Raw genomic sequence first — 107500 nt, forward strand, 5'->3', positions numbered from 1 at the left:
TTTAGGTTATTAGGTTAATTTTGAACAATAGAGCAGAAACATACTTTACCTAGGGGCTGCTGGGGGGCGGGGCTTGATGTTGCAGGCAGGGCCATGGTGGGACTTTTGACAAAATCTACTATTTGATCAGCCCAAAATCTTATAGATTAACATACAAATGAAGACAGAGTTAATATTTCTATAATTTAAGACGATTTTACTAAATATAACATCGCTGATACACACAATTTTTGGTCAGTGCAGTTTTGGTGAACTCACTTATAGCTTATAGCTTTTTTTTTAGAGTGCTTACACTCCCGCTAGACTGAATTCATAATATCTTTTATAAATGGACTAATACAAAGGAGATCATTATGGACTTCAGGCGGTCTAGGAGTCATGCACACACACCCATCTACATCAACGTAGCTGTAGTGGAGCATTGTGTCGAGTTTCAAGTTCCTTGGCATCCACATATCTGATGACCTCACCTGGTCCTTAACACCTCCACCCTGGTCACAAAGGCACATCAGCGCCTTTACTTCTTACAGAGCCTTAAGAAAGTTCACCTGAGTCCCAGGATCCTTGTGGAATTCTACCATTGTAATATTGAACATACTCACATATTGCATCTCAGTATGGTACAGTAATTGCTCTGCATCTGACGCATAGCACTCCAGCTTGTGGTGAAAACTGCTCAATGGATCACGGGCACGCAGTTAACTTTAATTGAGAACAGTTAACTCAAGCGCTGCCTGGGCAGGACAAGAAACATCATCAAGGATGCCTCTCACCCTAACCATGAACTTTTCACCATCCTTTATCTGGCAGGCGTTACAGGAGCCTATGCTCTAGCACTAGTAGGCTCAGGAAGAGCTTCTCCCCAAAGCTGTGACACTTCTGAACCCCACACCACCAATCTAACCTGCACCTGCTCATTTACTGCACTGGTCACATTGCCACTCATATTTTTCACAGACTGCACATTGTTCAAGCTATTACACTGTAATCTGTCTAAAGTTGTTACTGTACAAAGGACCGTAAACTATTTCTATAAAACTATCATAGCACTCCTCCCGCGACCAGATGATGACGCTGACCTCAGACAGACCCTTAGAAGAATGGCATCTACGCTAATATTAGTCTGTTTCTCCTCTTATTCCCGAGGTCACCGTAGCCACTAGATCCAGTCTGTATCCAGATCCAAGGGTCACTGCAGTCACCCGGATCCAGTACATATCCAGACCAGATGGTGGATCAGTACCTAGAAAGGAACTCTACATCCCTGAAAGACAGCAGAGACCAGGACAACTAGAGCCCCAGATACAGATCCCCTGTAAAGACCTTGTCTCAGATGACCACCAGGACAAGACCACAGGAAACAGATGATTCTTCTGCACAATCTGACTTTGCTGCAGCCTGGAATTGAACTAGTTTCATCTGGTCAGAGGAGAACTTGCCCCCCAACTGAGCCTGGTTTCTCCCAAGTTTTTTTTCTCCATTCTGTTACCAATGGAGTTTTGGTTCCTTGCCGCTGTCGCCTCTGGCTTGCTTAGTTGGGGTCACTTCATCTACAGCGATATCGTTGACTTGATTGCAAATAAATGCACAGACACTATTTAAACTGAACAGAGATGACATCACTGAATTCAATGATGAACTGCCTTTAACTGTCATTATGCATTTTTGACACACTGTTTTGCTAATCAATGTTGTTCAGTTGCTTTGACATAATGTATTTGTTTAAAGTGCTATATAAATAAAGGTGACTTGACTTGACTTGACAGCATGAGGAGATCCTTCAGCAGGATCAATGCACGCAAAGCTCCGGGTCCTGACAACATCCACTGGGCTTTACTGAGAGAGTGTGCAGCAGAACTCACTGATGTCTTCACAGACAATTTCAACATTTCACTTAGTCATGCTGTTGTTCCCATGTTTTAAAAATACCACCATCATTCCAGTCCCGAAGAAGCCATCTCCATCCTGCTTCAATGTCTACTGTTCTTTTGCACTTACTCCCATCCTCATGAAGTGCTTTGAACGGCTAGTTTCCCCCCTCCCGGGACCCCTTCCAGTTTGCTTATCGGTCCAACCGGTCGACCGATGATGCCATCGCCACTGCCGTCCACTCAGCACTCACACATCTGGACAAAAAGGACTTGTACGTCAGAATGCAGATCATAGACTTCAGTTCAGCATTCAACAATGCTCAAATGATCCAGCTGGGGCTCAACACTTTGCTGTGCAACTGGCTGTTGGACTTTCTGATTGGAAAACCTCAGGCAGTATGGGTCGGCAGCAACACATCCAGCACCATCACACTGAATACTGGGGCCCCCAAGGATGTGTGCTGAGCCCCCTCCTCTTCACTCTGCTGACCCATGACTGCACACTGTCACACAGCTCCAACCTCTTTATTAAGTTTGCAGATGACATGACTGTGGTGGGTCTCATTAGCAACAAAGATGAGACAATCTACAGGAGCGAGGTGAGCCACCTGACCGGGTAGTGCAGTGACAATCTCTCACTGAACGTGGAGAAGATTCAGGAGATTGTTGTTGACTTCATGAGAGCACACACTCAGCACGTTCCTCTGACCATCAATGGTGCAACTGTGGCGAGAGTGAGCAGCACCAAGTTCCTGGATGTGTACATAACAGAGGACCTCTCCTGGACCGACAAGCAACTGGCCAAGAAATCACAACAGCATCTCTACTTCCTCCGCAAACTGAGGAGAGCCAAAGCCCCACCCCCTATCATGTGCACCTTCTACAGAAGCACCATTGAGAACATCCTGTCGAGCTGCATCACTGTGTGGTATGGCGCCTGCAACGCATCCTGCCGAAAGACTCTGCAACGCATAGTGTGAGCAGCTGAGAAGATCATTGGTGTCTCTCTACCCTTCAGGACATTTACGGTACACATCTCACTCACAAAGCCCTCTGCATTGCAGGTGATCACACCCACCTGTTACACAGCCCCTTCAATCTGCTGCCATTAGGGAGGAGACTGCAGAGTCTCCAGGCTAGGACCAGCAGACTGAAGGACAGCTTCATCCATCAGGAAGCTGAACTTGCTCCTGAACTCAAAAATGGGCTTTATTTACTTCTCAGAAATTTACTTAAAATTACATGTAAGTATAATTGACCTATACTTTCAAAAAATCTAAATATATTTGAACTATACTCGTGCTCCTCGAATCCGTGTTTTCATTGTTATATATGTATATATGTAGATGGCGCTAGTACACATCCTCTGTACAGAAAAAACAAAACAAACAAAAAACAAACCCCAAATGAAGAAGAATAAGAAACAACAGATACTAGCATATGTAACGCAATCATCTGACATGAAACAGCACCAAAAATTTAACAATTCAGTAATTTAATGAAAAGGTAATAATTACAGTTGAGTTTTGGGGGTGTTGATCGACTCCATCTACGTTTTGATTATCATTCTGAATCAAATTCATAGTCTTTTTTATTTCTTTATTTTTTTTATGAAACTTACCCACAATAAAGTTTTTTTTTTTTTTTTTTTTTTTTTTTTTAGAATATATGAAGCTAGAATAAAATGTTTTTGTTTATTTTTTTATTCTTTGGATGTTTTGTATGTTCTGTAAGGGAAACAGGTCAATTTAGCTCAAAGGGAATCATTTAAGATTTTAAAGGGAATTTGAACAGAATCACTGTTTCACGGCTGATCACTGCGATTCACTGAACGAGCCGTTTAACATCAAATCTGCACTGGATACTAATATCCAAACTATAGTGAAAACACTATCAATTAGCACAGTAACAAGATCGGCAGTTTAAGACATTAACTTGTAAGCACAAAACACAAGATACTTCTCTTTTCAATATGAATAAGGCTTTATTAGATAAATCTAAGACATATAAACTAATCTAACCCATAAATGCACGCACACACACATTCACACAAGTTGCAGGAAGGTCGAAAGTTAGGGAAAGATGAGTTTAAGAGAATAGAAATATGGAATCCCAAGTTCACAGCAATACGTTAAATTGCATAAACATGAACAACCATCAATCACGTAATTAGCCCTCGCATTGAGTTCCTCAGTGAGGTTAAAATTATATTAGATACACCAGCACAACAAATATCTGGGAATACGTTGCCTTCGTTTCCTGTGAAAGGGACTCCCGTTGAAAGGGGTATCCCGGTGTCGCTGATTGGCTGGAAGTTCAGTAGTGAAGTGACGTCTTGGGGAGCCCGTGGTTGTTGGGCGTTGGCTGAAAGTGCAGAGCCGTGTGCGCTGGTCGAAGTTGAACGGGTACCCGAGGTCAGGCGTCGGACACTCGACGTTACAAAACTTAACTCAGAACACGAAACTCTCAAACGGAAAAGAAAAGAAATAAAGTTTGACGAGACTAGGTTGTGTTCCTTCTCATCGTGGCATAGTAGCAGCAGGCAGGCACGCTGGAACCGCGCTCAAAGAACAGTGATGACTACACAGCATGGCTGGGAGCTACAAGCTAAAGCTAGGTAGCAAAGCTACAAGCTAAAAGCTAAGAGCAGGCATGACTAATAGCAGAGACTAAAAGGCAGACTGAAAGTAAGGCATGACTGATAGCACAAGCAATGCTAGAACTAAAAGCAAAGATTTTACAATGTCCTAGGTATTTAAACTGGCCTGTTGGCCACACCTAGAAAGTTGTCTTGACCAATCAGATATTGTCTTGGCTCGGGGGGTATCATAAATCATATGTTTATCTTACCAAGCATGTGGTCCGAATGTTCCTGCTCTGGCAGGGTCTAATTTTGGACATGATTCCTATAACACGATTATGATATATTTTATAAATAAATGATTGTCAGGACAAAATCAAGTCTTTTTGAGTTCATTCTGGTCCATATATATGTACAAAAGAAGTTTCTTTGACATTCTCTGGCAAAGGACTTTTCTGTGAAGACAGAGGTTTAAAGCCCTTCCCCCCCTTAGGAATTTCAGTCTGGTTCTGCTAGGTCGGGGGGGGGTCCATGTGATGTCCAGCGTTCCATTTCAATTATGAACAACAAATTTGACAATCTCTTCTTCGAATTGAAATTGTAAATAATTGCTCTAGTGGTGTTCATGTTGAAAGTTGTTGTGTGAACAAGTTGGTTGGTCATCTTGCTTGGTTCTTGTGGCACTAGAACTGATTTATGACTTCCTGAGGAATTCGGCTCTCGTGTTTCAATGCATAAAGCTTTGATAGACTCTTTAATTTGTCTGGTTTGACTCATTTCTGTTACAGTTCAGATATTCATACAACTAAATATATACAAATTAAAACCTAAATAGGGACATAGTAGTATACTTCAAGTGTGATGTAAAGTTCACTTAAAGAAAACTTATAAGTATATTTGCAGAATAAAACTACTAAACTAGTAGTTTACTGAGACTATACTTCAAAGTGTACAAAGTATTTAATTACTAAACTGTCAGTATACCTTTAAGTTCACTTTTAGTATAATTGCAATACTACAAACATAGAGTTAAACTAGTTGTATACTCAAAGTTTGCTACTGTTATAGTTCACTTTTATATACTAGAAAGGGTGGCAATGAAGTACCAAGGAGTATTGCAGTACACTTACAAGTATACTACTAGAACACTGATATCTGTATACTTGCTGCATAAGTATACTTAATAAAATAAACTTGAAGTCTACTACTTTTTGGCATGGGTAAACAAGCGATGAGCATATTTGGCAGTTAGGCTTACTTAATCTCTGCTCAACAACGATTCCATCTCTGAGCAACTCGTATATAGGGACTTCTCAGTCTCCGTAGCCAACTCTTCGTCTCATTTCCCATTTCTACTCTTCCCCAACAAACTGTTTCATAGCTTGTATGTGGCATGGTCCTAACTATTGCAATGGAGTTAACTGTTTAACAGATAACGCCACAAAAAACATTAAATTCTTGGCTAAATCACCTGACTTCTGGAAACCTCCATACTGTATATCAGGCCACGTCACACCATACTATTTGTTTCTTTCTCTCGAACCCACCCTTCCCTCCCTTTCTCATCCATTCAGCCAACCTTATCCCACATTCTCTTTCTTTCAGGTTGTATAGGGGGGTCCTAACTGTCTGGCCTAAATATATGATAAAGAAGGTACCCCCACCCTGAGTCTCTCTGAGCCATCAATTCTAGATGCTTTGATCAACCTGACCATCATCCCATTCCCTCTACCCTTTCATCCTCTTTCTACTCTTCTCCAACACTCTGTTTAACTAACTGTTTCATAGCTTGTTTGTGCCGTGGTCCTGGCTAATGAAATGCTGTGACTGACAATAGAACCATAAAATACATTAAAAATAAATTAAAAAACAAATAGAATTTATTTTTGCACTGTAATCCAAATCTGTTCTGACTGCAAGGAACAGACCTAAACTCGGTGTGTTCAAACAGCTGAAAGAACAGGTAGTTCCAGTCAATTTATGTTATTTTCATAAAAACACACAGATTGGAGTTTGCGCTGTGAACACACACACTAAATGATCCAAATGATTATTATTAAAGTTTCTTTGCAAATAGAAACAGTTTTATTTAGACTAATATCCTAAAGAATCATTTGATGACAAATTGTCCTTTTTTAACAGCTTAGGTTTTTATAATTAGGGCTCAAGCCTGGAGGGCGAGAGCCCTATTGTTTTCCTTAGGATTATTTTTTATTATTATTATTATTATTATTATTATTATTATTTTTTCTAACGTTACGGGGGCTTTTGGGGCCCTTAACATGCTTAAAAAGTCTTGAAAATTGGCACACACATTGGAACCTGCGGCCATTAGGGCCGGGCAGAGACTGATACACGGGCGTGGCACAGGGGCTCTACAGCGTCCCCTGGAATATGGAGGGCCATATATCATACATACTTGTACGTAGACATACGAAACTCGGTACACATATAGAACTCATCAATACAAACAACTTTCGTATTGCATATCATAGGCTCCGCCCAACAGGAAGTTGGCTATTTAGGGTTTATTATTCATATTTGTCGTCAAAGTTGTGGGGGCTTTTGGAGTCCTTAACATACTCAAAAACTCTTGGAAATTTGCACACACCTTTGGATCTGTGGCCTTTAGGAGCCTGCAGAGGTTGGGACCCGGGCGTGGCACAGGGGCTCTACGGCGCCCCCTGGAACACAGTCATTAATATTGATGTATAGCTCACACATACTTACACGTATTAATATGAAACTCAGTACACATATAGATCTCATCGTGCCGAACAACTTGCGTATTGCATGTCATAGGCTCCGCCCAACAGGAAGTCAGCTATTTAGAGTTATGTAAAAAGCGCATGCTCTGGAATTTGATATACTTGTCATAGGTTTTTTACTCGATTGCCACCAAACTCGGTCAACATGATCTCAAGACATTGGGGATGAAAAATTGCCAGGGGATTTTTGATATCTCGAACGGTTTGCTCGTAGCGAGGCGTTTAATTTATGGCGAGAATTGAGAAACAGGAAGTGTCTAATACCATCCACATACATTTCCTAATTTTAATCAAACTTCATCAGATTATTCATTGTATGATGTCGATCGCATATATGTGACTATTAGGAGTCAAAGTTATAGCGCCACCAACTGGCAGCAGGAAGTGTGTCATTTTCAAAATGCTTTGAATTCAGCATCTTATTTTTACTCGATTTGCTTCAAACTTCATCAGAATAATGTTAAAACACAGCCGATATAAATCTGCTGGGGGTATATTGATATCTAAAAATATTGTTGCCGTGGCAACATGTCAAACTGGAATACTTCTCAGGTGATTTTGAGGCATATAACATGCTTAGAATTTCATCAAACTCAGAACACATATCAGTATTAGTGACAGCTAGACACTGGCAAAAGTTCATAAGAGGGCGTGGAAGAGGCACTCTATAGCGCCACCTTTTGTCAAAAGTGAGGGGGTTAGTTTTAGCTACAGACACCAAACTCAGTACAAAAATTGTTCTTATCAAGACGGACAACTTTCTAATTCACAGTCATCAGCTACGACCAACAGGAAGTCGGCTATTTTGATTTGAATGTGGATTGTTTTTTACATTTAGCTGTGAATTAATGCATACTGCTCAGAGGAGAGTAACACTATACACACCAAACTTGGTGTACATGTTGAAAAAACATTGAGGAACTTAAATTGTGAATGGGTTTTGGATAGCTTGGATGGTTTTGTCGTGGTGATTTTTTTAAATGACAATAAAGATGGAACTATTAATTTTCCTGCATTTTTAAATTCCAAACACTTCAAAACCTTTTTTCATACAGAAAAAAAGTTATTCTGAGTAAATATGCATAGTTTAATGACTTTACAACACTGTATGGATAACAGAAAATTAAAAAACTGTCAGACATCTCATCTCACTCTGTCCCTCTGTTTGAGTATTATGTGCTGAGACTTACATTGTCTGAGAGAAAATGCGCCCCTACAGGTTCAATTCCTGAAAGGGAAATTCGACTGAAAGGGAGGAGACTCTCTTTTAGTTTCATTTTTAAATCGGTTAAAATACAAATAAATACTTAGATTTAATTCACACTGACAAGCTAAACCAACATATATGATTATTACCGGTTCAGGGCTCATGGATAAATTATTTCTGGCCAGAGATACGTGAGAAATAGGAGAGATGAATCACCGCTGTGACCACGAGCGTCTGGAGTAAAGAGCTCAGAAAAAACGAATTTATTCCTGTTTTAAAGCTTTTAAAAATAAAGTATTGCAGCGATATCACACAATTCACCAATTAGAGCACACCAAGAGCTAAATTAAGATGTTTTTGAACTGTTTGTGTGAAAATGATATATTCGCGGCTGCCTATATCTGAAATCACTGCCTCTGATCAGCGCGCACAGTGTCACAAGTTCAAAACTAACGAATTTATTCTTGTTTAAGAGCTTTTTAAAATAAATTATTGCCATAAATGCACACAATACATCCATTATAACACAACACGAGCTAAATGCAGGTCTTTTGTGACCCGTTTAAGTGTGCAAGACTATTTGAAAGCGCGACTGGCAGAATAACATATATCTCTCGAGCTGCAGGATTCTGCCTTTCGTCGTAAGAACGAACACTTCAAGGACAAGATTATTTCAAAATACATAATAGCTTGGCTAATATAAACGAAAACAGCCACGTGAACATAAACTGTTGAGAAATAAATCTAAAGTGGATCTACTGGAATTTAATATTAAGTGACCGCATACCAGCTGCTTCTGTCTTCAATTTTAATCTATATAAAAAATTAAACTCATTCATCTTGGCTGCTTGTTTAATGTGTGTACGTATCTATTTATTATTTTGCTCTAACAAGACTTAATCTATATTTAATTAAATCAATTACATTTTATTTTACATTTTATTTTTCCATTTCTGCATCTAAACGCCTAAAAACTATTGTATACTATTGTTAGCAATTTCTTTATCGTCCAATTTATCCGGTGTACACGCTTTTATTTTCATAATAAACTTGTTTGTTAGATTATACACAGTTATAGTGGTCTATAATAAATATTGACAGGTTTTATTCAAGCTGTTTAGAATGATTGCCTTAGGCTAATTTTTTAAAATGTAAATCCAAAAAAAAATAAAAAAAATAAATAAAAAACATTGGAAAACAATAACTTGTACTTTTTTATACATTTTGTATAGTTTCATAGTTTATGCATTATAGTTATAAAAACAAACAAATTTAGCCACTCACATAGAAATCTTAGGCCTTATCCTTTTCTGACAGTTTTAGGGATTTTTAAAAATCCTAAAAAACCTTATTTGTGCTGCAAATAATAATTTCAAACTAATTTGATACTGACCTCTGACATCCTGTGACATGATATTTATTTGAATTTACATAATCTCATGGATGTAACAGTAAATCTGTTCAGCTCACAGATCAAGACTAAGCTGTAATGCAAGCAGAACTTTCACAAATGCTTGTAGGTCAATAAAATCATTACAAAACACTTAAAAATCATTTAAGGGATTTGATAACACTGTAAAATAATGTCTAATTTGTTAACATTAGCAAATGCATTGATAACACTTTATAATAACTGCACTCATTAGTAAATAGTCAGTTCATGCTTTATAAAGCCTTGTCCCAATATTAATAGTCAGTAGTAAGCAGTTTATAAATACAGCTATAAATAGCTTGTTCTTGGTTTATAAGCACATTTATTAAAAAGGAGAATAAAGGGTCAGTTATCTTCCTATGAAAAAAAAAATAAAAAAAATAAACAAACAACACAGATTGATACAGAACTCAGAAATTCTATTGTGGATTTATGATAAACTCAGCCTGTAAATGAATTCATACTCCTCCAAGAAGACACAAGTAGTTCACACCAAACTTTTTTAACATGAAGCCAATATACTGAAGATGTTAAATTTCGAATGGGTTTAGGATACCTTAAATGGTGTGGCCATAGCGATTTATTAAAGTAACATAAAAAAAAATACAATAGTTATTTTACTATATCTTTAAAATTTTTAATTCCAACTCTTCATAATTTTTTATATACGTAGAAGTCATCATTTGAAGGAAGCACAGTAAGTTTCATAGCTTTATCATTTTCAAGAGCCAGCATAAAATTAAAACTATCATAACATATAAATCAAGCTTGCAATTCTTAGTACCAATAATGGCCACCAGATGGCGCTATAGGATTACTTTTAAATAATTATTGTAGAAACAAGTATGATTTAAATCATTTATAGAAATCTTTCAAAGAAAAATAATATGAATTTTATGTATTTTACTGATAAAATGACCCTCACTTAATTAGAATAACAAGCTGAAGTATTGTGAACTGTATATTAAGAATAATTCTTTATAGGCTTTATGGACAAATACGTTTTGAGTGACTCTTGAAGGATCAGCACCACATCCTCTTTTACCACTGTTTAAAGAATGTATCTAACAGTACAGGTGCGGATGAATTTTGAATGGCTTGAATGGTCTTGTCGTGGTGATTTTTTGAAATAACAATAAAAAAGTAACCGGTAAATGTCTTTACTTTTTTTAAGTGCAGCTTCTAAACACTTCAAAAAAATGTACACATAGAAGACAAGTCATTCTGAGGAAATATGCATGGTTTCATGACTATACAACACTATATGGATGATAGAAAATTAAAAAACTATCATACATCTGATGTCACTCTGTCCCTCTGTCACTGTGGGTAATGTGTCTGTGTGTGTGTGTGTGTGTGTGTGTGTGTGTGTGTGTGTGTGTGTGTTTTAAGTGAATTAGTTATTAAGATTGATATGGTTTGGAATTGGTAAAATGTGCTTGGAAAAAAATCACAAAAAAACAATGTTTTAATGTTTAAGTTTGGAATATTAACTGACATGAATGAATGCTATATAAATATTGTTCATGTTAACATAATGTTTAGAAATGAAATATTATTGTAAAGTGTCACTAAAGTTATATATATTGTTCTGTGAATGTGATTTTAAAGTCTTGATGATTCTGATTAACCCTTTAACTGCCTTATCCTTTAAAACCTCACTGCCAGAGGGATATTGTGAATGCATGTGCCCGCTGGGCACAGTTTACCTGATGCCACCGGGGTGGCGATGGCATTGGTGGCTTGAGCCCGCCATCGCTGCTTGCAGCTATATTTTAATTTAATTTCTTTTTTATCTGTAACTGTTAAAAAATCCTTTCAGAGTCACTTTATTATTGAGCTTTTGGAGCTCCACCATCAAACTACAAAGACCGTCAACACACACTCAACGTGATATTTTTCTTAAAGTGTTAATAAATTTTAACTTTCATCTTATAACTAGTTTTCTGCTAGTCATGTCTTTCTGGTTTTTAAACAGAAGATATAAGTGTGACAAGGTTGGTGCAGTTGAGGATACTTCCTTTAATCATCTGGATCTTAATCAGGAAATTTAAACCAAACAAACTCCTAAATTTTAATGTAAATACACTGAAATGTGATCAAAAGAATCTAAAGTTTTAAAAGCAATTTATAATGTTAATTTCACAAAAATGCAGGTTATGTAATTATGTAATGTAATGTTAGGTTGTTTTATATGTTTTATATATAAATTGAAATATATTTTGAATATAGTGCAAACCCTGCATGAGTGCCTCTGTTTTACATCAGATTACTAAATTATTAAGACATTTGAATATTGGTTTCAGCATATATGAAATAAAAAGAATTACGTGAAAATAAATATTTATTGTGATGTATGAAATAAGGTTGAGATCAGTATTCATTCAAATATTAATGTGTTAGAATGCTTGATGCTACAGATATAAGTGGATGTGAGAATCTTAAAGGCCTTCTGAAAACAAGGATAGAAAAATCCATAAATCAAGGGGTTACAAGTCGAGTTTAAATATGCAAACCAAAACAAAGCATCATAAACAACAGCTGGGGTCCAATAATTAAAAAAAGGGTCAAGGAAAGATGCAGTAGAAATAGGCAGCCAGCAGAACAAATAAACACACATAACAATTGCCAGAGTTTTAGCTGCTTTTCTCTCTCTGTGAGCAGAGCTTTGGCTCTTCAACCCTCCAGTCACTCTTTCTGACATAACCTTTGCATGTTTTTGTGCAACATAGAAGATTTTTACATACAGAGAGCTCATGATTATCCCGGGAAGGAAGAATACGAGAACTGGAGATATAATACTCCACTCCTTGTTAAAAAGCACAACACAATTTCCCACACAATAACTCTGCAATATGACCATCTCTATTCCAACTGCACCTATCCCTGAAAACACAATAGAGAAACTGTACACAAATGAAAACAGCCATATGAAGGTAGTAAAAACAGTCACAGTGTTGTTTGTGACCCTCATTTTGTACCTCAGGGGGTCACAAATGGCCCAGTACCTGTCAACAGATATTAAACTTAAATGCAGTAAAGAGGACATAGAGAAGGTCATGTCTAAACTATAGTGAACTTTACACAAAAAATCTCCCAGATACCAGCAGCCTTCAACAGATCGCACCATGCTGTACGGCATGACCAAAGAGCCCAGCAGACAGTCACTGGCAGCCAGAGAGCGAACGATCAGATGAGTTGGAGACTGAAGCTGTTTGAAGTGAGAGACTGAGATGATGATCAGCAGGTTCCCCAAAACTGTTGTGAGGATCATCAGCAGAATTAACACATACATTGCCACTTTAACAACAGCAAGACGATGCCGTTTTGGACAGGAGTTTGGCCGGAGTGGAAAGCAGAGAAACATATTCTCAGTTTGAGTCTTATTTGAAGTCATCATCTGCTGCAGATGGTGAGATGATTTGCTTTGTTAAAAGATTGGCAATTATCAACATAGGTTTAGTAAAGATAAATAAAAATATATAGTACATGCCCGTCTATTTTAACTCCCTAAATGTACTCAGAGCAGCTGAGTTTTGTCCATAAATATCCTCATATTTGAAGCAACCCTCCTACTCCTGACACTGTTACCCATAGTTACAAAAACAACATTAGCTCTGGAGATTAAAATGAAAAAATAAGTGAGCATTAGATACACTATCATGTATTTTACGCAAAATGTGGTTCTATAAAACGTACATTTACTTATGTTTGCATAGATGCTGAATTGTAGTTTTGATGCTGAAAAGTATTTACAGCATCTAAATACATACAATTTAAATTATTCATTTATGTAAACTTTATAGATTTACAAATGAATCCATATGAATACTGCAATCACCACATTAATATTGTTATTTTATTGCATTCAGTTGTTATATTAATGGAACTCTGTTTTTAACTGCATTTATTACAGGGGTCATATGATGTGATTTCAAGTTTTCCTTTTTCTTTGGAGGGTTACAAGCTCTTGGTTCATAAAGAAAATCTGTAAAGTTGCAAAGACTAATGTCTCAAATCCAAAGAGATATTATTTTTAAAAGTCAAGAGTCAACAATGTCTACCTAAAATGGCTCGTTCTAACATGCCCCCACGTCTACGTCACAATGTGGGAAGATTTGCATAATGCTGTCCAAATGTTCACGTAAAGAAAAAGGCGTACATTTTATTCTCACTGTTGCTTCTGCTGCCATGTCGTGGAGACGCTGTGTTTCATAGTGAAAGTGAATCTACATTGTTTGGCTTCGAAAAGAGGACACAACTAGAAATCAGTGGTTAAGTTGTTTTTACAACACTGTTCCAGAACAGTTCGACCTAAATATTCAGATGTTTGCAGCACATTTTCCGGAGGAGTGTTTCCTGAACCTAGGAATGTAGCCTAGAATGGCGTCTACACACAAGTTGTTTCTATAAAGTGGGACTATTTTCAACAGCCTGTAAGTACGTTTACATATTTAAAGGATTTGCCACTGATGATTCAAACGCGAGTTTTGAGCAGTGTAGAGTAGCAATTGTAGTTTGTCGTTTCTTCAATCACAAATGCAGACTTGGTTTTATGTTGGCCAGATGTGGGGCCGTATCTGGGTCAACACTATGTTGCTGTCTGGGGTGTGATTTCTGCTGCCAACTCATTTTAAAGAATATACTCTAAAAAATATTGTCCAAAGCAACACTAAAATTGGTTAATTGGCACATAATTATAGGGGAACCATTTTTTAAGTGCTATTTATCATCTATCTTTAAAGACCCTTCTCAAATGGTAAATTGCCACATTTTAGAAAGACTGGACATAGAGGATCTACAATAATGTACTGCACATGAGAAATAATGTGATTTTTAAATTAATGCATGTTAACATATTTTCTGACACCCAGTACACAAAATATTGATCTTTGAAAATAGCACCATATGAGACTTTTAAATGAGAATTAGATTTACTATGGGAGTAGTGCAAAACTCTTCCTTAAGATGTGCCTTTAGCCCCATGTATGCTCTTCTTTATCAGCTGCACCACAATGATGTGCTGTTTTTTTTTTTGTTGTTTTTTTTTTTTTACATTTATTTAGCATTGATTTTAAAGAAAATAGTGCAACCTTGTGGTGTGGCTGACACAGAAGACCATACCCAGCTTACGGTGATATGGAGAAACACAGAGCACACTGTTGACAAAGGAATTATTGAATAAAATAATTATTTTTGTTTTCGTCGCCAAAAATATAAATATTCTCGTTGCTTCATAATGTTACAGTTGAACCACTGAGGGCAGATTGACTATTCTGACAATGTCTTTCATACTTTCTGGACCTTGACAGTGTTACTTACTTGGCAGTCTATGGGACTATTATTTGAGTCAAATTTTGATTTTTTTCCCCTTGTTGATATGCCAGTTAACATCAACAACACTGTTCACCATTAAATGTGATATAAGTGAATATGCAAATTCATTCTTTGCCAGAAGTTGGTGCTTGTGGAACAGATACATAAAAGTTAGTCTCAGACGTCATGCCCACAGACCGTTGGCTGAACATCTGATGCATATGGCAAAGTGGAAAGACTTCAGGAGTTTTGAAGTCATCATCGGATTGGTTGAATTATACAGGATTTCTGGGAGTGGTGTGTGTCGCATTCTTTATCGTTCCAAACCCCCTCTTGAAAGAAGAAAGCAGTCATGATTTCAACTGTGTTGACAAGCGCTTAGGATCAACTAAATGCTGGATTCTCAAAAGTATGTGAAATATTTAAAGTTTCATCTAAATATACAATATTGACGTACTGACAACAACTAAGATGTAAATGATTTATGTATGAGCAACTTTAAAGACTTACAAATAAATCCTTATACTGCAAACCCAGCATTAACATTTTTATTATATTGCATTCAGTTCACCTGCACCTTTTTTTTTTCATTTGCTTAATATGAAAATATAAAATGTTGTTCTGTTGTGTAATTTCTGCTGTCAAATCATTTAATGTTAAACAAGATAAATGAAAAACACTTCTGCACTCATTTAACCATTACTTATGCAATATTTACTTGGTTCATCTGGCCATTTTCTCTTAAATGCTGTGACTGACAATAGAACAATAACATACATTAAAAAAGCAACATAATTACAAAACTAATCAAATTTATTTGTGCACTGGAATCCAAATCTGTTCTGATTGCAAGGAACAGACCTAAACTCAATCAAATTCTTTATTATTATTAATAAAGGTTCTCTGAAAACTGTAAAAGTTTTATTTAGACTCTTATCCTGAAAAACCATTTGATGATAAATGGTCACTTTTTTAAGAGCTTAGTTGTTTTATTATTATTATTATTATTTAACTATTATTGAGCTTTTTGAGCTCCACCATCGAACTACAAAGACCGTCAACACACACTCAACAGGGAGACTATTTGATCATGTCAACCACTGTCTATACATTTTAACTTTCAAATTAAAACTGGTTTTCTGTTAGACATGTCTTTTTTCTGTTTAAAAACTGAAAAGATATAAGTGTGACCAGGTTGGTTCAGTTGAGGATACTTCCCTTAATCATCTGGATCTTAATCAAAGAATTTAAACCAAACAAACTCAATGGTTTTCCAAAGGGAGACTGTTTTGATGTAAATCTAGTGAAATGTGTTCAAAAGAGTTTAAAGTATTAAAAGCTATTTATAATGTTAATTTCACACACAAAAAAGGCTATTTAGATTGTTTTATAATCATTTAAATATATTATATTAAATATATATTGAATAAAGTGCAAACCCTGCATGCGAAAACTGCATCCATTAAAACACATTTGCGAAATGGTTTCAGCATATATGAAATAAAAATAATTACATAAAATAAATATTTATTGTGATGCCTGAAATTGGTGTGAGAGCAGAATTCATTCATATATTAATGTGTTAGAATGCTTGATGCTACAGATATAAGTGGATATGAGAATCTTAAAGGCCTTCTGAAAACAAGGATAGAAAAATCCATAAATCAAGGGGTTACAAGTCGAGTTGAAATATGCAAACCAAAACAAAGCATCATAAACAACAGCTGGGGTCCAATAATTGAAAAAAGGGTCAAGAATAATAACAGTAAAATATGGCAGCCAGCAGAACAAATAAACACCCATTACAATGGCCAGAGTTTTAGCTGCTTTTCTCTCTCTGTGAGCAGAGCTTTGGCTCTTCATCCCTCCAGTCACTCTTTCTGACATAACCTTTGCATGTTTTTGTGCAACATAGAAGATTTTCACATACAGAGAGCTCATCATCGTCCCGGGAAGGAAGTATACAAGAACTGGACATATAATACTCCACTCCTTGTTAAAAAACACAACACAGTTTCCCACACAAGAACTCTGCAATATAAACATCTCTAATCCAACTGCACTTATTCCTGAAAACACAACAGAGAAACTGTACATAAATGAAAACAGCCATATGAAAGTAGTAAAAACAGTCACAGTGTTGTTTGTGACCCTCATTTTATACCTCAAAGGGTCACAAATGGCCCAGTACCTGTCAACAGATATTAAGCTGAGATGCAATAATGAGGAGATACAGAAGGTCATGTCTAAACTATAATGAACTTTACACACAAAATCTCCCAGATACCAGCAGCCTTCAATAGATCGCACCATGCTGTACGGCATGACCAAAGAGCCCAGCAGACAGTCACTGGCAGCCAGAGAGCGAACGATCAGATGAGTTGGAGACTGAAGCTGTTTGAAGTGAGAGATGGAGATGATGATCAGCAGGTTCCCAAAAACTGTTGTGAGGATCATCAGCAGAATTAAAACATACATTGCCACTTTAACAACAGTAAGACGATGCAGTTTTGGACAGGAGTCCGGTCGAAGTGGATAGCAGAAAATCATATTCTCAGTTTGAGTCTTATTTGAAGTCATCATCTGCTGCAGATGCTGAGATGATTTTCTTTGTTAAAAGGTTGAAGATTATCAACATCAGTTAAGTAAAGATAAATATAAATATATAGTACATGCCCATCTATTTTAACTCCCTAAATGTACTCAAAGCAACGGAGTTTTGTCCATAAATACCCTCATATTTGAAGCAACCCTCCTACTCCTGACACTGTTACCCATAGTTACAAAAAACAACATTATCTCTGGAGATTAAAATGAAAAAATAAATGAGCATTAGATACACTATGGGAGTATCATGTATTTCATGCAAAATGTGGTTCTATATAATGTACATTTACCTATGTTTGCATAGATGCTGAATTGTAGTTTTGATGCTGAAAAGTATTTACAGCATCTAAACACATAAAATGTAAATTATTAATATATGCAAACTTTATAGATTTACAAATTAATACTAATGTATATATAGCATTTAAACATACAACACGTAAAATGTAAATTATTCATGTATGAATAACTTCATAGACTTACAAATGAATCCTCATGAATATTGCAATCAATATTTTTATTATATTGCATTCAGTCTTAGTGCAGGTTGTACCAGTCTGAAACTTTAAATTAGTTTATTTTGTTTAATCAAGTTTTTTTTTTCATTTACTTAATATGAAAAAATACAATTTTGTTCTGTTGTGTGATTTCTGATGCCAACTTGTTTAAAGGTTTAGTTATTTAATTAAAGACTCACTCTCATGTCGTTCCAAACCCGTAAGACCTCTGTTCTTCTTCGGAACAGTTTAAGATATTTTATATTTAGTCTGAGAGCTTTCATTGAAAATGTATGTATGGTATACTGTCCATGTCCAGAAAGGTAATAAAAACATCATCAAAGTAGTTCATGTGACATCAGAGGGTCAGTTAGAATTTGTTGGAGCATCAAAAATACATTTTGGTCCAAAAATAACAAAAACTGGTCTGTGTTGCCAAGCTCTGCTCCTCGGTACACTCGGCAGTTGGTGACAAACGGCTTCCAGCGTCATCTTGCCGTGTTGGTAGAGAAAGCAGGCCGACAGTTATCTGTTGCTCAGGGGTGTCCAGCTGATGAGGGACTTGCGGAGGGCCTTTGGGATGGCAAGTCTATCGGGTCCACTCCAGAAGTAGCAATGGTCACCTGCTGTTATTTTACCATTGCTGTGCCATCGAACTACACAAATCCCTGCCAGGGAGATGCAAACCAGCAAAAGATAAAGAAGCAAACATGTGTGCTTTGTAGAAAATAAATCTGTATCTAAGCAGATTATTAGCCTAGTCTTGACAGAGAGCTGGTTTTTGAGAGATGCGCAGAGATGACAACGCGGCTGTTTGATTGATGATCACGCAGTGCTTATTCCATTCATTCATGTATAATTTCCTAGCCTATAAGGTTTAAATCATTGCCTTTTAAATATACACAAATAGTAGAACATGTATGATATAGGCAGTTATTTTAGTTGATATTACTCTTGCGAAGCTCTGATTTCTGAGAGATGCACAGAGAGGCAACAGCAGTGAAAAGGTCCGTTTGAATAACGCTGTGAATGGTATCATTAAATTACTTTGGACAACTTAACTAGTTATTTATAAAAGAAATGCCGATGACGCAACCAATTGTTAAATGACAGGTCCAGTTCAGTTAACCATTTCTATTTGTATAATTTACAATATCAATATGGTAGTAATTTGTACTGGCATATAAACGTCAAACTTTACTTATATTTACTACAGTTATAACAAATGTTTGGTAACGTAAATAAAAACCGTTAACGCTCCGACTACGTTAACGTTCAACATTTTTGAATTTTTGAACTAACGTTATATAGCAAAGCTGCGCGCATAGGATTATGGGTGATTTGAGAGCGCGAAGAGCGCGAAGGATACACATATGCATCCTTTCCTGTGTATGGGATATTCTTCGAACGAAGGACTCAGTCCTTGGTTGAAATTCCGAGGATCCTCGACTTTGGAACAGTCCTTCGACGGATGTCGATGACGTAGCATCCTCGAAAATACTGGCTTCCGAGGATCCTTCCTTGACATTGAGAAACAGCTAGTGTATGCACATACAGCAATGATAAGTTTCTCCACTCGCTACATTGTAATCATGTCACTACTTGAGCAAGCTCCTGATTGGTTAACGTGGCGCAAAATGCTTTATTTTATTTTATTATTAACGCTAAAGTTCAGATTCGAAATGCTCAATTCGCCCCGCGTCATTCACGGGAATCGAACAGCAGGTTGTCTATTTGCATTGAATTAACATTGAAAACACTCATGCCAGATGCTCTATTCATGTCTGGTGTAAACAAACTATTAGAGATGAGGAAGATGCTGTCAGCATCTCTCTAACGGTAGTTTGAAAATAACGTTACACTTTGCGGGACTCGTCTAATGCTGTGTTACTGTGATAAACCATAAAATACTTCTTAATTTGATACTGACGAACTGTTGTGTATAACACTGCATATATAACACTTGTATATGTATCAGTCTGTGTGTAATAAATGAATATAATATAATATATAGTTTCACTTTTGGAAAGGAATTAGTGAAATCAACTTTTTGATGATATTCTAATTATATGTCCTGCACCTGTACACGCATTGCCTCGGCTGTGGATGAGCCGCTTGGTCACACCAACAATATTAATCTCCTCTGAGATAAATAGCTGCAGTCGCGAGTTCACAGTCAGAGGGGGAAGGAACCACAGCTCAGGCTTCCGAACCTCGAGAATGAACTCTAGATCTAGGAAACACGGGTGGAGATACGAAAAGCCGTCTCCAGCCTGTCCCAGGATATGCGGAGAAGCACAGTCAGTCCAATTATTTTTGCAGAGAGTTGACTGTGCGAGCCGCGCTCCTCATTAATGCCTGCTCGTTAGAATATTTAGGCATAATATGTTTGTGAAACTGATGCTTCTGCCACTGATGTCTTTGCAACTGATGTTTATGCAGCTGATGTTTGTGCAACTGCGAGCTCATCGATCTCATCAAGCTCAATCTCCTCGGAAAAAGAAAGGCAGTGCATTGCGGCCATTACTCGGGGGAAAGGACCGCAGCTCGGGCTTCCAAACCCAGAGATCGAGGATACCTGGTGGGTGAGGTAGGAGATAGGGATGTGTCCGTCTCCATTCCCTCCAGCAGATATATCTGCAAACCCAGCGAGTGCAGGTGCCGCTCCGCCTTGGCGAAAGCGGGACTGGCACCACAAGGAACGTTGGCGAAGGCTCCCACTCTAGGAGAGCCCTTCGGAATCGAAGCGTCTGCACTGGCCACACATAGTGCAGGCAGTCTGCTACCTGCTATCCCCACCCGTGATGTAGCAAGGGCAGAGAGGAACACACAATTCGCCTTTCAGATGTCTCGTCTTAGCTTTGCTCTTTGACTATTGCTTACTTTTGGAGGAGCTTATAGTGACAAACAATAAATAAGACTGACAAGACAGAATAACATGCACACACAGAGCGCTTGCTGAAAGACGTGAAACTAATGCTAGCTTCACGGCATGTGCTTTTATAGCTTCCTGGTCGCTTACGTCACCCCTGCGGTGATGTCACAGTCATCAATTAGACAGATTACACACGATATTCAGAGTCACTCATGCTAAGCGCGTTCCGCATAGCGTTTTCGATGCAGCTCGCATTCCTAAAGAGAGCGTAAAAATTACAGTATTAACTATATGAAGTTTGCACAAAATGAAATAATGATCTGAGATATGAGGCCTTACGAGACTATGGGGTTGGCCAATTTACCACAGCCTGAATCTTGTCGGTATCCATGCGCACCCCCTAGGCCGAGACGATGTATCCCAAAAAAGGAACAGACTGTACAACAGACTGGACAAAAAGCCCATTCTCTAACAGCTCTGTTCCTGGAGAGAATGAGAAAATATCAGTATGTCATCCAGGTAGACATAAATGAACTGATCTACCATATCTCTCAACACATCATTGACAAGTGCTTGGAATACCGCTGGGGCGTTACAAAGGCCAAAAGGAAGAACAAGATATTCAAAGTGCCCCCTGGGGGTATTAAAAGTGGTCTTCCATTCATCTCTCTTATGCAAACCAAATGATAAGCATTACAGAGATCCAATTTCATGAAAAATTATGCTCCCTGCAGACGCTCGAAAGCCGACAACATCAACGGCAAAGGCTAAGTATTCTTCACCATGATGTCATTCAACCCTCGATAGTCAATACATGGACGAAGAGAGCCATCTTTCTTTTTTACGAAAAAAAAAAATCCCGCACCTGCTGGAGAGGAAGAGGGGTGGATGATCTTGGCTGCAAGAGAATCAGAAATATATTTCTCCATGACCTCCCTCTCCAGATTGGAAAGTGAATGTAATTTGCCTTTGGGCGGAGTTGTACCTGACAATAATTCTATAGCACAGTCATAGAGACGATGCAGAGGTAGAGAAGCAGCCAGATACTTACTAAACACTCTCTTCAGGTCGAGGTACTCACGTGGCACATTAGATAGGTCAGTGTGATCATCCTGAAACACAGAACAAGACACAGGAGAACATGCAGACAACAGACATGACGCATGACAATATTCACTCCAGGACAAGACAGAATTTTTCCCCCAGTTTATGTGGGGATTATGGAGCACCAGCCAGGGATGCCCCAAAACCACAGGAGCAGCAGGAGTGTCAGTGAGGAGAAAGTCAATGTACTCAGTTTGTTGTCCAGAGATGATGAGTTTCACTGAGACTGTGGAATGTGTGATGGAGGGTAATGACTGCCCATTAAGTTTTACTGCAGAGATGGACAGAGAAAGTTCCACCATGGGTACCTTAAGTATTTTAGCAACTTTAAAGTCTAGGAAATTACCCTCCACCCCTGAATCCACCAAAGCCTCACAATCAAAAGTTAATGCATGAAGTGTCAGCCTTACCGGTAGTGACGTGTGACGTGACAGAAAGAGAGCATTTATTGAGAGTTGCTCCACCCGTCATGTAACCTCTTACCTACACAGTACAAGTATAAACCCTTCTCCCTGCGTCTCTGCTTCTCCTGCTGCGAAAGGCAAGACCTGCCCATCTGCATGGGTTCGGGATCAGGGAAAGAGAACTCACTCTCCTCAGTGACTGATGATAGGCTGCTCTGATGAGTGACGTCAGGGATTCTCCATAGTGTCTTCTGTTGGACACGTCTCTCTGGCATCCACACTAATAGCCAGCTCAATGAGTTTATTCACCCCCGCGGGTAAATCCAAGGAATAAATCTCGTCCTTGATGGTTTCCAAAAGTCAGTGTAGAAACACTTCCGTCTGTGCCTCAGAATTCCGGCCGCACTCCGCGGCTAGAATACGAAATTCGATAGAATAGTCGGCTACGGTGCGATCCCCTTGTTGCAGCTCCGCGAGAAGTCTAGCTGCCTCTCTGCCATAAGCAGCGCGATCAAATACCTTCTTCAGCCCCTGCGAAAACACTTGGGAGGAGGCGCAGCACGGAAGTCTCTGTTCCCACATGGTGGTTCCACAGCTTGCTGCTTGTCCTGTGAGCAGAGTTATAATGAATGCTATCTTAGATTCCTCTGTGGGAAACGATGACGGCTGAAGAGAATTATAGAGGGAGCATTTAGTCAAATATGAGCGACACAACTGGGGCTCCCCGGAATAAAAGGCTAATGGTGGTAGAACGGGTGCTTTGATCCACGGCAGCTGGTGGATTGGACGCAGGTGGTTGCTGAGAAAAAACGGTCTCCAACTTGAAGTGCTGAAACTGAGTGGTAAGTTCCAAAACCTGAGCAACCAGGGTTTGGACAGCACAACCCGTAGCCATCATCTGGTCCTCTTGGCATTCCATGCGAGAGTTATTACTCCTTAAAAAGTCTCCTAATTCTGCCGAGCTTGCTGGATCCATTCTGGTTGGTTCGTTCTGTCACGAGATCCAAGTTCGAGGTAAAATGGTTTATTTGTAGCTCAGATAGTCAACAATGAGAACTGAGGAAGACGATGGCATGACCCCAGATGAATCACGTCCAGACCACTCAAGCAGCAGTAACTCAAACCCAGCGCAGGAATCCTAGGCAGGCGAGGAATAAGGTCCAGAGAATACCAGCTGGAGGAACAGGAGCACAACTAGACAAGAAAGACAGACGAGAAATCAACGAACCAACAACATGAACAGGATGCCAGCCAAACTTAAAGGCAGCGCAAATGAGTTGCAGCTGGTGCTCATTACCGCAGCTGCTGCTAGTTAATAGAAGCACAAAATCAGACAGAGACGCAAGATGAATGCACTGACCCATGAACCGTGACAAGGACAGATTAGAGTACTTTAGAAGGCATGAAAATTAACTGTATGTACCGATGCTAATTAACCAAAGCAAGCAGCAGCATGCGTGAGGAGAGAGCAGCTGGCAGAAGAGCTGCTTCTAATGTAGACTGCTAAGCTGAATTGTTTGTTTAAAGTTGATTGCATTGTATCTCAATATACATATTTTTAATGGAAACCCATACTTATTACTCCATGACTGAGGGGCACCTTTATTGAGAACCAAAGCTTTAATGAAAAAACATATAAATCTATAATATTAATAATAATAATAATCAACTACTTTATATTCTTCCTCTTCAGACTCGCATGCGGAAAGCACCACAGCGGGACGGGCGATGGAAGGGTAAAGGAGCAGAAGAGTGCAGCGTGGACATGGATATGGGTGGACAGAGATCTGGAAGAAGGAGGAGTAATTGCAGTGGATGTTGCAGGTAATGCGCATGTCCGAGGGACAGCAGCAAAATCTCCAAGCGGTTTAAGTGAGTTCACATTCCGCATACTTTGGAGTGTACCCAGTTCCCTCTCCAGCTTATTGAAGCTGTCCTGCTGGAGTGTCAGGAATGGGTGGTTTTTGTGCTTGACGTTCTCACGTTGTGCTCTGGGTTGCCTTGCCTCTCCCCTCAAACTAGATGTTTGTCCCACTGTTTCTTCTCCATCCGAAACAACCCCTTCCTGCTGCCTACTGGGTCCGGCCACACAATCTTCAGCCAGCGGAGCTGAATGAAATTTCATGTTTATATATTCTATGACTATTGCTGAATAAAATATTTTTGTGCTTGAAGGTTTTGTACATATTTTCACATAATTTCTTTACCTTGGCAGTGACGTCCTCTGCTGGCGTTAGGTCTGGGGTGGCTGTAGGTGGCCCTCCTCCCATGGCCACCTGTTTTTTTGTTATTTTTGTTATTTATTTTTTTATTAGGAGCAAGCTTTTGTTTTTCCCGTCTCCTGACATCATTGTACCTTTTTCGGCATTGTAAAGCTGTTCCTCTGATGCCTGAAGACGAAGACACAATCACTGCTACTTCATCCCACAGCTTCACATTGGGAAGATTTGTTGGATTCCTGCTTGTCCCGTAGACCTGCTTGCGCACTTTAAAGTGCACGAGCAGAATGGTTTCTTTGCTTGAAGCTTTTAGCTTTTCCGCCAACAAATTCCACCATGTAAATAGCGATCCGAGTGCATCTCACTCTTTAAGGGAATAGGAGATGACCCTCTGATTGGTTTATTGAATGTTACGCCCATTACTCATTAACAGTGTTTGGAATAACGCCGTTTAAAAGAACAGCTTTAGGTAACGACGTTATTATTTCAGTAACGGGGTAATCGAACTAATTACTTTCCCCGTCGTTACAACGCCGTTAACATTACTGAACGTTAAATGTGGTGCGTTACTATGCATTGATTTAATAAACTATGCAATCCGAATGCACCCCTCACACAGCGAGTGAGGAGGTGGGTTAATAACGAGATGAGCGATTATGATTGGCTAAGGCAGAGTCATGTGTTTCATGGTAGCCAATCAGAGCCAGTGTTTTTACACACATGCCGGCTCACGCGGCAGCGCCAGCAGCACCAAACACACACACACACACACACGCAACAGCTACACAGAGATTCGCAGCAGAAATGGCGAATCAGTAGCAATCCGATGAAAAGTTGGCATTTTCAAGGTGGAGATACAGTATAAATTCATTGTGGTCAAAGGCAAGAATGTGCATGTAATGTGTACGTGTAATGTGTGACACGCATCTACAAAGCTAGTTGCCAAAAACACTTTTCTTACAAAGATAATACTTGAAGTGCAGGATAAAACTCTTGCTGTCTGTTGACGTGCAATAAATATCGAAAGTTATGTACGAACACCTGTCTGTTCTACTCATTTCAACTGACTTGTGAAAACTGCAAAAAAAAAAACTAACAAGCAAAAAAAAATTCTCTGATATATAGCAACTTTTTTTTTTTTTTTTTTTTTTTTTTTACAGTAACGCAAAAAAAACTTTCCCTGGTAACGAGTTACTTTTATTATAAATTAATTCAGTTACTAACGCAGTTACTTTTTGGAACAAGTAGTGAGTAACTATAACTAATTACTTTTTTAAAGTAACGTTCCCAACAGTGCTCATTAAGAGAATAGGGATAACCCATTCCCTTTGGACACTCCCTGAGTACACCTGCACCATGCGCTTTACACTTTGTGATTGTTAAAATAGAGCCCACTGAGGATGTGATTTTGGTCATGTTTGTTCTATTGGTTTCTGTTTATACAACATCAGTCAATATAACCTAAGTTTCAGAAGCTTTTAAAGCATCATCAAATAATGTCATGAAGAATCTGAAAGTCAGGCAATAGCATGCAATAGTAAACATATGAAATTAAATTTAGCAATAAATAGAAAGCTATGAGATGTAAAGTGTTTACTCGGTGTAAATGTATTACAGGTAGTGGTGCTCATGGAGAGCAGCACATAAATCTTTGTAGCAGACACAGATTGTCCCGCACATGTTCTCATGCCCTTGTTCATGGATGTGTGGTTCAGGGGCATCATCATGGTCTTCCTCATCCTCTCTGTACACTCAGAAAAGGACAGCCTCGATGTCTCTTTTCTATCCATGATCAGATCTGGTCTGACTGCAGCAGTGAGGGATGTGATGGATGGATGTGGGTGCACCACCTGTAATTTTTCAAAACAGAATAATGTTAGAATAAAGCTTTGTTTTGTGTGTTGTTGACTTGTATTTATTTATTGTTATGGTTACTTTTCTTTTACTCATTTATTCATGTCTCCAGGGGCCTGTACCATGATGGTAGCTGAACAAATTCAGAGTTACAGGATTAGTTTTGAGTTGACAAAACCAAACCTCTCCAATCCGGCTTTGTTGGTACCATGATGCTGTTCATCAACTTTCTTTGTCAATTCATGCTTTGATCCTGAGTTTGTGGAGCGCGTGCACATGAAAGTGTGACATCACTGGCGAACAGCCAATCACGAGCCTTGCAATACAAAGCAATTTTGATTAACTTCTAGCGAGAGACCCAGCGAGATTTAAAACTAAAGGTTAAAGGTTTTGCTAAAGGTTAAGAGATTGAATAATATGACAAATTTAAATGTCATATGAAAAATGAAGGAGGACTAATAAAATAAATGATCTTGTTCCATCAGTGTAGTCACAAGTGGAACTTGTTAACTTAGTTTATACATTTGAAAATATATAGTGATAGAGACTTGAACATGTAAGTTCAGATTTGTAATTTTTAAAATAGTTCAATCTTTTGATACTACAGCTTATTTAAATCACATGATCTGTATACATTAATATTTATAAAAAATAATAATAATAACTGTTAAACTAAAATTGCTTGTAAGAGATAAATAATAATATGAATCACAATAATTATATAAATCATAAAATGACTCAGTTATTATCATTAAAGCCAGACTTCTATTATTTTATTTTTTTAAGCATAAGGGACCTTTAATTTGGAGCAAGATAAACCGGAGTGACTTTGTGTCAGACATGTGTCACTTCTCTCACATCTGATTGGTTCACCTTCAGTTTGAGATCTTGAATCAGAACATAACCTGCCCCGGAGCAGGTTAGCCGTGCAGCATAAGATACCATGGCAACGAACACCGATTAAAGCCAAGCTACTTTCATAGTACCTGAAACATAGCTGGCTAGCCACCTAATCCAGCTTCATGGTACAGGCCCCTGATGTTGTCAGTAAATAAAATATAGCCTTGTCATGTGTCAGGGATTGGGCAGACCCAGTTCCAGTCAATAACCAGCGCTCACTCTCTCCCGAATGCTAATCACCAGCACCTGATGTCCATTACCCCTGCACTATAAAACACCTCCAGAAACCCCAATGCATTGTCAAGCCTCCAACAGGGATTGATCTCGTGAACTTGTCTCTGACTCACCTCGTCTTCACGAAGACTCCAGCTGTAAAGTATACTCACGTTTGAGAAAGTAACCTGTGTGTCTTTGTTCTCCTGTCTCCAGAACACTCTAGGCCAGTGGTTTTCAACCTGTTCAACCGCGGTGGTATTGCAGGTGGGCCGCCAATTATTTACTGTTCATTTCCAGTCCATTCTAGGGCTGTGCGATTAAAAGAAAACGTCCTAAAATCACGATTTAAGCGTGGGCGATTTCTAAATCGCTTTAGACCACAATTTTCCGCGGCTCTGACCTCCCGTATCCGATCCCATCAGAATGCATTTCGCCTAGCGCGAGACTGGGCATATGCCTAACTCCAGGTTCACACACTGTCTGTGATGCGCCTTTTTTCTGAGCCAATGTTGACGGATCAGAGCGTTCTCACTGCAGTAAAAGGCTAGAAATAAAAACGTGCGATTAATTCATGTCTAACACATGAGCATAGAGTGAATTTGTTAGTGAACAGGATGCAGTTTAAGTGAGAGGAGACACGTTTAAAGTGTGCACATTCTCTCCTCGCAAAGCAGCGTGTATCTGAGCAAGCATGACCGGTTTTGTGACAGAGCAAAGGAAATCTGCTGCGAACAGATAGATTCGCACTCGTGCTTTATTTTAATGTGCTTTCGCGTTATATTTATGCGCTCTCACTGCTGACCGCATACACTGCAAACACCTGAGGCACCGCTCCAATTAATGAGCTCTATGAACAATGCATGGCAAAAAAGGAAAAAAAAGTCCCTGTATACAGGATTTTTTTTTTTTTTTTTTTTGCCACAAGTCTGTACATTTTTTTACATCTTCACTATAGTGATAATTTTGACTTATGTCTGTTCTAGAGATGACTTTTTGATAAAGCTCTGATTGGTTTTCTTTTGGAAATATGTTTCAAATTAATCCTGAATGCATTTATGACTGTAAAAGCATATCGATGTGTGTCACAATTGCAAAATTGATTAAAAAAATCGCTTTTTTTTTTTTTTTTGTCCATATCGCACAGCCCTAGTTTATTCAATAAATATAGTTTAAAATCTAGCTTCGGAGTACTAAGTTATTAACCCAACAATAGCGGGGTCAGTTAATTTTTTTGAAGTGGGCCGCGCAAACATATGTGTTTGGATGTGTGGGCCGCGAGTTGAAAAAGGTTGGGAACCACTGCTCTAGGCATATTCCGTGATCTGAACTCCCCTACATGCCTTGATATCTCCTGAGTGCCTAAGTGATCCTTCGACTATTGAACTCCCACTGCAAGAGAAGAGACAACTATTGAAATCTTGTATTGTGTGGCTTTGACGTCTCTATATAAGCATACTCACCTGGCTTTCACGGACACGAACTCCAGAAAACCCCCTCACCAAGTTTGCACTTCCTTCCCTCTCACTATTCCTTTTAAGTAAAGACTCTTGAATCCACTTCCCTCTGCCTCCGAGTACTAACCTGACATCATGTCACTCTACAATTGTTTCATTAACTCATTCATTCATTACTTGTCTGAATATGTAGATGTATTCATCTTGGCTGCATTTGTCTAGTGTGAAGTCATCCACCGCTATGGCATATGACAAAAATCCTAATTAAAATGTTTGTTTTACAAAAAATACAGAATTATTGATCACCGTTTATCATTATTAATGTTTATAAGTGTTGTGGTGGGCTAGAAAGGCTTTCTGAGGTAATGTTAATTTCTAAGTAGGCCTAGTAATACTTACATTTTTCAAGTGTAAAATCAACACTTGTCTTCTACAAAGTCAAGATCTTCAAGCAACTGATCGTCTCTTTTGTGCAGATTTTACAAAAATTCCAAACGCTGAGGAAAACTGTATGAGCTACGGTTGTGGAGTTATTGATACTATGAGGTGTTTAATATTTATGGATTAAACTGGGTAATTTCAGTACAGTTAAAAAAAATTGTTTTCAAATTATTAAATCAAGCCAATGCTAAACTTTCAACTACACATTGTTTCTCTTTAATTTAATTTGTGACTGAATTGTAAAAAGAAAGCATTCAAAGAATTATGATGGCTGGAGCTGTCAATCACACAGCACACGACTATAATCAATGACTCAGTCTACACTGAACAGTGAATCTCGTATTTATATCATGTTGGCAGTGCTAGTTATGATGAAAGCATTTGTGAGATTCCAGAACTCGAGTTACAATGTCGAGATCATTGTATTAATTTGCTCAACAGTTTACAATGAACCTATGCGATTGAATTAGATTAAATATGTCAGCATTCTCAAAAACTCTAAAAGTAAAAACATAGCAAAAGTGTTTGATAGAGCTTCACATGTAATAGTTATTTCATACAAGTTTCACAGCAGACAAACCTTAACAACAGAGCGTCAGGGTAGAAAATTGCCTTTTATTTCTAAATTATGACAATTTTCATACAGAAGTGATATTTTCCCATAAAATGTGCTGCTCCATCAGCATTTAATAAAATCTATTTTTATTATTGCAATTACACTATAAGAGTATTGAAAAGTTAACTTTTCTTAAACCTATGAAGCCCTTAAGTTCCCTAAATAAACAGCATGACCAAAACTTTGCTGAAAAACTTACTACACACCTCATGTTCGCTGATTGATTGTTTTATACTTTTTAGTATTTGCATTTAGTAAACATGAGAATAACTTCCATTATTGTTAGTCATATTTTAAGATGAACTCTTACTAGACTGACACAACTTTTTACTCATTTACTTGATTATACATCATTTAACATCATTTATACAATCATTTTTTTTTTTTTAGAAAAAAACGTGCTTAAATCTGAGTCTCAAATATGATCCATGAGGCTTTTGAGGAACGTTTATTTGTTAATCTCTCAGTTATCATTGTATTGCATTGCACTATATTTTTTGAAACTACAGAGCTCTAAAGAGCTTTTAAATCACAATTTCACCTTACTACTTCATATACAGTAAATATCAGCAACAATTTTATATTTTTGCTCAGTTTAGGCCTCATTGTTCAAGTTCTCACTATATCATGTTATATGAGTCAAAAAAGAGGTATAATATTCACACACAAAAAACATACTGCGCGGAAACTATTTTTATATTATAAATATAATATATTATATTTTAAAGTATATAAAAAAATTTTTTATTAAAAAAATATGATTATGACTGTGATTTCTTATGTCAGGCTTAACAGGGTTAATTTTTGTCATTATCTCTGTTGCCCCCAGTAATAAAAAATAAAAATAAAATGAACTATACCATTGAAAATAGTTGCATGAAAAAAATTAAAAGAAAAAAGAAAAACACTTACTGTGAGTTTACTATAAGTTTCATTCAAATATTAAAGTGTTACAATCCTTGTTGCCGCAGATATAAGTGGAAATGAGAATCTTAAATGCACCCTGAAAACAAGGGTAGAAAAAACCATAGATCAAAGGGTTACAAGTGGAGTTCAAATATGCAAACCAAATTACAGCATCAAAAACCACAGCTGGGGTGAAAAAATTGAAAAAAGGGTCAAGAACAGTAACAGTAAAATACGGCAGCCAGCAGAACAAAAAAACACACACGACAATGGCCAGAGTTTTAGCTGCCTTTCTCTCTCTGTGAGCTGAGCTTTGGCTCTTCATCCCTCCAGTCACTCTTTCTGACATAACCTTTGCATGTTTTTGTGCAACATAGAAGATTTTTATATACAAAGAGCCCATGATCGTCCCAGGAAGGAAAAATACGAGAACTGGACATATAATACCCCATTGTTTGTTAAAAAACAAAACACAACTTCCCACACAATAAACCTGCATGATGAATGACTCCAAACCAATTGTGTTTACACCTGAAAACACAACATAAAAACTGTACACAAAAGAAAAAAGCCATATGAAGGTAGTAAAAACAGTCACAGTGTTGTTTGTGACCCTCATTCTGTACCTCAGAGGGTCACAAATGGCCCAGTACCTGTCAACAGATATTAAACTGAGATGCAGTAATGAGGAGATACAGAAGCTCATGTCTAAACTAGAATGAACTTTACACACAAAATCTCCCAGATACCAGCAGCCTTCAACAGATCGCACCATGCTGTACGGCATGACCAAAGAGCCCAGCAGACAATCGCAAGCTGCCAGCGACTGAACAATCAGATGAGTTGGAGACTGAAGCTGTTTGAAGTGAGAGACTGAGATAATGATCAGCAGGTTCCCAAAAACTGTTGTGAGAATCATCAGTACAAAGAAAGTATACATTGCCACTTTAACAACAGTAAGACGATGCAATTTTGGACAGGAGTTTGGCAGGAGTGGATAGCAGAGAAACACATTCATAGTCACAGTTTCATTAGCAGTCATCACGTCTGCTCTAGATGCTGAAATATATTCCTTTGTAACTGTAAAAAAGCCAGTTAACTATAAACCAAAGTATAAACAGAATAATTTTGCAGATTATAGTTTGATAAAACAGCAATTAGCGAAAAAGAAGAAGAAGAAGAAGCATATATTTATATAGTGCTGTACATGCCGATCTATAGTTTAACTCCCTAAATGATTCAGAACAGCTCAGATTTGTTCATATATACTCTCAGGTTTAAGCTAACCCTCCCTACACCTGTTACTGTTACCCATAGCAACAAACATTACATGAACATAGAATAAAGAGTTTTACAAAAAGGTGAATTAATGTATGTAATTAATGTAATTTGAACAATGTAAATGTAGTGAAAAATGTAGTGTTGTGTAATGTAGTGCATTTTGTGCCAAAACAATGGAAAATTATCTACAGCTTAGCTGACATATGACCTGCTGGGAATTTTGAAAAAGTGACCCAAAATATTAAGAAATTAGTCTACATTAAGTATTAATATAGATATTAATATAGATATATAATATAGATACTAATATAGATCGGTTCCCGTCTCCTCCTTCCTATGATTGTGAAGTTTTGGGACATGCTGTTGAAGATCCCTCGCCGCTGTGGTGAATCTGCGGTGTCATCGAGCAGGGCGAAGTAGTCTGCCACCTTGGACGCTCGAGGCGGTGAGCTAGAGTGAGTTGCCGGGAGGGACCCGTCTGCCCACGATGTGGAGGGACAGCTGTTGTCCATAAAGGAGCGGAGGCGTCGAGGAGCAGGCGACGAGGGACTCCTGCCGGCTGCCCGAAAGCGGAGGAAGCCGTCGCAATCAATGTCACGCTGTCCTCTGAGGGCCATCCAGTGCTGCCGCCAGGCACTGTGGAAGAGTTCATACAGCTGGTGGGTGGCCAAGCGACAGTGTGTCTGGGAACCGGAACAATTTTTTTTTCTATCCTCTCTCCCCTCTCTCGTCTCTGTCACTCCTCATCCTTCCATCTCCTTTTCTCTCGCCTTGTCTGTCTGTCCTTACTCCCAGGTTCCCGCAGCCAGCGTGATTGTGAAGTTTTGATATTGTTACATATAATTAAGACATTTCTTGTACCATTTAAGGAACTTAAGTCTTTTTAAGGCCTTTAATTTGATAATCCAAATTTAAGACTTACAAGGACCCATGGAAATCCTGCAGACTCGAGTTGAATAAATATCTGTATGAATTAATTGAATTTTGTTTAAATACAGATCTGTTTGAATGAATAGCTGAGGATACACCCATGTTCAGGTGACCATAGAGACAGTATCAAAGATGGCTATGTTCATAATACTGGTGTAAGAATCCACCCGCCAGCTCAAAAAGCGGAATCCAGCGGCCTGTTGTACACTGTTGTCGATCATCTTTTGTATCCTTCTGATCTCCTCCGTTGGACTCGAGACCGGTGAGTGGAACAGGTGTCGCTCATTTCCAAATCACTCCACTGGCCTCAACCCGTTCCCACAGCTCTCGTCCCCGCCCCATTCATCACGTTATAATTTCTAGAATTTTTTAATTTTAAGGATGTAAAAACAAGAATCACAAAATGGCTTAATGTGAGGATTAACATTTAAAAGGCTAAGATTTAGAATAAATATAGTCTTGTTCAGACTGTCAGTCCAAATCAGATATTGGTGTATATCCAATTGGAATCTAATCACATATCCGAACAGCAAGAAATCATGCAAAATCTGATTTTTAAACATTTTTACAAATCTGTTTCGAGCTACATTCATGTGGTTCAAAATACCTTTGAAGTTGCATTTCTGGAAATCTGTTTCAGTCTGACCACGCAGATTTGATTTTGCGTAGCTTCTTCCCTGATGTTCATCTCGCCTGAATATCATGCTTGATAACGCAGTGTTCATGAGTGCAGTGCTGCTTTGTGTACCTCCATTACTGAGGAAACTGCTCTATTTCTGCCATTCTGTTCTTCTGTCACCTACTGGAATTAATTTTCATTAAGCCTGTCTGCTGTTTCTGTTCAGACCCATGTTAAAGAGCCACACAGATGGGAAATCAAAAATTACCTGTATTACAGTGTATAATGTAGCTGTCCATCAGTGTAAACAATGTGCAAAGTAGTTAAACCAAAAAGTACACGATTTACAAAGTTATTGGCTTCTAAAGTAAGGAGTCAACTCTGAATCGCTGAAACGAGTCGTTATAGATTTCAAATCTTTTGCCCATCTCTATGTACGTCACTAGAACTCTTTGCATAATAATCTCCGCCTACCGTCTTGGGAGAAACGGAACTCTGACCTGCCCCACCCCCTCACACACAGACGCTCTGGTTGGTGTGATAGCATCATGTCGAGGAGACGGTGTGTTTTTAATTGTAAAGGCAAGTTTGTTTTATTTTCACTGCCAAAGAATGAAGATCAGAAGAACCAATGGCTAAAATTCATTTCTACCTCAATACCAGAGCAGTACAACAAATCCCTTTTGTTGTGTTCACAACATTTCACTGATGACTGCTTTTCTAATCTCGGTGAGTACAAGGCGGGATTTTCAAAGCGTTTGGCCATAAAAGAGGGTTCATTACCAACTTTATTTAGACCAACGAGCATCTCCGAATCACAACGCGAAGTATGATTATGAAGTTATGTATTTGTTTTCTACCGAGTGTCTTATCAGTATGTGTGCTGTCTGCAGCCTTTCTCTGCGCTGACCTTCTTTTACAAACACGTCATTAAAATGAAGTGTAACTCTGTGAATACTCAACGAAGAGACATGAGAGAGATATCTATAGAAAGCTTGACATGTCTTCTTTAAAACTAAATAAGTGCTGCTAACAGATATTCTGTGATAAAGTAATCCATATGAAAACAATGCGATGTCTGTTTTTCACGTCTCCCTTCATTATATCTAATGTGACCACGCCCCTGCGCTGAACGCGCTATTCAGATTCAAACTGAAGCGCGTGGCTTGAATACACCCACACAGAAGAAAAAGCAGCAAGACTGTTCAAGTTTTTTATTTTACTGTTTGCTTCGCGATGAGAGGAATAAGACATAATTCACCCCAAAAAGATGCTAACGCATTGTTTACCATAAAGTTGTGTGCGGACCAATCAATCAAACCTGACTATGTCAGTTGACCAATCAGAACACAGTATGCTACCGAAAGGTGTGGTTTAAAGAAACTGAATCTTTTGAACAGCTTCGCACGAACCGTTTGGGGATCTCTGAGAATTGAGGTAATTTTAAAATGATATTTTGACAAAATGAAAATGTTTTTTAACCTTTTGTACGGGACTTATAAACAGTGATAGGAAGCTTAGAATTTTCATCTTACTGGCTCTTTAAAATCAAGCCGTATTTTTTATACACCAAATACACAATTGTAAATGTGAACCTGTAGATTGACAAGAAACTAATATGTATTCTAAATTTAAACATTTAAGATGGTAGGTTTGATATATCTATATGTTTTAAATCCCTATAATAACCCTTGTTCAGACTGTCCAAATCTGATTTTTGTGCATAAGTCGAACTTATTCATTAGGAATCTGATCATATATCCAATCATATTTATCAAGAATGAATGGCATATATATTTAATAAATAAACGAAAACATCACATGAAATATGACAAATCTGTTTCAAAATATATTTTTTTTTTTGGTTTGAAATATTACTTAAAGGTCCTATTCTTCGTGATCCCATGTTTTAAACATCCCTATAGTTCCTGCAATAATGATGTCATTAAAACAGCTTTTTGACTAACTTCCACCCACATGAATACACAAAAAGGGGGTGTGGCCTTGTTGCGCTCCGACGGTCGTTGAAACACTGTTATTTTCATCTCGGAGTCCAATCACCTTTGTTTGGGCTTCCCAGGGATGCTGTACTTGGAGATTAATGGTTACAATTTATGTTTAACTCGGTTCCCGAAAATTATAATCCACATGTAAAACTATGTGCAGCACATTTTGCTGAGGACAGCGAGCTTCCTCAATCTCAGTCAGTTCTATGCCGGATTCGCACAAAGATTATTCTTGAAAGATGGAGCAGTTCCCTCTTTGTCTGGAGAAGGCGTTGTTTATGGACCACAACCGGTAAGTTTATTTTTTTTAAACAGTTTCTGTAACTTATTACACAAAGGGCAACGCTGTTTAGCTTTGTTAACTAGATTGTAGGGCTTTGCAAAAAAATCGAATGCGATTTTAATGCGCATCTCGTCAGTAAAAATGGTTCTGTGATTATAAGTACATCTCCAGCATGTGCGTTCTTTTACTGTCTATGGTTCAGATCAGGATTCCCAGGTTTTCAAAACAAATCCTGCCCATTTGCTTCTCAAAACTAGCCCAATCGCGTTTCCAGGAGGGCAGTGTGAGCTCAGCTCATGTCGAATCACAACACCGGAACCGCTGGCAAAATCAGAACTCGTTACGTATTTCTGAAGGAGGGACTTTATAGAACAAGGAAGTCATCAGCCCATTTTTATGGCAGTGGAAACAGCGGTATACAGAGGTGAATTGTGTGGAAAATACTGCATTTTTTTACACGTGAAACATGATCGCATGTTATATTGCACACTGCAAACGCAATCAAAGCTTCAAAAAAGCTTGGAAAATGGGACCTTTAAACTGATATTTAATGGATATGGAAAATTGATATTTAATTTTCACCAAGTACAACATGTTCCTGGATCAACATCCTTGTTGTTCCAGGAACAACATTACATTAATCCAGTCAGAATTGATGTATAACTTTTCAGGAAATATCCATTTTAGGCTTACAATCAGGGTTAAACCCTCGTTAATCAGCTATAAATTCACACTGATTTTAGGAATAAATTATGGGTTGGGTTAGGTTTAGGTCTATAAGTCTATATTTTTGAACAATAATGTTGATCCAGGATCATCAAAAGATGTTGATCCAGGAACATGTCTTGGCAAAATCAAGAAGACTTCACTTTCTCAAGCTACAGAAAATGTAAACATGTCAGATGTTGTTTGTAGAAAACATGCTGAATGTCTTGTAGAACCAAGATTTTATTGTGTTATGAAAAGTGCAAGTCAAGCAGAAAATGACAATTATAGAGCTGGCCTACACCTCTTTGAGTTTCGAGACTGGCAGAGACAGCAGCACAGAATACACAACTGCGCATTCCAGCTTCCTACATTTCTGCTGCTACCCCATAAGACATTATATAATCCAGTGCGATGGCAACATGTTGTCATGCTGTAAGACAATATCTGTAAACATTGCTGTTGCTGTTTTTACTGTAGGTACACTAACGCAACTTAGTTGCCACAGAAACCAACACAGATATCCAGTAAAACAAAAGAGTGCCATGGACAAACAGATCCGGTCTGAACAGTTAAACAGCAATACACAGTGTGGACAATCATTTAAATCAGATTCCAATATACAAATAATTAGATCTGGACTGATGGTCTGAACAAGACAAATGACTTTTGAAATTCCTTTTCTCAAAAAAATAAATAAATCAATAAATAAAGTTTGAAAGGCTGCATTTTATCATTTTATAAATCTTTGAACTGTAAATCATTGCTTGAAAGATGGTAGAATGGCAGAAATTATGGTTATTATTTATTGGAAGGTTAACTAATGTGGTTGGTAAGGATAAATGTACAAATCAGAAAATAATAAATATGATTTAAAAAAAAAAGATAGATTTATCACAACCTACAAATGTCAAAAGAGTAATTAATGTCAGTGCAACTTGATTACTGATTTTTCTGGAGCTCTGGATGCACCAAAAAAAGTGGCAAAAATAAAGTAAAATATTTACTGACTATGATTTCATTGTGTGAAACCCTATGTTAGGATTCACCTCAGTCTTTAGCCCTGTTGTACCCAATACAAATCAATAAATTATTAAATTGCCATAGAAAAGAATTACAGAAGATTTCCTAATAATTTGGCCTTGTTCATTTAAATGTTGTAGCGTTTGAATCCTTGTTGCCACAGATGTAAGTGGAAATGAGAATTTTTTTTTTGTAACTGTTAAAAAATACTTTCAGAGCCACTTTATAATCAAGCTTTTGGAGCTCCACCATCCAACTGCAAAGACTGTAGGTTATAGACGTTTTATATCTTTCTTAAAATGTCTATACATTTTAACTTTCAAATTATAACTGGTTTTCTGTCACTCATGTCTTTTTTCTCTTTTCAGTTTTTAAACATTAGATATAAGTGTGACCAGGTTGGTTCAGTTGAGGATACTTCCCTTAATCATCTGGATCTTAATCAGGGAATTTAAACCAAACAAACTTCTAAAAAAGGAGTGCTTTTGTAAAGGGAGACTATTTTATTGTAAACCCACTGAAATGTGATCAAAATAGTTTATTTTGAGTATTAAAAAGCAATTTATAATGTTAATTTCACAGAAATGCAGGCTATTTAGGTTGTTTAACAATAGCTGAAATACATTTTGAATATAGTGCAATCCCTGCATGTGTGCCCCTCTTTTTAATTAGATTACTAAAAATAGTAAGACAGCTTCCAATAAAAATACATTTGCAAAATGGGTTCAGCATGTATGAAACAAAAAGGATTACATAAAAATATTTTTTATTGCAATGCCTGAAGATTGAGATTAGTATTCATTCAAATATTAATGTGTTAGAATGCTTCAAGGCACAGATATAAGTGGATATGAGAATCTTAAAGGCCTTCTGAAAACAAGGGTAGAATAATCCATAAATCAAGGGGTTACAAGTCGAGTTGAAATATGCAAACCAAAACAAAGCATCAAAAACAACAGCTGGGGTCCAAAAATTGAACAAAGTGTCTAGAACAGACGCAGTAAAAAAAGGCAGCCAGCAGAACAAATAAACACCCATGACAATGGCCAGAGTTTTAGCTGCTTTTCTCTCTCTGTGAGCAGAGCTTTGGCTCTTCATCCCTCCAGTCACTCTTTCTGACATAACTTTTGCATGTTTTTGTGCAACATAGAAGATTTTCACATACAGAGAGCTCATGATTGTCCCGGGAAGGAAGTATACAAGAACTGGAGATATAATACTCCACTCCTTGTTAAAAAGCACAACACAATTTCCCACACAATAACTCTGCAATATAACCATCTCTAATCCAACTGCAATTATCCCTGAAAACACAACAGAGAAACTGTACACAAATGAAAACAGCCATATGAAGGTAATAAAAACAGTCACAGTGTTGTTTGAGACCCTCATTCTGTACCTCAAAGGGTCACAAATGGCCCAGTACCTGTCAACAGATATTAAACTGAGATGCAGTAATGAGGAGATACAGAAGGTCATGTCTAAACTATAATGAACTTTACACACAAAATCTCCCAGATACCAGCAGCCTTCAACAGATCGCACCATGCTGTACGGCATGACCAAAGAGCCCAGCAGACAGTCACTGGCAGCCAGAGAGCGAACGATCAGATGAGTTGGAGACTGAAGCTGTTTGAAGTGAGAGATGGAGATGATGATCAGCAGGTTCCCCAAAACTGTTGTGAGGATCATCAGCACAAAAAAAGAATACAATGCCACTTTAACAACAGTAAGACGATGCAGTTTTGGACAGGAGTTTGGCCGGAGTGGATAGCAGAGAAACATGCTCTCAGATTGAGTCTTATTTGAGGTCATCATCTGCTCCAGATGCTGAAATGACTTTCTTTGTAAAAAGGTTGACACTTATCAACATTTGGTAAAGATAAATATAAATATATAGTACATGCCTGTCTATTTTAACTCCTAAATGTACTCAGAACAGATGAGTTTTTCCCATAAATACCCTCATATTTGAAGCAACCCTCCTACTCCTGACACGGTTACCCATAGTTACAAAAACAACATTAGCTCAGGAGATTAAAATGAAAAAAATAAGTAAGCATTAGAGACACTATGGGAGTATCATGTATTACATCCAAAATGTGGTTCAATAAAACGTAAATTTACTTATGTTTGCCTACTGTTGATGCTGAAATGTACAATACTAATGTATTTAAAGCATCTAATCATACAATTCATACTATACAAACTATACAGAATTACAAATGAATCCTTATGAATACTACAATAGCAACATTAATATTTTTATTATATTGCATTTAGTTGTCATATTAAAGGCACTATGTTTTCAACTGAATTTATACAAAAGGGGTCATATGATGCGACTTAAAATTTTCCATTCTCTGTGAAGTGTTAAAAGTTTATGGTTCATAAAGAAGATCTTTAAAGTTGCAAAGACTAAAGTCTCAAATCCAAAGAGATATTCTTTATAAAAGTTAAGAGTCAACCACACCATGCTAAAATGGCTAATTCTAACACGCCCCCACTTCTATGACCCGATGTGAGAAGATTTGCATAACAGAAAGTTGTTTGGTCTAGCTTCTTTCACATAGCAGTGTTGTGTTTCTTGTTGATCTGCACGCTAACATAAAGACAGCTGGACTTTACTAGCGTATGAATTAATCCGCTAGTATATGGGTGGAATACATGTAACATACCAACTATACAAACTATGTGGGTGAAACTCAAACTCAACCACTCATTATGAACTACAACCACCACTAAGCCTACTTATAAGGCCTCCTACTTATACTCATGCAGTGATCAGCGGCAGCTGGATGCAATATTTGCATGCCAATGTGCCTTCACTCGTTTAGTCATCACTCGAAGTAGGTTGGTCTCTCTAAGTGAGATCCCAATTCGTCGGTCATCCGACGTGACATCTCCATTCCGTCCTTCAGGGAATGAGGATTACAACCAAGACATTCCAATCAATTCATGTTGTTTTCATAAAAAACACACAGATTGAAGTTTACGCTGCGAGCACACACAAAAAAAGAAAACAATTTAGACAGGATAGTGCAATTGTGAATCACTACAATGTACAATGTTCTACAATGTAGTCATGTGGCAACCTTGCTCCTGCACATAGACACTGTAGCCATATGGGGAACGGCCAACTGATCCACGCAGGAGACAAACAAATTTAAAATAGTTACACATTTATCTCAATTTAAGACACATGGTCTAAAATGCATAGCAAAGCACTCAGGTGTTTTAGAAAATTAATCTTGACTAGAAAATGTGCGCTGGTAGTAGCAAAAACAACTATAAAGTGTGCTCTATGGCCACAATGTTTTTGATACAATTAAATTTTTGAATAGATAATAATATACCTGACTTCAGGAAAATACATAGTATTGGGCATAGGGCTGTCGCGATATACCGGTATTGACGATAACCGTGATATTCAAATACACAATTATCGATATCATGTTAATTTAGTGTATGAGGATATACCGGTATCAGTGATAACCGCAATATATAAAATGGACAGTTCTCTTATGATGACACCACATGTAAATACTTGGTAACAGTACCTGGTTGAGTGCCCAGGTGGCAGTATCGTGCCTTAACTCTGACACCTGTCACACAAGAAGAAGACACAGCACTCGCAGCTACTCTGAGGAGAACTGTGTTCATCAGAGTAAGTTGTTATTATTTTACTAGTCATAGACTAGGAAATATTATATAACCTATAAACAGCGGTTTTCTGTGTTCATATACTTAAGTAAAGGGTGATTATTTTAATAAGTACCGCGTTTTCTTTACTCTTCTTATTTTTGTATTTGCAATCAATACGGCCTGTGCGTAGTAACACTTTATTTATTTCTTTGTTCAAATCTATAAGCAGTTACACGATTAAAACGGTTCTTGAAAAACTGTGCGACCACATTGCTACATTAAACTCTGTAAAATGTTAAGTTGGTCACAGGGCCATGCACTTAATGCCTCATCTGTGGTCATTCTTCAATAAGGTTAATTAGTTAACATTAGTTAATTACATTAACTAACATATATAAATAACATAAATAATAATGAACAAAATTTCCACAGCATTTATTAATCTTAGTTCATGTTAATTTCAGCATTTACTAATTGTTAAAATCACAAGTTGTGTTTGTAAACATTAATGTACTATGAACATTGAATAACTCGATTTTTATAAACATTAACAAAGATTAATAAATTGTGTAATAAATGTATTGTTCATTTTTCATTCATGTTCGTTAATACATTAATGTTTACAAATGGCATCTTATTAAAGTGTTACCATTAATATTTATTCATCATACTGTTGAACTTGACAGTATTTTCTCTCTTGTTATTTCATAAGAGCTTCAAAGAAGACGGAGAAAGCCAGAGTCTTGTGCCCTGCGTTTATCAGTATCAATATTATGCTCGTTGGGTGAAAAAGAAAAACTCAATAAACAAAGTAAAAAATAATTTGACTGATATCTTCCCCACCCCAAGGGTTCTATAGATATAACGATATACTGACATCGTGAATTCTTATGGCACAATAACCGTGATATGATTTCTTACTAGAACCAGGAAGTATGACCATATTAGCCCGGTCCTGTCCACACTGCACTGGCTCCCTATCAAACATCGTATAGATTTTAAAATATTGCTTATTACTTATAAAGCCCTGAATGGTTTAGCACCTCAGTATTTGAATGAGCTCCTTTTACATTATACTCCTCTACGTCCGCTACGTTCTCAAAACTCAGGCAATTTGATAATACCTAGAATATCAAAATCAACTGCGGGCGGCAGATCCTTTTCCTATTTGGCGCCTAAACTCTGGAATAACCTACCTAACATTGTTCGGGAGGCAGACACACTCTTGCAGTTTAAATCTAGATTAAAGACCCATCTCTTTAACCTGGCATACACATAACATACTAATATGCTTTTAATATCCAAATCCGTTAAAGGATTTTTGGGCTGCATTAATTAGGTAAACTGTAACCGGAAACACTTCACATAACACCGTACTTTCTACATCATTAGAATAATGGCATCTACGCTAATATTTGTCTGTTTCTGTCTTATTCCGAGGTCACCGTAGCCACCAGATCCAGTCCGTATCCAGATCAGAGGGTCACTGCAGTCACCCGGATCCAGTACGTATCCAGACCAGATGGTGGATCAGCACCTAGAAAGGACCTACTGCCCTGAAAGACGGCGGAGACCAGGACAACTAGAGCCCCAGATACAGATCCCCTGTAAAGACCTTGTCTCAGAGGAGCACTAGGACAAGACCACAGGAAACAGATGATTCTTCTGCACAATCTGACTTTGCTGCAGCCTTGAATTGAACTACTAGTTTCATCTGGTCAGAGGAGAACTGGCCCCCCAACTGAGCCTGGTTTCTCCCAAGGTTTTTTTCTCCATTCTGTCACCGATGGAGTTTCGGTTCCTTGCCGATGTCGCCTCTGGCTTGCTTAGTTGGGGTCACTTCATCTACAGCAATATCGTTGACTTGATTGCAAATAAATGCACAGACACTATTTAAACTGAACAGAGATGACATAGCTGAATTCAATGATGAACTGCCTTTAACTATCATTTTGCATTATTTAGACACTGTTTTCCAAATGAATGTTGTTCAGTGCTTTGACGCAATGTATTTTGTTTAAAGCACTATATAAATAAAGGTGATTGATATGAAAAATCTAATATCGTGACAGCCCTAATCGGGCATATGAAATACACGCCACACTACACTATATATAGAAACATACAAAGTGTGCAGAGCAAAGAGGCGTGAGGACTAGAATTGAGAACAGCAGCTCTACACTGCTCAAAACTTGCGTTTGAATCATCAGTGGCAAATCCTTTACACATGTAAACATACTTACAGTCTGTGAGTCAGAACAGCTGAAAATTAAAAAGTAGGCCTAGTATTAAATACAAATACAATTATTTTATAGTAAACTTAAAAAAAATAAAATGCTACTATTTACTACCACTTTTTTGTTTGTCTCTATAAGAAGAATCGCTTTATGTATTTCCCCAGTTGTTAGTCACTTTGGATAAAAAAGTAAATAAAAACGTTTTCCTCATTTTCAAACTTAATATCAGCAGGCTCTTATTTTGTCGGGTTGCTGGCAATTATGTATACACACTTACGGATTTAGCGCTGCTGCTGATTAAAGAGCTTCACTGAATGAATGTCAGAGTTTTGCATTGTGCTTCAAAAAATGACATGGGATAGCCTAGATTTATGCTTTTTTAAGCTGAATAGAATCTTACATAGTACCATTTGTTGATTTAAAATGGTACTTGTGCAATAACAGCTGTCAACCATGTCAGTAAGCAAATGTGCTGTCAGATCTTATTTTTACAGCACATTTTTTTATTTTGGTCGCACATGTGGACCTGCTTATACTGTTTTTTTATGCTTTGCATTGCATGTGATCGGAGAAATAGCAAACAACAAGCATAATCAAAACCAGCAGTTCTCAATTCCAATCCTCGCCCCCATTGCTCTGCACATTTTGTCTCTCTTTCTTAAAACACCTGATCAGATAATCAGCTTGTTAGAAGTAAGCTCTGAACAGGAACTGTGTTCCGATTGACATGGTCTGTACAGTGTTCATTGCTCCCTTCTCCCTGAGCAGGGGAAATACGAATTAGGGCTGTGCACACCTACCACTTCAGAACCTGGGAAATTTATCCTGACTATCAGATCACAGCAACCAACAGACGTCGGTGGAGACCATCACACTGTCGAAATAGAATTCACATACCAGTTCACAAAACTGCACAGTTCGAACAACGACCTGTAAGTGAAACACCATCCAATCCGCCCGTAGTCGTTCAGTGTCACACACAGATAAGGGTTCCAGGAAATAGCATGGGCCGACCGAGTCTTCAAAGCTTCCAAAGTCTTCTAAACCTTCTGCAACATTTCAGCGCCTTGTACCACCGGCGATAAATAACTCACGCACTCAGTGCACTCAAGGAGTGCTAATAAAACGGTTCGCCATAATAAGTGTTCACTCCGTGTTCTATTCAGACACGCCCCATGATGACGTCACGACCCGGAATAGCACCACACCTTAGGTGTCTGTTGCGTCTCTTTTTATACTCACAGAATACCATAAGCCATCAGACTATTTTAGATTGCTTCGGTACCGCGGCGGAGTAACCAGTACCTTTGTGACTCTTCATAGACATTAAAGGGATAGTTCACCCAAAAATTATGTCATTAATAACTCACCCTCATGTTGTTCCAAACCCGTAAGACCTCCTTTTATCTTCGGAACACAGTTTAAGATATTTTAGATTTAGTCAGAGAGCTCTCAGTCCCTCCAATGAAGCTGTGTGTACAGTCTACTGTCCATGTCCAGAAAGGTAAGAAAAACATCATCAAAGTAGTCCATGTGACATCAGAGGGTCAGTTAGATTTTTTTGAAGCATTGAAAATACATTTTGGTCCAAAAATAGCAAAAACTATGACTTTATTCAGCATTGTCTTCTCTTCCATGTCCGTTGTGAGAGAGTTCAAAACAAAGCAGTTTGTGAGATCTGGTTCGCGAATGAATCATTCGATGTCACCGGATCTTTTTGAACCAGTTCACCAAATCGAACTGAATCGTTTTAAACGGTTCGCGTCTCCAATACGCACTAATCCACAAATGACTTAAGCTGTTAACTTTTTTAATGTGGCTGACACTCCCTCTGTTCCTCACACTGACTGAACTGCTGTGAAGAGAGAACTGAAGATGAACACATAGCTGAGGCAGATTACGAACAAAAGACTATCTACCTATTCGGAACCATGATAATAGGTCTTCTGCTGATTGGATTAGGCTTTGCCCTGGGTTATTGAAGAATTCAGAAAACGGGAACAGCTGTCCAAAGCCTCATAAGGCTGCCCCTCATGACTGAAGGAGTGGGCAGAGTGGTCAGCACTGAGACTGACTATTAACTGCAATATAGATACCATCACGGAGAAGCTCACCGCTTTGCAAAGGAAAATTATTTGGAAACCAAAACAGACAGAGAGTAACCGTGTAAATTTAAATTTAAATTTAAATATTTCAAAATTCTGACTTCATTCTCGCAATTCTGAGATTATGTATCACAATTCTGATAAGAAAAATCAACTCGTCATTCTCTCGTTTGAGTTAAGGCCTATATTCCACACTTCTGCCCTTTTTCCTCCTCAGAAACTCACTATTGTTGAGTTATAAAGTCCAAAATCCGAAAAAATAAAGTTGCATTTATGAGAAAAAAGTCTCAAAAAAGAACTGTGAGACAAAATAGGTAACATTAAATGTAAAATTTAATAGGTTTAAATAGTCGTTTGAATCAAATTTATGCTTTAAAATTAGAGTAATCATAGCAGGATTCATTCTTTAGTATGTCCGTTTAAACATTTGCGTTTAACTTCAAATGGTGTTTTTGACTACAGTATTCTATAAAAATGATTTGCATTCTGATTCTGACATCCAAGGGCCCAACAATATATTTTATATCTTATTCCGTGGATTTTTCTCGTTTCACTACACTTGTTACCATGTGTTTCTGCCACCACAATGTGCGCACAGCTGCTTGTGACGTAGCTGTGATGTCCACACAAAATTGGTCTATAGAACCATAAAATACAATGCAAAAATGACAAATGTATTTGTGCACTGTAATCCAAATCTGTTCTGACTGCAAGGTACAGACCTAAACTCTGTGCATGCGTTCAAACAGCTGAAAGAACATTTCCAGTCAATTTATGTTGTTTTCTTAAAAAACACAGAGATTGTGGAGTTTGCGCTGCGAACACACACTAAATGCTCCATCAAATAATTTTGTATTATTAAAGGTTCTCAGCAAATAGTAACGGTTTTATTTAAACTCATATCCTTAAGAATGATGATAATAATGATGATCATATATCCTTAATTTGATGATAAATGGTCCCTTTTTTAAGAGCTTAGGGTTTTCTTTTGTTTTCTTTCTTTTTTCTTTTTTTTTTCCAGTAACTTAAAAAAATCATTTCAAAGCCACTTCAGAGCATTTGGAGCTCCACCATCCAACTTACAAAGACTATCAACACACACTCAACAGGTAGGCTACGTGACATCTTTCTTAAGATGTCTATACTTTACATATTAACTTTCAAATTATAAATGGTTTTCTGTCAGTCATTTTTTTCTCTTTTCAGTTTTTAAACATCAAATATAAGTGTGACCAGGTTGGTTCAGTTGAGGATACTTCCCTTAATCATCTGGATCTTAATCAGGGAATTTAAACCAAAACAAACTTCTAAAGTATGACTGCTTTTCTAGGGAGACTATTTTAATGTAAACCCACTGAATTGTGATCAAAATTGTTTAATGTATTAAAAGCTATTTATAATGTTACTTTTACAAAAATTCAGATTATTTAGGTTGTTTTACAATAATTGAAATAGTTTCGGTTAAAACCTTGCATGTGTGCCCGCCCCTCTTTTCCATCAGATTACTACAAATATTAAGACTGGATCCAGAAAAACACATTTGCAAAATTATTTCAGCATTTATTAAATAAAAAGAATTACATAAAAATAAATATTTATTGTGATGCATGAAATTAGTGTGAGAGCAGAATTCATTCAAATATTAATGTGTTAGAATGCTTCAAGGCACAGATATAAGTCGATGTGAGAATCTTAAAGGCCTTCTGAAAACAAGGGTAGAAAAATCCATAAATCAAGGGGTTACAAGCTGAATTGAAATATGCAAACCAAAACAAAGCATCATAAACAACAGCTGGGGTCCTATAATTGAAAAAAGGGTCAAGAACAGCCAGAGTAAAAATAGGCAGCCAGCAGAACAAATAAACACCTATGACAATGGCCAGAGTTTTAGCTGCTTTTCTCTCTCTGTGAGCAGAGCTTTGGCTCTTCAACCCTCCAGTCACTCTTTCTGACATAACTTTTGCATGTTTTCTTGCAACATGGAAGATTTTCACATACAGAGAGCTCATGATCGTTCCAGGAAGAAAAAATGTGAGAATTGGATATATAATACCCCATTGCTTGTTAAAAAACACAACACAGTTTCCCACACAGTATGTCTGCAATATAAGCATCTCTATTCCAACTGCATTTATCCCTGAAAACAAAACAGTGAAACAGTACACAAATGAAAACAGCCATAAGAAGGTAATAAATACAGTCACAGTGTTGTTTGTGACCCTCATTTTGTACCTCAGAGGGTCACAAATGGCCCAGTACCTGTCAACAGATATTAAACTGAGATTCAGTAAGGAGGATGTACAGAATGTCATGTCTAAACTAGAATGAACTTTACAGACAAAATCTCCCAGATACCAGCAGCCTTCAACAGATCGCACCATGCTGTACGGCATGACCAAAGAGCCCAGCAGACAGTCACTGGCAGCCAGAGAGCGAACAATCAGATGAGTTGGACACTGAAGCTGTTTGAAGTGAGAGACTGAGATGATGATCAGCAGGTTCCCAAAAACTGTTGTGAGGATCATCAGCACAAAGAAAGCATACATTGCCACTTTAACAACAGTAAGACGATTCTGTTTTGGACAGGAGTTTGGCAGGAGTGGATAGCAGAGAAACATATTCTCAGTTTGAGTCTTATTTGAAGTCATCATCTTTTCTAATGCTGAGACAACTATTAAAAGGTTGAAAATTATCAACATTTGTTTAGTGACGATAAATATAAATATATAGTACATGCCCATCTAATTTAACTCCCTAAATGTACTCAGAGCAGCTGAGTTTTGTCCATAAATACCCTTATATTTGAAGCAACCCTCCTACTCCTGACACTGTTACCCATAGTTACAGAAACAACATTAGCTTTGGAGATTAAAATGAAAAAATAAGTGAGCATTAGATACACTATGGGAGTATCATCTATTTCTTGCAAAATTGGTTCTATAAAACGTACATTTACTTATGTTTGCATACTGTAGATGCTGAAATGTACAATACCCTTTATTTACATCATCTAAACATTAAACACATAAAATGTAAATTATTAATGTATGAATACTTAACAGACTTAAAAATTAATTCTCACGAATAATGCAATCACCACATTCATATTTTAATTATGTTGCATTCAGTTATCATATTAAAGGCACTATGTTTTCAACTGCATTTATTTAAAAGGGGCCATATGATGCGATTTACATTTTTCTTTTCTCTTTGGAGTGTTACAAGCTATTTGTTCATAAATAATTTTTCTATTCTTTTCTTTTCTTTTTTTTTTTCTTTTTATTAGATTTTCAAAAGAACACACATACACACACACACACACAAACACACACACACACAAAATAACAATAATAAATAAAAATTTGGGTCCCACCAAAGTGTGATTATTGATTTCTTTGCAGCAGTGAAACTCAAAAAAAGAATAATTTTGTGCCATGGTTCAAAGAAGAAACATCATTCAGCAAGCACAGGCAAGGATCCGGAGTAATCTTACTCAAAGTCCCGACAAACTTGAGACCAAAAATGATTAATTACTGAACATTCCCAAAACATGTGATACATTGTACCCGTTACAGATCTTTGACATATAGTGCAGTTAGGATTAGATATTAATCCCATTCTGTATCGTTTATATGGTGTCACATAGGCTCTATGGGTAGTTTTAAAATGAATAAGTTGGTGACTCCAATTTCAAGATGTTTCACTCATATTTGACCGTGCCATGAGCCAATCAGGACAAAGTCCAGCCTGCTCTAAGTCCTTTTCCCACACTACCTCAATTGACAATCGTTACACTGTTTTTAAAAGAGAGTTGTAAATTTGTGAAACCAGGCCTCTGGACTCTTTTAAAGGATCAAACAATCCTGCCAATAAATGTGAAGGTAGTGATGTGTTCCATAGAACTCTGTAAGCCTTCATGGCTGATCTCAGTCTCAAATAAAGAAAAAAAGAGGAACCAGGTATGCCAAACAAAGTCTTTAGATTATTAAATGAAAATAAATTTTAAGTTAGGGAGAGACAGCCCTCCCATCAATTTAGGATGCTGCTAAGTAGAAGACTTAATTTTAGCTTGTTTATTATTTCATATAAATTTGGAAATCAAAGATTGGATTTGCTCAAGAAACTTTAAAGGTTCATCTTAACGATATAAATTCTTCCTTGTAATGAAATTGGGAGAATATTCCATCGCTGTAAATTGCTGTAATGTGTGGTGGCGAGCAGAATAAAAACATAAATCTTTCAAATTTGTATTTCTAAAGCACCATAAATCAATTAAGTTTAAATTGGATATAAAAGTTTTAAAGGATTGTCCTCCAGATGATCGATCCATCACTGGGTCTAGATAAGAATTGAAGTCACCATCGATAATAAAGGGTACATCAGGAAATTTGCTTAAACTTTTTTCAAGTGACATAAAAAATTATGGATTAAATATGTTTGGGGCATAGACAGAAACTAAAAGCATTTTAGTGTTATTAATTTCAATAAGAGCGCAAACACATCTTCCATTCATCAGATTCTCTGTATAGTCTATTGATATCTGTAATTTCCTACGTACTAAAATTAGAACTCCCTTAGTTTTAGTGTCAGCACATGAGTGCTCTACCAACTTAAATTGTGTGTTTTGAAAATGATTAACATCTACAGATTTTAAATGCGACTCTTGAATTAATGCTATGGATACAGATTTAAGGGGTAAAAATTCCAAGCATCTTGTGTGCTTAATTGGAGAATTCAGCCCGCGCACATTCCAACTAATAATATAGAGCCCTGCCATTCAGATCGAGAGAATAACGTACATTAAACAGAATGGGATTTCGGAAGTGTATCTCCATGCGACCAAACATTACGACATCTAACATCTTAAGTGAACGAACACTTGTGCTGACAGTTAGAACTATGTATACCAGCCACCAGGTCATATATAGTGACCCTGAGGCTTGAAGAAAAAAAAAGAAGCCGTGACTCTTTTTAGACTGCGATGCAATCAACTTAATTTCCTCATTTCCTGATTTATTCACATGAAGTCCTGTGCGTTACAAATACATTTATATAAACACAAGTAACCATACCAAATTCTCGTAACATCCAGACCCACAATGTCTTTCAGGGGAACATACCCTAACTTCCAGCCTAGGCAGACATCTCCTGCACATCGTCTTCCAAGAGATTGCTTCGATGTCCCATCATCGAAGCTGTTGCTGAGGGTTTCTTTAATGGAGTACCCAGAAACTCCTTGGAGTCGAAGAATTTCTCTGCTTCTTGTGGTGCTTTGAAGACCAGAGGTTGGCCCTGATGTGTCAATTTGAACTCAGCTGGATATACGAGGAATGGCCTGAGACCAAGGGCAATCATCCTCTTTCGAACTTGGTTGAATTCCATCTGCTTTCTAGCCGTCTCATTACTGAAGTCGGGATAGAAGGATAGGATTCGTTCCTTGTGTTTCACAGGGTAAGCCTCCCTCGCACCTTTCGGAATGGCCTGCCAATCAGCGTAATACAAAAGTTTGAAAATCAAAGTGCGAGAACGCAATGCTTCAGTTTCCCTCCTTTTGGAAATGTGCTCTCTCAATTTGAATCTCACGACCTGCCAGGGAGGGTATCCACACTAGTAAAAACTTCTTTAGAGACCCAGTCGGATCCGAATTGTTTAACAAGGCCTGTTTAACAGCTCTTAAAATGGCGTCATTGAGTTCCTCGTTTGATAGAACTAGGATTTCTTTCGGTCTTTTCTTAATCAGGGAATTTGTACATTTCCTTTTTGTTGCCGATTTGGTAGACAACATTATTAATTAGATCAGTAAGATTCTTAGAACGGAATTCTTCAATATGTTAACTTTTGGGGGGATTTGAGGACAAGCCTAAAAACCTACAGCCACATCGCTGGTCTAGGTCATGTGACTCCATAATTATTCTAAAGTTGCAACGACTTAAGTGTCAAATCAAAAGAGATATGCTTTATAAAAATCTCTCATCTCAAAAATAAATTGTATCATCGGTGAAGGAGACCTTAAGAAACTCTTGAAATTGGCTTTGTGTTTGTTTGTTTACCTAATGGTTTTCATTCTAAGTCGGAGGGAATTAGGGATGGCTTCAAAACTTGAATTAGATAAGTCTGCAATTGATCCTTCAGTACATCTGAAGGATGTTTGCCGCAAAAATGACATGTTAGCGGTTGCGGATTCATGTTAAATACAGGTTACGCATGGTGCTAGGAAACGGGACATTAAAGTAGTGATTTACAAGCACTTGGTTGAACATGGGATTTTGTCTGATGAAAGTGAGGCAGGTGTTGCAGCTCCAGTGTCGGCTTTCGTAAGGAAGGGGGCAGAACCCAAACCTTTGGAGCTGACCAGCATAAACCCTGCTAACCTTCCTTCTCCTAGTAATCCTTTGCTGGAGATCAGATTGAAAGAGCTGTAGTTGGAGTTGAGCAAACAACAATATCAGAGCCAACTGTTGCATGTGCGCACAGTTGATCTTGAAACCCAGTGAGCTATCAGGCTCAAGGAGCTGGACCTGGAAATAAAAACTAAACAACTTGTTCACCCCTCAGCTGCTGATGTGCACAGTGTGAGTCTGCCTGTATCACCACCGGTAAATGCTTCCACTCCAAGCCCTATTACTGCACTGTGACGAGCTTTACAAGTAAATGAACCTGAATTTGATGTTAGTGGACAAATTGCATTAGTTTTTCGGGAGAGTGAAGTCGATATGTATTTTACTTTATTTGAAGGCATTGCGGCCACATTGAAATGGCCACAAAGTATTTGGCTGCTCCTGTTACAATGTAAACTCACTGTGTTGTGGGCTTATGAACGGGTTCCTGAGGCATACCGACAGAATTTTTGAAATCATGTGAAAACCCCTAGTCAAACATTCATTGAATTAGCAAGAGACAAAGTCAATTTGTTTGAGAAGTGGTGCACTTCCCTGGCAGTACCAATGAATGCTTCAAGTGCTTTAAATATGGAGAATTGTGAATGTTTGTACTGTCATGAGGTGGGACCACTCTTCGCTACTTGTCCCAGTCTGAAACGCAAAGCTAGCAAGAAAAACACTTATAAAAGTGTTACTTTGGGGCGGCAGTGGCTCAGTGGTTCATGTAGGTTGTCTACAAACCGGAAGGTTGGTGGTTCAATCCCCGGCTCCACCTGACCAAGTGTCGAGGTGTCCTTGAGCAAGACACCTAACCCTAGCTGCTCCCGACGAGCTGGATGGCGCCTTGAATGGCAGACACTGCCGTCGGTGTATGAATGAGTGAGTGGATGGGTGAAAAAATAATTGTGGGAAGTCGTGGCCTAATGGTTAGAAGGGTTGTGAGTTCTAGTCTTGGGCTGGACGGAATTGTGGGTGGGGGTAGTGCATGAACAGCTCTCTCCACCTTCAATACCACGACTTAGGTGCCCTTGAGCAAGGCATCGAACCCCCAACTGCTCCCTGGGCGCCGCAGCATAAATGGCTGCCCACTGCTCCGGGTGTGTGCTCACAGTGTGTGTGTTCACTGCTCTGTGTGTGTGCATTTCGGATGGGTTAAATGCAGATCACAAATTCTGAGAATGGGTCACCATACTTGGTTGAATGTCACTTCACTTTAGTTGAGTGACCCATTTTCTCTCCTGAGCCGGAGATTCTAGATACAAGTTCTGAATCTGCATTTAAGCCATTTATTTATGATGGGGAAGTGTCATTTAGTGAAGCATACTCTGAAACAAAAAGTTTTTGCATCCTTCGTGATACTGGTGCCTCTCAGTCCATAATCTTAGAGAGTGTGCTGCCATTTTCGGAACAGTTAAGCTGTGGTTCCAGTGTACTAGTGCAAGGCATTGACGTCTCTGTAGTTAAAGTTCCTTTACATAATGTCTATTTGCGTTCTGGAATTATTTCTGGTGATGTTAAACTGCCAGTTTGGGCTGAGTTACCTTTTAAAGGTGTAGTGCTCACAGTAGGAAATTACCTAGCAGGTAACAAAGTTTTTTGTTTGCCTGAAGCTATAAATGTTCATGATGTTCATGAAGAAAATACTTTCAAGGAAGAGTTTCCTGATGTGTTTAGCACATGTTTGGTGACCCGAGCTCAAACTCAAAAACTAAAAGACACTGCAGATCTGTAAAAAACCTTTTTGTGTGCTGACAATTCTGCTGAGACAGAGGAAAAAGTCAATTCAGTTGAAGTAGAAATATGTGCACTTCCTAATGTTGATTTGCCATTTGGATAAGCCATGTTAATTGAGGCACAACGTGCCGATCAAACTCTGTGTCCCTGTGTCCCTGTGAATGTTTTGCCAGAGAGTCCAGTTGCCTACTTCTTTGGCGGTGGCGTCCTTATGCGTAAGTGATCTCCACGTCATGTCACCAATGATTGGGGTACCGTTTTTCAAGTTGTCGTTCCAAAACCCTTTCGAGAGCTTGTTTTGAGTGTAGCACATGACCATGAATTTTCTGGTCACATAGGTGTTCTAAAAACTTATGATAGTTTGTTGAAACATTTCTTTTGGCCTTTCGATTAAATTGTACGTTCCAAAATACTGTCAGTTAACTGGCAAGCTGAATCAAGTTATTCCCCTGGCCCTGTTGAAGACGATGCCAGCTATTGGTGAACCATTTGAGCGCATTTTGATTGATTGTGTTGGGCCATTGCCCAAAACGAAATCCAGAAATTCCTACTTGTTAACGCTTATGTGTGCATCGACCAGGTATCCCAAAGCGATACCTCTTCACTTAATGCTCATGCAATAGTCTAAGCCAGTGGTTTTCAACCTGTGGTCCGTGGCCCACTAGTAGCCAATTACTAATTAAAGAAATAATATTGTTAACATATGTAAACATGTCTAAGTCATAACATAATAACATAATTTCATATATATAATTAAATAACAAAAAACAAATATTAAACTGTTACTATGCTTCCACTATTAGCGCTCGCTGATTGGTTTAAGAATAAACCACCAATTTATCTTAGATATTTTTGCTGCATATGCTACAGAACAACAAATTCAAATATGCATAAATGGCTGTTATGTTTCCTCTGACTGCTTGCTCCAGTGATCTACCCGCTGCTGAGCTCTGCCTGAATCTGGTTTTTTTGTTTTGCTGAGCGGTGCCAGCCCAAGTTATTTTCTGTTCATTTCCAGTCCATTCTAGGGCTGTGCGATTAATAGAAATCGTCATAAAATTACGATTTGAGCGTGCGTGATTTCTAAATCGCTTTATAGCACGAATTTCCGTAGCCCTGACCTCCAGCAGTATGCTATCTGATCCAATCAGAATGCAGCGCCTAGCGCGAGAACAGAACAGACTGGGCATATGTCTACTCCAGGTTCACACACTGTCTGTGATGCGCCTTTTTTCTGAGCCCATGTTAACGGATCAGAGCGTTCACACTGCACGCGGTAAAAGGCTAGAAATAAAAAAGTGTGAAAATAATTAATATCTAACAAATGAGCATAGAGAGAATTGTGAGTGCACAAGACGCAGTTTAAGTAAGAGGAGACACGTTTTAAGAGCGCACACTCTCTCCGCGCAGAGCAGCGTGTATCTGAGCAAGCACATCTGGTTTTGTGACAGAGCAAAGGAAATCTGCGTGTGAGTGGAGAGAGTCGCACTCGTGCATTATTTTAATGTGCTGCTGACCGCATACACATACTGTAACTGCACACTGCAAACACCTGAGGCACCGCTATTAATGAGCTCTATGAACAATGCATGACAAAAAAGAAAAAAAAAAGTCCCTGGACACAGGATTGTTTTTTTTTTGTCTATAAATTTTGTTACATCTTTACTATAGTTATAATTTTGACTTATGTCTGTTCTAGAGACGTTACAACTTTTTGATAAAGCTCTAATTGGTTTTCTTTTGAAAATATGTTTCAAATGAATCCTGAATGCATTTATGACTGTAAAAGCATATCGGTGTGTGTCACAATCTCAAAATTGATCAAAGAAATCGAGATAGGTTTTTTTGTCCATATCTCGCAGCCCTAGTTCAAGATGATATCTCCCAAGGGTAACATGTTAAGAGTAAAAAGTAATGGCCCTAGTACTGAGCCTTGAGGTACTCCATACTGTACTTGTGATTGATATGATACCTCTTCATTCACTACAACAAATAGATGGCAGTCAGATAAGTATGATTTGAACCATGCTAATGCACTTCCATTAATGCCAGCAAAGTGTTTTAGTCTATTCAAGAGAATGTTGTAGTCAATAGTGTCAGACGCATCACTAAGATCCAATATCACTACTAAAGAGATACAACCACGTTCAGATGATACGAGCAGGTAATTTGTAACTCTAATGAGAGCTGTCTCAGTACTATGATACGGTATAAATCCTGACTGGAAATCCTCACAGATACCATTTTTCTCTAAGAAGGAATACATTTTGAAGATTCTACCTTTTCTAGTATCTTGGACAGTGAGCATTGAGAATAGCTGGATGGCTGAAATGTCTGCTCTTGCTCTAAATAAATGATTGATTCTTTTTGTTAAAGACTTTGTCTAGTTTTTCAGAGTGCGAACCATCTACAGTCTCTTCTATATTTTACTGGTTTTCACGCACCTGGACTTACAACTAGCTTTCATCTGAGCGCAACAATATTCCCTTGTCCTCTTAGTATCTTGGACAGAAAATGATGATTCAAGATTGGTCTGTAATTAACTAGTTCTACCAGAAAGACTCAGGACGTGAGATAGTGTTTATTTACAAAACCAATACAAAGAACATAATTTATTTATTAATTTATAGGACCCATTCGTAGCTTTAATCAAATGTAGATTCCAGATATTTCTGCCGAAGACGAAGGCAGGGTAAAGCCTACCCCACATGGACATGGCCAACGTGGTGGTGGTAAGGGAGAATGGAGGGAAACGATGTGGCAGTATGTGCAAACACAATTCCTTGTGTTGACTGCCCATTGCATTTTATTTTATTTATGTATTTTGTTGTTGAGAGGCTTAATTAATAACAGCCATGTTTTGGGGGCATATCCTAATGACAATGATAAATTAATAATAGTCAGAAAAGGATTTATGACTTCTGGAAGCTTTTTTTTTTTTTTGAGCTTAGATGGAATAGGGTCTAACATACCTGTTGTTGGTTTAGATGATTTAACAAGTTTATACAATTTTTCCTGTACTATAGTAGAGAATGAGTGGAACTGTTCCTCAGGGGATCTATAGTCTGATGCGATACTGTAGCTGATGGCTGCATGGTTAAAATTGTATCTCTAATACTATCGAAGTAATGTAATTCATAAAGTATTTCTCTGGTAATCCTAAACCAAATGTCCCAGCTTGTCGTTGTCGTCCGTTTAGTCCTTCAACTGTTGAATTGTTCTCTGATGCTTTTAAAAGTAATGATGAAGAGTATTCAGTATCCTTTTCCTGTATCTTGTATTCAATACTGAGGAATGAACTCTACTATTTGATTCTACATGCCATAGCATTTTAGATATAGTTGCTCCATTTAGGGAGCAACTACTGTTTTCACCCAGTAGTTGACTCTTGGCTGAATGACACCAATCGTGCTGTTAAGACAAGAGTGTTGGAGAGCTGAACACAGTTGGAAAAAAGATGTCTTCTGATATTTTAAAGGTTTGCACAAATATCAAAAGACTGTTAAAACTGAGAAATCGTATTACTTCTCTGACATCTTCTTTGAATACTCCTAAGTTAACTTGTTTGGAGGTCTCTCTTGAGATGTGTGAAAACAAAAAAACCTTTGTTGATAAGATTGCTGTTAGAGCACACATTTCCCTTCCTTCTGTTGATTCATCTATCGCTATTATGTGCTCTGCTATTTTTGACCAGTTTGAGCCTGTGTCTCTTTCCTTTTTGAAATAAATCTTAAACATTTTTTATACATCTAAAAAATATGTTTTTAATATTTTTATTTTAGTTTTTATGCTTGAGCTTATATATCTCTGTTATCATAAAAGTCTGAATGATTCTGATTCCTGACCAGTAAACTTTGAAGTGTCAGCTATGTGAACAAATGTTGACTGTGTATCTAGTCAGAAAGAATCATGAGCAGAAACATTTTTATTTTGGGTATGTCATTTCTGTCTCCATGCCAAAAAATGGGTGACTGGTAAGGGGTTAATAAAATGTCCATACAACTTTACTCTCAAATTCTAACTGGTTTTCTGCCAACCATGACTGATTTTTGAAAGGCAGATGGTTTTAATGTAAACACACTGCAATATGATCTGAAGTGTTGAATGTATTAAAAGCAATTAATAATGTTCATTTCACACAAAAAGGTGTGCTATTTCGGTTGTTTCATAATAAATAGAATAGATTTTGTGCATGCATGGTTTTACACCAGATTATTAAATATATTAAGATCATTGCTTCCAGTAAAACACATTTTTAAAACTATTCCAACATGTATAAAATAAAAAGAATTACATGAAAATAAATATTTGTTGTGATGCCTTAAATAAGTGTGAGAGCGGTATTCTTTCAAATATCAATGTGTTAGAATGCTTGATGCCACAGAAATAAGTGGATATGAGAATCTTAAAGGCCTTCTGAAAACAAGGGTAGAAAAATCCATAAATTAAGGGGTTACAAGTCGAGTTTAAATATGCAAACCAAAACAAAACATCATATACAACAACTGGGGTCCAAAAATTAAAAAAAGGGTCAAGAGCAGCAACAGTAAAATACGGCAGCCAGCAGAACAAATAAACACCCATGACAATGGCCAGAGTTTTAGCTGCTTTTCTCTCTCTGTGAGCAGAGCTTTGGCTCTTCATCCCTCCAGTCACTCTTTCTGACATAACCTTTGCATGTTTTCGTGAAACATAGAAGATTTTCATATACAGAGAACTCATGATCGTCCCAGGAAGGATAAAGGTGAGAATTGGACATATAAGACCCCACTGCTTGTTAGAAAACACAACACAATTTCCCACACAGTAAGTCTGCAGTATAAGTATCTCCAATCCAACTGCACTTATCCCTGAGAACACAACAGAAAAACTGTAGAGAAATGAAAGCAGCCATATGAAGGTGATAAAAACAATCACAGTGTTGTTTGTGACCCTCATTTTGTACCTCAAAGGGTCACAAATGGCCCAGTACCTGTCAACAGATATTAAACAGAGATGCAGTAAAGAGGAGATACAAAAGGTCATGTCCAAACTAGAATGAACTTTACACAAGAAATCTCCAAGATACCAGCAGCCTTCAACAGATCGCACCATGCTGTACGGCATGACCAAAGAGCCCAGCAGACAGTCACTGGCAGCCAGAGAGCGAACGATCAGATGAGTTGGAGACTGAAGCTTTTTGAAGTGAGAGATGGAGATGATGATCAGCAGGTTCCCAAAAACTGTTGTGAGGATCATCAGCACAAAGAATGCATACATTGCCACTTTAACAACAGTAAGACGATGCAGTTTTGGACAGGAGTCAGACTGGAGTGGATAGCAGAGAAGGACGTTCTCAGTTTGAGTATCATTTGAAGTCATAACGTCTGCTGCTGATGCTGAGTTAATTTTCTTTGAAATCATAGAAAGGCTGACAAATATAATCATAAGTATAAACATAATCATTTTATGAACAGTTTAGTAAAGACTAATATCCAAAGAAAAAGAGAGAGAGAGAAAGCATGCCCATCCATTTTAACAACATAAATTAACTCAGTGTAGCTTGGTTATTTCCATATATACCTTCATATAAAAAAAAACTCCTCCTACACCTGTCAATTTAACCAATGATTACAAAAAGAACATGAACTAGGTAGATTAAAATAAAAAATAAAATAAAAAAGACTCAATTCATACTTTTGAAAACTATATTTACAGCATTAATTTATTAGTGTTTAAAAAAACTAACTTCAGTGAGCATTAGATTTACAATGGGAGTGGTAAAAACAGTTTCCTTACAATGTGCCTTCAATAATTCCGCTAACAAAGTAAAGAAAAATGCATGACTCGAGTTTTATCTGTTGACAATTTAGTGCTTAATCACCTATATTCTAATTGGATAATTTAACCATCCAAAAAGTGAATGTTTTGCTAAATGAAAACTATTTAATGTAAACCCAGTATGCTGTGATTAAAAAAGCTGTATTTAAAATTCTAATAAAAAAAAATGCAGGCTACATAGATTATTATAGATGAATATATTTTTTCTGAACAAAGTACAAGATTACAAGATTACAAGATTTGCAATTTTTCTGAAAATGTCTTTGAACATGGATTTTTGTCCAGTATGTTTAATGTCCCAGCCCATCTTCTCAGATTACTAAATATTTAAATGTCGCTCCTTACATTAAATGCAGAGAAGCTCATAAGTTAAAAGAATACAGTTTCAAAATGGTAACCTTGACACAACAGACATAAGTGGATATAAAGCATTCTGAAAACAAGGTTAGAAAAAAATCATTTTCAATTCAATTCAATTCAATTTTATTTGTATAGCGCTTTTTACAATACAAATCGTTACAAAGCAACTTTACAGAAAATTATGTTTCTACAATATTTAATAGTAGCTAGTAGTTTGTGCACGTTTGACAGGATTTTAGAAAAAAAAAAACAAAAAAAAAACAATAATAATAATAATAATACAAGACGTAGTCAGCTAGACGATGAACTATCAATATTAGTAATTAATAGTTATTATATGATGCAGTCACACATTTAGCAATAATTGTTAGTTCTGTTTGTTGATTCAAGGTTAGCATCATCTGGGGTTCATTAAAAAAAATCATTAATCAGGATGTTACAAGTAGAGTTAAAGTATGCAAACAAAACCAAAGTAAGGAAATGTCTGTATAAAATTTTCATGTTGCAATTCATTGCCAATGATTTAATCACGGTTTCACTAGTTCACGCTTACATATAATTAGCTGAGGTATGGTATGCGTATTTGGCGTGCTGTCCGGGGAAGGGCTCCGAGCTCGGGAATTGCCCGAAGCTAGAGTACCCCCCCTTCCCCGTATATTGTAAAGTGAACTTGGAGTGAGGAGATGGGGTGGAGGAGGGATGCTGATAAACCGTCAATGGATAGAGGTAAGTCAGCGATATTTATACTGTGGGATTGATTACTTGATTGTGGTCCACCTGTGATGATTAGGCTAAGTATCTGACGCGCTCCTCCCGAATCTTCATAGATAATTACATTTCACTAGTTCACGCTTACATATAATTAGCTGAGGTATGGTATGCGTATTTGGCGTGCTGTCCGGGGAAGGGCTCCGAGCTCGGGAATTGCCCGAAGCTAGAGTACCCCCCAAAAAGGCAAATGTACAGGAGGACAGCCGCCAGTTTAAAGAATGCCCCCCAAAAAGCAGAGTACTGGCGGGGGCTGATTTGGTTTCTGAGAAGTTATCTCGTTGGCAGGCTGGAAGGGCCTACGTACTCCGGAGGGAGCGACTTGGGCGTTGAGAGAGTAGGCCCTACCAGCTGCAGCTAGTGAACTACGTGGTTGTTGGCGCCCGGTCGGTAGGGCTCGGGCCGATGCTCAACTGGACTTTTTTGGCGTTGGATCGGTGAGCCCTGCCGGCCGATGAGGAGGAGCGGCGTGGTTGTGGTGCCCGACCGGGAGGACCCGAGTTGCCTCGACCGGAATAGGTCACGGTGTCGGCGTACGGGCCCTACTGGCTGATAGCCCCTGCTATTCAGTGGGTGAAGGGCCTAACGCTGACCGAGAGGGCCCATGAAGCCTCCGACAGGAGATTGAGACTCAGGATGACGGACGTCTGGGTCCTCTCGGTTAGGCAGATAAAAAGCTTTTGGGCCAGCCGACAAGGAGGACTCTGGCAACATCCGAAGGGAGATCCCGACTCACGGCATCGGCTGGATGAGATTCACTTGCGGCTGGCAAGCATAGGCCCGTCCGGGAGACTCTCGCCAGACGTCTGAAGGGAGCGCACGCGACAGACGGGTAAGCCTCGGCGGACGGGGAGGGTTGGAAAGGAAAACCCGACTGGGAGGACTCTCGCAGCATCCGATGGGGCCTCAAACTCAGAACATCGAACGGGTAAGCCTCGCCAGACGGGGTTAAAAGATATGAGAGTAGCTGAGGGTAGCTTTTTTTTTTTTTTTTTGCAGGATTTGGCGAGAGGACGAGACTCGTGGCGTCGGACGGTTAAGCCTCGCCTACCGTCAAATGGAAAGGTAAGTTGTGTGGCCGAGAGACTGTTGCCGACGTTCGAAGGGAGCACACACATCGAACGGGTAAGCCTCGCCGACCGTAGGGTGGAAACGTAAAGCAAGTCTGACCAGGAGGCTCTCGCCAGCGTCCGAAGGGAGCACACACATCGAACGGGTAAGCCTCGCTGACCATAGAAAAGGAAAAGGTAAGGTTGTCTAACCGGGAGGCTCTCGCCGGCGTCCGAAGGGAGCACGCGCATCGAACGGGTAAGCCTCTCCGGATGGCGGACAGAAAAGGTAACGATAGGTGGCCAGGAGGCTCTTGCCAGCGTCCGGCGGGGACAAACTGGGTGAGCCTCGTAGGCCGTAGGTTGGAAAAGGTAAGTTTGCGTGGTCGTTAGGCTGTCGTCGGCGTTTAAGGGAGTTTGCTACTCCTGGCAAGAGACGGTTTAGCCTTGGTGACCATAGGAAGGAAGGAGAGTTTATTGTGTGTTAGGTACTTGCAGCATTTAAGCAGCTTGCTTGTAGGTTAGTAACCTGAAACACACAGTAGGGTCGTGGTTGGCTGGCCAGGAGGCTGTCGCCGGCGTCCGATGGGAGCACTCACATCGGACGGGTAAGCCTCGCTGGCCAAGGGTGGAAAAGGTCAGGTTGTCTAGCCAGGAGGCTCGGACCGACGTCCGATAGGAGCTTAGCTCCAGGAATCGAACGGGTAAACCTCTCTGGCTGAAGGACGGAAAAGGTTGTCCGGCCGGGAGGCTCTTACCTTCGTCCGACAGGAGCTTAGCTCCCGGATAGAACGGTTAAGCCTCGCTGGCCAAAGGACGGAAAAGGTAAGGTTGTCTAGCCGGGAAGCTCTCGCCTACGTTCAATGGGAGCCTTGACTCCATGCGTTGGGCGGGTAAACTTCTCCGTACGAAAGACAGAAATGGAAAAGCAGGTAGCCGGGGGCTTTCACCTACGTCCGAAGGGAGTGTGAGCTCCTGGCAACGAACGGGTAAGCCTTGCTGGCCGCAGAATGGAAAAGGTGAGGTTGTCTGGCCAGGAGGCTCTCGTCAGCATCCGATGGGAGCTCAAGCTCTTGGCATCGAAGAGAGAAGCCTTGCCGGCCATAGGATTGAAAAAGGTAAGGTTATCTGGTCGGGAGGCTATGGCCAGCATCCGGTGTCTTTTTATTTATCATTTATTTATTTATTTTCTATATTTATTTTTATTTTTATTTATTATATTTATCAAAATTGCGACACCAGATGGGTAGTCTCTCCAGCCATCGGAGGGAAAATTGAGATTGTTTTATCTGCGAAGAGCTCGTTAGTGTTCGGCGAAAGCGTAACTTGCGGTATTGGATGGGTACATCTTGCCATCGAAGGGAAAATTTGTTTGGGCTGCAATGTACTCATTGGTGTTCGATAGGTAAATGTCGTTTTTTTTTTTTTTTTTTTTTTTTTTTTTTTTTTTTTTGGTTAATCGGCCTATTTTAATCGGGTAAGCTTCGCTGGTGGTCGGATGGAAAGTCCAAGATTGATTAAGTGGGAAAGCATCTGGCAGGATTGTAATACTTGCGATGTCAAACGAGTAAGCTTTGCTGATAGTTGAATGGAGAAGGCAAAGGTTGGTTCAACCGGGAGCCCTCTTGCAGGGCCTGGCAGGGAGTTCGATACTAAAGATTTATTTGTCTACGAGGGTAGACGCTGTGAGGCTTACTTGAATAATTGTTTAGCAAATCCAATGAGCTGCTTCCGATAATGAGTCCGAAAAAATCTTGGTGCAGTCATAGTATCCGAAATTAAGAGTGCAAAAATAAATTGGATTTCCTGTGCCAGTGTACCCCAAATAGGTGCCATGTATCGGCAATGTGGTCATTGTCAGCACGTGAGATCGATGGTACATATCGACGATGTAATCGTGCATGGGTGGAGTAAGAGAAAGATTCTTTATACTTTCTGAGCTTACTATTTACCATTTTGACCATGCAGGTGCACGAAAAGAGCCTATGGAATCACCAATAATCAAAAAATATATACTTTCGGACGTACTGATACACTGTTATTAAGTATAAGTACTATATTTAAATACTGCTAGGTCATGTAGTCGGCACTACGGTCATCTCGCTTGTCCGGTGAATTTTTTTTTTTTTTTTAACCTACGGGCTCACATCATCCTTTGAGAGCACGGGCGAGCGGGAAATGCAGTGCTGAGATGGGATAACGGAGCAGTTTGATAGCCGATTTAAGGTAGGCCGCCTAATGATTATTATAAAAACGTTGGTTGGAAAATGGGCCTAATATCGTCTTGGCTATTGTCGATACATGATGCTATCACCGCAAGCTCGGATGCATTGCATGCCTTTAGGCAGAGGTGATGTGTGGTATTTATTTATTTATTTTTATTTATTTATTTATTTATTTATTTATTTTATATATATTTAGGTGTAGGGAAGGCTCCTGCGGGAGCAGACGCTGCTACAGCAGTGGGGCTGCTACGGCAGTGTGGAGGTATAGGAAAGGCTCCTGCGGGAGCAGACACTGCGTGGCAGTGAGGAGGTGTAGGAAAGGCTCCTGCGGGAGCAGACACTGCGCGGCAGTGAGGAGGTATAGGAAAGGCTCCTGCGGGAGCAGATACTGCGCGGCAGTGAGGAGGTGTAGGAAGGCTCCTGCGGGGGCAGACACTGCGCGGCAGTGAGGAGGTATAGGAAAGGCTCCTGCGGGGGCAGACACTGCTGCGGCAGTGGGGAGAACGGGAAAGGCTCCTGCGGGAGCAGATACTGTTGCGGCAGTGGGGAGATATGGGAAAGGCTCCTGCGGGAGCAGACACTGCAGCGGCAGTGGGGAGATACAGGAAAGGCTCCTGCGGGAGCAGACACTGCAGCGGCGGTGGGGAGATACAGGAAAGGCTCCTGCGGGAGCAGACACTGCAGTGGCGGTGGGGAGGTACAGGAAAGGCTCCTGCGGGAGCAGACACTGCAGCGGCGGTGGGGAGATACAGGAAAGGCTCCTGCGGGAGCAGACACTGCGGCGGCGGTGGGGAGATGCAGGAAAGGCTCCTGCGGGAGCAGACACTGCAGTGGCGGTGGGGAGGTACAGGAAAGGCTTCTGCGGGAGCAGACACTGCTGCGGTAGTGAGGAGGTACATAAAAGGCAACTTGCTTCGGCTGCTGTAGATGTTGGCTGTGGGAAGAGTAAAAAGTGTTAGTAATATTTGATGGGGCAAGCTAAAAATGGATGGGTAGCCTACTGTGTTACCAGCTTAGCAATTTGTTGCCTGATTTGACAATTCCTCAGGCCTTGTCCACCTTATTATGTTCCTGTTGGAAAAGCATCTTTCCTCTCATTTGGCCTCCGGGCTCTTTAGACGGACTCCCGAGCGGATACGTTTGGAACGCTGTTTTCACGTTGTATTATGGACTGTGGAAACAGAGGCTTTTGGAAACGATTGAGCATGTTTAGTCTTTTTAAGGCGTTGTACCGAAAGACATGATTATAGCAGTAACGTTAACCCCTTACCAGACACCCCCCATTTTTGGCATGGAGGCAGAAATTATATACCCAAAATAAAGATGTTTCTGTTCATGATTCTTTTTGACTAGATCCATGATCAACATTTGTCCATGAGCTAACACTTTGACGTTTACCGTTCAGGAATAGGAATAGTTTTCCTGACATGATGGAAAATTAATCACTGGAATTATGTTTTATCGAAATATTGGTCAAATATAAAAGCCAAAGTCTTTGGACTTCAATTGATGCGCGGTTTATCCAGATCAAGTAAGAGAGTGATGTTTAACGTGCTGTAAAAATGAAACGTAGACTGGGGGCGTTGGCGATGCTTGCAGCAAATGGGTTAACAGCAGTTATGTGCTATTCGCTTCCAAGTGGTTTCTAAAGAGATTTACTTTCAGGTTTTTTCGTATTACGGTCCTTAAAAGGCGATGGTAATTTTACTCACACTTGCTATCCTGCATCTAAACACGAGGGCAGATGCGTTTTAGATTAATTTTGAGTGATCACGCCAGTGAATGGTAAAATAGGTCCCTAAATGATTTGGTCCTACCAGGAGACTTGCATGGAAATTAAAATTTTAAAATTAAATTAAGCATTTAGCAGGCGCTTTTATCCAGAGACTTAAGTTTTTTTTTTTTTTGAACTTATGTCTGTATCATTTCGGCGAGGTTTAAACGTGCGCGGTAAGGCGAATGTAACAATAATAATAAATAATAATAAGAATGCATTTTATTTGTAGAAACAAACGCCAAAAGCAATACAACAATTCATTAAAGACAGACAGTCTTGAATAAATGTGACTTGTGACCCAACATAGGTGCATATCTGACGTGCAGAAGAAGTACATTCCATAGCTTAGGGGCTTCATATGAAAAGGCTCTTTGCCCCATGGTCTTTAGCTCACATTATGGCTGGTGAAGTGAAAGAGTTAGTAGAGCGAAGAGAGCGTGATGGAATATAAGGACTGATGAGTTCACAAAGATGCTCAGGTGCAGTCCCATGAAGTGCCTAGTATGTTAAGATAGAAATTTTAAAATCAATTCTCACGTTTACGGGAAGCCCGTGTAATTGTGAAAGAACCGGTAATGTGTTCGCGAGGAGAAGTACAAGCGTGCGGCAGAATACTGAAGCTTGCTCAACGATTTAGTTGGAAGGCCTGAGAACAAGGCATTACGATAATCTAACCTAATGCCTTTGGCTTCGTGGTTAAAGTGGCATCATCATCCGACGGAACGGTGGATCTGTAGTCCAAATCTATGCGGGATCCACACCCCGGATCAGCGGGTGGCGGTAATGCACCTTTACGTTGGTTTGCCAAAACCGCCATAAAACGCTACTAGAAGAAGACAGAACTACGTCAAGACGTAGTTTAACAAAACTTTAGCCGCAAAACTGCTTTTAGATGCAACACTTTGAATGCGAACTGCCGTAAAATCCAATGAAGAAAAAGAAGAACCTGTTTTTTTAGCGTCTTCGCCTGGAAATGTATTAGTCTGCGCGCCGCTAGAGGAAGCGGCCTCACACTGCCACTCGGCCGGAACGCCGTGGTGAAACACTGAGCCGTGGTTGGATTCTTTCTGCTGCAATCCAGCGCTCTACGAGAGCTCGGTCTCGGGCGGCACGATCGTGTATCGAGCAAGACGAGCTCGGAGTTGCACGGTCTATTGGCCACGATGTGTGGCTTGGCGAGGATAGCAGCTGTCGCGATGACGCTTAATGCTGCTCAACGGCCGTGTTTGGCTGGGTAGAAATGATCTCGGGTCCGGCAAAAGCAACAGGTCTTATAAATCCCCTGTTTAGCGCTCTTCGTTGGTACGAAAATTGGGTCTGTGATAAGGTGACTGACGAAGCGAACCAGCATGCTGATAAACCGTCAATGGATAGAGGTAAGTCAGCGATATTTATACTGTGGGATTGATTACTTGATTGTGGTCCACCTGTGATGATTAGGCTAAGTATCTGACGCGCTCCTCCCGAATCTTCATAGATAATTACATATATGGTTGTAAAGACGCGGAGGCGGCGTTAGAATCCATGTGCAGTTTAATAACATCCACAGCAGACAAATCCAAACAGTAGGCAGAGAATCGTAATTGTAGAAGGCAGAGAATCATACACAGATAGGCAGTCCAATCCAAACAACAAGACAGTGGGCAAATCCAAAGGCAGAGACGAGGAAACCAGGCAAAGATCATACACAATAAGGCAAACTATGGCAATGGGAAAACGCTTGGTAAGGCAGACAGGCTGGCAATACTTCGCAACGTGATTGTGGTTGCAGCCATGCTTAAATGTCTATCAAACAGGAAGTACAAGAGAAGCAGAGGGAGTGGAACACAGTCAGTACTCAGGCGAGGGCTCCCTCTGCTAGCGTGGCGTTACAGAATCGCCCCCCCTACGAGCGCCTCCTGGCGCTCTACGAGGACGTCCCCGTGGTCGCGGTGCTGGACGATCGGGTCTGGCTCGATGAAATTCCTGAATTAACGAAGTATGTCGTGGGTGGCCACCCATGATCTCTCCTCTGGACCGTAGCCCTCCCAGTCCACCAAGTATTGAAGCTGACCCCCTCTTCGTCTGGAGTCCAACAACTCCTTTACTGCATAAGCCGGGGTTCCATCAATGTCCAGCGGTGGAGGTGGCTCCTGGTTCTCGACGTTGGGGTCAGTATTCGGGTGGAATGGTTTCAGGAGGGAAACATGGAAGGAGGGAGAGATACGGTAGTTAACGGGAAGCTCCAGTTCATAAGTGACCGCATTAATCTGTCGTAAGATTTTAAATGGGCCTACGTACCGTGGGCTGAGTTTCTTGCTGGGCAGCTGCAACTTGAGGTCCCGAGTGGAGAGCCAGACCCTTTGTCCAGGTTGGTAGGGGGGATGTGGACGACGTCGTCGATTAGCTAGGTTTTCCTGACCCCTGATGGCTCTTTGCAGACGTACATGAGCACTGTCCCATACCCTCTCGCTACGACGAATCCAGTCGTCGACTGCAGGTACTAGTGATGGTTCTCCAGACCACGGGAACATTGGGGGTTGGTATCCTAGCACACACTGGAACGGTGTAAGGCCTGTGGATGAATGCCTTAATGAATTTTGTGCATACTCTGCCCATGGAAGGAACTCTGACCACCGATGCTGCTCACATCCACAGTATGATCTGAGGTATCTGCCAATTTCCTGATTCAGTCTCTCCACTTGTCCATTCGATTGAGGGTGGTAACCTGAAGTTAAACTGACATTTTGTTTGACTGTCCAATTGTTTACAAAATGCTCTCCATACCTGAGACGTAAATTGTGGTCCTCGATCAGAGACAATATCTTCGGGGATACCGTACATCCTGAAGACGTTGTGGAACATCGCTTTAGCTGTATCCATAGCTGTGGGAAGACCTTTCAGAGGTATGAGTCTGCATGCCTTAGAGAAGCGGTCAATGATTACAAGGATTGTGGTGAAATTATCAGATGGGGGTAGATCGGTGACAACGTCAATGGATAGGTGTGACCAAGGTCTCTGCGGTATGGGTAATGGTTGTAGCAGACCTGATGGGAGCTCTTTGGGGGTTTTTGACTGTGCACACACAGGACATGACTTGACGTAATTGGCTACATCTTTGATCATCGTAGGCCACCAGAAGGAATTCTGCGTGAGGTGTAGTGTGCGAGAGATACCTGGATGCCCTGAACACAGAGAAGTATGGACCCACTGTAAGACTCGTGGTCGAATCCTGGACGGAACATAGTGTTTATTAGCAGGACAACCTTGAGGTGTGGGTTCGTTGTGCTGTTCTTTTTGAATCTCATCCATTATGTCCCACGTGACTGGTGCTATGATGATGGACGGTGGCAGGATAGATTCAGGTTGTTGATCGGTCAATGGGTGGTCATGTCTTCTGGACAGGGCGTCTGCCTTACTATTTTTACTGCCAGGGCGGTAAGTGACTGCAAATTGGAACCTGGCAAAAAACAAGGACCAGCGAGCCTGGCGAGGATTTAATCTTTTAGCACTCTTTATATATTCGAGGTTCTTATGATCAGTGATTACCTGGAAGGGGTGAGCGGAACCCTCCAACCAGTGCCTCCATTCCTCAATGGCTGCCTTCATAGCCAGTAGCTCTTTGTTTCCGACATCATAGTTTCGCTCAGCATCCGTGAGTTTCCTGGAGAAGTAAGCACAGGGGAAGAGCCTGCCTGGTTGTCCGTGGCGTTGAGAGAGTACTGCCCCGATCCCACAATCGGAGGCATCAACTTCCAGTATAAATGGCAAGTTGGGGTCAGGGTGTTTCAGGATAGGTGCTGTGGAAAAGCTGTTCTTGAGGTTAGCGAATGCCTGTGTAGCTTGATCAGTCCATTTCAACTTGGATGGCTTTCCCTTTAATAACGATGTCAAAGGTGCGGCTGTGATACTGTAGTTCCTTATGAAATGTCGGTAGAAATTTGCAAATCCTAGAAAGCGTTGAAGCTCTTTCACGGTGGTGGGTCGTGGCCATTCAGTGACTGCTTTGAAACTAGCTCAGTGCACTGAAGCAGAGGACCGGCAGGGGATGACTGTACTAGCTGCTCTAGAGACCTCCGTAGAGGTAGCGAGCCTCTCAGCACCACTAGTTTCCAGGCAGTAACTGCGTTTGCTAGTCGCACAGGGTGACAAATCTGTGGCTCGACGAAGCTCAGTGTGCCTAGAGCCACTAGTTTGGTGCCCTGAAGCAGACCGTAATAGCCGCTCTAGAGCTTGGAATTCGTGGGGAGAGTAGGTTTCTTAACCGAGGATGCAGATTCGGGTGAGAGATAGCTCGCAAGCGTCTCTTCAACCCGAGGCATCTCCAAATACCCCTGTGATTTTGCATCCGCGATAGTTGAAAAAGTCAACGTCGAGGGCCCAAAAATGCGGGAAGTATACGGTTTGCTCCATGACTTCGACAGCACATCATGGAGATCAGAAACCTATCCTCCAGCTTACTACGTGTGGGGGTCTCTTGTTCTCGTGGCCAATCAAGCTGCAACCTGTCCACCACGCAAGTAACCTCTCGCGAGAGGAACGCTCAAAGGCGGACTGCTCATGGCCCGAAAACCCAAGAGATATATAATCCTCCTTGTGAACCGAAGAAACACCAGACCACGCTTCAAGATCATGAGAGAGGATACGTGGATCTGGTGATACTGCAAGTGAAAGGGACGACCCCGTCACTCGCTTGTCACGCAGATCCGCACAAGAGCCCTTCGATGAAACGGTGGGTGCGGTCTGAAAATAACTCAGACGGACACAAAGCATCTTCACTGAGAGCAGTTCACAATGCTCGCACTCGCCCGTCTCTAAAGCCAGAACAGCGTGCTCTTCCCTCAAACAAACAAAACAGTAATCATGTACATCCAGCTTATACATAATCAAGAGTATTTAGGAACACTACTACAACAAAGATCTGTAGCTGACGAAAAGAATCTTACTGACGCACACATGCACAGAATGATCTGAAGACAAAAGACCTGGGGATGCACCTGTGGCATATCTATTTATAGCCCCATGTCGTGAGTGCGCGCCCTGATGACGTCATCAACCTGTTACGGTTACAATGGAGGACAGGAGGCAAATGCAAGTAAGAATGTTAATTGAGAGACAATAATGATGAGGAGATATATGTATATATATATATATATATATATATATATATATATATATATATATATATATATATATATATATATATATAATATTTTTGCCTGTGTTTTTTATTTATTTATTTATTTATTTTTTGGGGCATACCCGGTTTCACCTGACGTTGTATCAACCCCTTGTATCACATTTGGTATCAGATGTGGGATGGCTACTCTCAAAACGGTGCAGAGAGGCAGGATGCCTAGGGCGGGGCATCGGTCCCAGATCAAAGCTATCACTGAGTCGGAAGTGGCATGGGACACTGCTGAGTCTACAGAAGAGGAGGGAGAGGAGAATCCCCCAAGTCCAAATCACCTCAAGAGGCCGTCTCTTCTGCTCCAACATCTAGTGACAGGATGTTTGCACTGATGTGGAGTGATTGAGAAATGAGCGACACCTGCTCGACCCACCGGTCTCGAGTCCCAAGGAGGAGATGAAGGATATAAAACAGGATTTTAGTTTGTGTTTTGATTTTGTTTGTGCACGGCAGTCAGCCGTGAGGGGCTGCTGCGCTGTTTTGTGTTTATTTTGATTAATAAAGTTTAAATTGATTGTCTGCAGGTTCCCGTCTCCTTCTTCCCGAAGATTATGAAGTTTGTACATCATTACAGCTATATAAATAAAGGTGACTTGACTTGACTCACACATATATAAAAACTGTTGAAAATTAAACAATAAAAAGGCGATCGCTATAAGTACCACCTCCATCAGCTGACATGTGCGTCAGAGCACGTCACCAGCAGTCACGAGAGAGCAGCAGAAATTAAAATATACTATTTTTCCACTATCTTTCATTCACTTTTTTTTTGGTGGATCATCTCATTCTGTTTGTGACACTGTACTCTGCAAAACCATGCCGTTTCTTTTACTACCAAGATGCAGTTTCTTAGCATGAGTTATTCCATAACGGACACAAACAGTTTTGTCACTGAAGAACTGAAACGTTAACAAAGGAATTATGATCCATATTACAATGTTATTGCTTCGTTGGGCTAAACGTGCTCCATGAGATGTCATTCAGTGGACCCTTGTGACCTCATGTTTTTATGTGTACTGCTTATGTGTACACAAATCTGGCAAATACATTCTTTATAAGCTTTCCATTGAAAAACAGTGATCTGTCGTCGATGCTTGAGGCTTAGATCTTTATAATGATATACAGTTTGTCAAAATTAAATTTGTCCTGTTTCATTTAATCTATTGGTAAACACTGACACGTGCGAGTTGAGTGGTGTTAAGGATGCGGGCGTCGGGTGCAGGTTAACAGGCTTTTACTAAAGGAGTTGGTAGAGGGTCTAACAGACAAGTCGAAGATTTGGATTTATTTATTTCTGAAGTAGTCAGTAGAGGTAGAGAAAACAGAGTTAGGAGGTGCGCAAGAGAAAGATTGACAGGAGTAATGGTGGAAAGTACTATAAGTAATTGCTGATGTACTTTTTTAACCTTAGACTCAAAAAAAGTCATAAAACGATCACATAAGTCAGTGGAATACATATCAGATGGCAAAGAATCAGGAGGTCACAGAATATTGTTTACCACTGAGGAAAGAAACCTGGAGTTCCCATTGCTCCAATTATTCTAACATAACTCCAATTAAGTTGGAATTCTAATACAATTTAGCTTTAGACATTTAGGCATTTTTGTAGTTTTGAATATATTCAGTATACATTTCTTTATGAATAGTAAGGCCAAACCTGATGAACAAACATTAAGTTCAGTGATAAATTTATTCAGTCACTTAGAGGATGGATTAGCTGTAGTATCACAGTGAGAATTATCCAGTGCAGGATTTAAGACAGCATTAAAATCACCACCCATCACTAAAGGACAATCAATCTGCTCAAATAATATATTGGAAATATTTTTGAAAAATGCAATGTCATTATGTGCTAACCAGCGCTAACCTGTCATTATGTATTTTACAGCGCATAAAAACAATTCTACCTTCATCATCATTCCCAATATGTTAAATAGTTAAATGTATCCTCCTATCAACTAAGATAAGCACCCCTTTCATTTTATTATGAGCACAAGAAAAGGCTGGCAGTTTGTAATACTTGTTTACAATGTGTCCCAATGTGCCCCATCACATTGTTTAAATGGGACTCTTGTATCAGAGCACAGGAAATCTATTTAATGTGCAAATATTCTAATATACAGGTACACTTAATAGGATAATTAAGGCCATTCACATTCAATGATAAAATATTCAGAACCTCTATTGTGTGCTCGCAACCCAAGACATGTCCCCTAGAAGTCCCACTGATCCAAAACCTATTCTCCACTAGTCTAATAAATATTAATAAAAAATAAATAAATAAATAAATAAGACATTATTATTTACAAGTCAGTGGACGAGCGCACAGGATGGGGCAATATTTCAAAAATAAATTAACTAGTGTAACTTACCTTCTTACCTACTAGTGCTTTGTAGGGTTACAGCATATGTCTTCAGTGACAGTGAAGTAACAAAATCCTCTGCCTTTTGAGGAGACTCAAACATCATCCGCTCACCTTTGTGCTGTAGTTTAATTACTGCCGGATAGGTGAGGAAGGGCTGGAGATTGAGTGCTGTCATTTGTATATTCAGATGTAGATCATGGAGTGCTGGGGACAGTACTGAGTCAATTACTTCTCTTACAGTCGAAGCCACAATTGAATCACGTGTACTCTGTTGCTCTTTGAGTGCTAACTTGATACCGTTAGCTAGCAGTGTCCTCTCTTGAGAAGGTGTTATTTTAGATTTTTTTCTTTATTGTTGATTGTTCAATCTCTCTTTTGAGAAGGTCCTTGACTGCTGGGGTACTCATAGTGGGCTATAGATAAAGATTGGTTCAAAAATTACTGGCAGGATATATACAATTTCAAAAAAAAAAAAAAAAATGGAGCAGAGCGAAAGACTATGCTTGCATTGCAGCCAAATGGTAAAGTGTTCCCTATGATTTATTATAATTAAAGGTTCTCTGCCAAAGTAACAGTTGATATGATGATAAATGGTTCCATTTTTTAAGAGCTTGTTTTTAATGTTTTTTTTTTTTTTTATCTGTAACTTTTTTATCTGTAATCTTTTCAGAGTCACTTCATTATTGAACTTTTGGAGCTCCACCGTACAACTACAAAGACCGTCAACACACACTCAACAGGTTTGCTACGTGATAGCTTTCTTAAAATCCCTATACATTTTAACTTTCAAATTATAACTGGTAGTCTATCAGTCACGTCTTTATTCTCTTTTAAGTTTTTAATAAGAAGATACAAATGTGACCAGGTTTGGTTCAGTTGAGGATACTTCCCTTAATCACCTGGATCTTGATCAGGAAATTAAAACCAAACAAACTCCTAAAAGATGAATGGTTTTCTAATAGGAGACTATTTTGATGTAAATAATGTATTTAATGTATTAAAAGCTATTTATAATGTAAATTTCACTAAAAGGGGCAGATTATAGTGCAAACCCGGCATGCGTGCCCCTCTTTTCCATCAGATTACTAAAACTTTTAAGACAGCTTCCAGAAAACACATTTGCAAAAGCATATATGAAATTTATTGTGATGTATGAAATAAGTGTGAGATCAGTATTCATTCAAATATTAATGTGTTAGAATGCTTGATTCCACAGATATAAGTGGATATGAGAATCTTAAAAGCCTTCTGAAAACAAGGGTAGAAAAATCCATAAATCAAGGGGTTACAAGTCGAGTTGAAATATGCAAACCAAAACAAAGCATCAAAAACAACAGCTGGGGTCCAAAAATTGAACAAACTGTCTAGAACAGACGCAGTAAAAAAAGGCAGCCAGCAGAACAAAAAAACACCCATTACAATGGCCAGAGTTTTAGCTGCTTTTCTCTCTCTGTGAGCAGAGCTTTGGCTCTTCAACCCTCCAGTCACTCTTTCTGACATAACTTTTGCATGTTTTTGTGCAACATAGAAGATTTTCACATACAGAGAGCTCATGATCATCCCTGGAAGGAAGAATACGAGAACTGGAGATATAATACTCCACTCCTTGTTAAAAACCACAACACAATTTCCCACACAATAACTCTGCAATATAAGCATCTCTATTCCAACTGCACTCATCCCTGAAAACACAACAGAGAAACTGTACAAAAAAGAAAAAAGCCATATGAAGGTAATAAAAACAATCACAGTGTTGTTTGTGACCCTCATTTTGTACCTCAGAGGGTCACAAATGGCCCAATACCTGTCAACAGATATTAAACTGAGATGCAGTAAGGAGGACATACAGAAGGCCATGTCTAAACTAGAATTCACTTTACACAAGAAATCTCCCAGATACCAGCAGCCTTCAACAGATCGCACCATGCTGTACGGCATGACCAAAGAGCCCAGCAGACAGTCACTGGCAGCCAGAGAACGAACGATCAGATGAGTTGGAGACTGAAGCTGTTTGAAGTGAGAGACTGAGATGATGATCAGCAGGTTCCCAAAAACTGTTGTGAGGATCATCAGCACAAAGAATGCATACAATGCCACTTTGACAACAGTAAGACGATGCAGTTTTGGACAGGAGTTTGCCCGGAGTGGATAGCAGAGAAACATATTCTCAGTTTGAGTCTTATTTGAAGTCATCATCTGTTCCAAATGCTGAGATGATTTTCTTTCTTAAAAGGCTGACAATTATCAACATTTGTTTAGTGAAGATAAATATAAATATATACAGTAGTACAGGCCCATCTATTTTAACTCACTTAATGAAGTCACAGCAGCTGAGTTTTGTTCATAAATACCCTCATATTTGAAGTGACCCTCCTACTCCTGACACTGTTACCCATAGTTACAAAAACATTAACTCTGGAGATTAAAATGAAAAAATAAGTGAGCATTAGATACACTATGGGAGTATCATGTATTTCATGCAAAATGTGGTTCTATAAAATATTTCATGCCATATTTCATGAGCTGAACTCAAAGATCTAAGACTTTTTCTATGTACACACAAGGGCTATTTCTCTCAAATATTGTTCACAAATCTGTCTAAATCTGTGCTAGAAAGCATATCTCCTTTGTTGAGATAATCCATCCACCTCACATGTGTGGCTGTCACAGTGTGTCTGGTCTGTGTATCACTGGGTGTCCACTAGAGGTCTCACTCCCCCTTATCGTCACTGTTCATTGTTTTCAGCTGTTTTCACTTACATCATTTGCATTTGTCTTTAAATACCTGGGTTGTTTCCATCCTTGTTACGGAGTCCTTGTTTAATGTCAATGTGTTTTACATGTCCGTCAACTCTTGCCCTTGTCTTGCTTTGCCTTGCCCTTGCCCTTGTCTTGCTTTGCCTTGCCCTTGCCCTTGTCTTGCTTTGCCTTGCCCTGTGTTCGTGTCCTGTTAATGTTTGGTGTTGGATATTCTGGTTTTGACCCTGCTTGGACTGTTTACCCCTCTGGATTTGCCCTATATTAAACTGCTTACCTGCTATTGGATCTCTCCCTGTTTTCTGTGTTGCCTCACGTGACAGAAGGACTCCGTCCACTACGAGATCCAGCGGTATGCCGTTTAACTCTTCTTCCCAAGCCATCGAGCGGGAGAGAGGCGGTCGCTTTGAAGGAACCCGCCTGGTCGTGTTTCGCGGGACCAGGGGAGGTCGTTGAGGAGGAGGTGGGCGAGAGGAAGCACAGCATTAGATGGCCGCCGACCCAACGCCACTGCGGTGCATAACCACCAACCCCGCACCACGAGGCCAGATGGAAGCCAGCCTCACCCCATAGGGCAAGATGGCTGCCAGCTCAGGTCAAGAACAGACGCAGTAAAATACGGCAGACAGCAGAACAAATAAACACCCATGACAATGGCCAGAGTTTTAGCTGCTTTTCTCTCTCTGTGAGCAGAGGTTTGGCTCTTCAACCCTCCAGTCACTCTTTCTGACATAACTTTTGCATGTTTTCGTGCAACATAGAAGATTTTCACATACAGAGAGCTCATGATCATCCCTGGAAGGAAGAATACGAGAACTGGAGATATAATACTCCACTCCTTGTTAAAAACCACAACACAATTTCCCACACAATAACTCTGCAATATAAGCATCTCTATTCCAACTGCACTCATCCCTGAAAACACAACAGAGAAACTGTACAAAAAAGAAAAAAGCCATATGAAGGTAGTAAAAACAGTCACAGTGTTGTTTGTGACCCTCATTTTGTACCTCAGAGGGTCACAAATGGCCCAGTATCTGTCAACAGATATTAAACTTAAATGCAGTAAGGAGGACATAGAGAAAGTCATGTCTAAACTAGTATGAACTTTACACAAGAAATCTCCAAGATACCAGCAGCCTTCAACAGATCGCACCATGCTGTACGGCATGACCAAAGAGCCCAGCAGACAGTCACTGGCAGCCAGAGAGCGAACGATCAGATGAGTTGGAGACTGAAGCTGTTTGAAGTGAGAGACTGAGATGATGATCAGCAGGTTCCCAAAAACTGTTGAGAGGATCATGAGCACAAAAAAAGAATACAATGCCACTTTAACAACAGTAAGACGGTGCAATTTTGGACAGGAGTTTGGCCGGAGTGGATGGCAGAGATACATATTCTCAGTTTGAGTCACATTTGAAATCATCGTCTGTTACAGATGCTGAGATTATTTTCTTTGTTATAAAGTAGAAAATTATCAATATTTGTTTAGTAAAGATAAAAAAATATAGAGTACATGGCCGATGTACTCCGAGCAGCTGAGTTTTGTCCATAAATACCCTCATATTTGAAGCAGCCCTCCTACTCCTGACACTGTTGCCCATAGTTACAAAAACAACTTTAGCTCAGGAGATTAAAACAAAAAAATAAGTGAGCATTAGATACACTGTGTCAGTATCATGTATTTTATGCAAAATGTGGTTCTATAAAAAATACATTTGCTCATGTTTGCATACAGGTGCATATCAATGTGATTGAAAAGTTCATTCATTTCAGTAATTCAACTCAAATTGTGAAACTTGTGAATTAAATAAATTCAATGTACACAGACTGAAGTAGTTTAAGTCTTTTGTTCTTTTAATTGTGATGGCTAAATGGCTCACATTTAACAAAAACCCACCAATTCACTATCTCAACAAATAAGAATATGATGACATGCCAATCAGCTTATCAACTGAAAACATCTGCAAAGGTTTCCTGAGCCTTCAAGATGGTCTCTCAGTTTGGTTCACTAGGCTACACAATCATTGGGAAGACTGCTGATCTGACAGTTGTCCATAAGACAATCATTGACACCCTTCACAAGGAGGGTAAGCCACAAACATTCATTGCCAAAGAAGCTGGCTGTTTACAGAGTGCTGTATCCAAGTATTTTAACAGAAAGTTGAGTGGAAAGAAAAAGTGTGGAAGAAAAATATGCACAACCAACTGAGAGAACCGCAGCCTTATGAGGATTGTCAAGCAAAATGGATTCAAGAATTTGAGTGAACTTCACAAGGTATGAACTAAGGCTGAGGTCAAGGCATCAAGAGCCACCACACACAGATGTGTCAGGAAATTTGCTGAACCACAGACAACGTCAGAGGAGTCTTACCTGAGCTAAGGATAAGAAGAACTGGACTGTTTTCCAGTGGTCCAAAGTCCAAAGTTTTGTATTTCATTTGGAAACCAAGGTCCTTGAGTCTGGAGGTAGGGTGGAGAAGCTAATAGCCCAAGTTGCTTGAAGCAAAGTGTTAAGTTTTGGAGTGCAATGTCATCTGCTGGTGTTGGTCCAATGTGTTAAAAATAAAATTAAAAAAAAGTCACTGCAACCATTTACCAAGAAATTTTGGAGCACTTCTTGCTTCCTTCTAGTGACCAGCTTTTTGAAGATAGTGATTTCATTTTCCAGCAGGATTTGGCACCTGCCCACACTGCCAAAAGCACCAAAAGTTAAATGACAATGGTGTTCGTGTGCTTGACTGGCCAGCAAACTTTATGGGGTATGTATGGGGTATTGTCAACAGGAAAATGAGAAACAAGAGACCAAAAATTGCAGATGAGCTGAAGGCCACTGTCAAAGAAACCTGGACTTCCATACCACCTCAGCAGTGCCACAAAGTGATCACCTCCATGCCATGATGAATTGAGGCAGTAATTTTAGCAAAATGAGCACCAACCAAGTATTGAGCACATGTACAGTAAATTAACATACTTTCCAGAAGGCCAACTATTCATTAAAACAATTTTTTTTCTTTTGGTCTTATGAAGTATTTTAATTTGTTGAGATTGTGAATTGGTGGGCCAAAATCATCACAATTAAAATAACTTCAGTCCCTGTTCATTTCATCAAGTTTCACAATTTGAGTTGAATTACTGAAATAAATTAACTTTTCCATTACATTCTAATTGAAAGTGAAAGTGACATGACATCTGGAATTTTAGTACTTTTAAAGTTTTTTTCACCGGTGAATGGCACATGATGTAGCCCAGCGGTTCCCAATTGCAGTCCTCGCGTATATCACGTCATATTTTGCATGTATTACTTAATTAACACACCCGATTCAGATAGCCAGCTCATTAGAAGAGAACTATGTGCATGAACTGTTTTCCAATCAATATTTCCCTACCCAGTGTTCATTGCTCCCTAATCCCTGTGAGCAGGGGAAATCCGGTGAGGTTTACTCTGCAACGTCTTCGCACACAGACGAAACCTACTAGAGAAAAGTATGAAGTGTGACATAATTCACCTCTGTAAATAAATACTATTTAAATAGGGGGTACAAGGGTTGGAATTGGTTACTGCTGATGTAGCCTATTGTAGTAATGTTTTATGTATTGTCTCTGGTATTCTGGTGTGTGCGTTCACGTGCTCAGGGGGCATGGCTTTGAAATGCGGTTGAAGAGAGGGTGGGACGTTCGCTTTCAATGCTATCAGGCTAAAGTTAGCATTTTCCAAGATCTCCTATTATACCTGTAATACCTGTAATTCTGTGTGAATTCTGCTGCCAACTTGTTTTAAAGAATACACTCTAAAAAAATGGTCCATTGGCACGTAATCATAAGGGAACCACTTCAAGGGCCATTTAGCATCTAACTTTAAAGACCTTTCTCAAATGGTGCGATTTAGAACCATAAGAGGAACACTATTCTCCTCCTTAGATTTGTGATGAGTTACTACACTTTCATACGTTTACTATAAATAGGAATTTACAACAGCAAAAGCTGTTTTGAATCAATTATGCTTTTCTGAGACCAAAAAGTTTTGCGTGGGGGCCCTGGAATATTTCCTCATGGGGGGTGTTGGGGGCAAAAGGGTGAGAACCAAGTCAACTCAAGTCTGCTTTATTGTCAATTCTTCCACATGTAGAGTACATTCATACAGAGAATTTAAATTGCGTTACTCTCAGACCCTTGGTGCATACAGATAACACTAACAGTAGAACATTAAATACAGATAAAATATAAAGTATAACTATACAAATAGGTAATATAAAAAGAAAGATAAGTAAAGCAGCACAAGGCACATGGCAGATAGAGTGCAAACCAATGAAGTAAACAAACAGTGCAGATAAATAAAAGAGCTTATTCAGTCTAATTTGAAGTGTCAAAAATCTCAGAGAGCAGTTCTTTGTTTATACTGACAGAAGAGGTAGTTGATTGAGGTCAGTTAAATGCTGAATGAGGTAATGAGCAGACCAATGCTGCACAAAGTGTCTGGTGCAGGACCCAGTGTGTTAGTGGGAGCTGGGGGGACTGAAGTTCAGAGTTCAATGGCACATGGGGAAAAAGCAGGGAGGGGGGGCTAGGTCGGGAGGGAGCTCAGCTTCCTGACAGTCTGATGAATGAAGTTGTCCTTCAGTCTGCTGGTCCTGGCCTGGAGACTCTGCAGTCTCCTCCCTGATGACAGCAGACTGAAGAAGCTGTGTGACGGGTGTGTGGAATCACCTGTGATGCAGAGGGCTTTACAGGTGAGAATGGTTCTGTAAATGTCCTGGATGGAGGGGAGGGAGACACCGATCTTCTAAACCACTCTCACTATGCGTTGAAGGGTCTTCCGGCAGGACACATTGCAGGCCCCATACCACACAGTGATGCAGCAAGTCAGGATGCTCTCTATGGTGCCTCTGTAGAAGGTGCACATGATAGGGGCCGGAGCTCTGACTCTTCTCAGTTTGCGGAGGAAGTAGAGACGCCTTCTGTGCTTTCTTGGCCAGTGCTGCAGTGTTATCAGTCCAGGAGAGGTCCTCTGTAATGTGCCCACCCAGGAACTTGGTGCTGCTCACCCTCTCCACAGTCGCACCATTGATGGTCAGAGGAGCCGGCTTCTTCAGGGCTGGAATGATGGTGGTAGCTTTGAAGCATGTGGGAACAACAGCATTATTAAGCGAGATGTTGAAAATGTCTGTGAAGACACCAAAGTCTCTCAGTACACGCCCAGGAATACTGTCAGGACCCAGAGATAACCACATTATCTTCAGGAAATACATTGTATTTTAATGTTGTTTTTAACCCCTTCCCCAACTAAACTGAGAGTTATAGAACATTTGAAGAACTACATAGGGCCTTAACGGCTATATAGCACTGTAACCATCCCCAAAGAACCACTGAAGAACCAATTATTTTTTGTGTCTGTTCATAATGTTAAACAAGACTACACTTTTGACCCCTAAAATAAAAAAAATAAACATTTATTTAATCATTTAACTATTACTTACCATGAAATATTTACTTGGTTTTCTGTGGGACACAAAAGCCCTTTACTTCTAAAAGATGTGACTGAGAATAGAAGTACGCTAAAAAATGCAACAACTACAAAAGGAAACAAACATTAAATGCTCCATCAAAAGATGATTTATTAAAGATTCTGTCATGGAATACTTTGGAAAAACATAGAAGATCCAAGTGCAGTTTATTGTAGTCCCACAAACAGGGCAACAGGCAGAAAACAGTAGCAAAAGGTAATCCAACACAGAGAAACAAAAAACAGAACAAAATACTCCAGCAACCAAATACTGGGTTAGCATGGTATATGTAACAGTGAACTACTGTAATAGAAAAATTATAAACAGCTGAAGGTAATGGAACAATAATCAGTGCAAGGGGTGATGGGAACTGAAATCCAAAACAAACCAACAATGGTCCAGAAGTCTGCTCTCTGGTGGCAGTCATAAGCACACCAGCTGATGTTTTATTTAGACACACTGTCCTGAAGAACCTTTTTTTCACCCTTTTTTATTTGTTTGTTTGTTGTTGTTTTTATCTGTAACTGTCAAAAAAGTCCTTTCAGTGCCAATTAGTTGCTGATGTTTTTCGAGAACCGCCATCCAACTAAATAGAGCATCAACACACATGCAACAGGTCATATCTTTTGGAAAATGTCCATAAATCTTAACTGTCAAATTATAACTTTGTTTTCTGCCAATCATGACTGTCTTTTGAAAGGGGGACAGTTTCAATGTAAACCCACTGAAATATGATCTAAAGAGTAATTCAAATTATGTTGAATTATAAAAGCAATTTATAATGTCAGTTCCACAAAAATGCATGCTATTTAAATTGTTTCATAATAAATGGAATAAATTTTGTGCATGAGGGGTTTTACACCAGATTACTAAAACTATTCCTATCATTGCTCCCAGTAAAACATATTTGCAATCCGGTTTCAGCATATATAAAATAAATTACATAACAATAAACATTTATTGTGATGCTTGAAATAATTGTGAGAGCAAGTATTCATTCAATTATCAATGTGTTAGAATGTTTGATGCCACAGAAATAAGTGGATATGAGAATCTTAAAGGCCTTCTGAAAACAAGGGTAAAAAAATCCATAAATCAAGGGGTTACAAGTCGAGTTGAAATATGCAAACCAAATCAAAGCATCAAAAACAACAGCTGGGGTCCAAAAATTTAAAAAAGGGTCAAGAGCTGCAGCAGTAAAATTCGGCAGCCAGCAGAACAAAAAAACACCCATGACAATAGCGAGAGTTTTAGCGGCTTTTCTCTCTGTGTGAGCAGACCCTCCAGTAACTCTTTCTGATATAACCTTCGCATGTTTTCGTGCAACATAGAAGATTTTCATATACAGAGAGCTCATGATTGCCCCAGGAAGGAAAAACGTGAGAATTGGACATATAATACCCCATTGCTTGTTAAAAACTAAAACACAGCTTCCCACACAATAAAACTGCATGATGAACAATTCCAAACCAATTTTGTGCACACCTGAAAACACAACATAAAAACTGTAGAGAAAAGAAAACAGCCAAATGAAGGTTGTAAAAACAGTCACAGTGTTGTTTGAGACCCTCATTCTGTACCTCAGAGGGTCACAAATGGCCCAGTACCTGTCAACAGATATTAAACTGAGATGTAGTATTGAGGAGATACAAAAGGTCATGTCCAAACTAGAATGAACTTTACACACAAAATCTCCAAGATACCAGCAGCCTTCAACAGATCGCACCATGCTGTACGGCATGACCAAAGAGCCCAGCAGACAGTCACTGGCAGCCAGAGAGCGAACGATCAGATGAGTTGGAGACTGAAGCTGTTTGAAGTGAGAGACTGAGATGATGATCAGCAGGTTCCCAAAAACTGTTGTGAGGATCATCAGCACCAAGAAAGCATACATTGCAACTTTAACCACGACATAACGAGGTACTTTCAGACAGGAGTCCGGCTGGAGTGGATAGCAGAGAAACACATTCATAGTCTCGGTTTCATTAACAGTCATCACGTCTGCTCTAGATGCTTAGATAAATTCCTTTGTAAATGTACAAAAGCAGTTAAATATAAACCAAAGTATAAACAGAATAATTTTGCAGATTACAGTTTGGTAAAGACCAATATCCAAAGAAATGTGAACATTTCATATATAGTACATGCCCAACTAGTTTAACTTCCAATATGCACAAAGAGCATCTGAGATATATATATATATACACTCTAAGATTTGAGGTAACCCACCCTACCTGTCACTGTTACCCATATTTACAAAAACAGCATGATCTCAGGAGATTGAGAAAATTCACATTTCAACTGTGAGCCCTGATGTGAAGATCAATGGATGGGTTGGAGACATTGTTAAACCATTAGTGAGGGTGCACAACTATTCTGACATTCATTTTTGTCCCATCCATTGGTATAACTATCACTATGTTAGTCACTGCAATTTTGAGAGTGTATCCCATATTCACATGCAGATGTCACACCCAAAACATTGCAGCCTGCCATTGGTCCCGTTATCACTGTAAAAAGCTACTTTTCTTCAAATTCTGAATGGATTATACTGTATGTCGCCTAGAAAGCGCTCAAAGAGTACTCCCTTCACAATTTCTATAAACTGTAAATCTTAATATATCTTAGTCTCATGACATTATGTTTTAATCAATGAAGCTCTCTAAACTGTGCAAATGTTTTCCTTATTTACATTGTTTCTACACTTTACTATAATGAGAAAATTCATGAGTGTGCAGAACCGGTCAAAAACACCAGAGTTTTGAGTGGTATCAAGTGGATTCTAACTTAAACACTTCTGTCTGGTGATTGTGTTCAAGAGATAAAAACAGTGTTAGAATTGAGCTGGGGGGGTCCGGGGCCCCCCATAAGGCTAATAAGGCAAAAAAAAAAAAGACCTTGGGGGGGGTCCCCTGGTTTTTCCTTAAAACTAAAATAGAAACAATATTTGACAAAGCCCTATCTATTTTTTTTTTTTTTTTATCAAAATATAAAAAGCTACTTCAAATTAGATGTGCGTATGAAAATACACTCAAGTGTTTTCTGAAGGAATTTACAGACTGCGGGTGCAACATCGCTGTGTGATTGGCTTGTCAAAAACTGTTGTGAGGATCATCAGCACCAAGAAAACATACATTGCCACTTTAACAACAGTAAGAAGCTGCAGTTTCGGACAGGAGTTTGGCAGGAGTGGATAGCAGAGAAACATATTTTTAAAGTAAATATCATTCTCATTTAAAGTCATCACATTTACCCTGGGCTCTAAAAAGATTTTCTTTCTAATCATAAAAGGGCTGAGAATTATAATAATAAAAAAAGGATTAAAATAATAATTTCATGAATTACAATTTGATAAAGACCAGATATATGGTACACACCCATCCAATTTAACCCCATAAACGGACTCAGTTTTGTCCATATATACCCTCATATTCAGAGGAACCCACCCACACCTGCCAATATGACCCATGGTTACAAAAACAACAAACAAAATGAAACAATATGATAGGTACTGATGAAAAAAACATATGTGATCATCATCTGTCAAGTGAAATATACATCATTGAATATATCATTTTCAGGCCCTCTGGCCCTCTTATTATTATTATTATTAGAAAATGATGCAACCATTTAAAAAAAAGTGACAACCAGCTAAGGAAGCACAATTCTGCCTGATACCAAATTAGAAAATAATTATACATTACAGGGTGAGACTGTTTTCAATAATATACATTTATATAAATAAAACCTGTTGTGTTCAATGCTACGAGTACATTTACATATAACAAACAGATAATTCTAAAGTTTAATTTAACTGTTATTGAATTATTAGTGTTTTTAGTGTTAGTTAACAGAATTTTTTTTTAAATATTGAGTCTAGAAGACTGTAAACCTTCCACGTGCATCTCAATAAATTAGAATGTCATGGAAAAGTTCATTTATTTCAGTAATTCAACTCAAATTGTGAAACTTGTGTTCACAAAGTGCTGTATCCAAGCATGTTAACAGAAAGTTGAGTGGAAGGAAAAAGTGTGGAAGAAAAAGATGCACAACTGCTTTTTTTATTGGTCTTATAAAGTATTCTAATTTGTTGAGATCGTGAATTGGTGAGTTTTTGTTAAATGTGAGCTGAAATCATCACAATTAAAAGAACCAAAAACATAAACTACTTCAGTCTTTGTGCAATGAATTTGTTTAATACACGAGTTTCACAATTTGAGTTGAACTGAAATAAATGAACCTTTCCACGACATTCTAATTTATTGAGAAGCACCTTTTGTGCATAGTAAATGTCTATCTGGGCCTCCACTGCTTGCTCTCAAATCCACAGCTGTCAGTCACACACACCTCATTAATGTCTTGGACCCATGAGGCTTGTTATCATACTCCATTTTAAGAATGACTCTCAGAGGAGTCTGACCAATCAGAGGTGTTAATACCAGCGCTCACCTGCTTAGCACTTATAGTGTGCATGAAGATAATTAGCTGTATCCTGTCACATTATTATCACAGCAAACATGTTTACCCGTAATGTCCTACGGAGCTGAATTTTCATCATTAGGGAGACAGATAGGACAAACAAACTTTACATTCCTTGTGCTTTAGTCTAATCACAACAAGACAGCAATAACAGGGTTCTAAATACATAAATAAAACTAACAATAACTGAAAGAAAGGTTTTTATATATTGTATGACTTAATAATAAACGAACAAGAGAAAAATCATTGGTTTGCTAATGATTTATTTCTTTATTGTTTGTTTTCTTGCTTGTTCACTTAAAATTACACATTTAGAAATGAATCTTAACTTTCTCTATAGCAAATTGGAAAAAAAATAACATGTTGTTTTATTTCAAATAATAGCTAAAATTATTTAAAAAAAAAAAAAAAGTGTAGCCTATTTTGTGAAATTTGGTAGACTCACAAATTTGTTAAAACAATATAACTTTTAATACATTTTTACTTCTAATTTTGCTACTAATATTTCCAAGTCCATCACAAGTCATCATTCACAGAGGCATTGACAGCACAAGGCCAAAAATATTCAGTTAATGCGCAAAATCTCAGCCCTGTACATATAGACACACGTCTACGTCACTATGTGGAAATAATTGCGTATTGCCGCCCAAATGTTTACTCAAAAAAAAGGGTTGTGGTTTCAGTAACCTCTGTTAGTGTTGAAGCAACCATGTAAGACAGATGCTGTTTGTATCTAGGCAAAAGCAAAAGCACTTTATTTAGTCTTCGAAAGTAGATGCATTTAGGAATCTTTAAGATTACCAACAACAGAACAGCAACACATTTTATGGATGACCGTTTCGTGAACCTGACTTTGCTATGATAATCTGGTGCTTCTGAATTAGTAAGTATAATTATACTACTATTTATAATACTACAGTAAATTATGTTTTATTAAAAAGGTTCTTCCAACTTCTTCCCTGCCATCCCTGTATCTTTCGGCCATGCAAATATATCATCTAGTTGGAAAGTGGATTGTGTTTAGGTCTGACGCAAACACTGATTTATTGAGACGAATCATTTGGAGGGTAAACAAAGCGGATCTGTACAATCTATTTTTCATCTTGCTAATTATCCAAGTCGGCCAATAGATCGAGCAAACCCAAACTTGCCTCGCTCGTTGCCCCCATTGTCCCACACAAGACCTGGATCTCCTCGAGCTTTGGGTCGCAGCGCAGGCCTCAAATAAGCCTGGGCCGTGCCCCAGTTCTCACCGCAGCAAAATCTCATTCGCTTCCCACTTTGGGTCAACATAGACAGGGATACTATTATTACTTATGTCTATGCTTGTAGCAGTCACTAGTGTGACGCTGCCTCCGCTGATAGTGTAGGCGGTGTTGCAAATTAAGTTTTTAGGTAAAGATGCTAAAGGTAGGTTGTTTGTTGCTTAAAGTTTTAAATAACATGATAACATCATGGATGTTGATTGTCATTTTTTGTAACCATGACACAAAACTCAGACGTATCATAAAGAAATCATAAAAATTATTGAACACGTGCAACTGGCAACCTAATTTGCATGCGTTGTGCATACTGGATAGGTACCTCTCTCCAAGTCTCTACCAGCTGATGTGCTTCTTGGCTGGATGCTGTTTCAATACTTACTGCTTTTTGTGTGGTTAAGAGCAAAAGCATGTCTTTTTGTCTTTTTGTCATTTTTTTTTATGTTGTCAAAGTCATAATTTCTTCTGCTACTTCTAACCTATCTAAAATGTATTTTCAGTGGTCTCCAGCTCCCACAACACATGCTATCATTAGGCTGTTTCTGCTAGCTGTGCAGGCTGCACAGGCTCTTCAGCAATTTTCCCCAAATATAACAAGCCCCTGTGGACTATAGCTACTGAAGTTAAAGCTAGTGCAAAGCTGCTTATGCTGGCAATGCATGTCCTCACATCTCAGTCTTTTCCTCCTGTTACTTCTAATCCTTTTCCTTTTCAGCGGCCTTCAGCTCCGATAGCAGACGCTAGCTTGAGGCTTCCTCTGTTAGCCATGCAGGCTGCACAGGCTCTTCAGGATGTCACAAACCCCATTCCCTCCCTGTGGCCTACAGCAGCTGTAGAAGCGTGAGGCTTTCTATGCTTGCAACTCATCTCTACATTTCTAATGACCACTTTTTCTTTTCAGTGGCCTCCTGCTTACATAGAAGATGATTTTAATGTCAGGCTGCCTCTGCTGACAACTGTAGCCCATGCTCCTCTTCCTCATAGCTCCCTGCTTCATTTAAAATTACATCTTACGTCTTCCAGATCAAGTTCCGGCTCTCCTCGAGCTTCAAGGCACAGCAAGTTTAAGCCATGCCCCAGATTCAGACACTCCTCACACTGCACTGCCTCCCTCCTCCTCTCATCCAATCACTGAAGCACCTTCAAGTGCCACGTCGCATGCAACATCGCCCACTGCCTTGGCTTCTCAACTTCCATTTCTTTCCACTATACCTCCAGCTGTAGATGCTAGCATGAGGCTGCCTCCACTCAAGCTAAGCCACCTTACTTTTACCATTTCACTTTTCCTTTTCCCCATCAATGGCCAGCAGCCCCCACTGCAAATGCTCAAGTAGGGCATTTTCAGACAGGAACGCAAGCATACTGGCCTCTTCCCTAATTTCCATCTTTCTCTTCCTCTTCCTATAGGCTTCAAATGACCCCTTTAATTTTGTTAAATAGAAACACATGCATAAGGCCTAAAAAAGGCCCCATTCAAACCAATATTACGATATATGTGCATATATGAAGCCTAAATGCAGTTTATATGCACATATATGCTGTATGTATACAGCATATATACACATATATTTTAATATATATACTGTATGCTGCATATATGCATATATATGTCAAATAATGGCGTCAGACAGAGCAAGAAGTACCAGTCAGGTAAGAAAATCTAAAGTTTTCCTTGTGTAAAATCAAATTCTTTAATTTCTCGTTTAGTTTCTGTTTTGAGGTGCTTTTGTTTTGCATTCTAGTATTGTGTAATCGTTTTTTTGCACCATTAATAGATTATATTGACTTTAGTACATATATACTAGGGTTAAAACAATTAGTCAACATTATCAACAAAGTCGAAAATAAAACAAATTGTCTAAAAATGTTTTTGAGTAGTGGTTTGATCTTGTATCTACCTAATGTGAGAGCGTGCACTAATGCGGTTTGACCAGCGTGGCTCTGTAGTGCAAGACTGTATTATTACAGCTCTCCTGATTCAGTTTAAAAGAAGAAGACAACGCTTCAGTTAACCAGAGAACCTGAGGCTGCTGAGCGGCGTTTGGAAGAATATGTAAATATATACTGCGTGCCTTCCTCTCAATAACTGTATAAACACAACAAAAATTTAGCAATTTAAAAGCAGCACTTAAGAACTCATTTGATTACAGCGATGTGGATGTTTGAACGAACTCTGAAGTTCAGCACTCCAGTAAAGAAAGGTCCACCCACATTGAAAATTGGCTGTTTTCCTATATTACATGTACATATGTGCATATATGTGCATATATGTACATATATGTACATATAATATTGGAAACCGGGCAATTTTATATGTCACATATATTAAAAACCTATATCAAAATCTAAATAAAAATATATACCGTATTTTTCGGACTATAAATCACACCTGAGTATAAGTCGCATCAGTCCAAAAATACGTCATGATGAGGAAAAAAACATATATAACTCGCACTGGACTATAAGTCACATTTATTTACAACCAAGAGAAAACATTACCATATACAGCCGTGAGAGGGTGCTCTATGTTTTCAGTGTAGACTACAGGAGCACTGAGAAACATAGAGCGCCCTCTCGCGGCTGTAGACGGTAATGTTTTCTCTTGGTTTATTTCTCTCGGTTCATTTCTCTTGATTCATGTCAAATTAATTTTGCTAAATAAGTCACACCTGACTATAAGTCGCAGGACCAGCCAAACTATGAAAAAAAGTGCGACTTATAGTCCGGAAAATACGGAATGTTTATATGGGTTCTTGATGATGTCGTTTTATCACACTGTTCACAAACAATAAAGGCCAGTGGTGCCTCATTCACTACTCTTTTGAGCACTTAATATGTTTTGGACAATGACAGCTCACCTGAGGTGTGTTGCTAGGAATATACTGTACTGAAGCAGAAGAACATGTCCTGACTCAAATATCTCCACTGTACACCATGAAAGCACTGTTAGAAAAATGAAAACATGCGTAGTATAATCTTCTGAAGCAACACATATGGTAACAACATCGGAGAGCTGAAGAATATTTTCAGTGAATGATAACTGAAAATTCAGTATGATTATATGAAATGGAATGTAGTTCACAAGCTATGTTTATTTAATTTTTATTTTCCAATTTGTTATCATTCATATCATCTCATATAACACTGGCTGCTGTGTCAGCAGTACCACAAGAATACGTTGTAGTATACAACTGACATGGAAGAGAAGAAATTTTTAAATAAAGTTATTTTTTGTTTTCCTTGTGCACAAAAAGTATTTTTGTAGCTTCATAACATTGCAGATGAACCACTTATATCACATGGACTATTTAAATGTTACTACCTTTCTGGGCCTTAAATGTGGTAGTTGCATTGCTGTCTGCAGGGTCAGAAAGCTCTCGGATTTCATCAAAAATATCTTGTGTTCTGAAGATGAACAAAGGTCTTCACATATGGAATGACATGAGGGTGAGGAATTAATTGCATCATTTTCATATTTAGGTAAACTATCGCTTCAATGTCTTTCCTACTTTGAAACATAATGGTTACTTTTCTGAAATGAGATCATTTTATAATGTACAAATTTTGATTTCAGTCTGTTATTGGCCTCATTAATCAAGCCACCAATAACACTGACAAAACAAGCCCACAAATTATTATAAAAACACATACAGGCACTTCATATTTAATGTAACTTTGAGCTGAGTTTAGGTTGCATTTGCACAGTTTTGACCAGCAACTTAATCATTTGTAAAGCAATTGGTCTGACTAATTCAGAGTAAGGGTAGTATGCTATGTTTTTCTGAATTAGGCCTTGGTTAGAAGTCTGTTTTCTGCTGCTATTGAAATATTTGAAATGTTTTCCCAGTTACTATAATCCTCACAGCCTTTCTGAACTGATTTAAGGTGGAATTGACATCAATCAGCATTGGGGGTGTTGTGTAGCCAATAAAAGGATTCATGATGTTACAGAGGAAAAAAGGAGTCCAGCAAACCAAGAAAACTCCAACCATGATAGCAATCGTTATCGTAGCTTTCTGTGTCTGTTATTGCACACCTTCTGGTGGATCAACTCTTCTCACCTGCCTCAGCTGAAGACTTATAGATCTCACTTGGTTTTGGGGCGACCATTTAGAGAATAGAATAGATGCCAATAATGATAAGGCCAGGAATGTAGAAGATAGAGATCATTAACAGCACCATTGGAAAACCAAAGTGATAATGATACGTTAATGGTCTGCACTCGGCACAACAGCGTTCAGCAGACACGCTGACAAGGTGGAAAATTTAAGTGTAATGTAAATGGAAGTGTGTAAATTACATAAGAAATGTCCATTCCAACAGCCTTGCATGGAACAGATTGCGCTCAACGGCATGACAAACAGCCTGAAGAGAAAGTCACACATGGCGAGAGACAAAATCAGCTGGTTTGTCTGTGTGTGCAGTTGCTTGAAATGTCCAATCAAGATGTTGACCAGTAAATTCCCAATGATGGTCACAATGGTTGTCAACATCATGGCGATGAGCATCGGATTGGGGACACCGTACGGCCGTATATCCTCCCCACAGGATCCATTGAAAGCTTCGTAACAGAGATACATTTTAGTACTTAATAGTCCATTAACCTCAATCGGATGATGACGCTGTAGCAGATACTCGTAAAAACAAATCGCCCTTTGAAAAATGATAGCTGCTGGTTGTATTTCTGCTTACTTTGTACCATCTAATTGTAAAACAGCTATAAATAAAGCTGCAGTTTAAATTAAGCAGCATTCCATAAAAACAGACTTCTTCCCAAGAGGGAAATTAATTTTCCAAAATGTTCCATTTAAGGAATTCCAGTGGAGGAAGCTACTATAAATATTAGTCTCTCAAAACAACAATTTTTCTCATAATAGAAATGCTCCCTTCCTACAGAAAGCTGTGGTCTGTCCCCGTTCTGCCAGCAAATGAAACCACTATTAATTTATTCCACCAGCTTTAAATACAGTTGAAGGGACAAAGTCCAATCAATCTGTCCATATATGTATCCATGAGTCATTAAGAACAGCAGCCTTGACTTTGCCATCGACAACTAGAGCAAATAGCTGTACATTAAGAAATCAATACAGAAGCTCCATTCCTGTTTCCATTCCTGCATATCTTTTAAAATTAAACAACATTCTGATGAAAAATTATGATTTTGCTGCAATCTAACTTATTTCTAAATATATTTGCAACATTCTACTTGAAGAACATCATGCCGCTGCAGAGAATTATGGGAAATGCAGTACAAATGTCACCACATGCCAGCAAAATTAGTTCAGTTTTTAATCTGTCCTTTGTGGCTATTCTTCATTAAACAATAATAATTAGCTTCATGATTCTCCATTTGACATACCCTCAACTCAAGGCCTATATATATATATATATATATATATATATATATATATATATATATATATATATATATATATATATATGCTTTTAAGAGCCTTTCACAAATCAGAAATCATTGGCAAAGCATCAACTATAATATAATACAAAATATCTCTCAGTGTTGCTTGGAAGAAAACTTGTCAATTGCCAGCAATGAAAAAATACAGTATTTACATTATCTACAATTTGTGTCTAACATGACAACCAAACCAGCCAAAATGACTACTAGATACACATAGGGTTTACCCTTTAAACATCTTGGGACATGAAAGCCAATCAAGATTTCCTTGTAATCACATGATAACAAGAGGCCCTTTTTTTATTGGCTCAGGAAAATACACTCTCTGTGTGAAAGTATTCAAAAGGCTACAAAATACAAATGCTCAAACATCTTCTGAGGACACAGGAAGACTTACTGCGGTAAGATTAAAAAAACAAACCAACTACGACACTCGCTTAACAAATACTAACCTCATTATAAAAGTAAGATGCTGTAGATGTTAAATATATTAAATATGAGATATGTACTGAAAATATGTAAATACGTGTCTCAGTGGGTCTTCAGTATTATCTTTATAATATTTTGATTTTCCAACTAAAATATATGGGGAAAGGGCTAATCAAGGCATTTTTCTTATTCTAGGTATTAAAGTGCCTGTGCGATGAATCTGAGTCAACCATGGATAGCAAAGTCTTTCGGCCTCTGTTTCGCATCCCTGAACAACTCATGCATAAAGACAGTCTATTCTCCTGTTTTACGTGCTCCTCTCTACCTGCTCTTTACTATAACCATCATACTGATAGTGTTTGGTAACCTGTGGGTCATCTGCACCATCATCTCTTTCCAGCAGCTCCACACACCCACCAACTACCTGATTGTCTCAATGGCTGTATCCGACCTGCTCCTGGGTAGTTTTGTTATGCCTCCGAGGATGATACATTCTTTGGAGACATGCTGGTACTTTGGAGACTTTTTCTGCAAGTTTCACTCTGGCACTGATTTTATGCTGTGTAATGCATCTGTTTTGCACCTCACGTTCATTTCAATTGAACGATACTATGCAGTCTGTCAACCACTCCAATATCACAGCAGAATGACCACACGTGTAAGTGTATTCATGATCCTGGTCAGCTGGTGCTTCTCTGCCTTTTTCGGCTTTGGCATCATATTCTCAGAGTTGAAAATTGAAAGAAAAAGAACAGAGGAGCTGCATTTTGCTTGCAAGGGAGGGTGTTTAGCATTGCATGGAAGAGAAATCGGAGTGACATATTCAATTGTGTTTTACTTCCTCCCTATGTTTATAATTGTGAGCATTTACAGCAGGATTTTTGTTATAGCACTGAGACATGTTCGTGTTATTAATAACTACTCCACATGCTCATCATCAGTTAGTAAAAAGGATATGAAAGCCACTAAGACACTTGCTATTGTCATTGGAGTTTTTATGTCTTGCTGGACACCTTACTTTATGTGTAACATCATAGATCCTATTGTTAACCATACAATACCAGCACTGTTATATGAGGTGCTAATGTGGGTGGCTTATTTAAATGCACTATTTAACCCCTTGATTTATGCTTTCTTTCACAGCTGGTTCAGAGAAAAATCTAAACTTTTATATGAAAAACTATATAGATTGTGCTAACAGGCTTATTATAAAAGTGTCATTTAATTAAAAAAACAAAAATTTATTCGAAATGTCAAACATTTTATCTTCCATAAAAATGCCACATTTAATGTTTCAGTAGGTACTGTGAGAAAAATCCATGTCATATTCATTGTATGTCAAGCTTGTTCATAAAGTTTAGAACCACAATATAGTCATAATAATTCATATGAATTATAATAAACTATAATACATTTATATCATATTTAGAACATGTATACACTATATTCACTGTTATAAAATGTGTTTCCATTTCTGTAATGTTTAATAATTGTTGTGTGCTTTAATGATATAAAGTTCCCACTGCCTTTCTTCCTGCACATAAAGAATATAAGGAATTTAATACTTCTTGAGCATCAAACCTGTGTCATTAATGATTTGTGGCAAGCAAATCAGACATACATAAAATAAAACATTCTGTGTTTTTTTTATTCCTCGAAGATCAATAAAGGCCTTTTGATTTCCTCCCACTCCTATCCAATCATTCATTATGTTGGCTATAAACCCATTTGTGGTATGTATGAGGCACTTTTTCTTACATTTTCTTTGATATCAGAGAAATTATATTACTATCATGAATAATATTCGTAATGCAAACATCACAATATTACTTTAAAGTTAAGAATTATCTTATAAATCAACATAAACTGACATAAACCGCCCTTACAATATTGCTGAGATGTCTTTCACTGTTATGCTGATGATACTCAGCTCTACAGTATATTTCTTTGCGGCCTGGTGAAACACACCAATTTGAAAAGCTAATGGAATGCATAGTCGATATAAAAAACAGATGAAGAGTAATTTCTTACTGCTAAATTCTAAAACAAAAGTGTTAATTATAGGACCTAAAAACTCTGCTTGTAATAACCTAGAACACTGTCTAAGACTTGATGGCTGCTCTGTCAATTCTTCGTCATCAGTTAGGAACCCAGGTGTGCTATTTGATAGCAATCTTTCCTTAGAAAGACACATTTCTAGCATTTGTAAAACTGCATTTTTCCATCTAAAAAATATATCTAAATCACAGCCTATGCTCTCAATGTCAAATGCAGAAATGTTAATCCATGCATTTATGAACTCAAAGTTGGGTGGTTATTGGGTGGTTGTTCTGCACACTTAGAATACAAACTACAGCTAGTCCAAAATGCAGCAGCAAGAGTTTCTACTAGAACCAGGAAGTATGACCATATTAGATCGGTCCTGTCATCGCTGCACTGGCTCCCCATCAAACACTGTATAGATTTTAAAATATTGCTTATTACTTATAAGGCCCTGAATGGTTTAGCACCTCAGTATTTGAATGAGCTCTTGTTACATTATAATTTTCCACATCCACTGCGTTCTTAAAACTCAGGCAATTTGATAATACCTAGAATATCACAATCAACTGCGGGCGGCAGATCCTTTTCCTATTTGCTGCCTAAACTCTGTAATAACCTACCTAACATTGTTTGGGAGGCAGACACACTCTTGAAGTTAAAATCTAGATTAAAGACCCATTTCTTTAACCTGGCTTACACATAACACACTAATATGCTTCTAATATCAAAATCCGTTAAAATGATTTTTAGGCTGCATTAATTAGGTAAACCGGAACCGGGAACACTTCCCATAACACCCGATGTACTTGCTACATCATTAGAAGAATGGCATCTACGCTAATTTTAGTCTGTTTCTCTCTTATTTCCGAGGTCATCGTAGCCACCAGATCCAGTCTGTATCCAGATCAGAGGGTCACTGCAGTCACCCGGATCCAGTACATATCCAGACCAAATGGTGGATCAGCACCTAGAAAGGACCTCTACAGCCCTGAAGACAGTGGAGATCAGGACAATTACAGCTCCAGATACAGATCCCCTGTAAAGACCTTGTCCCAAACAACTACCGGGACAAGACCACAAAAAAAAACTGATGATTCTGACTGCAGCCGGCTGCAGCCTGCATTTGAACTGCTGGTTTCGTTTGGTCAGAGGAGAACTGGCCCCCCAACTGAGCCTGGTTTCTCCCAAGGTTTTTTTTTCCATTCTGTCACCGATGGAGTGACAGACTTGATTGCAAATGATTGCACAGACACTATTTAACTGAACAGAGATGACATCACTGAATTCAATGATGAACTGCCTTTAACTATCATTTTGCATTATTGACACACTGTTTTCCTAATGAATGTTGTTCAGTTGCTTTGACGCAATGTATTTTGTTTAAAGCGCTATATAAATAAAGTTGGCTTGACTTGATATAATCTGATATGAAAAACTGGGGGTAACCCAACCGTATCTACAATTTGGCTATTGTAAATTCAGAATCATATAACACCAAATGATTTCTAATATCAAAAGTACTGTTTAATATGCTAGAACAATTAATTTAATATAGTATTTATTAATCTTTATTGATGTTATTTGATAAAAATACGTAAAGTTACTGTAACTCTCTCACTGTACGTAAAGAATAAAGTTTGTCCTCATAAAATCGCAACTGGCTTCCCAGGTAAACTAGTCAAGGACGAGCACAAGAGTGACTTGTTGTCCTGCGATTGCCCCCAAAAATATGTCAATCAATAAAAACATATTTATGTGCCTAATCTTTATATGGACACAAGAATGGAGTTACAGTATCTCTATATCAAAATTCATTTAAGAGATAAGGAAGGACTGCAGACTACAGTTAAAGAGTTGGATTCCCATGCTAAACATGGACAAAGTTCAAAAATTAAGTTGTACGTTTAAAGGAGTATTTTTGTTCCCAAAATACTCCTTCCGGTTTGTCGCAAGTTTCGGAAAGTTTTTTTCGAGTATGGCTCTGTGTGACGTTAGATGGAGCGGAATTTCCTTATATGGGTCCTAAGGGCACGTCTGCCGGAAGAGTGCGCGCTCCTGTATAGTAGAGCAGAGAGAGGCTGTGCACAGACAATCACTGATCAGAGCGAGAGCGTCGCGAAATGTCACAAAAGAAGTGTGTTTTTGGTTGCCAGGGCAAGACAACCCTGCACAGATTACCAAAAAAAACAGCATTAAGGGACCAGTGGATGGAGTTTATTTTTACAGAGCATCAACGGAGTTGTGCAAGTGTTTGTGTTTGTTACCTGCATTTCGAAGATGCTTGTTTTACAAACAAGCCCCAGTTTGACGACGGATTTGCGTATCGTTTATTTCTTAAGGATAATGCAATTCCAACGAAAAAGGGTCACGATCGTGTGTTGGAACTGCAGGCGGTGAGCAAAATTGCTTAAAATATCTCTGCCTCCTTGTTAGTGCATCCGCCTCCCATGCCGGAGACCTGGGTTCGAGCCCCGCTCGGAGCGAGTCTTTGCTGCTGCTGCTCTCGTTCAGTTTCAGCCTCAGGATATGATTCTGGATCATAAATAAACGGCTGAATCTGACTGTAAGCCATGGTTTGTTTTGGATGATGGTTTTTCCCTCACGGTAATGTCACAGCTTCCACATGCTCTCAACGCAAAAGCCTACTGGCGCTCATGATTCTTTAGCTCCACCCACACGTCACGCCTCCAGCCGGTCGTGTTTTTCCGGGAAAAATCGGTACAGACTATCTTTCTCTTATGAATATAATAAAACTAAAGACTTTTTGGAGTTATGAAGGATACAGTACTACTCTATAGGTACTCAAGATTATCAGGATATTGAGTGAAAACGAGCATTTCACCCCCCCCCCCCCTTTAATTTACTTCGATTTTCAGCTTCCAAGAAGAATTCATCATATTTACATCATTATAATTTTTGTATAAGAATATATATTTATAAAACAGTCCTTTAAATGAATACTCCACCCAAAAATTTTAATGTTGACATTAATCACTTACCCCCATTTCGTTCCAAACCCATAAAAGCTTTGTTTGTCTTCAAAACACGATTTAAGATATTTTGGATGAAAACTGGGAGGCTTGTAACTGCCTCATTGACTGCCAAGTAAAAACCCTGTCAAGGTGCAGAAAAGTGTGAAAGACATCATCAGAATAGTCCATCTGCCATCAGTGGTTCAACCGTAGCGTTATGAAGCAACAAAAATACTTTTTGTACAAGAAGAAAACAAAGATAACTTTATTCAACAAATCATCTCCTCTGTGTCTCTGCATCACAGTAGTGCCATTTTGGAGAATATCTGCTGAACGTAAGCAGCATTTACCACACTGCACAGATGCGTTTTTTTTTTTGTTTAAATCAAAGCATAAATACACATAGAAAATTTATTCTTAGTATACGCAATACGCAGTTTGCGTTCAGCGGTTATTCTCCAAAATACAGTGGTGTGGCAAGACACTTAGGAGACAAATTGTAAATTGTTGAATGAAGTCGTTATTTTTGTGTTCTTCATATGCAAAAAGTATTCTCGTCATTTCATAACATCACAATCAGCTCCACCTTGGTCCTCAGTCGCTCCGGCTCCACCACGGATCTCCAGATCTCCACCTCTGCCTTGGTCACAGAGCCCTCAGCTCCACTCTGGCCCCTTGGATCCTCTGCAGCCCCCTGACTCATTGGCTCTCTGTCTGCTCCGCCACCGTTGGTCAGCTGCCTGGAGTTGGTGGCAATTTCCCCTCCATGGCTCTTCCCTCTATCGGCTCCACCTGGGGTCGCCATCATGGCTGTGGGCTGGGTCCTGCTTGGCTCCTCCTGCTCCAAGTCCCTCCTGTTTTCTCCCTGGCTCCTCCCTCCTTCAACACCTCCTAGGTCTTTGTCTGCCGGCCCCCTTCCAGGTATACGTCCTCCTCCAGAGCCGCTTCCCAAGTTCCCATCCACCCCTTCCTATTGTTGTTACCACGGTACAAGGACGCACCTTCAGATAGGGGGTGATAATGTCAGGATTGTGGTATTTTTGCTCCCCATGTGCTCTGTGACCTAGTTTTCCTTGTGTATTTGATTGTTCACTGTTTCCAGGTGTGTTTCATTATTAGTTCACCCTCCTCACCTCAGCCCCTCATTATCACTATCTATTTGAGTTCTAGCCTGCGCTATTCTCCCTTGTCTGAGATTGTACGTCAACCCTTGTGCTATTTGTGTTCCTGTCTGACCAGTGTTATCCTTTGGATTTTGGATTAAAGGACTATTGTGTTAGTTTACGCCTTGTCTCCTTGTTCCTCACTCCTCTCTGCTGGCGAGTGTGACTAGAAAGCGTGATTATAAGAAAGGTTTCTTGAGCACCAAATCAGCATATTGGCCATGACAGTAATTAACAGTTATTAAGGAATAAAATGTATATAAGAAATAATAAAATAGAAAACACTTTAAATATTCTATAAAAGTGTTTACCAATAGATAGACAGACAGAAAGTATTTGAAACAGGTATAACCTTGGGTTTTAACAGTGGGTGATCTTTGTTAAGCTATTTTTTAAACATCCTTTTACAGGACCATTAACTATTTTGGTAGGTAATTAAATTAAATCACCATTCTTTTTGTTCATTCTCAGAGGCCAGAGCACATAATGCAGGAGTCTTGACTGCTATGGCTTCAGGGCCATTTGAGATGGCCGATCACGCAGCTGAGCACAGGTGCTTGATTGCTGCTATTTAATGTAACTTCTCTTTCCTGCTGTCCTGTGAAAGAACACAGAACTCTGCGAGCCTGTCACTGTCACATGAGCAGAGCACTGATGTGGAAAAAGAGGGAACAGACCCTCAGACCCTCAGTCACAGCTCATCTCCTAAACTTCCTTCCAGAGGAGGTTATATGAGGTGAAAGAAAGAGTCATTGGGGAAATCATGAACAGAATTGTTATTGCTGGATCTTAAACTGTGTCATTCAGACTCTTTGAATTCATTAGTTCAGTCTGAGTGTAGATTTTAATAGTTTAACGAACTGTCTGATGTTTCCTCATTAACGTTTATTATTTGATTAACATTTACATCATGATTACAACTTATTGTATGGTGCATTTAAAATATAATTTTCTGTAACTAAAGGGTTAATAATGAAAAGTTACTTGAATCATGTTGTAGCTACATTTTCAAGCTGAATTGTTAACAATTTTTCAAAATCAAGAATCAGTAAAATGTTTTGGGGAAAATCAAGATTGTATTATTTTTTTGCCATATTCCCAAACCCTACTTCTATTCAGGATAAACTATTACAAGTATAGATAATTTGACTAAAAAAACAAGTCAATAAAGATTCAATTTAAAACTTTTTATATCAGTTTTGTTGTCTGGGTCAGTTCTAGATCGAGCGAAGATCTGGAAGCATGGCAAATGGACTTTACTTCTGTGTGGCTAAGGCAGAATTGGGCACAAAGAAAAATACAATAACAGCAATCAGATATCAAAATACAGTAATATAACAGCCAGCACATAACATGAACACATGGTGCATGGTGAATGTTTCAGTATTTTTCATTAAAGGTATTTGGCACTGTGATTTCACATTTACAGTAGCATTGTTCTTGAAGAATTAATCTGAAATATTCTTCCAGACAGAATGACTCTGAAAGCATGTCTGAACCAGCTGTAAAAGAAAGCATACACTATGGGATTGCAGGTGGAATTATAATAGCCAACCCACAGGAACAAGTCAAACAGCAGTGGAGGTACAGAGTAACCAATGAAAGGATCAATAAGATTGCAAATGAAAAAGGGTATCCAGAATGTCAGAAACACCCCCATGATGATGGCTAATGTCTTAGTGGCTTTTCCTTCTTTTTTAAATTCAGAATTCACACTCTGGATGGCCTGAACCTGCTGTTGAGCTGTGTGTAAGATCTTAAGGTACACACAGAGCATGACAAAAGCAGGAACGTAAAAACAGGTCAATGACATTACAGTAGCTGCCTCTTTGCTCTGAAACACCAAGCATCTTCCATCACAGTCAACATTTTCATAATAAAAATCCTCAATGCCGAGAATATTAAGCTCCAAGAACATCATGCCAAACCCCAGAGCAGCTGAAACTGTCCAGCAGATAATAATCATAATTAGTGTGGCAACTGATGTCATTTTCCTGTAATATTCAAAGGGGTGACATATGGCATAATATCTGTCCAAAGATATGATACAGAGGTTTAAAATTGATGCGGTGCACAATGTCACATCAAGACTGCTGTGTATTTTACAGAACAAATTTCCCAGATACCAGCATGTCTCAATAGAGCGCAGCATGCTGGGAGGCATCACAAATCCTCCAACAAGCAGATCGGCCACGGCCAGAGACAGGATGAGGTAGTTAGTCGGTGTGTGAAGCTGCTTGAAATGAACGACTGTTATGATCACAAGCAGGTTTCCTATGATTGTGATAATTAAAGAGATGCTAAAAAGGATGTAGAGCAATAGTCGGATTTCCAACGGATAGATAAATCTTTGACAAGACCTGTTACTAAACTCATAACAGAGAAAAGGCTTTTCCCAGATTCCATTTTGACTGATGTTGATTTGGCCATCCATTTATACAATTTCCCGGAGCTTCCCTGTCTGAAACAATAGATTAAAGTCAGTTATTTATAAAAAAATAGTGCATCTATGTTTACGCATCTCTATGACTAAATTACATGTTAAAAACCCAATAGATCATACCAAACAGGTTAATCTTAATTTGTATAATACTCCAGTCACAGACTCTCATCCTTGTTCTTACCTTTCCTTCTACAATGAACCACCTCATGGAGCAAAGAGCACACATTTATAGCAGATGAGTTTCATAACAACCTCCCTGTTAAATCACACAACGTTTGTGTTTCCAAAGCAACCAGTGTCATTTCATGTAAAAAAAAAAAAAAAAAAAAATAGGGGCTAGTTGCCAGGCACACCATTGGCACGAGGTACAGGGGTGTCTTGACCTAAAACTTCTGACAAAGAACATTACATTCATTATAATTCAAGATAAACACAATGTTACGTTTTAAAATGTTTATTTCAGACATCTTTTAGTGACAATGAGAAAATAAATTACAATTAAGTTTGGTGTTAGCCTACATATAAGTAAACTATTGACAAATAGCTACTAATGCTACTAATATTAGGGGTGTAACGATCCATCAGTATTGACATCGATCAAATGTCTAATGATGCAATGTAGGCTATCGATGCCACGTGTAAAATATTGATACCTGTAGTATAAATAGGCACTCTCCACATTTTTATGCAATGTCGATCTATGCATTACCGCCAAAACTTGCATTCTCATGTAAATTCACGTCAGGACTCAATAATAGGACTGCCTGAAGAAGACACAAGGTGAGCATATAAGACGCTCTGTGTAGTTCACAGAACTATTGAGCACTATGTGAGAAGACAGCATGCAAATACTGAATTGAGTTATCTTCCTTCTTTTGCTTTTTTGTTCTTGGATGAACAAATACACACAAAATGACATCAAAATTCATTTAGGCCTATGCCTTAACGTAAACCGATGAAAACGAAGAAAACGTCTCTGATTACTAACTTAACGTCGGTTCCCTAAGAGCGGGAACGAGACATTGCAAGAATCGCTATGGAAAACTCCTCCTCCTTTTCCCTAAATCCTGAAGTCTTATAGTCTAACGCCAGTTCAATAAACTGGCCAGTTGATGCTCATCTATGCAAATCACATGCAAATACTGACAGTAAGGCAGTAACTGGCAGTATAAATGCGGAAAAAGTGGCAATTGCATCCAAATCAATGTCTTGCTCTTAACCATACTAATTTGCATATCCACCCAGAATGAATGAAGTGACTGCACTGAACAAAGTGCAGAACAGCAAAATAATAAGCAATGAAATGTACAGACGGAAGTAGCAATTGCAAATAAATAAAGATGTAAATAGCCTTTCACAGTGTCAGCAGTAGTGATGGGAAGTTCGATTCTTTTCCGCGAACCGGTTCTTTCGGACGGTTCGATTCAATAAACCGGTTGAAAAAACCGGTTCATCGGTTCTTTCACGCTCGACGTAATGACGTCACTGGCGATGACGTAATGGCGTCACGTCTATCAAACATTCAAATATATAAAGTCAGTAATCATAACTTTAGTCAGTTAAAACCTCATAATCATGAAAAGTTTACATTTGAGTTTTGCAACAACACCTAAATACAGTAATAGCAATAATGTGCATATGAGGATTAAAATCTTCAAGATATAAAGTAAATACATTAGGTGTCATCAGCGCAGAAACCATGATCCACTTACTAAACATAATCCATTGCGATGTATTTGTTATTAAATGAACTTACGTTTCGCCAGATTGCCCTTCATCCAAGCCCTCGAAATACCCGCGCTCATAATATTACTAGTACAGAATCAGAATCAATCACCAAAAGAATCCCTTCGGTTCAGACATGCTGTGAGTCAGTTGGCTTCACGCTGAATCGCGCATGCGCAGTATCATCAGTTCATCGGTTCTCAATTCGGACGCGTCCGACAGAAACGATTCTCGGTTGAGTGTACTGATGATCCGAAAACCGATGCAACCGGTTCTTGACTCGAGAACAGGAATCGCTCTAACCGGCACGTGCTGCAGTTCAGTGTCATCAGCTGCTCTACTCGTGTTCATGTTCTGTTTACTACAAACTCAATTTGTGAATGTCATCATTAACTATAAATACAGTACAGATATCTCATAAATCATCCCTTATTCCTATTAAACATAAGAGTCTTTAGAGTCTTAATTATTGTCCAACTTCCCTGAAAACCCATTTGGCCTATACATTATATACACAGATTGGAAACATTAATCTAAAAAAAATAATAATAAAAAAAATCAAAATAAAATATAGTTATTTTATCACACTTTCCGATGTTTAACAAAATACTTACAAAATTACACGCATGCGCAATATCATCAGTTCATCGGTTCTCAATTCGGACGCGTCCGACAGAAACGATTCTCGGTTGAGTGTACTGGTGATCCGAAAACCGAAGCAACCGGTTCTTGACTCGAGAACGAGAATCAGCTCATCGGTTCTCAAATCGGACGCGTCCGACAGAAACGATTCTCGGTTGAGTGTACTGGTGATCCGAACACCGAAGCAACCGGTTCTTGACTCGAGAACGAGAACTGCTCCAGCAGTGGGCGTGTTTGTTCATTATCTGGCTCAGCTCGGTGTTCATCTTCAGTTCGGTCTTCACAGCATTTCATTCAGTGTACTGTTTGAGTAAATGGATTACCCCGGGATATTGGTTTATTCTGACTCAGAGGGAGTGTCAGTCACGTTAAAAAGTTAACAGCTTAAGTAATTTGTGGATTTATGCTTATTGGAGACGTGAACCGTTTCAAACGATTCAGTTCGATTTGGTGAACTGGTTCAACCGGTTCACTAAGAAGAACCGGTTAAATTGAACGATTCGTTCACGAATCGGCCATCACTAGTCAGCAGCACATACTGTAGCAAACTGTGCTCAATGCAAGTATGGTAAAACTTAGAAAAAAAACAAATGAGGCTAGAGATTCACAGAGTGCCTAGAGACTCCAAGGACAGCATGTTAACTTGTAAAACCTGGTGAAAGTATTCTGTGAACACTTTTCGGCTGCAGAGCAGTTAACTTACACTGAACAAAATTATATACGCAACACTTTTTTTTGCCCCCATTTTTCATAAGCTGAACTCAAAGAATGAACTCGTATCAAATTTCTTTTTGAGGTATCTGCATATATTGTATTGCTGGCTATGCCTGGATCACTTGAAAAGATAAAGGTAGATGTAATGCTTCAGCACTCTTGTCAGCCAAGTTGAATTTAAAAATGACAATAAAAAGTACAGTTGCCTAGAATAAGTGGCGTAGCAGAATTATTTTTTATAGTCTCAATAAAAATGTTTTACTAAACTTGGGCTATTGCTGTTTAGAATTTTTTTTTATTTTTATTTTTTTTTCCGCGACTCGGTTGATTCAGATCAGCACTTCGGAGCCTGTTCGCGACTCGGTTGATTCAGATCGTCACTTCGGAGCTTGTTCGCGACTCGGTTGTTTCAGATCGGGACTTCGGAGCATGTTTGCGACTCTGTTGATTCAGATCGGCACTTCGGAGCCTGTTCGCGACTCGGTTGATTCAGATCGGCACTTCGGAGCTTGTTCGCGACTCTGTTGATTCAGATCGGCACTTCGGAGCCTGTTCGCGACTCGGTTGATTCAGATCGGCTCTTCGGAGCCTGTTCGCGACTCGGTTGATTCAGATCGGGACTTCGGAGCATGTTCGCGACTCGGTTGATTCAGATCGGCTCTTCGGAGCCTGTTCGCGACTCGGTTGATTCAGATCGGGACTTCGGAGCATGTTCGCGACTCGGTTGATTCAGATCGGCACTTCGGAGCCTCTTCGCGACTCGGTTGATTCAGATCGGGACTTCGGAGCCTGTTCGCGACTCGGTTGATTCAGATCGGGACTTCGGAGCCTGTTCGCGACTCGGTTGATTCAGATCGGGACTTCGGAGCCTGTTCGCGACTCGGTTGATTCAGATCGGAACTTCGGAGCCTGTTCGCGACTCGGTTGATTCAGATCGGCACTTCGGAGCCTGTTCGCGACTCGGTTGATTCAGATCGATTCAGATTGGCACTTCGGAGCCTGTTCGCGACTCGGTTGATTCAGATCGGCACGATCGGAGCCTGTTCGCGACTCGGTTGATTCAGATCGTAGCATGTTTGAGATTTTTTTTTAAATTCAGATCTGGACATCGAAGCAGTAAGTTTTTGTCAAACAGTTACTTGGTGATAAATGAATATTTTGACTTGAGGCTTTTTTTACCTGTCGATTCAGCATGTACATGGGCCCACACTGGACACACTCTAGACTTAATCATCAGTAGGGCTCTAAACTTTTCATCCATCGTTACAGTGGCGTAGCCAAGGATGTGCCAGGGTGGCAGCTGGCACACCTAAAAATAGATGCAGAATTATTTTTTATAGTCTCAATAAAAATTTTACTAAACTTGGGCTATTGTTGTTTACTTAGAATATATATATATATATATATATATATATATATATATATATATATATATATATATATATATATATATTTAAATCAACCCTTTCACGCATAAGTTACAAATATTTTAACTGACCCCTTGTTTCCATGGCGACGCGTCATGATTGCAACGTGGCACACCGCAGCCACTAACAGATGTATCGGTATTCGTTTTACTTAGTTTTTCATTTTTTATTAAAATATATACAAAAACTTGCTTACCATGTCAACTATCTGATATTCTGATTCTTCGTTTAAAAACCTTTATAAATTATCTTGATCTATAACGAGATGAGAGCTGCAGTTCAGAGTCCAGTCAGCCGGATTTAACGTACAGCGAATTCCCCAGTTTCTCCCGAAATGTTAAACTGGACGAAGAATAGAGTAAACTTTATTGTTCTGCTATGTGTGTCTGATATATGACTAAACATGTCGACAAATTACATTTAATAAGATAGTTTTTGCTGCTACCATAGACATCAGTGTGTATTTTACAAACTACCAAAGTATTGTTTTACTAGTGATTATGTATATTTAAACGTATGAAACCTAAAATAAACATTATGTGGTTGAAAACACTGCATATTAATTCTGATATATGACAAGCGCTGAGCGCGTCCGTCTCTGGCTCAGCGCCAGCCAACGCGCTAAAGCTGTTTGAATCTGGCAGTTCTGTGACGCCACTGAACATTCTAAATCATACTCTCAGGGGCACAGAAATAAGAATCCAATATACGGTGCAATAATGCTAAAAATGTTAAAATGTAATATACATTTTAAATGATTTTTGTTTAAATAT

At 38.9% G+C, this 107500-nt stretch overlaps 11 protein-coding genes and 1 pseudogene across 11 annotated transcripts; 1 reads left to right on the plus strand and 11 right to left on the minus strand.

The window, feature by feature from the left end:
• Positions 1-12239: 12239 nt before the first annotated feature.
• On the minus strand, positions 12240-13262 carry LOC113037794 (trace amine-associated receptor 4-like). Its single transcript, XM_026195142.1, has one exon. It carries the CDS (start codon positions 13257-13259, stop codon positions 12240-12242), a length of 1020 nt encoding a protein of 339 aa, XP_026050927.1. The 5' UTR covers positions 13260-13262.
• A 3476-nt stretch (positions 13263-16738) lies between these two features.
• Positions 16739-17761, minus strand: LOC113037795 (trace amine-associated receptor 4-like). Its single transcript, XM_026195143.1, has one exon. It carries the CDS (start codon positions 17756-17758, stop codon positions 16739-16741), a length of 1020 nt encoding a protein of 339 aa, XP_026050928.1. The 5' UTR covers positions 17759-17761.
• A 13532-nt stretch (positions 17762-31293) lies between these two features.
• LOC113037797 (trace amine-associated receptor 4-like) lies at positions 31294-32310 on the minus strand. The gene has a single exon (XM_026195144.1). It carries the CDS (start codon positions 32308-32310, stop codon positions 31294-31296), a length of 1017 nt encoding a protein of 338 aa, XP_026050929.1.
• A 6603-nt stretch (positions 32311-38913) lies between these two features.
• Positions 38914-39933, minus strand: LOC113037798 (trace amine-associated receptor 4-like). Its single transcript, XM_026195145.1, has one exon. It carries the CDS (start codon positions 39931-39933, stop codon positions 38914-38916), a length of 1020 nt encoding a protein of 339 aa, XP_026050930.1.
• Positions 39934-47733: 7800 nt separating this feature from the next.
• On the minus strand, positions 47734-48756 carry LOC113037799 (trace amine-associated receptor 4-like). The gene has a single exon (XM_026195146.1). The coding sequence runs from the start codon at positions 48751-48753 to the stop codon at positions 47734-47736; it is 1020 nt and encodes a 339-aa protein (XP_026050931.1). The 5' UTR covers positions 48754-48756.
• Positions 48757-51235: 2479 nt separating this feature from the next.
• Positions 51236-59718, minus strand: LOC113037891 (trace amine-associated receptor 4-like). The gene is made up of 2 exons (XM_026195219.1): positions 58537-59718; positions 51236-51583 (listed from the first exon to the last, which is right to left on the minus strand). Exons 1-2 carry the CDS (start codon positions 59659-59661, stop codon positions 51236-51238), a joined length of 1473 nt encoding a protein of 490 aa, XP_026051004.1. The 5' UTR covers positions 59662-59718.
• A 15209-nt stretch (positions 59719-74927) lies between these two features.
• On the minus strand, positions 74928-76036 carry LOC113037800 (trace amine-associated receptor 4-like). Its single transcript, XM_026195148.1, has one exon. The coding sequence runs from the start codon at positions 75945-75947 to the stop codon at positions 74928-74930; it is 1020 nt and encodes a 339-aa protein (XP_026050933.1). The 5' UTR covers positions 75948-76036.
• An 832-nt stretch (positions 76037-76868) lies between these two features.
• LOC113037801 (trace amine-associated receptor 4-like) lies at positions 76869-77934 on the minus strand. The gene has a single exon (XM_026195149.1). It carries the CDS (start codon positions 77932-77934, stop codon positions 77071-77073), a length of 864 nt encoding a protein of 287 aa, XP_026050934.1. The 3' UTR covers positions 76869-77070.
• A 5072-nt stretch (positions 77935-83006) lies between these two features.
• Positions 83007-84120, minus strand: LOC113037802 (trace amine-associated receptor 4-like). The gene has a single exon (XM_026195150.1). The coding sequence runs from the start codon at positions 84006-84008 to the stop codon at positions 83007-83009; it is 1002 nt and encodes a 333-aa protein (XP_026050935.1). The 5' UTR covers positions 84009-84120.
• A 7451-nt stretch (positions 84121-91571) lies between these two features.
• LOC113037892 (trace amine-associated receptor 1-like) lies at positions 91572-92333 on the minus strand (annotated as a pseudogene).
• A 1479-nt stretch (positions 92334-93812) lies between these two features.
• Positions 93813-94796, plus strand: taar11 (trace amine-associated receptor 11). Its single transcript, XM_026195220.1, has one exon. The coding sequence runs from the start codon at positions 93813-93815 to the stop codon at positions 94794-94796; it is 984 nt and encodes a 327-aa protein (XP_026051005.1).
• Positions 94797-101199: 6403 nt separating this feature from the next.
• On the minus strand, positions 101200-102501 carry taar10b (trace amine-associated receptor 10b). The gene has a single exon (XM_026195151.1). It carries the CDS (start codon positions 102208-102210, stop codon positions 101200-101202), a length of 1011 nt encoding a protein of 336 aa, XP_026050936.1. The 5' UTR covers positions 102211-102501.
• Positions 102502-107500: the final 4999 nt, after the last annotated feature.

Source organism: Carassius auratus, chromosome 20, assembly GCF_003368295.1.
Source record: "Carassius auratus strain Wakin chromosome 20, ASM336829v1, whole genome shotgun sequence".
In the NCBI taxonomy this organism is placed as follows: Eukaryota; Metazoa; Chordata; class Actinopteri; order Cypriniformes; family Cyprinidae; genus Carassius; species Carassius auratus.

Bases quoted from the DNA above. Each gene is read 5' to 3' on its own strand.
- LOC113037795 (XM_026195143.1), bottom strand. From the start codon at position 17,758: ATGATGACTTCAAATAAGACTCAAACTGAGAATATGATTTTCTGCTAT.
- LOC113037802 (XM_026195150.1), bottom strand. From the start codon at position 84,008: ATGACTGTTAATGAAACCGAGACTATGAATGTGTTTCTCTGCTATCCA.
- LOC113037891 (XM_026195219.1), bottom strand. From the start codon at position 59,661: ATGATTATGTTTATACTTATGATTATATTTGTCAGCCTTTCTATGATT. The intron at 51,584-58,536 runs GCATCACAACAA...GCTGATTGGCAG, and splicing joins CGCTCTCACACTTATTTAAG to GCCATTCCGAAAGGTGCGAG.
- LOC113037799 (XM_026195146.1), bottom strand. From the start codon at position 48,753: ATGATGACTTCAAATAAGACTCAAACTGAGAATATGTTTCTCTGCTAT.
- LOC113037800 (XM_026195148.1), bottom strand. From the start codon at position 75,947: ATGATGACTTCAAATAAGACTCAAACTGAGAATATGTTTCTCTGCTAT.
- LOC113037801 (XM_026195149.1), bottom strand. From the start codon at position 77,934: ATGATTTCAAATGTGACTCAAACTGAGAATATGTATCTCTGCCATCCA.
- LOC113037797 (XM_026195144.1), bottom strand. From the start codon at position 32,310: ATGACTGCTAATGAAACTGTGACTATGAATGTGTTTCTCTGCTATCCA.
- LOC113037794 (XM_026195142.1), bottom strand. From the start codon at position 13,259: ATGATGACTTCAAATAAGACTCAAACTGAGAATATGTTTCTCTGCTTT.
- LOC113037798 (XM_026195145.1), bottom strand. From the start codon at position 39,933: ATGATGACCTCAAATAAGACTCAATCTGAGAGCATGTTTCTCTGCTAT.
- taar10b (XM_026195151.1), bottom strand. From the start codon at position 102,210: ATGGATGGCCAAATCAACATCAGTCAAAATGGAATCTGGGAAAAGCCT.
- taar11 (XM_026195220.1), top strand. From the start codon at position 93,813: ATGAATCTGAGTCAACCATGGATAGCAAAGTCTTTCGGCCTCTGTTTC.